This window comes from Neolamprologus brichardi, chromosome 2, assembly GCF_056152115.1.
Source record: "Neolamprologus brichardi isolate AB-2024 chromosome 2, ASM5615211v1, whole genome shotgun sequence".
NCBI classification, from domain to species: domain Eukaryota; kingdom Metazoa; phylum Chordata; class Actinopteri; order Cichliformes; family Cichlidae; genus Neolamprologus; species Neolamprologus brichardi.
Window position 1 is genome coordinate 21,211,101 of NC_142105.1, and position 144,179 is coordinate 21,355,279.

At 41.1% G+C, this 144,179-nt stretch overlaps 5 protein-coding genes and 1 long non-coding RNA gene across 14 annotated transcripts in view; 2 read left to right on the forward strand and 4 right to left on the reverse strand.

Moving 5' to 3' along the window:
* The first annotated feature begins 8,619 nt into the window (after positions 1 to 8,619).
* On the forward strand, positions 8,620 to 16,400 carry gabrp (gamma-aminobutyric acid type A receptor subunit pi). Its single transcript, XM_087848289.1, has 10 exons — positions 8,620 to 8,877; positions 9,919 to 10,005; positions 10,097 to 10,209; positions 10,353 to 10,420; positions 10,498 to 10,715; positions 11,422 to 11,504; positions 11,686 to 11,823; positions 11,969 to 12,121; positions 15,386 to 15,579; positions 15,670 to 16,400. Exons 2-10 carry the CDS (start codon positions 9,959 to 9,961, stop codon positions 16,000 to 16,002), a joined length of 1,347 nt encoding a protein of 448 aa, XP_087704415.1. The 5' UTR covers positions 8,620 to 8,877; positions 9,919 to 9,958; the 3' UTR covers positions 16,003 to 16,400.
* On the reverse strand, positions 14,963 to 43,741 carry afap1l1a (actin filament associated protein 1 like 1a). Of its 3 annotated transcripts, none has more exons than XM_006781710.3 (19): positions 43,609 to 43,741; positions 27,048 to 27,173; positions 26,834 to 26,917; positions 26,655 to 26,734; positions 26,144 to 26,270; positions 25,888 to 25,983; positions 25,568 to 25,782; positions 25,286 to 25,465; positions 25,065 to 25,148; positions 24,414 to 24,489; positions 24,072 to 24,188; positions 23,779 to 23,990; positions 22,877 to 23,022; positions 22,672 to 22,744; positions 22,075 to 22,189; positions 20,449 to 20,616; positions 19,003 to 19,178; positions 18,792 to 18,917; positions 14,963 to 17,579 (listed from the first exon to the last, which is right to left on the reverse strand). In XM_006781710.3, exons 1-19 carry the CDS (start codon positions 43,628 to 43,630, stop codon positions 17,553 to 17,555), a joined length of 2,250 nt encoding a protein of 749 aa, XP_006781773.2. In that variant the 5' UTR covers positions 43,631 to 43,741; the 3' UTR covers positions 14,963 to 17,552. The 3 variants fall into 3 exon arrangements, with proteins under 3 accessions (XP_006781773.2, XP_035768037.2, XP_035768034.2); XM_035912144.2 differs by having other exon boundaries at positions 43,603 to 43,729; XM_035912141.2 differs by lacking the exon at positions 43,609 to 43,741 and adding an exon at positions 30,689 to 30,858.
* A 2,803-nt stretch (positions 43,742 to 46,544) lies between these two features.
* ablim3 (actin binding LIM protein family, member 3) lies at positions 46,545 to 93,886 on the reverse strand. Of its 4 annotated transcripts, XM_006781707.2 has the most exons (22): positions 83,332 to 83,479; positions 69,992 to 70,175; positions 64,194 to 64,309; positions 60,951 to 61,077; positions 60,720 to 60,813; positions 58,306 to 58,393; positions 58,132 to 58,190; positions 57,902 to 57,973; positions 55,640 to 55,801; positions 54,631 to 54,660; positions 54,399 to 54,525; positions 53,735 to 53,830; positions 53,356 to 53,406; positions 50,465 to 50,581; positions 50,220 to 50,290; positions 49,802 to 49,970; positions 48,665 to 48,694; positions 48,325 to 48,380; positions 48,056 to 48,122; positions 47,938 to 47,948; positions 47,765 to 47,845; positions 46,545 to 47,670 (listed from the first exon to the last, which is right to left on the reverse strand). In XM_006781707.2, exons 1-22 carry the CDS (start codon positions 83,477 to 83,479, stop codon positions 47,557 to 47,559), a joined length of 2,070 nt encoding a protein of 689 aa, XP_006781770.2. In that variant the 3' UTR covers positions 46,545 to 47,556. The 4 variants fall into 4 exon arrangements, with proteins under 4 accessions (XP_006781770.2, XP_087704424.1, XP_087704427.1 ...); XM_087848298.1 differs by lacking the exons at positions 46,545 to 47,670; positions 47,765 to 47,845 and adding an exon at positions 93,406 to 93,886 and having other exon boundaries at positions 47,924 to 48,122; positions 83,332 to 83,466; XM_087848301.1 differs by lacking the exons at positions 46,545 to 47,670; positions 47,765 to 47,845; positions 55,640 to 55,801 and adding an exon at positions 93,406 to 93,886 and having other exon boundaries at positions 47,924 to 48,122; positions 83,332 to 83,466.
* Positions 93,887 to 99,841: 5,955 nt separating this feature from the next.
* On the forward strand, positions 99,842 to 116,039 carry sh3tc2 (SH3 domain and tetratricopeptide repeats 2). 4 transcript variants are annotated; one of them, XM_087848321.1, is made up of 23 exons: positions 99,842 to 100,113; positions 103,865 to 103,973; positions 105,080 to 105,178; positions 106,044 to 106,178; positions 106,957 to 107,084; positions 107,279 to 107,384; positions 107,535 to 107,678; positions 108,643 to 108,841; positions 108,926 to 108,999; positions 109,147 to 109,342; positions 109,590 to 109,726; positions 109,941 to 109,991; positions 110,087 to 110,391; positions 110,546 to 110,740; positions 111,091 to 111,951; positions 112,059 to 112,279; positions 112,399 to 112,565; positions 112,814 to 112,991; positions 113,089 to 113,239; positions 113,482 to 113,604; positions 113,709 to 113,859; positions 113,980 to 114,176; positions 114,732 to 116,039. In XM_087848321.1, the coding sequence occupies exons 2-23, from the start codon at positions 103,949 to 103,951 to the stop codon at positions 115,572 to 115,574; spliced, it is 4,686 nt and encodes a 1,561-aa protein (XP_087704447.1). In that variant the 5' UTR covers positions 99,842 to 100,113; positions 103,865 to 103,948; the 3' UTR covers positions 115,575 to 116,039. The 4 variants fall into 4 exon arrangements, with proteins under 4 accessions (XP_087704447.1, XP_006781769.3, XP_087704433.1 ...); XM_006781706.3 differs by lacking the exon at positions 103,865 to 103,973; XM_087848307.1 differs by lacking the exons at positions 99,842 to 100,113; positions 103,865 to 103,973 and adding an exon at positions 102,508 to 103,864.
* Positions 116,040 to 122,746: 6,707 nt separating this feature from the next.
* On the reverse strand, positions 122,747 to 125,229 carry LOC148106122 (uncharacterized). The gene is made up of 3 exons (XR_015719783.1): positions 125,194 to 125,229; positions 124,169 to 124,297; positions 122,747 to 123,709 (listed from the first exon to the last, which is right to left on the reverse strand). It is a non-coding gene; the product is annotated as an uncharacterized LOC148106122 (long non-coding RNA).
* Positions 125,230 to 139,959: 14,730 nt separating this feature from the next.
* The window catches only part of adrb2a (adrenoceptor beta 2, surface a), a 4,558-nt gene continuing 338 nt past the window's right edge, over positions 139,960 to 144,179 (reverse strand). Inside the window, exon 2 of the mRNA XM_006781705.3 lies at positions 139,960 to 144,097. Coding sequence (XP_006781768.2) covers positions 142,847 to 144,097 — 1,251 coding nt within the window. The 3' untranslated portion in view covers positions 139,960 to 142,846. The remainder of the gene's footprint in view (positions 144,098 to 144,179) is intronic.

Sequence of the window (144,179 nt, forward strand, 5' to 3'; positions counted from 1 at the left end):
GTCTGATTAACCTTATCAAATCATTAAGACTAAACTACTTTATGGCTCTTATCTAAATGCAGAAACAGTTTCATTTCTTGAATTCCAAGAAAACCGGGTACATAACATGCAGCCAATGAGACAACAAGGCTTTCCACTTTTCCAGATTCCTGGAAGTCTTATATTTCAGTTAGAGTGATGCATCACTCATATGACGTGGCAGGACCAGTGAGGAAGAATTTACTTGTTTTTTTAACCTTCACTCTTCAAAGAAAGAACGCCGTGTCAGCGTCTTTGTGTTTTTATAATGTCCATTACCAAGAAAATCTGAGAAACTCCTGCTTGCGTAATTATTCTCGCTGCAGTGAAACTTTCATGTTTGTCCAGGCAGGATGCACGGCCATAGCCTTCTGAACCTTTGTGTTCCCATTGGGCTTTTTTTTTCTGGTAAATAAGCTGGTGCATACTAATTGGTGTGCCCTTATCCCCGTGGCAAAAGGAGGAACAGTATGTGTGCGCACGTGTGTGTGTGTGCATCCATGAGTGAATATATGTGTGTGTGGGTGGATGAGTCTACCGGACCATGCAGATGAGTCTGATCCTACAGCTGCAGGATATCCTTCCTTACACATCAGTGCAGCCAGCTTTGATCTTTTTAGACACCAGCCACTCCAACAAACAAGGTGGCTACCTTAGTAATAATAAGGTGGATACCACATTCTTCAGCAGTTTACACTAAACTGATTTCCGCGAGAGCCTGCTAAACACCTAAAATGTTTAATCAAACAGTGTAAACCTCTATTTAATTTTAACAAATTGTCCAAACGTGGTATAGATGCTTTGCCCGTTTTTGTTTTTTTTTTTTGTCTGCTTAACTGTATTTTTGAAAGTTGCAGCGTGCAGAGAGATTTCTAGGCTGAATCAGAAGTCAATGGAAATTTACATTTTGGCACTACAGTATCAGTGGGAAGGGGAAAAGAGGAATAATTTTGCAGTTCGTCTTTCACCAACATTGTGAATGCTTTTGTGTTTGCCAACATTTGTCAATAAGCAATTCTGAGTTCCCTCCAACTCGCTTTCATCGCTTATATTGTGCTCGGAGCAAAAAGGACAGATGTTGTGAAAGTCATTTTCTGCTACGTTCACTGGCCGCTTTTTACAGGAGTCCAATTGTTAATAAATCTATGTTGGTGTTTGCGCTCTTGTTTTTAGTCCTTAATCAAATGCTTCTCGAGACAGGTAAAGCAGTGTTGCATGGGTCACTATGGGACCTCAAAATACGTTGTCACAGAATGAGCCTTGTTGAACCTTTTTGATGACATTAAATCTATTATTGAAAAGGAATGGGTGACTCACAGAGAAGTAGGGGGCAGTTATTTATTTAATTTAAGACACAACAACAACAATAACAATGAAATTATTTTAGATACACCACAGAACACAAGAAAAGTATTTTGACACCTTCATTCTTTCTTTTTATACCATCGCCCCATCAGCGCAGGTGAATTCCCTGTCCACCCTCATCTCCCCCCTGCAGAACCGAATGAGATGTCACCCAGGTCCAGACGATAACCACTGCTGACACCTCGACTCATCTGAATTTCAAGCAGAAAGGCAAAAGGGACAGGACATGCTCCAGGGACAAGGGGTGTTCCTGGAAGAAAACACTATCACTGTCAGTACGCTGATTTTATAAAGGTTGGTGGCGAGAGAAAAAACACATCAGAGCAGTTTAAACAGATCAATATTAAAGCCAGCAGTGAACTGGCATGCTGTGTCTAAGGTAAGAAAAACAACCACCTGCTACAATAAGCTGACATAACCGCCATCTCCAGCAGTTTGAAGTATCGAACACCTTCGGCCGGTCCTTTGACCCAGCTGAGAGATGACACGAATCAGTATTAAATCCTATAAGATCTGCCAGAATGGTTAATGGATTCACACATCACACGTGATTCACTTTTGAGCACTTTGAGCCGAATAACGGGACACAAAACATTTAACTCGATTGGCCAAATAATGCCTGATATCCAAGAGGAGGTAAAAGACACAGAGAGCGATCGAGTTAGAGAAGTGGAGATGGTTGGAGCGCACTTTACCGCCTCAACACATAATCATTACTCTACCTGGGGGGTCTCAGGAGATTTGTAAAAAAAACTGGATGTTGCAATGTTCTGTCTTAACGTAAACATGGATACGTTGCCTCTTTGGCTGACTTTTTGTTGGGGTTAATAAACACAAAAGTGAAGCTTCATGTGCCAACAGGAAGGTTAAAATGTGGTCTGGATCAAGAACAGAGCTGAAGAGCAGCTGGAATTTAGTTTGTTTGTTCAATTGCTGTTGAGCTATGAAAATTTCTGAATGGTTCATATGAAGCTACCGTTAACAGACAGTAGAGCAGGTCGATATGGGTTAACAGCAAGCCTGGCCATGTTCAGAGATTTTTTTTTTGTTTAAACAAAGCAAGCCACAGAATTTGTCATATATCATACTTTGTTTCAAAAACCAGTGTGCAGCAACAACAGATTCTTACCCAGCAAGCACAAAAGCCAAGTTCGTTTCAATTTAAAAAAAAAAAAAAAGAAAACGGAAGAAAAAAGAAAAGGTACTCCCCCAGCCCTTATAATAACATGGCTAAAACGTGTGTGCATAGTTTTGCCTGGAGCTAAATTCTCCATTTAAGAATCTCTCCTACCTTTCCACGTCCTGGAGTTCATCCTAGCAATATTTTAGTTTCTACATTTTTCCGCAATTATCCATCTGATTCCTACATATGATTGAAATTTAACATTGAGGACAGAAGGGACTAAATGACTAAGTCAGTGAAAGCTTGCAAACTCAGATTTTGAGTGTTTCACATTTCCAGACAGTTGGTTAGTGTGATGACTTAGGGAACTATTGAAGTATAAAATTGAAGTTCTGGTAGAAAGGGAACACTTTTTGGTTGTTCCCATTAATATAGAGATAATGTTTATTTTTTCTGTTTTTAAAACTTTTAAAGTTTTAATAAGAACCCAGCTCACCCATGGAGTAGAGCAGGGGTGTCGAACTCCAGGCCTCGAGGGCTGGTGTCCTGCAGGTTTTAGATCTCACCCTGGGTCAACACACCTGAATCAAATGGTTAGTTCATTAGCAGGCATCTGGAGAACTTCAAGACATGTTGAGGAGGTAATTTAGCCATTTGAATCTGCTGTGTTGGATCAAGGACACATCTAAATCCTGCAGGACACTGGCCCTCGAGGCCCGGAGTTCGACACCTGTGGAGTAGAGCAAGCTGGAGCTCTGGCACGAGAGTGTGGCTCCTGGTTACAATAAATCCATTACAGTGTAATAAACGATGATGCTGTAATATTATTATTGTATCACAGAGAATATCCATGCTAATTTGATAAGGATATGGCTGGAGGCAGATAGGTATATATATTTTTAAATCATGAGAATAAAATGATCCAAATCTTCTGTGCCCGAGTTACTATGACATAATATTTAAATATATATATATATATATATATATATATATGTATATATATATATATATATATATATTTCAGGTGGGTGTCTGATGTTATACCAAGGTGCAATTTGTCTTTTCCTAAAGCTAATTATTTCACACCATTGGCTGGAATAATGAAAAACAAAACATGATTTGGGATTGTTGTGCACAGTCCAGATGCCTTCCAATACAGATGCTTAAAAAACACCCTGCAGTCATTTCAAGTGGAAGTCAACTAAAGACAGAAAATAAGATGTTAACATCGAGGGAGTAAGCAGCTTATTTCACACTGGATTATTCTTTTTTACCCCCCCCCCCCCCCCCCCCCCCTTTCTGGGCTGAATTCCAAATCCCAAGGAAAGCAGTGACACAACTGCTCCCCTAATAGATCCACTATGTATGAAGTGCAGCTCTCATTGCAACTGTACAGTACAGACAATGTGGTTCAAGATATAAAGAGAAAAACATGCATTCACAGTAAAACCAAAAGTACTGTGTCTTTCAGAGCTAAGGTTTGACATATTAGGATGCCAGAAAAAATTATGTATTGATGATTTTTTGCAATACCTTACTTGTTTTCTTTTCCATCCATTCTGTTGTAAATTTGCTGCTGTGCTTGTTCTGTGGCATGACCCAGATTCATCCAAGATTTTGCTGTCAGACAGATGGTCTCACATTTTACTTCGGAATACTTTGGTATACAGAGGAGTGCATGGTCAACTCAATTACTGCAAGGTGCCCACATCCTGCGGCAGCAAAACAACCACATCATCACCCCTTCACTGTGCTGACAGTTGGTATGAGGTGTTTGTGCTGGTATGTTGTGTTTGGTTTTCACTAAACTTGGTGTTGTGGATTACAGTCAAACATAGCTACGTAGGTCTCATCTGCTTAAGGACATTTTCCTAGAAGTATTGTGATTTGTTCAGGTGCAATTTTGCAAATCTAAGGCATGCTGGCATGTTGGTTATCTGTTGGCTTGTTTTTGAGAGAAGAGGCTTTCTTATATTCTTTTAAAGGTGTCGTGAATATTCTTCAGGCTTTTTGATGGTGTTTTAAAACACTGCTGTACATATCACTGTATCACTGTACCACAGTCATAGCAGACAACCTACCAAAGAACAAATTTTGATTTCGTATCACTAAAAGAAAATGCCTACAAAAATGCCAGAGAGAACATAGTTTGACAGGCAAAAAATAGCACTTTTTGGCAAACTGATGATTGAAAAAAAGCAGATCTCACTGTGATGTTCAGTGTGTCCTTAAAACATTTGAGGAAACTGGACAAGAGGAGGAACAAAAGATGACGTGGCAGGGCTAAAATGGTCCCAGTGGAAGGGTGATGATCAAGCAGCCATTCTTGCAAGGCTGATGTATGCCAAATTACACAAGAACCGCACGTAAATTCAGTGGCAACAGGTGAGTGATGAACCCAAATTTGAAATTTTGGTTCCAGTGTTCCTCAGTATCTATTGAGGATGTCAGGAGAGAGGAACCGTGTAAAATACTGCCTGTGGTTTGGTGTTGGGCATCTTTTCAAAAATGATGAAATTATGAGCGCAGAAAACATGTAGGTGAATTTTCATATATTAATTTTTCATCTTTTCAATTTTGAATCTTTTTAAAGCAAAAACAAGACTTTTGTGTTCAGAACACCAAAACATAAACTATTGTGGGTCATCTGAATTTTAGATGACTCCTGGTTCGCTTGCATATTTTTCTTATCGCTGGCAAAATAACATGTATAAATAAATAAAAAATCTCAGTAGGGATTCTTATATTTAATAAATTAATCATGAAAATCTGTGTAAAGGCTTTAAAAGACCAGAAAACCACACAGCTTGTTTTAGTATGATACTGATTTAATGTTATTGTCAGTTCTTATTCAAAACTGTGAGTATAGAGTGTGGTTCTCTCGGGCTGTCTAAGCAGTGTGAGAGTTTCCCGACGAGCCATTTTTTTCCAGGATGTTTCTAATCCTCAGAGAGTCAAATTCTTAATCATTCTTTACTGATGATCAAATCCAGTCGTGGTTAGCAGTCCTTAAAGTTGCTTTGTGCTGCTTTCCCAGTCCCAAACAGAAGGGTGTGCCATGCTCTGTGAGCATTGTTTTAAGAGCATTTTAATGATACTTTTGTGAATATTCTGCTCTTCAGAGACCAGGCAGTTTACATCACAAAAGTGATAGCTTGCAAAAAAGGGATGAAAAGATTTCATCCTAACTTTAACAACAAAGACATGAAAGGCAGGAAGATGTGGGAGAACAGGGAGCAAAGATGAATAATGAATCTGAAAGTCTGTGTATACGTATATGAGTTTGACCGGAGTGAATAAAAACGAATGTTCTGACAAAGATTGGAGACAGGACTTGAGCCAGGAGAAACCTGGAGATCAACAAGTGCGATGACAGAAGGACGATGTAAAGAGAAAAAATTTAAAAATTGTCACAAAAGAATGTCAATAAACTACGCCTCAGGTGAAACCCAGGGAACAAGTCAAGCACCTTGGCAAGTAGCCCTACAAGAGCAAAAACAAAAAGTTGAATGACAATTTAATGTTCATATCTGAAGTGAGAAACAACAGAAACACTTATCCACCTCTCAAGGAGACACAACAGTCACAGGGAGACATGACAGCATGCTCAGAGCAGCGGCGTCTACGCCACATTAATTCATATGTGTTCCTCCTGGACATGGCTGCCGTCACAGTCATTTAGGAGAGATTTATCTGTGTCCCTCTCATGGGCAGTCCTGTGACATTTCCATTTGCCGCATGACAGCAAATCACTGGGCAAATGTGGGGGCAGTGACGTTTCCATTTTCTGGTGCCTCAGTGCAGATTCTGAGGAGCTGAACATTACCTGAAACATGTCGAAATGCTTATCCGTTCTGATAGGCAGTGAAAAATAGAGAGAGAGCATGAGTAAAGACAGCGAGGCAAAGAGATTTAGAAGAAAGAAAAAAAGATGGTTATGTAGGTTACGCAACTGGGGTGGGAACGAAACCAAAGCGCAGACTCGAGTGTTTTGGCTGGCTGTATGATAGGAGATGATAGGGAACAGCGTGCAGACAGATGGAAAGAAAATGAAAGAAGACGCTCAAGGTTGTCAAGGGTTAACTTAAATAAACATAAGCAGAGCAAGAAGAGACAAAAGAAGTGAGGGACACATGAGTAGCAGAAGGCTGCTGTGGCATCATAGAGCTGTCAGCTAGGTTACTGCATTTAAAATGAAAAATGAACCAAAGGGGTGGCCTAAAGGGTCACCAGTCACAGATACGTGGATTTAACGTGGAAGACTCTTGCCTTACAGAAGCACTAAATATACAGACACATAAACTGGCATGCAAGACATATGGGCATTTCAATAACTGGTCCTGGGTTGTGACAGTTATTAATAAAGCAATAGTGTTTAAAGCCCCTCCCTCATCCCCCCCAGGATTATTAGTTCCTACCTGATATTTGCAGACCAGCAGTTTATTCAATCATGCTGCACCAACTAAAGAGGAGCACACTCCTGTACTCTTCACTCTGTGGTACACTTCCAACATATTGGCATGTTTTCTTTTCCCCTTATTTGTTATGAATAAATTACTAACAGTAATATGTATTAATTTAATTTTGTGTTCATCACCCACTTCAGATGTGTAATGATTTACATATATTCGAGGTCCAGAAAGTCATTCATATGGCCTTTGGTATTCACTGGTTACCACTGGCCCTCATTAGCACTGTTAGCCACTTCTGTTACCCTGACATGAAGCCAGACATAAGTGATCAGAGGTAATCAGGTCATTAACAGGCAGGGGGAACAATGATTTTGCATGTTTATCAGTGGTAGGGGAAGTAAAAGAAGCACTCAATCACAGGTAGAAATGAACATGTACGCAGGTAGGACAAGAATGTCAGCTGGATGCTGACTAATGCAAAGCTGTCTCCCACTGTGACATCACTGGTCTGGCTATAATTATTCAATAGCCCTCTAGCACACAGATAAAACATTTACATCCTCCCCCTTCAGGTGCTTCACAAACGTCTCCATTTGTCTCTTTCACTGTCAAGGAATGTGCGCACTGCGTTTCACACAATTCTCCACGTGGAAGCAAATTCTACACGATTTTCTTATGTTCATTCCACAGCTCCCCTTCACCATCACTGTTTAATAAACAGATTGTTTATTTCAGACACGCAGCCATTGGAGCATGAAATTGAGAAAAAGGGAGCCTTACACCCACAGTGTGTTACTGATTCACTAAATAACTGAGTAAAGCAAAAAGTACTGCAGCAGCTTGTTAGTGACCATTTACAATCATTAGTCAGTGCTGGGAAACACAGACTAGCAAAATAATTGGCTGCAGTAGGTACAAGCATCTCTGAAACCTCATAAAGTGTTGTAAACAAGTATACTCCAAAGGTTCTTGCACATATGCTGGAGATCCAGCCGTGAGTTCTCAGAGGTCAGGCTATATAATTATAGTTGGGGCTCGGTTCCAGAGCCATAAAGATGAACCACATAAAGTCGGCAGCGCTGGAGATGAATGACTGACCACACAGCACACAAGCAGTATTGGTATTTGGGCTGCAGTTTACATCTCTGGATGTTGACAAATCATCACCAGGATCTGCTCCTTATAGCAGCATCAAGCAGCTTTTTCATCATCAGGACTACATGTGCACTTCCTACAACAGTGGCAAAGGGCAAGCTTTATGAACGTGAAAGTAGTCAAAATTGTTACTTTTGTCTGAGCCGCATGGGTATTTCATTGAAGTTAAGTTGCAGACAGAGCCGAGAGGAAGCTAATTCGGATGATGACACTGATGCAAAGGAACGAAGTAGTTGGAGGTGAAGATGGAGAGGGCATGAGGGGATGAGACACAGTCAAGCTGTGAAGCCCAGAAGGAGGTACAGTGTCAGTGTAAATTGAGGGGGAGGAGGTAGATAGAGAGTAAGAAGCCAAAAAGAATAGGAAGAATGAGAAAAAGGGAGTGATGTAAGGGCTCAAACTAGATGCTATTCTGTGTGTGTGAGTATGTGAAGGGGGGGGGCAGAGAAAAAAAGTGCAGCGCAAATGAGTAGTACGAAGAGAGAGGGAGGGGGGGCTGCACAGAGGCTCTGCGGGGAGATCAACACAGCTGTGCAGAGAGACAGAGGGAGTTGCACAGATAGTGGAACAACCAGCAGTAAGACACAAAGGACCAAATATTAGATGCTTTAACGGTAGCCTGAAGACACACGGGGATATATAATCAGAAGTAAACAAGAAAGTGGACCAATCTCAGCCACTGGCAACACTTGGGATACAGGAAGGCAGAAGAGCAGAGGAGGAAACAAAGGACAGAGCTGAGAGAGAGCAGAAGAGTGACCAAGTGGAAATAAAAAGGAGGACATAAGAGCACGGCTCAGGCAGGTAAGAGTTAGAAATTTGTATGTAAGCAGTGTAAAAGAAAAAAAAAGTAAACAGAAATGTTTATTTGAATGTAGATGCACATATAGGCAAGGTAGTATCTGACAATATGCTGTTGTGCAGTTCAGTACATGGGAAAAGAGGATAAACCGGAAGACAGATGTGAGGACAAAGGGAAACATGCATGATGCCATGCAAAACTAACACAGCAGGCTTCAGCCTAAGCTAAAAAATGCATCCAAACAGGAGAATGTGTTCACCTGACAACTACAACCTGATAACATTCTGTGCCATTTTGGCCCCTGGAGAAGGGGAATCAATAGTGTTCGTTCGCACAGTCATTTAGAATGGCACTTCAGTGTAAATAATGCATTGAAAATTAAATGCTGCTTTTCTAGACTGCTGGCAATATGGCGATATATTAGCTGCAGATTGCTTTGATGATAACTGAAGCACAATAACATGCAGGACAGATTTGCATGGTTTGGATGAAAGTATAAAGTGAAAGGACAGAAGTCTGTTACTGACAGTGAAATCAATCCGGGAAAGGAGGAGGAGGGGAAGGGTTTCCTGTAAGGATTTCTTCCTTGATGAGAGGGTTAGTTGAAGATTTCTGAAAAACAAAAAATGTGATCGAGGCCACATATATCAGCAGATGGATGAGTAACTGCAATATTTAAAAAATTATTAATAAATAAAATAAATGATAGACGTACATATATGCCTATCTAAACAAAATGTTGTTTGTCTATGTGTGTGTGTTTGTGTGTGTCTGCACGAGTGTGTGAAGGCATTGGAAAAGCTACTAATATATAATATTGGAGCGAGTAATAGAGGTGGGGATCAATGCAAGTTTACAAAACATTTTAAAACTATCGTGTCAGGGTGAACGCGTAGTTATCTAACAAGAAACGAGTGAGAATGACTGCTGCGTTGCAGACTTCCCCTGAGATGTGTAGTCACAATTTAGTTAGTTGCTGCCACCTTATGGTCAAACTGTGTCATCCCAATTAAATGAAAACAGCTCTTGTGTTTGTGTTTTAGTCCTTGTCACATCTCTCTGACCTCTGCCAGCTGATCCAGGATGTCTGCCAACCTGTTACTCATCATCCTCCTGACCTTTACGCAGGGGTGAGTGACTCTGAGGTCAAAAAAGCACGCGCACTTGTTTGTCTCATTGTTTGTCTCATTTCCTTTTTTCATTTTTTCCTGCTTTTATCAGGATCTGTGCATTCCATAGCAACCACTGGGGTGAATGGAACGACTCCCAGCTTCTGCCAACAATACAAAAGCTCATGAAAGGCTATAACCGCTACCTCAGACCTAATTTCAATGGTATGAAGTTGCTCGAGACATTTTTTTTTAAGCTTTTCTTTTTGTTTTTTGTTTTTTACCTTTCTAAAAGTCATCAGAGCTTCTGTGTCTTTCACTTAAGAGTGGATCAGTTGTACTGTTTCCCATGTGTGTCTCCTGAACAGAGGGCCCAGTGGAAATCGGAATGAGCCTTGATATCGCCAGCATTGATGCCATCTCTGAAATCAATATGGTACACCTTCTATTTTTGTCATCTGCGTGATCAAACGAGGGAGCAGGCGTCTTTATGTGTTTTTTGTATCTTTTCAGGACTACACAGCGACAATCTTCCTCCGTCAGCGCTGGCGTGATGCTAGGCTGATGTTCCCCGGTAATGAGAGCGTGAGCGTGGACGGTCGCCTGGTGTCACTGCTCTGGATCCCTGACACTTTCATCCCAGACTCCAAGCGCTCCTTCCTGCACGATGTCACCGTGGAAAATCGCCTCATACGCATCTTCAGCAACGGAACTGTTCTCTATGCTCTTCGGTACATTTCTTTACCGAAGCTTTGACGCTTGCTGACAGCTGACATTTCACGCTGCTGGTCACAGACAGGAAGAAAACAAATCCAGTCAACCCCACACTGCTCTCACGTTCTATATAAAAAGAAAGGGGAAAAAAATAACTAGGAGTATGACTAAAAAGCAAATGTCATCCCTCATTCATTCATCTTAGGGGTATGGCTCTGCATTCCTGTATGTTCTGCCCTTCAAACACTTAAGCCTTTGGCAGTGAAGATTTGCAGAGTCCCATATGAGTATTAAAAATCAGTCCAGGCTAATCTGTCAGCTCACATTGCCATATAACTTTATGTTGACTAGACAGTTTGACAGATGAAAGAAAGGTCAGCTGTGTACAGTATGTTCAGAATCATCTTCCTTCTTCTTGAGTACCGAAACTGATTGATAGCTGGAGCCATCATCTGATTGTGTGGAGGTGATTGAATGTTGTAGAACTCGAGCAACCTGGCCTCATTTTTGCAATCCGACAACACTGTGCACATAATTCATATGTGAGACACAATGATGATACTCCAGATATAAGTCTTTGATCTCTTGGATGTTCATCAGGGGAGAAGAGTTCTTTATGTTCACTAATAATTAACATCCCCTGTTATAAATCAGCAGAGCTGCAGTCATTTCAGTTGGGTTTTTGAAGCTTGGTAATGAATGCCTGCTTTGAATGCCCAACAGCATCACAGCTACGATCGCCTGCAACATGGATCTGACTAAGTACCCCATGGATAGACAGGTGTGCACCCTTCAGCTGGAGAGCTGTGAGTATTTAACTGTGAGCTCCATTAACCATCAGTCATGTGTGTAGCTGGACATAAATCATCATCATCATCATCACTACTACCATTTTCATCAGCCTCTGTGTAGTGAGTATGAAACTGAAAGACAGCTTTACACCGAGCACTTCACTAGCCAAAGGTTAACTAGTCTTTGTCTTTTCAGGGGGGTATAACCTACAGGATGTGGTGTTCTACTGGACCAGAGGAAATGATTCAGTGAAGGGTTTGGACACACTGCGGCTGGCACAGTATAGTGTGGAGAGCTACTACACATCAGTGTCAGAGGCTGTGTACGAAACAGGTAACATATTTGAGCTCTCTGGATTTCCTTTGCATGTTAGGATTCATCCAATGGCAGCTGCTAGTGGAGCACAAATGCACCACAGGATTGTTTAAATCTGCATTTTTTCCCTCGTTCTTTTTATGTCTCTTTGTGTCTTTTGCAGGAAATTACCCCAAGCTGGTGCTGCATTTTGCACTGCGCAGAAATGTGCTCTTCTTCATCTTGGAGACGTATGTTCCCTCCATTCTGTTGGTGGTTCTGTCCTGGGTCTCTTTCTGGATCAGCCAGTCCTCTGTGCCAGCTAGGACCTGCATTGGTCAGTAGCAGACTTCACTCTTTTAGTCCATGATTTTGGTAACTGTCCATAGAGTGACCATTTCCATATTACAGGCTGCAGGATTTCATGTATTGGTTTTTCTTTGGTCATATGAAGTAGGGATGAGTTTTAGCATCCCACCTACTTGTAGCATAATTATAATAATAATACTTATATTATTAAATAATTGTTCTCAATATAACAACTATGATGTCTAATGTCTGAGGTTTTCTGACTCTAACCTATGAATAAAAAGGATAACTTTGACCTTAGTCACTAAATAACTCACCAAATGATCAGCAGCTGAAGACATCAATTATAGTAAAAGTGTACAAATACATGAATAAATCAGATAAGGGTAGCACGGCATTTACTTTGCTTACACTAATGTTTTGTAAGAGTAGCTAATGGATGATGGGCCTTCACATGTAAATAACTGGACATGACTAACTTGAGCTTGTTATATAATAATATACTACAGTATATTTCTAACTAACTAGGCAGCTCATTCTAACTCTTGACAATACTTTAAAGATCAACTTGAAAGAAAGGCAGACATCATGCAAAGTGAGGTCAGAGGTCAAGTGCGACATGTTTAGATGAAAAATAATGTGATAATTAGAATACCCAATAAGATACCCAATTTTAAGCATCACTTTTGAAGATAAAAGGCATTTTATGAAAGCTTGACCTTGAAGTCAGAGGTCCAAAGTAAGGTCATACAGTGGCTTGCAAAAGTATTCAACGTTTCCACATTTTGTCACATTACAGCCACAAACATGAATCAATTTTATTGGAATTCCACGTGAAAGACCAATACAAAGTGGTGTACACGTGAGAAGTGGAACGAAAATCATACATGATTCCAAACATTTTTCACAAATAAATAACTGAAAAGTGGGGTGTGTGTAATTATTCAGCCCCCTGAGTCAATACTTTGCTTGGGGTGGCTGTAGCTCAGGTGGTAGAGCAGGTCATCTACTGATCGGAAGGTTGGTGGTTTGATCCCTGGCTTCCCCAGTCTGCATGCCAAATATCCTTGGGCAAGATACTAACCCCAAATTGCTCTCCGATGCATCCATCGGAGTATGAATGTGTGTGTGAATGTTACTTAGAAAGCACTTAGAAAAATGTGCTTGTGCGAATGGGTGTGAATGGGTGAATGTACAAGTTGTGTACAGCGCTTTGAGTGCTCAGAAAGAGTAGAAAAGCGCTATATAAGAACCAGTCCATTTACCATTTACTTTGTAAAATCACCGTTTGCTGCAATTACAGCTGCCAGTCTTTTAGGGTATGTCTCTACCAGCTTTGCACATCTAGAGACTGAAATCCTTGCTCATTCTTCTTTGCAAAACAGCTCCAGCTCAGTCAGATTAGATGGACAGCGTTTGTGAACAGCAGTTTTCAGATCTTGCCACAGATTCTCGATTGGATTTAGATCTGGACTTTGACTGGGCCATTCTAACACATGGATATTTTTTGTTTTAAACCATTCCATTGTTGCCCTGGCTTTATGTTTAGGGTCGTTGTCCTGCTGGAAGGTGAACCTCCGCCCCAGTCTCAAGTCTTTTGCAGACTCCAAGAGGTTTTCTTCCAAGATTGCCCTGTATTTGGCTCCATCCATCTTCCCATCAACTCTGACCAGCTTCCCTCTCCCTGCTGAAGAGAAGCACCCCCAGAGCATGATGCTGCCACCACCATATTTGACAGTGGGGATGGTGTGTTCAGAGTGATGTGAAGTGTTAGTTTTCCGCCGCACATAGCATTTTGGCCAAAAAGTTCCATTTTGGTCTCATCTGACCAGAGCAGCTTCTTCCACATGTTTGCTGTGTCCCCCACATGGCTTGTGGCAAACTGCAAACGGGACTTCTTGTGGTTTTCTGTTAACAATGGCTTTCTTCTTGCCACTCTTCCATGAAGGCCAACTTTGTGCAGTGCACGACTAATAGTTGTCCTATGGACAGATTCCCCCACCTGAGCTGTAGATCTCTGCAGCTCGTCCAGAGTCACCATGGGCCTCTTGGCTGCATTTCTGATCAGCGCTCTCCTTGTTTGGCCTGTGAGTTTAGGTGGACGGCCTTGGTAGGTTTACAGTTGTGCCACACTCCTTCCATTTCTCAATGATCGCTTGAACAGTGCTCCGTGGGATGTTCAAGGCTTGGGAAATCTTTTTGTAGCCTAAGCCTGCTTTAAATTTCTCAATAACTTTATCCCTGACCTGTCTGGTGTTTTCTTTGGACTTCATGGTGTTGTTGCTCCCAATATTCTCTTAGACAACCTCTGAGGCCGTCACAGAGCAGCTGTATTTGTACTGACATTAGATTACACACAGGTGCACTCTATTTAGTCATTAGCACTCATCAGACAATGTCTATGGGCAACTGACTGCACTCAGACCAAAGGGGGCTGAATAATTAAGCACACCCCACTTTGCAGTTATTGATTTGTGAAAAATGTTTGGAATCATGTATGATTTTCGTTCCACTTCTCACGTGTGCACCACTTTGTATTGGTCTTTCACGTGGAATTCCAATAAAATTGATTCATGTTTGTTGCTGTAATGTGACAAAATGTGGGAAAGTTCAAGGGGGCCGAATACTTTTGCAAGCCACTGTATTTGAAATCTCCATATGTGATTCACTATATGTTGTCAATACAAGAAATAAGAAAGATGGTTTTAAATAACTCTATATAGCATTACACTGATATGTTAACAATACACACCACACTTGTAAGATTCATAGTTATAGGGCTTTTTTGTCCATTTTTGACCAATAAATTATTGTGTTGACCTTGGAAACTTTAAGGCAAATATTTAATTGTTTGTTAACATGACCCCACTCAAGCAAATGTGTTTACAGACAGAAAAAAATCACACGCACACCCAAAAACATGACCTCCTTGGTGATGGTAGATACAGAAATACATCACTGATTAAGATTTCACTGAAAAAAACATCAAGTTTTCTGTTTCCACATGCTCACTAAGATTTCTATTGTTTGTTTTCAATACAAATCCCCATACACTGAGTATTTTCTAAGATCTGGATCCTTTAGTCTCACATCTACTGAAGCAGTGATGTTGTTTGCTTGAAGTTGCTTGAAGAAAATAATAAACCGAGAGAATGCATAAACAAAAAAAAGCCCCTGAAAGAAGAGCAAGAGTAGTGTGGAATGGACAAACTAAATATTTGTTTGCTTGATTTAATTGCTGGAACATGCTGGAAATAAAGAAAAAAATCCCAATCCTCTGATCTGTCTGCAGGAGTGACAACCGTGCTGACGATGACAACTCTGATGATGGGTGCCCGCACTTCCCTGCCCAATGCCAACTGTTTTATAAAGGCCATAGATGTTTATTTGGGCATCTGTTTCACCTTCATTTTTGGTGCACTGTTGGAGTATGCCTGCGCTCATTTTTACACCATGCAGCACCAGACCATTGAGGATTTATATCGGGTGAGACACATAACCATGATACAGATAAAAATGGAAAGATTTTCTGTTACTGTAAACATCAATCCATCGGTTTATCTGCCCATGTAACAGGACCTTCTGAGGGAGCTCAGCGAGTCTAATGGAAATGGCTCTATCCCCATCGTCAGCTCCAGCCAACCAAATCAGTCCGTGGAGATCGGCTCCACCGCAGAGGACTCCACGGAGCAGTCAGCGAACAGCGACACCAAGAACCATACAGGAACAAAAGAGAAGGCGCCAAATCAGGGCTGCGGCTTGTCGTCAGTGAGAGACGCATCACGTAAGGCGGCATCTGTCTTCATTGTGGAAAATCCACACAACATTGATCGCTATGCCCGCACAGTTTTCCCCACAGCATTCCTCTTTGTCAATATCCTGTACTGGCTTTATTATCTCTTTCTGTAAGTGCTCATTCCAAGCCGTGGAAAGCTTAATTTCACCAACCTGAAGCTGCTCTACCTCCTCATTTAAGATCCAACACCAGTCACCATGGTCTGAATACGAACGGACCTGACACAGCTTATTTATTGGATGGCGAAAAATCAATTGGTCCGGACTACGCTCTGCAACAAAGGCCGTTATTGATTGTGTGCAAAGAGTTGGCTCCCAGCACATCAGCATGTAAGAGTGGTAATGCAAAGCCTGTATTGTCTACTGACCAATCCATAGATCAAATGAGGAAGAGTTTAGAATGAATAGGATGCTGAACAGCACCACACAGTTGGTTGCTATGCATTGTTTGCATGAGACCATATACTGTATGATTATGTTTCGCCGTACAATGTGAAATTAAAAGACTACATCAGTGACTGGAATGTGTCGGTGCATTTATATGAGAAGGAAATTCAGTCTGTGCTTAGTAACAAGTTAATTAAACAGGAATTGTTTGGGAAAATAAGACACACATTTATTATTCCCTCTCGGGTACGAGAACAGTAAAGTGCAACAGGCGACCACAGGTTTGGTAAGGAAGGTGTTAAAATGACATTTGATGATTTCATTAAAAGGAAAAGACAGATTTCTATCACTGATAGCACCACTTTGTTAGTAACTCAATGATCTGTAATGTAAGTATTCAGCTGTATTTAAATGTGTGCCAAAGAGGTTGATCAGGACAAGCATGGATTTACTCCTCTATGGCACGTACCCGAATACTGACTTCAGGTAGAAAAATGCACAAAAAGTTTTAGGCACTTAAAAGGAGTAGCAACATTAGGGATATGAGCCACTGCGGAGTCATTAAAAAAACATCAAGAAATAGAGAGACTGCTGCAGCAGATGGCATTATCTGAAGATTAGAGAGTCACTATGGGATTACTTGATGCAACTCAGAGAGCCTGAACCCCCAGAGGAACATACATGCCAATTACCTTGGAAAAGTGTGCCTAAAGCTTTTGCACACTTATGATGAGAAATGAAACATTGTACAGTATTTTAAGTACAAACACATATAGAACAGTAGTTGGCGCTCATTATGTACAGGCAAAACAAAAAAGATTATATCACCTAAAAGGCACATCATGGCTTAAACTGTCTTTCATTCTCAAAGCTTCCAATACGTCACATTGCTTTGGTCTTCTTTTTTCCCCTCACGACACCATTTAAACATTTCTGGCTCTTTTCCACACTACATTTTATTCATTTGTAGTGCTTTCCATACTTTTATGTTGCCTTTCTCTGCTGAACTTACCCTTCTTGATTTTTTTTTTTCCTTTTCCAAAATTTTAAACTGCACCTTTCCAGAAAGTGAAAATACTTGGCTACAGACCGTAAGCAGTCATTGGAAATATTCAGTAAGCTGTACCACCACCTAGTGGCTGATTTCTTTCATTACTGTTTATGCAGTTTCTCAGCAGTCCAAAAAGGAAACAAGTCTTGACTTTCATTTATAAATGGCAAATTTTAGGCAAAGTGTCCAAAGTCTCTTCCAGATATGCATTATTTCCCTCGTCCTCCTAGGTTCCTTTCTTTGACTCCCATTCCTAGAGAAAGAAAATCAGATTATTTTTTTTAATGATGTGAAAATTTCAATTAATTTCACAGGAAACACAAAAGTGTACTTATATCATTAAATAGTTGTTCACAGTAATCTAACAGAATGAAAACCTAAGGCTTTTTGGGAAAAAAATGAAATGAAAAACAAGGTCATGGTGCACTAAATTGTATTCACTCGTCTGCCTTCACACACATATGAACTTGAGTGACTTCTCATTCTGAAGCCATTAATATGACATTGGCCCACCCACTGATGCTATAACAGCTTCAATGTTTCTAGGAAGACTTTCCAAAAGGTTTAGAAATGTGTTTATGGGAATTTTTGCCCATTCTTTCAGAGGCAGACACTGATGTTGGACGAGAAGTCCTCTGAGTCTCCGCCGAATTTATCCCAAAGGTGTTGTGTTGGGTTGAGGTCAGGACTCTGTCTTTATGGTCCTTACTTTGTGCACTGGTGCACAGTTATGTTGTAACAGGAAGCAGTCTACAGTCCAGTGGCAAAATGCTTCACACCACTGCGTCTGACACTTTGCATCGAGCTTGGTGATGTAAGGCTTGGATGGAGCCGTTTCCATGACACTCTCCACACTATTCTTGAGCTAATCTGAAGGCCACATCACATTTGGAGGTCTGTAGCAGGAAGCTGACAAGCTCTGTGCACTACGTGATCTTACGTGGCCTACCACTTCATGGCTGAGTTGCTGTTGTTTCTAATCACTTCCACTTTGTTATAAAACCACTAACAGCGGACTGTGGAATATTTAGTAGTGAGGAAATTTCACGACTGGGCTTTTTTCATAGGTCCTGAGCTCCTGAGAGCGACCCATTCTTTCACAAATGTTTTTAGAAGCATAAATAGGTGCTTGATTTAATACACCTGTGGCCATGAAAGTCAATGGAACAATATGGTGTATTTGTAATGCTTAAATTTTGCAATACACATTTTTTTTTATTGCTGCTACCTCGTAGACTGCCTCACATTTCATTAACACACAGAGCCACTAATATCTACATTGAGTGCACTATCATATGATGACTATCTATTTATGTGCAAACTGTGAAAAACCCATTAGATGATGGTACATGCCGCGGTGACTCTATTAACTCCCTGAGGAGACTGAAAAGAAAACATGACAATACACGACAAGCTGAGCAACTGAACTGCGTGCAGCAGAACGGATGAATTTCATCACTATTACCTTTGCTTTCTGCATGACAGTTCCAGTACAAGAAGCGTAAACAGACGGTGGCCTCCTACGCAGCTCTGCGGCACAATTTACTGGTAAAGAATCACTGTAGATATTCTGGATCTTCTTGCTAGAAGCCTGGACAATATAGAAAAAGTATAGAAGTATATAAAAATCTTTGTATGCAGAGGGCCTATCTTTCTACATTAAGCATAAGCGGTACCTGAACAGGAGGTTTAGCCTCTGCTGATGCCCCCAGGGTTCCTCCTGCCAGGCTCTTATTGAGGTTTTCTTTGACCTGAGTCAGTCGAAGTTCCAGGTCCACCCTCTCTGCCTCTTTAGCTCGACAGGCCTCCTCCAACTGAGCCACACGCTTGTTCAGGAAGGACTTCCTCTTATCTGCCACACAGATTCACAGAAATAGATCAAAACAATAAGATACGCATTTGTACGTTCATATCCTCCTTTGCATTATATTTAAGTCTTAAAATTCCGTTTTTCAAAATAAAGCACTTACTCAAGTTCTAAATTTATTGATTTTACAATAAATCAATCTCAAGAGAAAAAAAAATTGTTTATTTTGTTTTTTGTTTTTTTTTATTTAGCGATGATATTTATTAGACCACCTGTTAAAAAAAAGCAAGAAAACAAAAATATTTGAGAAATTTGCCCAAAACTTGTTTAAGACTAAAAAAAGGAGAAAAAGTTGTATCATTATTTAAGACGCAAATAGCAAACTGAATTCACATTTTTAAAGCCACCGGACTTCTGTATTTGGAAATTAACCAAGTATAACATTCAACCACTAAAACACATTTTTAGTATAAACTTATTTTTAATAATAATGTGCTATCACTTTTTGTTTTTACTTTATTTTGTAAAACAGTATAGTCGAATATTACTGGATAACAACAATAATTATATTTTTGCATTAAAAGTACAATTTCAAGTAAAAGACTTACACATACTGCTCAACTAGCCTGAAACAAGTTATTAACATTAAAAAAATATTTCAACAACTGCAGCATAAACCTCACAATGCAGGATGCTATTATAATTTTTTTAAGCACTGTATAAAAAAATAGAATCTAATTATGAATACTACTTAGATGTTTTTAAAGAAAACATTTTGCTTCATTAAAATGTGTTGATGACTTTTTTAAGGCACTTTTTAATCTAAAATGTAATAGGCTTCATACAGTTGTGACTGTGGCACAGTTATGATTGTTTCCTCTGCTTCTGCTGGAAGCACGCCATACAGTACTAGAGGAAATTAGGTAATTAGACATAGCAGACATTTTTTTCATAAGCATGTTGTTTCATGTAATAATTTTAATACCAATGCTGTATGGGAAACTTCTGCTCTTTCATGGCCTTATAATAAAGGAGGTCACAATGCAGGGTCATATAAAGAGCCGTGATGCATTATGATGTAAAGAACGTCTGGCAAATTTGCACAAACACACCAATGAATCCTGCAAAAATAAGACTAAAATCCTCCCGTGTTTTTTTTTTTTTTGTGCCTTGTAACTATGTCTTCATACATTAGTTAATCATCGAGAGGGTACATGCATGTTTTAGTTGTGTTTTTCATTTTGGGACTGCTTCAACAATAAAGAGCAACCATTCATGCGGGATCTGCTCCCTGTCTGACTTTATATCTTCTTACCTGCAGCTGTCTTCAGCTCTTCTTTCAGCTCTCTCTTCTGCTGTCGGAGGGTTACTAGTGCATTACGTATGCCATCTCGCTCTTTCTCCAGCTCCTCTTTTTCTCGGAGGTAGCGTTTGGCATCTTCTTCTGCTCGCGTTTTCCCATACCTTCCGTACTGGCTGGTATCTGGATGAGAGCAAAGGTTAAAGGTCAGATGTACAGGGGTTATGGGAATAAGACAAAACCCTCTCACGGCAGCCTGTCTGCATAATTAATGCTATGCTCTCCGTGGGAGCTGCCTGTAAGTGTCACATGGATGTAGAGCGTGGTCGTTTTTTACAACAGGCCAGAGAGAGACAGTGTTCATTTTTCTAGAAATTGTGTGGCTTCAATATTAGAGAACATTAAGTTTTACTGTCTCATAATATTTTTGTGTTCATGTCCCATTTATGTTTCAGAGGATGTTTGATTTTTTTTTCTTTCTTTAAGCATCAGACATTAAACTTACTATCTTACCATGCTCCACTCACCCCAAAGCAAACCCTAACCTATAATGGCCATAATACAGCGTTGTAAATTCAAGGAAACCCGGTGATATGGTTGCAGGAATTAGAGATAAACACACACACTCCTGCGGGGTAAGAGGTCAGAGGGTGAGGCAGCAGATCTAATGCGAGTGTCCAATAAATCTCAGGTTACATCCTGCAGCTCTCAGCCCTTGGAAAGCGCGGCTTCTTTGATGTGCCAGAAGGTGACAGCGAAGACCACAGCGGAGACGCGGCAAGAAGAGGAACCCTCGCTGATATCACTTTTCTGTAACTCAGACGCTCATCTCCTTCACTTGTGCAGCAGAGAGCAAATGACAAAAGGGAGCAAATGGGAGAGGCCAGAGCAGAGGGAATGGAATACGGGCGGAAAGTGAGAAGATGATTGAGTAAAGAGAAGAAAAGAAGAAATACTGAGCCAGATGACTGCTCAAATTTTATGACTGCCAGTGCTCAAGCCCACAACTCGAAGGAGTGTAAGCTATATGAGCTCAAGAGCACTGGAATCTATGACTTAGTGAAATATTGATGTATTAAGAAGAATTATTTCTCCCCCCCCACCACAGTATTTTGAGCTGTTTTTATGGGTTTTTTTAATCACACAGATGTAAATCAAGGATCAGTATAAAATAGAAAAAATACTTAATATAACAACAAAGTATATTAATAAACTCAGCCTGTAAGTTAATAAATGTGGAGTCAGCTCCTTTCAAAGTAGTTGGAAAAAGACACCAGCACTGCTCATAAGGCTGCACACTGAACAATAAATGGCAATGTTTCAAAGTTGTAAAGCAATATTTTAAGTTTCATACTGACAGAACAATAAAAAAAAAGAGAATTGCCTTAAAAATGGTTTAAAACAAGTGGTTTACCACAAATGTAACAAGTCAGGAGACAATTTAGTCACACTCCGAAGAGGGGCGTTTAAAGATGTCTTCCTTTTTATTTAGGAAGCATTGAATTAAAAGCTAAGTATGTATATAAAATAGAGGATTTTTTGCTGCTTTTTGGAAAATCCTAGAATTGATTTCACAAGGTTAGACTCAGCACCACTTGATGAACTGCAAGTCACACTGGAAAACAAACTGAGCACACTTACGTGAGCCTATTCGCTTCAGGGAGACTAATGGCTTGGTTCTGTCAGAGTCGCTGCTTGAGAAACTTGAGCGCCGTTTCCCTGTATTCCCAGACTGCTGCCTGCGGTTCTCTCCTGACTGGGTGGAGCAGAGAGAGGGCGGGGGGAGTGACAGATGTGGGAAGAGTGAGGGCAGATCAAGAAAAGTGAAATTTGTTTATCAGGCTATGCAGTGAACGTGTCTCGGGATTTACTGATTTCAGACTGCTGTGGTGTGCATTTGTGGGTTTTTGGTTGTAGGTGGTGAGAGGCATGTGTTTAAAGTGCATGTTAATGGGGTTAAGAAAGGAGTTTACAGGCTGTGAAACTGCTATGACCTCTTGCCTTCCTGTCACCAGTCAGAGCACTTTATCTTTTTTTTCCCTAATGCGGACACCCTGATCTTTCTCTGGTAAGAAAAATGGCATCATTGATAGGCGTGCAGGAGAGCACTGTCTATTTATTTGGGTGACTGATGGGATGTCAGACAGCGAAAACCCAAACAGCTGCATGCCCATACATCTTCTGATCTGGTCACATCAAAGTTAACGCGTGATTTCTGAGCGTGAGTGTCCTGCTTACCTGCAGATCCTCGTTAGGTACCTCGTCGTATGTTCTAGAATCTGTGGAGGTGCTGCTGGAGGAGGTAGCCCACCTAGTTTGAGAGAAAACAGACAAAGTAAACGTACATAAAAATGATGTAAGCAAAAACATCGCTGCTTTGGTTGATGGCCTAGCTTTGAACTTGTCCATGGAGCCTGACCCCCTTCCGCTTCATCTCACTCACAGGAAGGAATGCCGCGCAGCATCACGGATGTTAGCAATGGTTTCCACATCTACATAGTCGTAATGCAGTGATTCTGGGTCTGTCGCAGAGCCCATTTCTGCCAGGAGGAGACCGAGCCACCGTCCAAGCTCCTCTGAGCTGCTTGCCTGACAATTTAAAAGAAAGGCATTGGATAAATAAATAAATAATCAAGTTTAATATTCAATCTACTTAAAGACTGTGGTGATGTACACTGACTCTTGATGAGACCATAATATGCGTAATATATTTTTAATAGAAAAGTTGCTGTGTTTACTGTTAACTTTTAAGTTCCCCGAAAATTGAAAGTTAAAAAAAAAACAACTCTGAGAATTTTGGAAATGACGACGCAGACACCAGCTTTCCAGACTGGCTCTTATCTGTTACTACATGTCTGCCAGATTCGTTATGCCCCTGTTACCTGACCTTAAAGGAAGAAAATAGACATCAGTCTTGTTAGACAGTCTGCTGCCTTCATGAGCAGGCATGCCAGGCGTACGTGAATGGTCGTGTGATATGCACGTTAGTATGGATTCAGATTATTTCTGAAGCGTTTGTACAGATCGTGATTGTTTTTGCTTTGCAGGTATTAGAGTGGATGTGAGAAACATCTGGCTCATTAGCTGATAATTGCTTCACAGTCTGTTTATCTGAGCTCTTTTTTACTAAAACAGCTGCCCAGTGATGAACGAGTCGAGCTGACGAGAGTGATGAGATTGAATCAAAACATTAACTCGACAATAAGCCTACCACCTCTGTTGGGCAGATGGAGACTGTTGAGCTGGTTAAAAATATCTCCCTGCTTATGTTCTTATGAAAGATGACTCTTTTCAATTCTCACAGATATATCGTGCAGCTTTGAAATAATCAAACAAGAAGCACACCTCCAGGGCAGCCACTTCTGTGCTGTCCCGTAAGACACGGAAGGCAAAGGGGTGCTTGGGTCCGAGTCCCGGAACCACCTCGCAGCCGTGGAGAGGAAGCGAAGGGAGAGACATCCGAGGATCTCCTTTGTCGTGGTAGAAGTGCAGGGCACCTCTGCACACGCAGCACCACTGCTCCCGCCACACCTGATTCACCAGCACTGACAAATGGCCTGCATCGTGAGGAGAAAAGGAAGAGTTACGCATTCCGCAAACTTGGACTCCTGAAGCACGACATTGAAGCGGGCTCTGACCTTGCCGAGGATCGCTGTATGTCCGTGGGTCACTTGTCCGAGTGGACTTCTTCTTTGAGAAGCTGATGATGCGTGTAATCTTACGCCCCGCAGCAAAAGGACCCCGTTTCACCTTACCTTAAATAAAAAAATTAAAAAGAGTTCAAAATCAGATGGATTTATCTGTGTCGTTTGGGAACTGTATTCCCAATCTGTTTTATTTTATCAACATGTTTCAACAGAATCCTTCCAATCTCATATGGCATAAATGCAGCAATATGGAAGAGTCACACAAATTACATCCAAGCAACCTCTAATTGGAACAGCTGCAATGCTTTAAGACTGCGTGCATCTCTGCCTTACCATTCTCTCTGCAGTTCTCTCCAGCTGACACGCCCACACTGTCTGAATCCGATGTGTTCCTCTCCGCAGACAACCTCTGCAGAAGCAAACACGCCAACACAAGGTTAGATTTTATCACAGCCTAAGGTTTCATTCTAAGCTAAGCTGGTCTACACTTGCCTTTGACTAATAAAGAGCTAAATAACTATACTTTAAAGGCATTTCTTCTCATACATATCATCCTTCTTAGACGTCTTGCTGTTTCCTAAATACAAACACATGGCATAATTAAACAAATAGTCTCCTTCCAGCTCTATATGGGCTCCCCTTGTTTTAGTATTTGTTTTTGTATGAGAGCCTGTTGCAGATTGTGATCTAATAAACTCCTAAAGAGGATGTGCCTCTTCCGACACTGGCTCACCACCACCTCCGTCAACGAAGTCTTAACTCCTAATTACCCTGCTTATCTCCTCTTTGTTCTGCGAGCCAAACACAGGTATCTGTGTCGAGCCAAACAATTGTTTAGGAAAATTGATGCTGACAGCACAATTGCTGCTTGCTGCTGAGCATTCCTCGCCTCAGCTGTAAGGAAGAATTACGGACTTCGGGGATATAACAGAAAAAACCCCCACAAGGATACACTCACATAAACATCCTCTCTCTCACGCTTACCTTATCAAGTTCACATTTTCTGAGAATGACAGGAGATGCCGATTCCTCGGGCGCTGCGCTCTGACTGCTCACCTCTCTGACAACCTGCGGGAAAGTTTGCACTTATCACTCTGGACTGGATGCTAAACCCCCCACTCCTGCTGACGAACCAGTGATGATTGGCAGCTATACCAGAGGAAAACGCATGACTCCTGCATAAAATTGCAGCATGCTAAAATTACCGTAAGCCACGTGTGGGCCTGCTCTTTGCTCTGTACCGCAAGCACCAGCGCGTCTCCATTGGGTAAGGTAAAGCGAAGCTCGTGATGCTTTCTCTTGGTGTCTTTGGGGACGTAGACTACAGTGCATTGGGGCAGCAGCAGGTCCACGTAGGGGGACATGTCTTTGGAACTCTTATAACACTGCACAAAGAACAACATGTGGTACACGTGAGGAAAAAAAAAAGGAAAGATACACAAGTAAAGAACATCCTTTAAGGAAGATGAGAAAGTGCAGCATCTCACTTGTAGCCTGTTGTCCCGTATGACAGTGAGCTGCTTGGCCCACTGCCCAAAGCGTTTTTTACGCAGCAGGAAGGCACAAATGCGACAGTCCCTGGCAGGAGGCATGGAGCTCTCATCGGAGGGCCACTGATGAGTAAGCCGGACGCTCGGGCTCCTCTCTTCCTCGTCTTCCTCGTAGGACTCGTAAGAACTGCTCAAAGCATCAGAATCATTGTCTGTTGAAGCAATGAGAAAGACAGAGAGAGGGAAAATGTAAGCTTTATTTGTTGGAAAAACGCGGTATTTATCCGGCGATCCTGGAAACGCGTGGGTGTTCTCACAGGAGTTTTTGCGACGTAAGTTTGAGCAGGTAGTGGGGTATTGGTTTTCTGTATCTTCATAGCCATCTTCTATAGAGTTAGGAGGGCTGGACCTTACTGGAAAGGGAAGGAAAAAATGCATTTTACCTTTTGTTGCGCTAATTATCTGTGGTACATCCTGCTATATGATTGTGTTCATATCAATTATATCCTGTGCATGGAAAGAACACTAGAACACTAAAGTCACTGAGTTCAACTGAGGTGGGAACATGCTGACCTCTTGTTATTATATACTCAGGCATCTTGCCAGGGCTCAGGGGCACTGCCTCTTCGTAGTACTCCTCCGGAGGTGGGGTTGTGGGCAGCGGGGGTGGCGAGTCAGCTGAGTGTGGGGCGGCACAGCTCTGCTAAGGCAGACACATAAATATAAACAAAGCTCTCAAAGTTCCTCCCCCAAAAAAGCCAAAAGAGCTACATAATCAAAGAGACACACAGAATAACACTGTAAAAAAATTCCATAAATTAGACGCATGGGCTCTGGGCGGATCCCCAAGTCTTCACTCGTCCAGCAGTTTACAGAGCAATGAGCATGTCGAGCAAAGGGAAAACCCCACAATACGGAACACAGTCTCTGGTTTTCATCGCCTCTTTTGGATTTGCAATTTGCAAAGTGCAACTGGGGCAGCGAGTGCTGAAAAGACTGATATTAAACAGCTTACAGCCCACACACGGAATCCTTTCACCTTCAGGACTTTAAGTTCTCATATTTTCTCATGTTTTTCACTTGCCTTTTTCAAAGTTTCAGTTTGTGCATTCTTGTTTTCTTTCACATCATCAGAAACATCCTTTAGGTCTCCAAGCTCACAATCTTAAAAAAAAGAAAGAGACATTCATTTATTCTCATTATGTTAAGGGCAGGGAATTTGCATACGTGGCTTTCATTTGATCTCACTATGGTGGAGCTCACCAAATGTCTCAAAGAGAGACTCTACAAAGCTCGTGCCATTTCTGTACACTGATGAGTTCATGTAGATGTAGTCTGTTCCTGACACTAGAGGGGAGGAAGAAGAAAACACAGGCAGCAGTAAGTTAAAAAAAAAAAAACAGCATTAAAAAAAAAACCTTATATGTGCAATCATTCAGAACTTAGTGTAAAAATGAATTTCCTTCCTCTCTGTTACCTGATGGCTCTATCTGCTGCAGGAGGTTCCGCACTGAGGTCTTCTTCTCCTGGGTAGTGGAGCTGAGGTTCTCCTGGTCCAGCATCTTCAGCAGCACGCCCAGCTCACTCACCAACACCTCCATTGCTGCACAGAGAGGAGGGCAAATGGTCAAAGGGGTGTGTGAGTGTGTGTGCGAGCGTTTGTGTATAATTAGAGAGGGCAAAGGTCAGACTAGCAAGTCTAAACAAATCCCTGGTGTATGTCCAACAGGCTCTTTCTGCTTTGCTTTCCCCTCGTCCTTCTTTCAATTTGTGTCACTCTGCTTCACAGTTTGTCAGTATCCATCAGCCATCTCATCACTGAGTCTCCTTTCTATCTCCCTCTGTCTATCCAGACTAAACAATGCCAAGAGGCTTCAGTCACAGGAAACACGTCTGCTAATTGCTCATTAACCCTGTAAATATGTGAATTTGGAACGACGACCAAAGATAACAGCAAATGAACTTCCTGAAAAAAGCTCTAAAATTCTGCGGATTCACAAACTCAAATTTGAATCAAGATTTAAGTGACAGAAAAACTAGATTTTGGTCCCCCTGGCCCTCTAAAAGGACAAACAGATACAGGCATTGGTTCAATATGGAGCATCGGACTCTAACAGGAATAACTTAAGGAGCACTTTAGAGAGCTTAGAAATGAGAAAGCTAGAACTTCATTCACAAGGACCCGATCTTTATCCTGCAGTTGCGAAACTGAAATGCCGAACTTAGAAAAACACAAGCTGCCTTAAACAGGCTTTCACAGGGCTCTCTGGGTCCTCTGGACCCAAGATTGTAGGAACAGATATATCGCATACATCATATGTTGATCTGAGAGGTAGGACAGGTCCACTCCCTGTTTCTCAGAGCAAAACCCAAATAAACTAGCTCACTCCCCCCAGCTGCTGCAAGCCCGAGAAAAGATTTGCAACCTGCTGCAAGCCAGTGCCACCAAGTAACGCTTTTTGTTTCTTCCAGCTTCCCGAGGTGTTTCCATTAGCTCGTTTGTAACCACTGTCTGTATTCTAGCACCCAGTTTATTACCTCTGTAATCCTAAAATCCACAGTAAAAAACAAAACAAAACCTAACAAATGGCTGAGTCACTGCTGGCATTCTTGTCTGCCTCCCCCTACTTCCCATTCTCCTCCATCTCTTATTCTCTCCCCTCCCTCCTACCCAATTTTCACAGTCCAGGCCCCTTGGACCTAGTGAACCGTGCGTCTTACTCGGGTCAGCCGCGGGACAGCCGCTGAGCCAGAAAACTCTTTGTACAGAGTGCGCTCATATGGCAGCAAGACCTGTTGCGCTAAGCACACACACAAACACAGGCAGAAACAGACACATACACTCATGCACACAAGCCCAAAACGCACAGGTAGGCTCATGTGTTGTGCATTTAGCGAGGTGTGTCAAATCTTAACTTTTGTCTGCTTATCTAGAAAATGCACTCGAACCACCATCGTGTGCAGGATTTTGTACACAGGCCTAAAAAGCACATTAATAAGTTGAGGCAGAATGTTGGCTGTCTCAACGTATGACCCCAACACAGTGAACTTGCATGTAATCACCTCTGACAAGCAGAAAATAAATAAGCTGGAGAAAATATCTATTGTTTGTCAGTGATGTATGTCCTACATTTCAGGGTGCTCCCACTCCTTAAAGACAGACATACTTTTCTTAGGTGGGTCTTCCTATGGGTTTTAACAATGCCCAGCCAAGGCTACAGTCAAAAGCAACAACAGCTACAGTAGGTGTATGTTTGCCTGTGCCTGTTTAACCACTTTGACTCCTGTACCAGCCTGGTTTCCTTCCATTGTAATAATAGCCCGCTCCCACTCTGAGGAACGGGCATGAGGATTTAATCCATGCTGTGAGCTGGAATGTGTCCTCATTAACATCTGATTCATGCAGGGAAATGAGGAAGTGGAAGGACAGGAAACTCATGAGAGTGGGATGTGTGGGCCTGGTGAACGCTGTCACTCTGCCAGAGGTTCCAGCTGTTTAGATTCTGGCTCTAGCGTAGCACTGGGCTTCCCCTAACCTAAGTGTAAGACAAAACCGTATCCACAGCATGACTCATTCTCTGCAGAGAGAAGTTGAAATTTACACCAGTCAGCACTAAATCAAGTATATTACATATAATATAACAGAGAAATTGAGGCGATGCTTTCAAAGGATTTGGCGTGAAGTAGGTCGCCTCACTCCTTAAAAACAGTTTCACAATTTTACTCCTTAAAAATCAGATTACCCAATTTCACGTTTACAGCGCAAGGGCGAGCGAGAAGGAATTACTTCCTCATTTTTGCCACTTGCGGCACGTGAGACCACCCTCAAGTCGTCCATCGTTCCTTTATAATTAACAACACACCATGCACGAGTGTCGTCACACGTCTAAAGCGGCGAGTCATCTTTTGCATTTATGCTGCAACTGCTCGTGCGTGCGTTTGAGTGCGATACGTAACCGATGTCTTCTAACTAATTAGGCAAAAGCTCCCGTAATGTTACAGTGATAGATGAAAATGTGGTTCAGTATAGTGAAAGCAATGTATGTGTCTCCATAGAAGGTCAAAGGATAACTTTATTCTAAGCTTTGTCTACTTTCAGCTTTAAAAAAAAAAGACATCATAAAGTAGAAGACTTAAGACACCAGAGAAAAAAGATTGTGCAGGTCTGCAAAGTCAGTGAAAGCTTAGAACGCACTTGGTTTCCTCACACTTGCTTAACAATTGCTGTTAAACACCAGACACATTCCTCGCCTTGTTCATAGTGCAAGACTCTGCATTGTGTGTGTGTGTGTGTGTGTGTGTGCAAACCTTTGTTAAGTGGAGAGGGTAGTTTGTTTAACACTGCAGACTCAGGCCTTTAAAAGGAGCTTACATTTGTAGACTTTCTGTGCCAACTCTGTACGGTTGAATGATGGGTGAATAATTTCAGTGAGTCTAGCACCTGTGCTAACATGCCCAACAACGTCTAAATTAAAGAATAATCTGACCTCATACGATTGCACCATTTCTCTCAACCCCCGCTCCCTCCAAGTCCCATAGACTTCCCTCATGCTGAGCTGACTTCTTTTCTTGCCATGCAACCAACCCACCCGCCCACCCACACACACACACACACACACACACACACACACACACACACACACACACACACACACACACACACACACACACACACACACACACACACAAACTTAATATAACAGTATGTCGAAAGTGACAGGATTCAGTCAGCAGCAGCTTTGTTTCACAACATCACTGTAAGCAGACATTCCAACTTATCCAACAAGAATTTGCAGCCCACAAAGAGTCTTCAGAGGCTTCAGAAATTACAATGTTTCACTAACAACTCTGGCAAACACAGCTTTCTCAACAATTCAACATTTCTGCCTTTCTCTGTGTTTCAGTGAGCTGGCATGGCCCTCAAGGCATGAAGTAAACATCACCTGATTCCTACTGTGTTCGGATTGAAGACACGACACCTTTAGCGTCTTTACATCCCCGCAGCTAACACACCCCTCTTTCCCTCGGCATGCCCAAATCCTGTAGCATCAGATGCTTTAATATACCAACATTTATAAAATATCTGTTTTTTTGTTGTTTTCTTTTCAAAACACCTACCTTCACGGGCAGTGGATGACAGTCCCACCATTCTCTAATTGGCTCATTCATACACAAAAGAGAGACTCCAGACTCAAAGACACCCTTTGTGCTCTGTCCTGTGAAGTCTGTAGCGGAGGTGAGCTACCATCTGCTGAATTCACACTCCCTTTACCTCTCCCTTCCTCCATCTGATCTGTTATCTCTCTGCACCTCCCTCTCCGTCTACCCTCCTCTCGTTCCTTTTTTTTTTGAGTGGGGGGGGGGGGGGGGGGGGGGGGGGGGCAGGGTATAGGGTGGTGCTCTGCGTGTGTGCGCATGTGTTTGATCCCCCTTCTTCCACTGTAATCCTAGGGATCGTATAGCACCTGGGAAAGGCTTGCTGTGTAAACACACACACTAATAGCTAACTCACATTCTTTATTCTTTTGCATTCTTTCCCTCTCTCTTTACATTATTAACTTTTAACTAGTGGCTACAAACTAAACAGGTTCCAGTTTAGCTGCCTGTGGAAATCCCCAGTTTATAGGGGTATTTTAACATGTCAAGTAAGAGTTGCAGGATTTAGGAAATTCTGTGGAGTAGTCATTAGGGCAAGTTGAGACCTTTTCAGTGTCACACGTGGAGGATTTGCTGCCTTGAGGCAGAATCAGGCAGCCAAACACGATGCAACATGCTGCCTTCAATCACACTGGCAGTAACGTGGCACAAACAGCCCTGAAGCATACACAGTTCAATACACAACCACAACCACAATATGACACACTAGCTTCTTCTAAGTGTAGGCTTTTACTATAAGAAGCCTCTTGCACAAGACTGGACAAGTATCATTATGATGTCACAAGACTGGAGTTACAGCATAAGCGTGCAAGTAATAAGATCACCTGTTGTTTGGAATCCAAGTGTGACCCCTCATCACCCCTTTGTGATTCTATTTGGGGAGCTCATTCACTTTTTTGTTCAGAATTAGACGAGAATGGTTTTAAGATTCATCTGTGCTAATCGAGACTAGTTAACAGGTTGTAAATTTTTATTTAACTCATACAAAGATTTGTGTGGGTTTTTTTGTCTTTTGGTAGCTGATAAAAAGCACAACTTCATAATAAAAATATAGAGCACTGTGCAAAACTGTTGAGATAACCCTCATTTGTTTATATTTGCTAGGATAATTTGATATAGGTGCTGCCATTTCTCAAAAACACAGGTACCACAGGCCATAGTGTGAATGTGAGTGTGAAAGTTTGTCTGTCTCTCTGTGTTAGCCCTGTGATAAACTGGTGATCTGTCCCGGGTGTAGCCTGCCTCTCGCCCTAGCACAGCTGGGATAGGCTCAGCTGCAACAGGATAAGCTGAATTGGATAAGCAGATAGAAAATGGAAGAATGGTCTCCATTAGACCTGCTGCCTCTGATTTTCAGTGCAGTTCTTGTATACACAGTTGTTTCCATGTCTCGCTTTTTTTTCTTCCTTCCCTCTCTTTGAAAGAGTAACATAGCATTGGTTCCACAGCAAAAGGTGTTCAAATTCAAGCGGATGAATTTTTTGCTCAGGCTTTTCTCCAAGTTGTCCTTCCTTAAGAATGATTTTATGACAGCCACCTTTCAGAGGCCTTTCTGCTGATGCGTAAGCAAACAGTAGATGGATCAACTGAAGGGCCAGATGCATGTCTCAAAAATGCTAATCAGATACTGTTAATCTGTTGCAGATAGTTTTGAGGCTTGTCATTTATTTTTTGTCCTACACCTGTGTAGTTTCCTCAGATTTTTTTAAGGACACACTGCACACCATGCTGACATACAACAGGTTTTCAGCTAAACCAAAGGAATGGGAACAAATTACATCTGTTTGTAATTAGCTGCTAGTAACAAATTGCTAATTTGCTTGTTGTAAGTAAACACAACCCTGGTTCATCATTTGAATTAGGTGTCTTTTTATGCTTAAATGAGTCATAGGTCAGTGTTAAGTGGCGTTACAAACAAAAACTACTCCTCTAAAAATGGTCCGGTAAAAGGACTGGACTGGACTTCTTGGAAGTTAAATATAAAGAAATGAGTAGTGGCTCGAGGCGTTTTTCACAGAATTGTATTTGTGAAGAAAAGCGCCGCAGTAATAAGCTCCTTCTAAAATCTATTGATAAAAAAGCCAGACCCTTCCTCACTCGTAAATGGTGCTTCCCAGCTTTTCCCAAAATAGTCTCACATACTCATCCTCTTAAGCCTGATATGGCCTAAAAAAAAAAACGAGTTCTGATAGTGACTAAATCTGAACTTTGACCTCAATAGTAAATATCTGACCCCATACAGAACTGTGGATGTTAGAGGAGGGATGTGAAAGCACACCAAGTTGTAAAATTCACACCACCTTGAACCATATTACAGCTGGGTGCGATGGATCTCAGGTTTTTGAAAAGCTAAAGCCTTCGGGGCAGAAATAGTCACAGTAATTGATAAAACAAAACCTAGTGTTTATTACAATGAAAACTACTGGTCAAGTCCACAGTGCAAAACAAAGGAGAACCATAAAGATGTAAGTCATGCCAGATAAAGCAGTTCGAGAAAAAAAAAAGACGGTACCATCTGTGACTCCACAAAAGATCCGTATCTACTGAAAACTGATGGATTATTCTTGGAAGAGCCCCTTTCCTTATTGTCTTTGGAGATGCTGGATACACAACCATTTCTCAACCCGATCTGACATGAAAGCACACTGCACTGTGTAGGTGTCTTTCTTCCTCGGCCGAACAATACGACCCAGCAAGTTTTTGAAGGAGACGAAAAGCACATTTTTTTGTGTGCAAAAGCATAATCTTATCTCATGTTAAGTGAGTCAAAGGATAGGGTTTTCAGTACAGAGACAGTGGTGTTTGAGTGTTATCATCATGCCGTGTGAGTGTTACCTAAATACCTCCATCCAACTCAGTCATCAAAGCTGAGTAAGGCATGTTTGAAAAAAAAAAGAGCTGATTCATAATGTTAAGAAGCACAGATGAGAAAGGAGATATTTTTATATCACCGTTCACCACAGGATTTATCACACCACTCCGTGTAACAAAGAATGAGGTAAACCAGACAGCCAGATGTTCGCCCAGTTTTTAATTGAATTAGGAGGTGTGCCAACAATGCCTTCTCTCACCAGGCTGTGCCCTATAATGATGAAATTCCCTCCCACCCTACCCTTCGAATTCCTGGCATTTCCCAAGAGTGACAGCTCTTCTCTCCTCTCGCCAGTAGAAACGTGTCTGGGCATTCGCAAAGTGATATCTCTGGAGAACACCACAGGTATACAGGGACAGATCCGGTTCATAGCGCAAATCATCTTGATGGCTGCTGCCAGTCTTTCTGCTACTTTTTACTGCGTCATTTGGGATGGAGGAAGAGATATTCAAAAAAACGCTGTTTTATTTAATGTTCATTTTACTTTCACGGTACATAAAGTTGCTATATTTGACATCTCACAGAAAGACTGTGTATGAAATGGCTTGCTTGCAGTCACAAATAGACTGGGAAATAAAGCTGCAGGCAGCGAAGAGGGGACCAAGTTGGCTCAGTCACCATGGCAACTTGAGCTGACCATGTTAAAAGCACTGGCAGGAAAAATCAGTTGTTGCTTAATGCCCTGAGTGGGGACATTATCGAACTTGAGAACCTCAAGAAGTACAAAGTTCATACACCAAGGCTTTATTCAGATATGGAAATGTATTTATTCATTTATGTTTGATTGGAAAAGCTGGTGCATTTCCAGGTGTTCAACCTACGGTACAGTTTTAATACAATAGGATTCATGTCCGTATCACTGCTGATTGTGAAACAGATATATCCATCAAACAAGAGAGAGCATAGCTTTAGGCCTGTTGAGCATTGTTGCGTACAATCTGCTAAACATGCCATAATGTTGTATGCTATCTCCAGACTGAACGTGACCCATATCTGATGTCATGAGCTTTGAAGTTAACTTGCTACAAGGAATATAACAGTACCTCATTAGGTGGTGTTATAAATGTTACTCTAGCGTCAACTAAGTAATGGTGCTATAGTGCACGAGATGGAGACATGAAACTCGGTGAAACGACTGTCCTCAATGAGGGTGTCCCATTCATGCTCTTTAGCAGTAGCTGCTAGGAGCTACCACAGTGTTACTTTTATTTTCTCGCTCTGGTTGGCTAAGTTTAGACAACAAAATGATTTAGTGTGGTTTACCACACAGGCACACCTGTGCACAGTTTACAAGCACTTTTTCACACATCTTCTTGGGGCCTCTTGCACAAACAACATTCAATGTTATATTATGGGAGAACATAGTAATCATCCAACTGTGCAGTGTCCTTAAGTTTTGTGGAGCATTTTAGCATGATTTAGTCTGTTGTGTTGGTTTTGAATGAGCAAACAGCATATCATTGGGGGAGCTTTGGTTCTTCTTTTGGCTTCTTCCTTTAAGGGCTGCTACAGCAGATCATCGGTTTCCACCTAACCCTGTCCTTGGCATCCACTTTTCTCACACCAAGCCTCTGAATGTCCCCTTTGATTACCTTCATGGGTTTTTTTCTCTTGTCTTCCACTTTTCATCTTGCCTGGGCAGCTCCTTCTTCAGCATCCTCTGTCCAATATATCCACTATCCCTCTTCTGCACATGCTCAAACCTTCTCAGCCTTGCTGCTCTAACTTTGTCTCCAAACTGCTTAACCTGAGCTGTTCCACTTGTGTATTAACTTCGAATCTTGTCAAATCCTGGTGTCTCCCAATGAAAATCAATTCTTCCTTCTCCAGCTCCACCTACTGTCATTTTGTCAGTGCAATCCTGGTGACCCTGTCCATTTCACTCTTGCTGTTATCCTTCACATCACTCCTGACACTTATCTCCACTCTTCTTCACCTCGGTTGTGCACTGTCCATTTGTTTGGATGGTTGATCCCTGATATTTAAACTCCTCCACCTTCACTAACTCTGCTCCGTTGCTCCTTCACAGCTACACCTGTTTTGCTCTCATTGACAAACATGTATTCTGTCTTGCTTCTGCTGACTTTTATTCCTCTTCTCTTCAAAGCATGCTTCCACCTCTCCAGGCTATCTTCTACACAGTCACAGTGTCGTGTGCAGACTCCTGTCTAACCTCATCTCTCAATCTGTCCATCACCTCTACAAACAAGAAGGAACTCATAGCTGACTCTTGAGGCAATCCCACCTCCTCCTTGAACACATCTGTCACTCCGACTGCACACCTCACCACTATCTCGCTGTCCTCATTCATGTCCTACACCAGCCTCACATACGTCTCTGCCCCACCTGATTTTCATCAGCTCCTCTCTTGGCACATTATCTTATGCTTTCCCTAGGTGTCCTGGTTATTTTTTGGTTAGCATTTAAACTTTAAGGCTGGAGGAGTTGATGGATGGCAAAAAGCCACAGGGAAAATAAATACTGGACTTTCAGACACTTCATCAACTGAATACTAATGATTTGCTGGATATATTTACTTAACATTTAAACACAAAAAATGACAATATTTTATATTGCTGTGCTTATAGTTTTTATCAACATACACTCCAAAGAAATATATTAGTTTAAAATTAATGAATGTTTAAGTAAATCTTATTATTGGTTAATATTGCCGGGCCTGAAAACAGAGATGTCATTACGATAGAGGACTGTGTTTTTGAGGGCTAAGGAAATAAGAGTCCATTCATTGGAAGCATGTCTGGCATATAGAGTAGAAAGTGTGGGTATTTAAAGGTTATGCCAGCACTTCTAAACTACCTACTGAAGACCCTGAAAGGCAGATTTAAAAAAGTAGCAAAACAAAGCATTTTTCCTCGCCATCATTAGTATAATGGGCTGAGCATCTCTATGGGGTTCTCTCATATGGCCCCCAATAGAGATGGACTTCCTCTTTCTGCCGATGACATCACCTATCACCTCCAGCCTTCTGTTTCCTCTTCCTGTCAGCTGACCCATTCCCACTTTGACTGCAGCGTCTCTGGTGACCCCATTCTCATTTTACTATCTAGATCATTTGCCAGTTAGAATAGAGAATGCATCTGCAGCTGCATTTCAAAGAAACAATAAAACAGAGCCTTGAATACACGATCACTGCAAAAACCCTGAGAGTGATAATTATGTTCTCATGGCCTTTTTGTTAAGGCATTCATTGTGTAGGTAGTAATGTCAGACAGAGCAGTGATAATGAACATATATACTAAATGTAGACTACAAAACTAGAGCTGAGCAGCAGGTGAGAAGAACATGTGGAAAAGCTTATTTGTTTTGGAGGAACTGCAAACGTATATGGCTAAGGAGAGAGAAAAAAACATGCTCCACCCCCACTGTTTTTACTGGACTCGGGAAGCTGCTTCAGGTTATTATAAAATACAACAACGATCCCACACTCCATGATGCAAGTGTATGAGCAAAGACAATAAATATAACAGTGATGGGGACTCTCTAAGGACATAGATATGCTGAGTTTCTACGCGAGTAGAGTATTATTCTGTCTGAGATGTTTACTTTTACTTGCAATAACTGGCCGGCACACTGACCTGAAACTGACAGAGCGATAAACAGCGTTGCATTCAGCAGAGCATGCGTTTCACGGCACAATTACTTTCCAATCTAACATCTTTGTTTAAATCTCCCTGAGCCTCTCCCCAAATCAAAGCAAATATTTCTACACATCACTTAAATTTGGTTTGTTTGCGTCGTGCAGTCTGTCTCTAACAGATTTCTGGCTCCATCCTGCATCCTTGCTCCTACTAATTACACCATTCTAACGAGCTCACCCCAGACAGAGAAAATACTCAAACTCATTAGGTATCTATGGTGGCCGGGGCACTTCTGGTCAGAGTGTGGGAGAAGTATGGGCTTGTGCACTCCCGCTCACCTGCTTAAGCATTAACTGGCTCTTTGAAGGTCAGCCATTAAGCACAGAAGCTTTTGATGTTTAGACGGTGATAGCTAGAGCTGCTATCTCAAAGAGACAGTCAAGGTCCTAAGTTAGAGGTCAGGTTAGTAAAGCAACTCTGCTCTTTCTTCCCGCCTGACATTGGTGATGTTTGTTCAGCAGCTTCTGCATCTCTTTAGCAAGAATCCCATGCTATCAGGCCCTAAGAATAACTGTATCTGACAGGTATGGGAGAAAGGTTTATGTTACTGAAATAATTTTAGTGAAATAATTACACTGTTGAAAGAGGCAACACTGAAGTTGTACTACTGACGCCTACTACTGAAATAAGATTTCTTCTGGTGTAGCAGAGTTCCACTTTTGACTCCCACAATCCTTTACCCCCCAGTCTACTGTGGCAAATCTCTTGTGTGTGATGAAGAAGCATCTCAACAGCTGATGATGCCTGTTCATGCATTACCACAGTAACAGAATGGCAAAGTGCCCAGGGGATTTCCCTGTATTTTATCAGTGCATTGTGAGGCAGGGCCGATCTTCCCAGTGACCCTGAAAAATAAAATGCAATAAAAAAAGGGAGGAGACAAAAATGAACAGATGGGTAGAAAGAGTCTGATCAACAGTAATACTCACCAGGTGTAAACATATGCATCTGGGCATTTCTCAATATGGACTAAGGTCAAAGGTCAAAGGGATGTCTGCCTGCTAGACCTTCATCCCCTTGCTCTCATTTTTCATTTTTTGCTCTGATTTATTCAGGTCCAGGATGGCACAGAGGGCTTGACTCAGCCTGCTGCTAGACAAAGCCCCTACAGTGCAGTCAGTATTATTCAGATCCCGTATCTGCCCTCAGTCCTATGAGATCACCACAATGCTATGTCTCCCTCACAGAAAAGTATTCACACACTGAGAAAGATGCTATTTTGCAAGTGGAAGCACTGATGTTGCACAGACAAGGGTAATATAGACAGAACAGACGCCGGCAGACACTCACACACACCATTTACGTGCGCGTGCATGCACGCACACGCTCAGAATCCCAGTCACACATGCACAGAAGGAGGAGAGAGGTTGCTTTGTCTCCACTTGGGATTTTCTGTGTTAATAAGATCTGAACTAAAACGCTGTATTCAGTTTTTACCAGAAAGCTGAGATTTCTGTTGTCTGAATCTGTCATGTTAGCCATAAGAAGGCCTTGATAACTGCCTTTGTATTGTATAGTTTAAGAGCATTTAAATGCATAATGAAGATGACTTTGGGCATGGATTTTGCAGTGTAAACAATAAAATGAGTCTTGATTATAAACAACAGTTATGTCTAAAAAGTTAAAATAACATTTACTAAATCATTACTAAGTTACCTTTCAACACACTTCCATGCAGTGTTTTAGGTAATGGGTTAGCATGTCGTGCCTCATGTAGTTTCACTTCTTTTTTGTTCTTTTTTCACTAAGTGCAATATGTGTTCAGTCTTCAAAGAAGCATGAAACCACAGAGGCAGAAAACAAAGGAGGTGGAAAGTCTGCAAAGTATTAAATATCATTACAATATAATAAGCTATTGACAGGCTGGAGTCTTTTTTCATAGTCTATCTGCTTGGGTTTTGTTTTCAGGTTCTTCCCACATTCCAAAGACGCTCATAGTTAAATGGCTGTTCTATACTGACCATAGGTGGGAGGGTAGCTTGTGACTCACCTAGTGTAACCTGGGATCGGCTCCAGCCACTAAGACGTTCTTATATGAAATACCAGAATTTGTCCTGCTTTTTTCATGGTCCAATGAAAAGAATGCCAAAGCACAGCAACAGGGAAAAACCTACAGGTGAGAAGCTGTTTTGCAGTATTTCAATATTTTACTTTTACAGTCATTTTTGCATTTATACACAATAACAATAATTCCTTCACTGACAGTGATTGGAGCAAAGAACCACAATAAACTGACACAAAGACTTTAAAAATATCATTTTACAGACCGCACTTCTTCAAAAGAGCCAAGCATGTAATCTACTTTTTTTTAATGTAGATAATATCAAACATTATGCTACAATGTTTTGTGGTATACATCATCACACATCATACACCGAAACTCTTGTGAATTCCACACCACGTGTTGTCGGTAACATGTCTCTTTACCCCCTAAAGCAAAATGAAAAAAAAAAACAAAAAACATTTCTGTACCTGTTTCATAAATCACCCTAATTCACATCTGTTCGAAAGTCACATATAGACGTCCTAACTGATAACAGGTTAGACAAGTCCTATTATGCCAAGTTTTGCCAATAAATCTTAATCTTTTGTAAGTACTGCTTGTATCTGTGTGCCAGCACACCTCAGGCAGAGTCCCTTTTCACTGTCAGCAGCATAAGAAAACACCTTTTTTTCCTCAGTGTCACGTACACTCTATAGTCCCCTGCTACAGTGGTGTGATGCAGGTCTCCATGGAAACCCTATATAAACAGCTGTGTGGAGAATGACCACTGGCTACATGTGCACGCCCACATATGCGCATACACTCACATAACCCGCACACATATACAGCCATATGAATCATAGTGATCTCCTGTTCTCATAGGGTTAAAGAGGGGGAATTCCACTTCTTATAGTGCTGGTCTACAATCATCCATAATTTAGAGCTCATGAATGATGAAACACATATATCATACATACACGTATATCATACTAAATGCCTTAATGTATGCTACATGTGTGATCGACCCATGTCTGCAAAGCTTCTTCATAATTAAATACTCCTACTAAAGTCTCAAAAGGGAAACAAAACAAAGAATCTTTTGAACAAAGGTTATATGGAAGGGAGATTCCCTTTTCTATATGTTCTGGGTCTCATTGACGTTCATGTGGTTCAGGTTAGTTACAATAACACTATACTGTATACATCACATCATAGAAAAGATCTAGAGTTCTACTGGAAACAGCTTTGCACCAGAGAACAGGCAGCTTTCTTTGAGTTTTAAAAGTGAGTTTTTTTGAACTGTAAATGAAGGTGAATGCTATTTTATGGCCTGTAGAATTCATTAAAACTGTCCTTTGTTACGTCTGGCTATTTCATTTACAACAGGATGCGAAACAGACTAAACGAACAACATTTAAACTGAACCACAGGATGGTTTTATTGTTGTTAATCCTCCTTGACCTCATCGAACTCAACTGGAAAGTTGAGCAAGGAGGACAACATCATAGGAAGCTAAGATTTTGCTCATTTTGGCTGCTAAAACTAATGGTAAAAAGCCAAGCTGTAAAATACTGGAGAAAAGCCAAATGTATAAGGACTCTTTGTTTGTTACATAAAAATGCAGATCACCCAGCAGATAATCAGGAAGTGTTGCACAAATGTGCACACAGTGAAGTCCCCTGACCACTGCATAGATGATGAAAGTGGGCAGCATTTTAATTGCTCTCTTTTGCACTGCTAACCTGAAACCACTGAAATTGTGATTTAATACAACCGCTACCAATTAAAACATCTGTTGTCTCCTAACAGTGCTCAGAACTCAGAACTCAGTCTTCTTCATGAAAAGAAGAACATTTTCTTACTCTGAGCCGTTTCCTATGTGAATAATATATTAAGAGGATGGTGGGGGTTGGAATGACATTCCAACAGGCACACAAGCACGGGCGCATGGATGCCCTGCAACACATTGGCTGTCTTTTTCATATAGTACTCAGTGGAATGTGGAGCACGCTGTCACATTAGCAGAAATGAATATACGGAGTAGGGATTTGCATGTGGTGAACTTGTGCATTTCTCTCTGCATCATTTTCTACTCCATAGTCTATTGTTTTTCTCTACAAGTTCTTCCACATGCTCTGACAATAGCTTCAATTCATCATATCTGATGGGCTTAATCACAGGCAAACCCCATTGCTGCGATGCATCTCTGCAGGGACGACCTCACCCTTCTCACACCCACCTGAATGCTCTGCTTCTCACACTGTTCACTGAGGTCGACTGTGGAAACAAAACCTTTGTTACACTGCTGCTGCTGCAGCTGGCTCAGACAGTCGCTGGCTCACACCATTCAAGTTCCTACCTGCCACTTGTCAACTTTTAGGTTTGATATCTGAACATATGAATTCTAACTGCAAAAGCAGTTCCGCACATTTTCGCTGCCTTGGGTTTTTCTTTTTTAGCTTTTAGTGCAACTTGATCAGTTAAAGATGTGGTGATTGACTCCTGCGTGACACAAAAACCCCTGTTTTGCCTTTTGCAGTATGTTTTCTTCCTCATTCCCCGTGTGTCCCATGAAGCTCTTTCGCATCAACTCTGTAGCATTTGTCTGAATCTAAGCAGAAGATGTGTATAAATCTTTATAAGCATTAGAATTTATCTGGCTGCTTCTATCTCCTATCACGTCATCTGTAAACATTAGTGATCCAATGCCACTGGAAGACACACACCCATGCATCACTGCATTTACTGGGCTTTGAAAGATATACTTCAGGTCCTGAACCTTTCTCTATAATTTTGATCTTAGTGTCGTCTGTCCAAAGATTGCAGTCCCAGAGCTAGTTTGACCTTTCTGTTCTTGAAGCTGACTTCTAGTTTGCTCCTCACAAATACAAAAGATTTAGCTCTCGTGAACTCTTCTATATTATCAATGTCAGCCTCCTGGAGAGTGTTAGTCACTTTGCAGGATGTCTTGAAGTGGAGCTTCTTTACTAATATCTTTATCTTTTCTGACATGCTACAAACTTTACGAATGCTCATTAGCCCATTATAACATATCTGACAGATCAAATAAGCAGGCAAGCGGGGGACAGGGGAGTGTTTATTCTCGTGGTGTTTACACAAACAAAAAGCCCAGTCTGTCAAGATGCATTCTTGTGTGTTTGTACGAGTTTCTCTGTTGAGAAAGATAGGAATGACAGATGAGATTTTCTGCTCGTCTGCAAATCTGGACAAGACCTAAAAACTTCCTTCCTAAGATGCTTTGCCTCCACACCAAAAACACTGCTAACATCAACATAATCCTCATATGCTGACAGAGTCACAAAGAATGGAAAAGGAGGTAAACTGAGGACGGGAGGGCAGGAGTGACCAAAAGAATTGTTGTTTTTCTTGTAGGCATGCAAGTTTGCCCCCTTTTCTTTCATTTACAGTCAGCTGAGTAAAAACGTCCATTAAGCTGAACGTTATAATCACTATCACATGTTTACCTGCCTGGCTGCGGGCAACAAGTCGATGAAAACCATTTGAGAGTTCACAGCTCTAAAAGCAAACAGCAACACCAGCTTAAATCACTCCAGGTTTGACCATATGTTCTGAGTTGAAATGCTACACTGGGTCAAACCTTTCCTGATTAATGCCATCACTTCTGATGTTTAGCTAAAGCCCAGACGGAGGCAAGTGTATATGCTTTTTGCTACAGTGGGAAAACATGTTGCTGTGCAGGGGGTGCGAGTGCACCCCGCCCAGAGAAAACACATGGCATGGAAACACATTTTGTATTTCTGGCTATTCAACACACACACAAAAACACTGCATATCCCTGGAGATCTGTGCAAAAGAATTCTGTGCCGTTGGCGTCCAATACCCGACAATTACTAGCAGGATCACCCAATCTGTAAAGATCTCATCTCCACATCCAGATATTTGACTTGACTCAGGATGAGTGAGATTCACTTTCTAGAACAACAATCAAACTGTGGGTCTTGGGTCTGCACTTGGTTTCCTGGTTGTCCAAGCAGCTGGGGGGAGACCAAAGCAGCTTTATTTCTTTTCTTTTCCTTTTAAGTGGACTACAATTGTATCTTTGTAGATGCCCCACATGAGTTCACATTTACTCAATTTGCTTCATTTACATTTACTTTGTCTAAAATGACATGTTTGTGGAGTGTTTGTTGAAGGTAAATGAGGCAGTAAACATTTGGGTTCAGTGAAGTAGAAAACCCAACAAGAATTTCCGCAGATAAAAGTGTGAGAGGAAGGGTGTGTGTGTGTGTCACTCTTTGACAGTCTCCCAGAAATGATTAGTTCCCATAAACAAACACATGCTTGTCTTAATTAGCTGAAGAATTAGAAAGCAGCTTACACTTACACTTGGGGCCGCTTGTGTCCATTGCGCTGTGATGCTGTCCCTGTGAGAGTTGCTTAAGTCTACTGCAGGTCCATGAGTGAGTGAGCGAGCATGTGAAGACGTGTGGAGAGCTGCTTGCTGCCGCCGCTGATAGATCCACAGTGGATACAACACAGAGTAGCAGCAGGCACCCGCTGATCTGCTGGGTCCTAAAGCCAGCAAGTTCCCGTCGCAGCAGCACAGTTCGGAGCCACAAATGACTCGTGTTTGACAAGGTTACAAGTGTGCTTGAAGGGTAAAGTTAGCACTTCTTCGTCTGCAGTCCGCTAAACAAAAGAGAAGGAACTCGCCTGGCCCTGTCCAAAGCCAAGCCCACCTAGCTGCTCCCTTAAAGCGCCTATTATGTCTTATTTGCTTATCTTAGACAAGAACCTGTTGCAGAGATGATGATTTGATCCCTGTCTGTACTTGCCTAGGAGCAGAGTTTCAGCTGGCAATTCTACTTGCGCAAGTTGAGGTTTTACTGTCAAAAGCAGTAGATTTTTTTTTTTTTTAAAGAAAGGACAGCCAGATAGGTAAAAGGATTTCCGTGCGACTTCCAGGCAGCTATATAATGGGAATAAACCCCTTTTAAATAGGAGAGAAGTCTAACTCTAAGTTTCTTGTTTCATAGAGGGGACTTGCCTGATAGTTAGCAAATAAAAATAGCAGTAAAGTAAAGGTAGAGTTTTTCATAAAGGGTTTTGACAAAACAGACAACTGCTAGTGCAAGGCACAATCACACAGGTAGGCATACCATGAGTCACTCTTTGACGTTGCCATGATTTCACAATTCAGATAAGCAAAGAGCAGACAATTTCTAACACAGGCCTCCAGATAGCAGTCTCACAGGACCACTGATGTTAACCTCTAGAAAACTGTTTTATTTTTCATTTTATTTTTTTCTGAACACACTATGACAGTGATATCTGTTGTATTGATCTTTTTGGAAAAAATGTGCCATTAAGGAAAACATTTAATCTCCTAAATCCATAGCTGACCAATCAGCATGCATTAGCAGAAAGCTAGGATTTGCTATGAGAAAAAAGGAATCAAGCATGTGTAGAACTACAATATATAAGGCAAGAGCAGAGTTTGTGTAATTCCAACAAGCTTGAAAGTCAATATTTGGTATGACCTCCTTGATTCTTCAACACAGCCATAGCCAAGCTTTCTTGTGATTTCTTTGGGTGGTCTTCAGGAACTGTTCTCCAGGCTTGTTGAAGGACTTTCGAAGCTCTTCTTTGGATGTTGGTTGCTTTTGTTTTGTTCTCTGTCAAGATGATCCCACACTGCTTCAATAATGTTGAGGTCTGGGCTCTGGGTAGGCCAAACCATGACTCATAGTGTTCCATTGTGTGTTTTTCTTTAAAGATGTGCTTTTACTGCTTTGGCAGTGTTTCGGATCTTCATGCTGAAGAATGCAAATCTGACAGTACTTTTTTTTCTTTCATGATTCAATCAGTTTTAACAAAATCCCCCAACACCACTGGCTGAAAGGGAGCCCGAAACCATGACAGAGCCTCTACCGTATTATATAGACAGCTGTAGAGGCTGTATTATTCTGGTGTCTTTACCTTACAATGTAAAGCATCTTGAAGTGACGGCTGTTGTGACATGACTGAAAATGAGTGAAAAAAAGGAAATAAAAAACAAACAGTTAAAACACCCTTCAAAAGGCTGGATAACTATTGCTCAAGACCAAATTACCAGAGAGTCTGAGTCTTTTGAAATAAAACATGAAGAAATGAGGGATGGCTCGACACTGTTGGTACTCTATGCAGTGAGTACTGCTGAGCACCCCAGCTGGCATTAACAGGAAGTGAACAGGCTCTGGTGGTATCAGTCTTCATTAGGGATGGGTACCGGTATCCGGTGCCATGATGGCACCGGTTCTGACATAAACGGCAGTAACCAGACGGAAAAGCAGCGCACATTTCGGTGCTTTTTTTCCCTGAGATGTCATACACTTTGAATTCTAGCCAATCATTTTACGTTTCCGAGGATAGTAGGCGGGCCCAGGTACGTACGTACTTTTAGAGCAGAGCTACAGAGTAAAAATGCCCAAGACGAAGCGGTCAAAAGTCTGGCTGTACTTCACAGCAAAATATGCAAACTCAGCAGCCTGCAACAAGTGCTTTAAGCTGATACTGTGATACTGTCAAAGGAGGTAACACCTCAAATCCGATGAAACACCTGGCAACGCATAGCGTTTTTTTTTAAAGCAGAAAAATGCGCCGTATTTGATAGCTTGCTGCGAGACCTCACACCGAGCGCATCTACTGCGGGTGTGGTGGTGACAGATGATGATGGCAGCAGCAGCCGTTCTTCTCTGCGTGAGTAGCTTCATGTTGTTCGTGTATAATTTACGTTGAGTAGGCTAACCACGTTATTACATTAATGCATGTAAGGTGAACTAGCAAACACTGTCGTAGTTACATGCAGCTGTCTTCTTGTTTGATGGCAGATACTCCCTTCACCCTGGCCAAAAAGGCTAAAATGACCAAAGAAAAAGTGGAAAACAGTTAAACATGAGAGGTTTTTGGAAAAAAGTTTGTGTTTTTTCCATTGTTTAAGTACTGCTTCCAGCCAAGAGTAATACCATATATGCCCTATAGCTGCAGAAAAGGCTAACATTGTTATCTTTTTACAAAAAAAACAGCTGAACATGAGAGGTTTTGGACCAATTTTGTGTTCTCCATTCTTTAAGCACCGGTTTGAGCACCGTTTAAGCACCGGCACCGTTTCAAAAGTACCGGTTTGGCACCGGTATCGGATAAAACCTAAACGATACCCATCCCTAGTCTTCATACTTACACAAGCACCTGGAAAGCAAATAAGGGCAGTTGCCTAAAACAAATATTCCACAGTCTATTAGTGTAGCTAGTAAAGGAAAAAAAAAGAGGAGGCTGGTTTTGATTTGAAGTTTAATTTTAGTGACAAAAATCAAAAATAACAGTATTCAAAGTCTTCAACAACCCTGGATCTTTGTCGGCACGTTAAATCCTTTGCAGAGTGTTTTATCTGTGAGTGATATAATCTCTGGAGCTACAAAATTATTAGATTACCATTCTAAAAGTATATAAATAAAAAGCAAATGCAAATGGATGACTACAACTCTCATCCTAAAACATTTAGTCATCGTTCTATTGCAACGGGTAGAAAAGCAGAAGGACAGAACCGCCGTGATTGCACATTCTTTTAGGTTATCGCACAGCTGCACAGTGAGATGAATCTATTGGTGATCTTTGACAAGTTTAACCAGAGTGATCTGATAAATTGGACATTTGCGTTCTCAGTTTGGTTTTCATATCTAAATCAATTGTTGTAAACTACAGGTCTCTTAGTTTCTGTGAGAGAGCAAGAAAACGGGGTCACAGGTAAACAAAATGCATCCCTAAGCAAAAACAAAAAAGAGAGAAAAAAAAGCAAAGCGATGCTCGCAGGCTCACACTCTTTTTCATCTAGTCATTCTCACTGATAAAGTGTCATAAATGATATGCTATACCTACATTCTACTCATTCAGATTGCTGGTGCTGCACAGTCATACCTAAGAGAGCGTAACAAATAAGGCAAAGCCAAAATTCTCCTCATTATGTTTTACTACTGCAGCTCTGGTCACTAACGGTCACGCCATCCTTCATCCTTTAGGCTTAACAAAAGCAAAACACTACTGTATGACAGTCTCTATTGCTTGCACCCCACACAAGTTGCACACAAGTTTATCAGTCCAGCGTGCATAATGTCTCTCGGTATCCCAGGAGTCCATCTGGTGGGACCAGAATTTGGTTTATCACATGAGGGGATGTAGAACAGGTTTCTCGGGCATGGCAGTGTAACTGTGTAGGAGTCTTCATTTCTATCCGTCCCCTCCTACAGTTAGTCCGTCTCCGGCTCTATGGCAGTATTCAACACACGTCTGTATGTTATTAAAACAGTCGCGCCTGTTTTTTCAGTTCATTTCTCTTCCACAGAGCCAGCCGGTCAAACTCTTCCACGGTCATACCGAACACTTGGACAAACTCCTCTGGGGACAGGTGGCGCTGGAAAAACACATCATAGCAGAAATTAAGTCTCAAATTCTAGTCATGGTTTTGGGATTTCTTTGGCCGTTAATGTCTCATTTCATTAACTTACTTCCAGTCTGGCTCTGTCTACATCTTTGGGCAGCCTGTTGCGCCCTCTGGTGGTGACGATGAGCGACTCATAGGGGTAAATCTGCAGGATAAAGGAAAGGACACACACACACATTTCAGATACCCAGGTACAAAAGGAGTGGAATTTTATTATTTAAAAAAAAAAAGCCTTACTTTGTGTTCTGCTGGGAGAAAAGAGAGAGAGAGAATGAAATCAGTGCAATTGGAAAAAAAAGCATGTTAGATTAATTGCTTGGCTCTAATAAGGTGTTTTTAATTCATATTAAATTACCTCTGCTTCCCCAGTTGACCTCGCTGCCACTGTCATATTGGTACTGGTAGCAATCTGCACTCTGAGGCTGCAGGAACAGAGTAGGACAGTGAGATTAACAAGAGCAGCAAGCTTTGGGGAATTAACTAATAAAACAGCTTGAAAGCTGGGCCGAAGGTAATAATGAAAAGTGAAAGGGGCCAAAAGAGTTATTTGAATTAAGCTAAATAATATGTATGATAGAATATGTCACAGCTATTCATGCTTTGGCAGGTTCAGTGTGATCTCACCCGCTGGATGCCGTTGCGGCCATATCCCGGTAGTGAAGCTGACTTACAAACAAAATCTGAAGCAGAAAAAAGAAAACACATCAGCATGATATCTGTCTAGACATGAGCTGCTTAAATGTTCAGTTGTTTTCATGCATTCTGGCACCATAAGATGGCGCTCATGCCTAACCTAAAACAAAAAATATCCCTAGAGCTCCAGATGTGTGCAAATGATGCTGGTCGAAGAATCCGGGAGTATTAAAACTAGCAGGAAAAGATCAATAATAAACTGATGCCTTAAAAAACCAGCTATTTAAATAAACCAGAGCCACATATTGAAACGCTCTGCAGATGAACTTACCGCTATCGGTGCTGTACTGTGACCGAGGAGCTGTAAAATAAACAGATGATACGATTACCTGTCACAAAAACAACAATAATAAAACAATAAATGCTGCAGCACATGAGCCTAATCTAAATTCATGAAAAACCTCATCAGGGAAAATAAGTGTAGAGTTTTGACATCAATCTGTCTTTTAAAGGCTTGACAAAAAGAGGAATTAAAGAAAAAAGGGGGGCAAGTTCCACATTCATCAAGCCCTGCGAGGAACACAAAACATCAAAGGGGCAATAAGGCCAGGGAACATGCAAGCATCTTTTAAAAAAAAAACGAGAAAAATAAGATGCACAAGTGTGCAAAAAACACACTACATGCTTCAACATCTAACTGCAACACCCAAGCTTGCACAGTTACAAGCCTTTGTTGCCTTTCAAACACCACCAGCAAGCCGAGTCCCATTCAGCCCCGCTCACTCCCATTTGAGAAGCGGCTTTAATGAGAGATCTTACCGCTCATAAATAAAACAGGATATGGGACACCAGCTGTGAGAGTGAGAGAATCACATAGATGCAGGGGTAGATGGAAGGGTAGATCCACCCATATGGAACAATTTTGGAGAGAGAAAGCAAAGGGAGCAGGAAAAAACCTGTCTGATAGAGATGAGGTGAGGCTGAATGTCAGAGGATAAAATAACCAGTAGCTTATACACTGTATGAGCAGCGAAGTGTGACTATTACAAAGAGAAACAAGTCGGCATGTGACTTTGTGACATCTGGAATTTCAGCACACCTGGTTGAGCACTCTGTTTAAGTTAGCTTGAAATTTTCTAAATCAGATATCCCTCCAACACTGACAGGCCACATCTGCCCCTGTCGCTGGCCTACCACAGCTGTTAAGCACACTCGTCATCATTCCATCTCAATACACCACCCAGCCTCCAGCAGCGGCCATGACCCTCTGTGACCTGCATCCGCAAACCTCAACGCCCTCGCCCTCACAACGCCGGCGACATACTGAGGCTCATAAAAAAACCCTTGTGGCAACATATAGGGCTGTACAGAAAGACAGTCATAAACCTGCTGAAACAGAAGAAACAGCAGACAAAAGAGGTGGATGTACTGGGGGGTGTGGGGGTGGGTGGGATAGGTGGATCCTTACAGCCATTGATGGTGTTGTTGTACGCCGTGGTGCCATAGCTTGTTGTGTTCAGTGTTTCCTTGCTCCCGCTACGAGAATTCCTCGCGCTGCCCCAGGGGTCGTTGTCATAGGAACCAGATCTGGCTTTCATCTCCTCCTTTAGAATCATCCTCCCGATGCCACTCCCAATCTGCGAGGAAAGAGGGCGAGGAGAGAAGCAGAAGGTGGAGAGGAAACAATGAAGGACGCGTTGTTGAATTAAACGAAAGAGAGAGAAAGAGCAAGAGAAGCAAATAAAGAGGACGGCACAGGCGCCGTGCGATTAAAAAAAAGTGCATTTATTTATTTATGGGTGATTTTCTTTCTTTTCTTTTTTTTGAGGTGGGGACTTACTTCAGTGTGACGTTGAAGAAAAGAGAGAAAATGATGAAGCTCTTACTCTTTGAAGACCGTGGCTCCAAGTCTCTTCATCTCCTCCCGTGGAGAAGCGTCTTCTCGGCGCCCGATAGGCTGGGAGAGGAAAAGAGATGAAAGAGATTCCCTTTATGAATTTTGCACTTTCGCGGGGAGCACAGCAACAGCGCGAGTAAATGGATAAACATGACAATATGGCTACAAAACGAACCGCTCTCCCATGTGTGCCATCGGTACACTCTGAATAAGTGAAACAGCAGTGTTTCGTACCCCTGGGGGAGCTGCTGTAGGGGTAGTAGTCAGACTCTGACTGGCTGTATGGCTCTGGAGAGTAGGTAGACAGTCTGGAGGATCTGAGGATGTCCTCACTGGTCCTGCTTTTGGTGGCTGCATCCACGTGATTGTCTGTTTGAATTAAGAGAGAAAGAGGCAGAACCAAAAGATCTGGCCTGTTAGAGGAATAGTTTGCTCAGTTTATGGTCGGGAGCTAGATGGGAAATTATAAACCATTCTTATATCTGTTAGTTCAATATGATTCTGGAGTCACTAGAGCAGGGGTGGGAAATTAAATTTCCTAAAGGGCCACATGAGAAGTTGGGACTGCTGTGAAGAAATACATCAAAATGCTTATAAAGAGAAAATTAATAATGAGGAGAACTGTGTTCAGCTTATTGGTGCGGCCCTCCAAAAACAGTCCCGGTTTCTCATGTGGCCCCTTGGGAAAATTAATTGCCCACCCATGTTATTAGAGGGTCATCGCAGCTTAGCACAAAGGCTGGAAACTTCACTATGATGACAATCCTCTGGTTCTAGTAGAAACCAGATATAAACAGGATCTTGCAACACCAGAGTGGAGAAATTAAAATAAATGTGGATTATTTCTTGGCTTGCAGCAGCGTACTCTGGTGTCTATAAACTACAGGAAAGATATGGTGCTTGGTTTCTGAATGAATTACCCAAACTCGATTGTTAATGAGCTTTAGGGCCTTGCGTTTTACAGACCCAGGCTAGCTGCTTAACACTGCGTCTACTCTTTCTGTCAAGCTAAGCGAAGATGTTTCCTGGCTTCATATTGAACAGACAGATACTTAACAAGATTGGTATTGATCTTCTCATCTTGCTCTCAGTGTGAAAGGAAATTTCCCAACATGTCAAACTATTGCTTTAAGACGGCACGCACCAGCAGCGCACTAACAAAAACATCTTAATGAGCGTCACAAAGACGTACAGCGATGAAGCACATTCACTCCACAGCTGCACACGTATGATATCCAACGCTCTTGTCAGAGAAGATCAATATTCCGGCCAACGGCGGGAAAATAGCCGGCATTAAAAAGGGAGTTCTGGTACGGCTCAGCCTGAGGCTCACATTCATTTCATGAATGGCGCGAGGCGGCGATATTGATGCCACTCTGCACTAAAGCACAGTCAACGGAAGTCAATGGGAGTGACATGCAGGGTAATGTCGCATAGATCGCTCTTCACTCTGTTAGCCATTAGCCATGCCAGATCCAATCCATGGCCCATTGAATTCCCATGTACACGATGCACGACACCAACACATATTCAGAGCAATATTGAACGCTCTTGATACTACTGTCAGAGGAAGTATGGCTGCACAACACTGAATGCGAAATACAGTGACAAACACGCATGAAGACAAATGAAATTCTGTATCTATTCACTGACGGTAACTGAAACAGTGAAAGGAGGGAGATACTTACAGAGGCAAGGTCACCGGGTAAAGTGGAGCAGAAGGTGGAGGGAAGTGAGTAAAAGTGATTGGATGCAATAAAAGAAAAAAAAGAGGTGCAAAGATAAAGGGCAACATTATTGGAGCATCCAATGTGAGTGCTTTGCTACCCACACGGAAGGCATACATGTATATGACTGGGTGCTAACTGATTAGTACATAACTGGCATTTGGCGAACAAAGCAAATGGAAAGCACGTGTATCTGCTGTGGCCTTGGGTTTACATGGGGTGTGTTTGGCGCTGACACAAGAGAACATGTTAATCAATGGCTATTCAGGAAGACATGAAGTACAGGGATCAATATCACTGATGTATGAGTTAAATGTCATTATTCAAACAAGGCAAGCTAACAAAGGCTGCCAATTACAGTGCATGCTACTTTCTTAATCGTGTGTAAAGGACTGCGCGAGGCAGCGTCGTGACCAGTGATGTACTAATTTTTAGAACAGAGACACTGACGGGTGACGGGAGTCGACACGCTGCTCACTAACTAACCCCCACACACACATACACGCACAGCACGGAAAAGCATGCAGGACAACAACAGAGATAAGACTGTCCTCAATCAAGAGGTCTTATGACTCTCAGCTGAAAAGGCCTTTAAAATGCAGTTTAATGAAAGAGACTCCGTTACTGATGCACACTACCCAGAAAGTTCAAGCGCATTTAATTGCTGGGCCTTGTGGAAAAAAAAGTCCCCCAAAAAACAGCATCTCGTGTTAACCACACCACCATGCTATCCGAACGTAATGAAGACTTTAAACAACAAGTCTATTTGTTTTCCAGAGCTGGAACACTTGTAACAAATGGTTTAAGCCCACATTAAAAAGAAAAAAAAGAAAAGGCAAGGCCGACAAATAAAAGAAGACTCCACAGCAAATCGAAAATTCTGTTACAAAACAGTTTTTCCAGTGCGCTTTGTTCCATTGTTCTGTTCTATTCTGGTGAACTGTGTTGTCCTCAGAGCCCTCTGTACTCAACGCTTCTCACGCCTGAGCAACCTTCACTTCATTCATGGCCTGTTCCAGCACTATTTGCCAACAAGAACCTGTCGGGAGCTGCGCGCGCTAGCAGGCATATTCATATGCTTGTGGCATGCACACTAAAACATCGCTCTTTTATATTCACTCAGTGCCGCTAATGCGAGACGTCTGACTGATCCCCTTCCTCAACTTTGGAACGAGCCGCGCAAGTCAAAACTCTATTCCCTTTGTGCTTTTTCTAGCACTTCTAATCGTTGCTGTTTTTGTTTGTGCAGGCTTCGGTTTCACTGAACAGCTGGAACATCGACACTACTCGAAGCTGAATGGCGAGAGGCCGGTAAACACATCTACATCGGGTTAAACAAAGCATGACTAAAACTGACAGAAGGACAGGCAGGCTAAGGCAGGACTAACTGCACTGTACCCGTTCTCTTATAGATGGGAGGCTTCCTGTAGATGTTGGGATCCCCTGTGGCTGAGGAGAGAAAGAGGAGATGAAGACGTGAAACATGGAGGAGTAAAGGAGGAGAGGATGTGAACTACTGCCAGGCGAGGTAGGAGGGATGATTGTAAAGAAAAGTAAATATGCAGTATGAGGGGAAGAATATGCCAGATTGATTATGTGTTGTATAAATATACAACTTTCACATTTTCACACACGCTCACTCCTGAGCAACTTAATATGACCTTTTTTAAAGGACTTCCTTCAGTGAATAATGGCTGATGAAATCTTCTCTGTGAAGTGAAAAAAGAAATAAATAAATCTGAGAGTAGTGTGACTGTGAGGAGATGAGGAGTCCTACCTGGTACATGAAAATGTTTAGGGGGCTGGTTTGTGGTGGGTGTGCTTGGTCGCCCGTCTTGGCTATAATAAGGTGAACTCCTGCCACTCTCAGAGCCTGCAGCCAGCCATGGCCCAATCACAGCGAAGGAAACACGAGCATGAAGGAAGGCATCAGCACATGCAGATGAAAGCCAAACAGCTCAAAAGAGTGTTTAAAATTACAAGGTGACACTCAGTAACCTTTCTACTTGTGTAACAACAAAGGTTATTGACTTATCAGCAGCATAGAGGGCTGTTTAGAACTGTAATTAGTAATTACAGCCTCAACGCACATGTGTAAGAGTTAAATGAAATGATAGCCAAGGAGCAACTGCAGCAAAGGTGACAGTCAAGCAGCTACTGTGGCAGATATTTGTCACCAGTACAAATATATTAGGGGCTATTTGTCTTAACTGGTAATGACAGATGGAAATGACAAACACTTTGATCTCTAGTAAAAGGAATAGTTTGACATTTTGCTTTTGTGCAACTAGTTGGACGACACAGTTGAGTTTATTCATTGTCTTTATGTGGCTACAACTTCTACAGGAGATTCTAATTAAAAGATTATTACTTAGTTGTTATGTGACTTAATGAAGTTTCCAGCAGCTGGTTTCCTAAACTTTCTAAAACAGACATCTTACCAGGGTAGCCATAGTGCTGTGGAGAGCGAGGCATGATGGGTGACATGCCTTGGCGACTATAAGTTGGTGAGTCGATGTAGCCGGGACTGGAGCACCGCCTTTGCTTTATATCTAGGCTGTCATAGTCCTAAAAGGGACAAACAAAGCAAGTCAGGTGAAAGACGAGCAAACAGACACACAGCTCACTTGGGTGAACTTGTACTACATTCACTGCTACGTTCAGAGTGCTTACCTGAGAATAGGGAGAGAGAGTCCCAAGTGACTGCAGGGGAGACAGGAGAAGACAATTAAAGTTTAAAATTTTAATGAAATCAACTCATTCAGTTTCTTAGATAACCACTCTATAGAAGAGGGGCTAAAGAAAAGAAAGTAAGAAAAAAGAAAATAGGGCTTCATGACTTTGTTTTCAGAATACAAATGTAGGAAAAAAAATTGAGATTGTAGGACTAAAGTAATGATTCTGAGAAAAATGTCAGGATGGAAAAAAAAGTGTAAATTGTGATTTTTTTTCTCAAGATGCTGAACTGAATCTGCAGCTGTAATCCTCTTCCATACCTCTTTCACAGATTTCAAAAGCTGACTGATTAAAACTTTATTGCTGAGTTCCCCAGACACGGAGTCTAGTCTACTTTCAGTTTAATTTTTCTTTTCTGCTTTTTCAAAGACCAGGTTTAATCCATTGTCTGGAAAAGTGGCTATTTATCTTCTTTTTAGACTGCAAAATCCAAATGAGTGTTAGCATGCATTATTTCTTGGTTGAAGCTTGCAAGGTTCGTTGTTTAAAACCCAAACCGATCACCTGCAAGCTCTTTCTTCTTGAGAAGACAGATGTGAGAGTGGCATGAAATATAATCAAAATTTTAATCATGAAAACATAATTTCCTGTAAGTATGTTTACATTTAATTGCACATTTGCACTACAAATAACTGACTGCTATGTAAAAAATGAGTTTGGTCAAATGTTTTAAACGGTTCACTCATCCACAAAAGACAGTTTGATCGTTTTTCACCTTTAAAAGTACTTCTGTAAACATCACATCAATCAATCATCAATCAATACCTAACCTAAATCATCCAAACAAATATCAATCATTTCTGGGATTATTTTTCAAAAACAGAAAAAAAAAATCGAAAACTAACAAAATATGCCCAATCAAACTGCATGACACCCATTTTTGATCTTGCTGAAAAGAATGACGAGAGCAACGCTGTGTTTGACCTGGAGTGTGTGGCTGCAGTACCTCCCCATAGCTGTAAGTGTCTAGTCTGTCATCAGAGATGTATCTGTGGTACGGCTGGTATGAGGAAGATATGAGGTCTGGCTGTTGGACCTCATATATGGCTTTGACCTTTGGCAGGGCAGCTAGGTCCTTATAATCTAGGATCTCATTCTCCACTCTGGCCTGGAGAGAGGACACACATACACCCACCAAAAGACAGCGCTACAGCAACAAGACCCAACATCAACCACATGGACAATGAATGAGAACTTCACCAGTGATAGCAAGCAGATCGTGAAACAGTGAGAGCCGTAGACGGGGGGCAGAGAAAACTTGATGAGGAACACACAGGTACAAACGAACACGCTGCAGGAGCTGACAGCACTGTAAGCTGTTGACCTTCAGGATATCAGCATATGTCAGAGAGAAAGCAGAGGAAGCACAGACAGCAGGAGAGCGAAAGAGAGGGAGGAAGCGTGGAGACAGTATGGATGACAAGCGTGCTTACACTGCATTTCTCCCTCATCCATCACCTTAAACAGAAAGGTCATTGATTATGAGAAGAGAGCAGTGCAGGGCTGAGCAAGGAGCAGTGACTCCTGCTTGCATGCAGATAACCCCTGACATGCTAATACTGCAGTGATACACAGCAACAATTCAGACAGCCAAAAAGGCAGGACTTACAAGTGCAACTGCTAAGCACTAAACAAAAAATAAGGCCTGGCTGACACTCTGATGTGGTTTTCAGCATAAACACTGCTCAAAAAACTTAAAGGAACACTTCGACAACACATTAGATTGGAGGGGGAGATCATGCTGGATATCTAAACCAACATGGACTCTGTAATGTGTTAGAAACTAAAGGATGCCACATCGTTTGATGGAAATGACAATTATCAATCTACAGAGGGCCGAATTCAAAGACGCCCTGAGAATCAAAGTTAAAAAATGATGCAACAGGCTAGTCCATTTGGATTAAATTATATTCCAGTGAGTCAAAAGGGCACTTAGTAGTTTGTATGGTTTGTATGTTGGGGCATGCTGCTAATAACATGACAGATGGTGCTTGGAGGATCTCCTTGCAGATCTGGAAGGCACCATCAGGGCATCACTGAGCTCCTGGACAGTCTTTAGATCAGACATTCACGCCAGTGCCATGCTGCAGGTCATTTTGCAGCTTTGAAAGTGCTCATCCTGTTCCTCCTTGCACAAACCAGCAGATATCAGCCCTCCTGATGGGTTAAGGACCTTCTGTGGCCCTGTCCAGCTTTCCTACAGTAACTGTGTCCTGGAACTCGTCCATGCTCTTGAGACTGTGCTGGGAGACACAGCAAACTTTCTGGTACATATTGAGATGGAACCACTGTAGGGTCCAGGAATTGCCTCATGCTACCACTAGTGGCACTGACCATAACCAAATGCAAAACAGTGAGAAAGCAGATGACAGAAAAAAATATCTTTGTCCTCCAGCTGTAAAACCATTCCTGTTTTGAGGGTTGCCACTCTAGTTGTTAATTTCATTAACACTAAAGCAGCTAAAACTGATTACCAACCCCCTCTGATATTTAACTGAGCAGATCAATATCACAGAGGTTTAACTGACTTGATGCTATACTCCGATTAACAAGTGTTCCTTTAATTTTTTTTACTTAGTGTATAATGAGTAGAGTGCTTTTTGGTCATTGAATATTGAAAATGAGCATGAGATATCCAGTCAGGTTGAAGACAGTGACACATTGTATCCACAATTTTGCCATTTGATTTGAAATAAAACTGAAGAGAGAGATTCAGTAAAGGACTGACAAAGCTTTGCAAAAGGAGCAAACCCATTGTTTTGGCAGTTCTTAAGTTCCAGACTTCAGGCGGTCCTTGCAGCCAAAACAGTTTTCGTCATTAAAGCATTAAAATAATCAGTTTATAAAATGCTTATATGAATTTGAACTTTTGAACCGCCCCCTGAAAACATGGGAATGTGTATAACAATAAATGAAGCAATGCAGTTCAACCCCTTGAGACTAAACGACAGGAGTTCAGTCGCACCATAGTTGTTTTATTTCAAATCTAATGGGATGTCTGGCACATCAGCAGTGACAACAGAGGTTAAGGACACAGACAAAGTGAACAGGCCAAGGGAGCGAGCAGCCTCTCTTATTTTGTGCTTGACTGTTCAAGCCTAAGCATAGTGCTCGTGATTCTAGTGTAGCAAAGGTGCTTCAAGGGTAGGCTCGGTGGCAGTGTGGCAGCCAAAAGTGACTAAAACCTGCAGAGTCACAAGTTACTTACACATATAACTCTACTGGGAGAGCCTATTGAGGAGCCCGGGGGAGAGATGGAGGCCTCGGACAGGCGTCTGTGCTGTGGGTTAGAATCAGACAAAGAGGGAGTTAATTCACATAGTGAGGAAGTTTCACTCTATATCTGTGGGCTTCTCTCTGTACCACTGTCAAATGCTCTTAGGACTGTTAAAACTAGTCCTCCGTAAACACAAAGACTGAATTGAAAGTCCAGCTCACCCTGAGTCTCCTCTCTGCTCTCGCCGCTTGCTTGCATAACGGGTGCCACACCTCGCATCCTGAGGAGCAAGAGAAAGAGGGCAGTCACACAGTTGCTGGGTGTTCCCCGCATGCCGTGCATTTTCTAAAATTGGTGAGCACAATCTAAAACATGCATATGTGTTGATACTCGACCTGTCAGGTACATTTCCTCGCCCTCTTTGAACATCATGTTGCAGCGGGCGCACCGAGCGCAGGTTGGATGGTAGTGTTTCCCTCCTGCCTGTGTGATGAGGAGAGGACGTGGCTGAACATAAATCATCGCCACAAGGATTTTCACAGATTGAGGGCTTATCTAAAAATCGCACCCCGCCTAGCAGAGCAGGTCACTGTTTCCATATGTTTTTTATGCGCTTTATTTGGCCACCAGTAGCCTCAGAAAGTATTAGGAGACCAGTGGATTGCCTGAAGCTGTTTCATCAGCATGCTAGAAACCACCCATTCTCTCCCTATGACATAATTAGAGCAAAGATCCCCGTAGGTCAGTCACATGAGGAAGCATGTGTATGCATGTGTGTGTACAATACAGATTCATGTAAGTGAAGGACATGTGAGTGTGAAACATGCCCTTGAACATGCAAGGTGCCTCGAGGGGATAAATCCAAGCACACGGTGCAGCTGAAATGGACACAGAAAAGTGATCACATTCCTGATGTTTCTCACATGCAACCCTGCGGGGCTGATGGCCGAGGCGTGGCCCCATCCCATCACCTCTGCCTTCCCTAAACGCACCATTCGAGAATTTCTATTTATAGAGGCACTGCAGACGAGGAGACCTGAACTGTGTCAGCTGAACTCCCACGGCATGCAAGTTTAAGTGGGTGTGTTTGTGTGCACAGTGAGGTACTTTATATCATTTCAAGCTGCACTGAATCTTCCTGGTGTTCATAAATCGCACGTTTTTACTGGATTTCCAAGAAATCGGTTGCACCTGATGAGCGAGCTCCCTCCAAGAGCTGCCACTGTGCAGCAAGACGCTCAGCTGTTTCCGAGACACATCTTAACCGCACTCCCTATCTGCTCAGGTTACTACAAAAGGGGGAGGATGCAGCACTTCTGTCTGTTTTCCAAGCAGTGGAGCGTTTACTATCGGTGGCCAAACGGTATCAGTTAAACAAGTGCTGCTACCATCTCAAATGAGGAACCTCTGTGGTGGCACTAACAGGCTGCTAAATTTATTGCCAAACTGAGACATTAAGTGAAACACAAGAAAGACGGTTTTATGATCCTCAACCCTCCACTTTCCCCCTTTATGTCTCCCCTCCTCCATCTTCTATATAACTACTCATTAAACTAACAACCTTTGGCTGTGTTAAGTTAAACGGAAGCGCTGCGCCGTGGGGGAAAAAAAAGTCTAATTATCGACACAGACGACACAGAGAGATTAATCCGAGTGTTTGACGTCGGACAGCATAAATGAAAGAAACACTTTTAAACAGACGTCTGTGCGACTTATTGGTATCTGTCAATGTGCCAATAATCAGCTCCTAAGTTTTTCTTATCCTTAATGAACTGCATTTTGCATGTGTAGGGCTACAAACCTCTGCATGAGACTTCCCCTGAGTCCGTCTAGATGCACGCTGCATCCTAAAGAAGTGCATCATTATGTGATCAGATACTGACAGAAGACTGAATGCAAGCGCGCGCAGATACACATGTTCAGAGAACAAACGACACAGATGCAGTGGGAAAAGAAAGTGAGCGAGAGACTTGCAGCATGAAGGCTGACATGTCCCCATGTCTATAAATAGCCTAGAGAGGCTGACAGTCAGGAACAAAGCACTTTACACCAGCTATTCTGACAGGCGAAGGAGCAAAGGGACAACAAGACCCTGTATGTGCATGTGTGTGTTTGTGTGTGACAAAGTTTTACCCTTTCCTCAAGTCCCCTCAGACACAAGACGCCCACCAGAGACTCTTCCAAAACATTTAATTAGCATCTGCACTTTATCACTTTCATTATTTCCAGCCCTGCTCTCCTCATTACTCTCCCTTCACTTCTTTCTTAAGCCCAACTCCTAACTCTTTGCTATAGATCCTTTGCTGCTGACTCCTTCTGCAATCTCTTAAAAAACTGCTTCACTCTGTGCATTTTTAATCCCGCTTTCTGTGTCTCCCTCTGACATCACCCTTCACTTTTTAGCCTCTGATCTTTTTTTTTAAACTCCCTTTTTGTCTCCGTTCCTTTCCCAAAGTTGTGCCTCAGTCTAGTTTTTTTTTTAACCTCCTCAGAGTGAAGGGTGGTTTGTGTTCTCTTTGACCTCAAGTAGAAACAGTCAATCTGCTCGGATGCTCTGTCGGGCGCGCTCAACGTGGTGCAGCTCAATTGGTTTCGGTTTAGTAAAGCTTCACAAAATGTTTTATCACCCCCTCAATCTTAAGTCGGTCACTCCCTGAAGCGCAGCGGGGCTTAAACTCCGCAGAGGACGTGCGACGCGGCCGTTCAATTACGATAACGCTGATTACGCTCCGCGGTTCACTCCAATTTGGATTTCTGTGCTGCTGCTGCGGTGGGATCATCTAATGTTGACATCTGGTTCCGTTCTCACCTCCAAAACCCTTCCACTGATGTATCTGCTGCAGGTCTCACATTTCACCCCATACTGGGCGTGGTAATCTGCCTCACAGTATGGCACTCCATCCCTGCAACATAGAACATGCTGCTAGTAGAGTATCAACGACACAATTTGCCTTGTCTTGGGGAAACCGCAGATAAAGAAGGACAGAGCAGTTGTTGGGCATTTTGTTTCTCTCTGTTTTCCTTCCCTTTACACACTCACTTGCTGATGTACTCTCCAGTGAGGACCATATTGCACGTCCGACATCTGAAGCAGCTGACGTGCCACTGTTTGTCAAGTGCCAGGAGAGACTGACCCTGCTTGATCTCGGCTCCACATCCAGCGCAGTCTGGAGAAAAAAAAGAAAAGGGAAAGGGAGGGAAAGAAAGAGGGACGCAGAGAGATAAGATGTTAAAATGTTGTGGAGCGGTAGAAATTGTAAGAGACAGAGAAAGGCATAATGAGCCCAAGGACTAAGTGTACATCTTTAAGCACTTTCTGAGCTACTAAGTGCAGTTTTCATCACTGCCACCACCTTAAATAAAACCTACTGTGCTTTTTACACTCCCCTAAGAGGTCCAGGGGATGTGGGAAAGTAACAAAAAGTGTCTGGGTTAAAAAAAAGGAGACAGGGAGGCAAAATTGTTAAATTAAAAGTTTTTATTAAAATTTCTATCTAAGAGATCTAACTAAGAGATACGGGCAAGCCGATAAGTAAGGAATGCAACAAAAAGCAGGAGTTCATCACTAAACTGAAAAGTTCATGTAAATCAAAAAAGGGTAAATCAGCAAAGCACACACTCGTCTCCACAGACCACCACACACAGCTGCACAACCAGCAAGGTCTCTGACACCAAAGTTCACCTTTCTCTGGCCTGAAGTACATTAGCTTAATTGCTGATTATACAAGCATAGAGCACATACATTGTTTTTGCCCTCAGAAAGATGCTTCAGCAGGTGTTACTGACCAACAGGAGCGTCGGGAGGCTTAAAAAAGGGTCAGCCCTCTGTTTGTTTGTACTAGATGGACGCTTGGCTTTAGCTTAACCTTTTTGACCCGGTCTGTTACACAAGAGAGTAAGTCACTCTAGGGACCACTCCAGTCTGCTTCGTCAGCCAAGACAAACTATGTTTTGTACTGAAAAACTGCAGTGTACAGTGCAGGCTGGGTTTCTGGCGTCCAAATCAATCTTAAAAAGTGATTTAGTGGTGATTGTGCTGAGTGTAAGGGGGCTGGGATTTTAGTCCCAGACCGTTCTTCTACTGAGTCATTATACACTTCTGATTTTAGCCACTGGATGAAACAGGTATTAGATCATCTAAAATTACGTAACAATGTTTGTGATAAAGAGCAGCCGGCTATGGACGCATAAAAATGTACAATAAATAATGCAGGAATGTTGCTGCTCACCACGCCTTTATCTGTGATGTCAAAGCAGTTTTTTAAACTAATCGTAAATGGTATGGCTCTTCTTCACACAACTTGCCTTATTTAGCCATGCTCACCTGGCTCAGACCTTAAAATACAATCAGTTTTAATTTCATTTTTTATATATATAATTTGTTTTTTGGTGAACGTGTGTGAACACACACTTCTCAAAGTGCAGAAATTGCCACAAAAAAAACTTTTAAAAAAGTAACTGCTTATGACCCAAAACATATAGCCTCATCAATCATGTAAGGTGGTGTGTCTGTTATTGTGTGGGTAGCGTGAAGAGAAAATGAAAGGAGTAGGCGAGGGGGCTGATACGCAACGAAGGTGCCCAAAAAAACTGGGGAAGTTGGATTTATGTCATACACACTAAGCTCTTACCCCACTGTAATATATCACGTTAAAATCTTGAATGAAATGAATTCGAATCCTTAAGAAGGCTCAGCAAATGAAATTACAGCACTGTGTAAAAAAATCTTATGTCGCCCCTCATTTCTTTATATTTTGCTTCCACTGGTGTATGCATGAGAAAACTTTAATAATTACTTAGCTCTGTTTTTTTTTTCTTTTTTTTCCCTCTAAGAATTCTGCACACTAAGCGTTTATTTACCTTCTTAAATATCCCGATCGTTATGCAAAATGAGGCAGTGCATTAGTGTGTGTGCCCTGTTCCGTCCACACACACTGCATCCTCATAAGACAGAGTGATGAACATGTACCTGGGGAGCTGTTCGAATTTTATTCTGCTGAATGGAGCAATTTGGGGAGGACTGTTGTTCACTGCCTATACGCCATCTGTTGTTACTGCACAGCCACTGAGCAGCAGACTGCTGTCTGTATGCTATGCTTAACAAATGATTCACTATCAGTCACTATCCTGCTGCTGTATCATAGTAATTTGTCATTTTAAATAACGAGAAGGAGAAAAATAACTTTACTAATAATCCCTCTGGGAAATTCCTGCATAACAGTTGTGGAGGATTTGCAGAAGGAGGAATTACGCATATCTGAATAAACTGAGGAAGGAGGAGCTCTCTGTGACCTTCGCTGAAGTATTCTGTCATTATTAGGACTTTTTTCTGAGTGGGCTACTCTTGCCAGCAGGGTGACTGTGCAGACTGTGGGAGACTTCCAAGACAGAGCTTAAACACCACCTCCTCTCTGCTACTGCGTGTAGATCATCCGGCTCTGGTACCAGGAATAAACCAACCATCTTAAAAAATTTTTTAGTCTCTACTTCCTGTCATTCATCCTCAGGTTTTATCATAGACTGTAAAATAAGATGGACGCAGGTGACATCACCTGTTGGTTTCGAAAGTTCTGTTATGAAGCATCTAGATGAGCGTTAACACCATTGCCATCTTGGTCTAACTGCTTGCTCAGCGACCAATGATTTATGATGAACAAACCATTAGCCATTAGTAGTTTCCTACCACAGATAATCCTAAATTTTAAAACACAGTATGACTGAGATTAAAAAACAGACCACATTTTTTATTCAATCTGACTCGAAATGAGTGACTGACTCAGCAAGAGCTTGTTCACAAAGGTAAGACACAGTTCAATAGGACTGTAAGTAGTAGTTATAGCTATCGCCATCTGGTGCCCTTCAGATAGAATGTGAGATTAAAGCACTTTGACATTAACTTAATGAGTCTTTAAAACAGTCACAAACCCAACATCACTAAGGCTAGATTCATTTTTTATATGCAGTCAAAGATCTAGTAACACACATGGTAGCAGGCTCATGATTTCTGTTAATAAACAACTATATGATATAAATGTGAGCATGCAGTGAACAAAACCACTAAACCCTGTATGTCTGAAATTGGCAGGTGGAGTATGTGTCTGTTTGTGTTGCATAATTCTCAGCTGGCAGATCAACACGGCAGGTCACTCCGCTGATTTGACAGACACACGATTAGCTAAATGAGCAAAGTAGGCTTCGTGGACATGTCGCATTAGCTTTAGCGCACCGTAGCGCCTGGTGGCCCTGAACAGAACGGACAGAGCGAGGTGGGCGCTGGACTTACGGCTGGGCCCGTGGATTTTGATCGGTTCATTTGACTTGACAAGTGTGTGGGAGCACTGCTGGCACACGCAGTCCTTTCCACTGAACGTCACCCTGTCTCCGATTGGAAAGGGTTTACTGAGGAGGCAAAAAAAAAGACAGACAAGAGAATTAGAAAGCGGAGCACAATGGGCGTTAAAACGCCTGCAGTAATTCTGTGTTTACATCCAAGTCTACTGTATTTGTTGAAATAACAAATGGGTGCTGGCAGAGACATGATTCGGTGACAGACAGGCCATAATCCTGCTGACACAAGCTGAATGCGGTCCGACATCCTCTATGAAACTGAAAATACATTTGCAAACTGTTGTGATGATGAGTTAATAGGATGCTGATTGTTACAGGAGCACCTGGCTGCTCTGTGATTAAAGAGATGATAATGCGACAGGCTTCTGAAAGGAAAACTGGCTCTCTCAGTGAGAATAAAAACTTATTAGGGAGACTTTGTGGAGCGCATACTAATTTTAATTGCCTATTGCTCTCTCAGTCTAGCCATCCAGCTTGCCCTCCCTACACAGCTGACGCCACCAGGTCACTGTTTTCAAGGCTTCAAAGAAAGAAGGAAGGAATAAAGAAGAGCAAAAACATGCGCCTGCTGACAGGCGGAGAATATGACAACCAGGCAACACCAATGAAATCAAATTTGCCACATCACGATGCACTGTTTTGACTCGCTTTCCTCTCCTTTCCAAGGAGACAGATTGATTTCCTTATGACCAGGGACGATACGAGAATGAATGGGGAGCTAAAAGGCTTAGAGAAGGCTGTGTAAAAAACATAGATGGCAGTAATCCTTTTACTCCCCCACCGAGCCCTGGAGCCGGAGCCAAGACCCAGAGGGAGGCTTGAGTCTCCAGTAGAGCCCCCAGTCAGCACACATGAGTGCAGCACATCCATGTAGTTACTTAAGGGTGCTCAGAGAATGTATAAAGTCTCTCTCTGTGTGTCTTTGCTAACAACATATTCGAGACTTGCTCCTCTGTGCATTTATTTTATTCACAAAAGGGCACCATCCAAACATGAGAGCTGAGCTGCAGATACACAAATTATGCAACAAAAGCTATGGTAAACACAAGCTGCTGGAAAGTGATTTCACTAAGGCTTTATTTTGAATGTCACTCTTTGGCTGGTCCAGAGGTTAACTGCACATTTTAAAATTCAGACATGTGTCCATGCGAATATTTGTGTCCAGCTCCAAGCACGACAGACTAAATCTCTTCTACATGTCTGAACATAGCATTCACATTGTATAGTTCAGCAGAACGAAGCACCAGAAATGCTGTGATGGTGCAGAAAAGCATCTCCGTGCATTTCTGACCTTGTCTTTACCTGTGTGTTGCTCTCACTCCCTCAAGACACTCTTGCCTTGTCAGCCCTTTGCAGCGCTTTAAAAATTTACTCTGTTTACATATTTAATGCTTTCTTTTTCTTAACTGACCAAAAAAGTAAAGCTATTTCTGGCTTTAGGGGTATGTCCTCTTGCTTTGATCACCACTGCGTTAAAAATACCTTCACGTGTAAAAGTGAAACTTGCAGTCGGACTCCATTAAAGCTGAAGCAGTGATGACAAAGAAGTCAAAGTGGAATAATGATGAGGACACAGAGGAAGAGAGGGCGATGTGGCTGATGATTAAAGAGCGCAAAGATTATTATTTGTGAATAATGCGAATGACGAAGAAGAAGCAAGAGCAAAGGAGGTGCGTCCAGAAGGAAGACAGGAGTGAAAGATGAGGGGAAGAAAGGACGTACAAGATGGAACAGTCAGCAATGTGACAGGGGGCAGACGGAGCACGAAAAAAGAGATTCACCCTTTGGCTTCTTGCTGTCTCTTCTAGTTTACTCCACATACACTGACAACACATACACACACATCACTGTCACTGCCAGCGCTGCTCCACTGCCTGTCTCTGTCCTGCTGGTATCATTTCAGTTTTTTTGGAGGGGGGGGAGTTGCTTTTTGTCTTTTGCCCACAGCTGCTGGGTCAGAATGTGTGTTTATCAGGCAATGTCAAGCAGATACCCGAAAACAATCTCTACTCTACTGGAAGACGATACTATAAGTAAGCGAAAAGGCTGCTCGCTTATTCACAAGGAGGCGCCACAGCAGGTAACTCTGCACGTTTGATTTGTCAGATTTTTTACGCCCTGATGCCCTTCCGAACGCAACCCCGCAAGGGATTTGTTTCTTCTCCCAGGATCAAAGCAGGGATCTTTCGCTTGTTAGGGGAATGTGTAAACCACTACAATATGATTTACTCTGGATACTGTTAGTAAAGATCCTTATAATGTAAACAACACATTAAAAACCAGTCAGCAAGTGAGAGGGTGCAAATGAGAGACAGGTTATCCCATATATGCAGCATGCTCTGAAGCGAAAGCGAGGGACACGGTTAAATAAAATAGAGAAAGGAGCCAACATTGATGCTGAGATTTCATTCTGAAGGAGCTTAACATGAACACTGATGGAGTTCATAGGAGAGATGACCTACTTTTACTAAACCTAAAAGTACGATACACCAGGTCAGCTTTCTATCTTTCCTACACTTGAGCTTTCCAATCACACATTTGCTGACATTCAGAAGATGAATCATAAGTTAATTATTAAATCCTCCATGAAAAAAGTCAGTCAATTAGCCAATTCTTGTTTTTAAAGATGCAACTTTTGCTGCGTCACTTCAGGTCTTGAGGCTGAAAATAGTGACTCATAGCCGAAAAGTAAAAAACAGTCATGCGTTTCTTATTCAGTGCCTCCACAATCTGTTTGCTATTTCCCATCGCCTCTATCATGCTGTTCTCTAACAAATTACTAATGAAGTCTCACAGAATAGACTGAGAAAAGCACAGATACTCTAAAGAAGTCAACCGGCAGGTCTCACATATCTTTTGTGCAATACATAAAGCAGCATGCTGACTGCATGCTGCAAATAGTAGCTACCAATAACAATATTATACTGTTTATTTGTTATAATCATACATATCCAATTCCAAATAATTAAGGTAACTGTTGCATAGGCAACTTTTATTCACATGAAGTTTGTTTATTTATAAGGAACCCCATTAGCTTCCACAACAGTGGTTGGTAGTCTTCCTGGGGCCCAAGCCATCAAATACAATCAAATAAAATGTTACACAATAAAGTCGATGGAAAATATCCACATAAGTGATAATACATTTTCTGCTTTGCAATAACTGGTTAACATTGGCTAGCAGATGAGCATAGCATTTTGCCGGTAATGAGCAGACATTGTTATGTCATTTTGAATCGGTGGAAACCAAAGCAGAGCAAAAAGAGACTCTGTATCATCTTTACATCTTCCAAAGTGGCCAAATATAATATAATATAATATAATATAATATAATATAATATAATATACATTTCTCAAGATAACTACAGCGCAACCTAGAGCACAATTTGGGTGAAGGGCCATTAGGTGATCACTGTGTGCATGTTTTGCCAAAAATACACTAATACTCTAGGAGGAGTGACAAATTGTGTGCAAATGATGAAAGTGACCTTGACCTTGGGCAAACTGTGGGTGAAGGCCCCTTAAATGGTAAATGGCCTGTATTTGTATTGCGCTTTACTTAGTCCCTAAGGACCCCAAAGCGCTTTACACTACATTCAGTCATTCACACACACATTCACACACTGGTGATGGCAAGCTACATTGTAGCCACAGCTGCCCTGGGGCGCACTGACAGAGGCGAGGCTGCCGGGCCCTCCGACCACCACCAGTAGGCAACGGGTGAAGTGTCTTCCCCAAGGACACAACGACCGAGACAGGGCTCGCAAAATTTCAAATTCCCTGGTAGCCCTTCGGGCAGGGACTCTTCAGTTTTTGGTAGCCCAAAATAAATTTAAGTAGCCCGAATAAAAAAGAGAGCAATTTTTTTGATTGATGTTTTGTTTCCTGTTTTGTTTCCGTTACAATATTATACATTAAAGTATAATATTGTAACGGAAAAAACATTAATCAAAAAATTGTTGAAACACAAATTACAACATTGTATAAAAATTACAATCATCAACTCAAATACTTGGTTCTAATTGAACAGAAATTTCTATGAACTTGTAAGAACTGTGTAGGACATGAATCAGTCTGTGTCAGATCCTGAATTTGAAATTTCCACTGAAGTTACGGGTAAGAGGTTAGTTCACTCTTTGCAACATAGTACATTGTTCTAAACAGATTTTTCCGGTTTATTTTTAGTATGTTATTTGCAATTGGTGTTTTCTGGGAAAGATATTGCAGACTGAGCAATAATGCATTTCTTGCATTTCTCATGGGTTCTAATGGGGGCCTTTCTAAAAATGACTGGTCCCAGTAACAAAGGTGCTTGTCGACTTAGAAATCGAGGGAAAACCAACAAAACACCCGGCAGAACATTATGTTACTTACACGGGTGCACATAAGTGGTCCGCATGTGCGCATTCGCTGTCAAAATAAAAGACGCGCACCAGATAAGAAGTTGCAACGCGCGTTTGCGTCCATATAAAAGGCACTGTTTTTGTCCGCTCGAGTGGGATTTTTACGGCACATTCTGCACCACATCTCTGTGCGTTCATCATTTGTTTGAAGCCAGCTCACCTCCTGCAACCACTTTTCCGAGAATACGCGCTTCTTTTGTGGTTCGGACTCCTTCTGACATTTCTTTGGAGGTGGAGGAACACCAAAGTAATTGCTTAAAGGAGCTTCTTCGACATCTTTAAGAGTTCTAAACAAATGTCTGTCCCCCTCCTGAAAATCTTATGTACGCAAACACGCGTTGCAACTTCTTATCTTGTGCGCGTTTTTTATTTTGACAGCGAATGCTCACCTGCAGACCACTTATGTGCAGTCCTGGTTATTTAGCTCGTCATATTGCAGCCACAGAAATTCTTTTGTCCATGAAACCATAAAGCTGCACTTTCTTTTTGCCTTATAGTCTGATTTGTCATAACTTTTCCGTTTTGTGGTCACTTCTTCACCCTGACCTGTCTTATTTGGCTCAGCAGAACTAAAATATATATCCTGCTGCTTTTACACACGCACTCACATAACGCTCAGCGATTCTCTGCGCGATCAACCTCTCACATGTTTAAGCTTGCTGCGGGAGATTTCACTTGTCATGTTTGCATAGTAAGCTAACGATTGATAAGACGATGTCAGAGGAATTGGTGCGCAAATTATCGTCACTCACCAATCAGTGCTGTCGCTCTCTATGCACAGTTTGCGTGATTGCAAAGTGAAAGCAAAAAACAAGCGCAAATTCAAACGCGATTTCAATATGTCACATATTGACAGTGGCTCACCGATGCCAATGACATAATTACCCAGCTACATTTCCGAAAGAATGCAAAAGCATTGACATATATTTTTCCTTCCTACGATAGCCCGACGGGCAGGGCAGAGATAGATTTTGGTAGCCCGACTGGAAAAATCACTAGCCCCGGGACATCGGGCTAGCAATTTTGCGAGCCCTGCGAGACTGTCGGAGCCGGGGCTTGAACCAGCAACCTTCCGATTACAAGAAGAATTGCCAACTCTTGAGCCACGATCGGTCAGATAAAATTCTGACCACTACTGTAGGATGACGAGCAATTGTTATGACTTTTTGTGAACTGTGGACAGATGGACGGAAGTCATCAGTCACTTGGCCTAAAATTCATATTTCAGAATAAAGTTCTTGCGCTCTTCTTTAGTCTTTGCACATAAACATCATCAGAATAGATACTTATATATAGTATTGTGTGTGTGTTTTGAGAAGGAATATACATACCTGCAAACACTGCAGACAAAGCACTTGGGGTGGTACGTGCGTCCCAGAGCAGAGACCACTTCTCCCGTGATGAAGGTGTCACAGCGGTCACAGCGTGTACCATACAAACGCTGATAGTCTGCCGTACAGATGTATTCGCCCTTCTTCTGGAAGAAGCCAGATTGTGCTAAATCACAGTTACACACTGTGGACAGAATGGTGAGAGACAGGAAAAGTGGGCCATTGGAAACAGTAAGGCATACAAAACAAAATTCTATATGTCTGTTTTTATTTCTATTTTTGGTTTTCCGCTTTAAGAGAACACATTTTTCTTTATCTGTCATCTGCTCTTTTTCTCTGTTTTGTTCCTCTACCAAAACATGTTTTTTTCAGTCAGTACTTTTTTCATTCGGTCTGAGCGCCCTCCTTTTTTACCTGTTTGTGTGTGTATACGTGTGCTTGGTTGTGCTGTGTGTGTCTGTTTGTCTTCACACACGGCTGCTAGGGAAGTTATTCAGTTCCAGACAGCGGTGAGCCAATTTGCAGTGATGGGAATATAATTATATAATCAGTGGAAAAGTCATTTTGTGCTAAACAATGTGAAGAAGGAGACAAAACAACAAACCACAAGCTCCCAACATCATCAGGACATCCACTACGGTCTCATTACATTTCACTGGAGAAGACATCAACATTTCTTGCTGTGTATGCACAAGGTAAGTGTTCAGTTTGTGTATGTGTTTCTATATATTGTGGATCCTAAGCAGACAGTACATGCTACAGCCCTTTGCTGTGTAACTGAGAGAGAATTCCAGTGGGTGTAACAAAATAGCCAAGAGGCATTTTCACAGATCAGCGGCCGGCGTGGTCTCTAGTTTCTTCCTATGCAGTTAACCAACAGGAAAGGCTGACAATTACTGGAACCTCTGACTGAAAAAACTATTATTACCTGATACATATTGCACTAATAAAGGTCATTAGAGAGGTACTTGTATAAACATTTTTTTTTTATTGTTTTAGCCAAATGAGAAATTCTTGAAACCAACATAAAGAGTATTTAAACCTTTGCCAATGCTGAACTTCACCCTCTCTTTCGGCATTATAGCTTTGACCCAGTAATTACTCATTTGCTGACACGGGCACTGTAATTAGACTTCTGTATAGTATACAATTATCATGTAACATAGCAGCAACCACTGTAACAGTTCAGATGGCAAAGCTTCAGATGGAGCCAGCCATCATTCTTATCTAAACACTTCTCACTAAACATTGGTCTAATATCAAATAGGGGTCTTTTTTCTACATTCATAACAAAATCTGAATCGAAACCTGATGTTTTTTTCCCACATTTCAGTGTGTCATATGTCCATACATGTCCATACACATCAGACTGAACTCAAAATGTCAGTTTGCGTGTTTAAGGTTGGCAATGTCACAAACCATAATTTAATTCTAGCTGCATTTCATGCTTCAGGCTGTTTGTAGAAGTCTTTCCTTGCTGCTTTATAGGCTCCCTTGCATAATCCATATGTGTATCCCCAAAGGAGGTGAGTTGTGTGCTTATATGCACATGGCAAAGGAGTGGTAACTTAATTCATTATTCATAACAATAGATTATTTCTGACTCAGAGACACAGCATACAATCTGTGTTTTTCTATATCTCAGACCTTTACAGTCATGTGCAAAAGAAAGTGGAAGAGGACTTTATGCAGTTCTGTGCATAAAGGAAAAACTAAGTACACCATTACTGCTTCTACAGTACAAGATGTTAAGTATCACAAGATGCTCCTATATGCACTTGAATAGGTGATCATCATCAAGTGTGACCTCCTCTATGAAACCAGAAGTTGTGACAGTTTGCTGTTTAGGAGCATTCAGATGTGTCTTAACACAATCCCTAAATCTTCCCAGGAAGATTATTAAAAACAAACATCCCTAGAAAATTCATCGAGAGGTCAGACTTTGCAATTCTCAGTAGAACTGGAAAAAACAAAAGCGCTACATCTCAGACTTTACAGACCTCAGTTAGCATTTTAGATCTTAAGTTTCATGACAGTACAATTAGGACCTGGGCACACAGCAGTTACTGAGCTAATCATGAACTCCTCTTTATACCAAAGTATTCTAGACTCAAATGTGAGGCCATCTGTCCTATAGCTGAAGCTTTACTGAAACTGGATCATGCAACAGGACAGTGATTCCCAAGCACAGCAGAAAATCTACAACAGACCACCTGAAAATGAAAGAAACAAGGTGCTGCAGTGGCACAGTCAAAGTCTAGACCTCAATGCTGTGGTGGGACTTTAAAAGTGCATAAACAAACAACTGCATTGTTGTGAAGAAGAGGGGGCCAAAATTCATCCAAAACAACAATTATTCCAAGTGCTAAAGGTGGTTCTACAAGATACTAAATCGCGACCTGTAGTTAATTTTCACAGGAGTGCATAGAGTCCTGTGAAAGTAGCTAATAACATGTAGCAGCAGTTAGAAAATAAACAAAACCCATCCTCCAGGACGATAAGTGACTGTTAAATTATCACTACACCTAGACAGAATATTCAGTGTTTATGACGTCAGGAAATTATGTATTAAAAACTATATCAATAAGCAGTAGGTCTGAGCTGGTAAGTATTAATAAACTCTTTTTGACATGATAGTGTTATGGTGCTTGTTCCATGTGGAAACATCACCTGCTGAACACAGAGACTCTTGCATAAATGACCTCAAAAAGACAGGTGAACTTGTGTTGTTGTTGGACCAGAGCAGATTCTGTGCAGAAATACATCACATGTCCCTGGTGAAGCAGGAGGTCTTGCAAGCAATGGTCAGTGAGTTAGAAACACATCCAGCATTTGCCTCCCATGTTTCTAAATTTGAACTCCAGTGTGTGTTTCATTTTCACTCAGATGTTTTAATCAGCCGATGATGGAGCGGTGGCCTACCCAAGATGTACCCTTTGTCCTATGACAGCTGGAATAAGCTACAGCCTCCCACCACGACCCTGACCTCAATAACATAACTAAAAAAAATGCATTGAAATATGAATGTCATGATGTTATTTTGTGAAACTCTGGATGCATGAGAAACTCTCCTGTGTTTCTACACTGAAGCCAAACCACTGACTATCATCATCATATGTAAAGGAAATATAAGCTTTAGGGAAAATCAGTAGGTTAACAGTATCAGGTTAACTGCTACTAAATGACTGCCACAGTAAATAAATATCTTCATTTACCAAGGCATCACTCTTCTTACGATGGAATGAATCACCTTCAATACCAATAACTTACTGATAATAAATGGATTTATACTGGCCACATACTACAGAGACTGAGCTGCTGCTCTAGGCAGTACTTGGCTCCCTACAGCCGCCCAGTTTTCAATTTTTGTTGGCAGGCTGAGAGTTCACAGACATGCAGACATACACATAAACCCTTCAAAGGGGCTCATTTAATCTCAAGCTGTTTATGAGTGGAGCACATTGACTTAATGGTGTAATAAAAGATCAATGGGCCCTCACTTAAAAACAAAACAATCTCCCTCAGGAGGATGGAGACACATAAATCCATCCCCGATGAGGTGGCACACTGCGTATGCAGAGATAGCATGGCAGAACTGGACAGCGTGCACACTGAGATGCGATCACAGCAGATCTTTATCATTTTGACAGGTCATTGGCATTGAGGCAAAGTGAGTGCAGATTTGCAGTAGAGGAGCATAAGAAGATCCATAAGGAGATCCACAGCTCTCAGATATAAAATAGCTTGTTTATATAAATGTGTGTGTGTGTGTGTGCCTGCGCCAACCACATTTCCAGAACCACTGAACAATGGCACATAGCTTCAAAAAGTGCCTCGACTGCATTTTGAGCCAGACTTACTAAGGCTCTTACCAGAAGCCCAAATCACAGGCTATCCAGTTCCTTTACGGAAAAAAGGGAATGAGAGGGTAAATATTTCCACATCTATTAATGTTTTCACCATGGAAAAAAAAATAAAAATCATTGTGTCTTGAAATGCCATTCACTTAATAAAAACAATGTTTTCATCTTTTCAAACTAAATTGAAGTCAATGACTGGTTTCATTTCGTCTAGTTCTCGCTTGCCTCTCTCTTTTCCTTTTCCTCAGTCTCTCCACCCTTGTTCTCAAAATGATTTGCTTTTCAGTCTTGCCCCAGATTGATTTCTAAATAAGTGAAATCTGCTCAATTAGCCTAATGCACTGTATACATAAGCATATGGATGCTGGATTGAATCACAGCCAGCTGAATTGATCAGCTCAGCCTGGATTGGACGGGAGAGATGTGTGGTTCACCTGTTGGCTTATCGCGCTGTTTTCTTCAGGCGATAAGCCGGTTGCATTGCAAAGGACGTCCCCCCCTTACCCAGTTGCCAGGAGGATATAAACCTTCCATGGTTGCCCTAGAGACAGCTAGGTCCCAGCTTGAGTGATGAGGTGGTGGTGGTACTGGTGGTAACTCATTCGGAGAAGCTTTAGTTGAACGGGAAGCTGTAAATACCAAACCTCGTCTTTCATAATCTGATGATCTGTAGCCAGGTTCTCAGTTACTGTAATTGTGACATAAAGGATTATACCATGTTCTGATTTATATACTTCTAACCTAAACAAACTACTTTTAGCAGACATTAATGATGAAATGAGAGTTTTTGTAGCTTATTAACCTGTAGCTACTCTTTTTATTGGATTTAAAGACTTTCCACGATATTTCTGTAACTTAACTACAAACATGCCTATTACTACGAATCAATCATTACATCAGATCAAACTACAAGTATTGCTTGTTTGCTTTAACAGGGTAATCACTTTGTAATGTGCACCTGAGTGAGTAACCAAAAGAAAATTACACTTTTTAGATATTTGAAAAAAAGTGCCATTCATAACACTTTCCTAAAAAGCTTTTCACTTTTACAAGCCTACTCAGAAGGAGTCCTTCTACTCTCCAAGTGCTCCCAATTCAACTGTGACCATCAAGCATATTTTCTAAGCTCATCCCTCAGAATTTTAGGTGCCAGCACAGTGGGTGGAGTTGGGACTGAATACGGTGTCTCTGCTGCTGCTGCACAGTTGTGGCCCAGCTTGGCTCTAAGAAGAAAGATTTTGGTTAGAGCCACACAACCAGCACCACATGGGTGCGGGCACACACCCATAAAAACAAGAGCCCAGCACAACTGAAAACTTTAATATCTGCTTTAATATCCTCTGAATAGACCGTGAGGATTTTTACTGTGCACATCCCACATCGATGTGCAAAAGTCAATAAAAAGACTGTTTTGCTTGTTTGTGTAAGAGATGTGTATTATTCCGTGGAGACGTGGAGATTTATTGTCATTTAAATGCCTAAATAAAGACGAGCTTTGCAGAACCAAATTAGATCAAACACTTAATTTCATTTATTTGCTTGTTTTATGCTCTCTCCCTGAATGACATGCTAATGAGGGAAACCAAAAGATGACGCTCGTCTTCTTGATGTATTTCATTCTGGGGCTGTGCAGGAAGCATCTAGAGATTATAAGTCTCCTTATTAGAGGTTAACATGTAGGCTGGTGTCTTCAGCTGTGGTCATTATAACAGCACTGATTAGGCATCCACGGGGGGTCTGCCTGATTGGGTATTTATCTCCAGCCAACAGACGCAATTAAAATTCCCTTCTGAAAGTCAGCCCAAAACGGAACTCCAAAATAGTCCGTCAACCCCCCACCCCCCACCCCCCCTTCTCTGTCTGTGACTTTCCGTTTCAAGACTGCTTCCAATTTTTTGTGGCTCTGAGCACAAGGTCTCCGCTTTATCTCAATTTGCACCCTCTCTTCTCACCACTACAGAGCTCTACCTCAACACAACCTCGCCTTTTTTTTACAGTGTTCCTTCCCTTGCTCCGTCTGTCACTGTAACTTTTCCCCACTGCTTATTACGCCACACTTAGGTTTTCATAATGTGCTATTAAGTGAATCGATATGCTTTTGCAGTACCGTCAAGTAGCCTCGCGGCACATTTTAATTGCTGTCAGCATTGTGCTAATTTCCCAGCCTTTTGCAGTAAAATACAGGCAGTCACAGATAGTTTAGCAAAGGGACATTTAGTAGTGGGGCAGTGACAAGTTTCATTAGAGAAAGAACTTCAGACGCACATCTGTGGTACCAACATGGGGCCCTCGCTGCCCTCTCTCTGTCCCCCCGGATCTGAGGCTCTCTGACAGGAGGGAACACTTCAAGAGTAAATAATGCGTTTTCTCAAGTTGTGCCAAATCGTGGGGCGGTGGAAGAAGGGGTCAGACAAACAGGAAGAGGAGACAGACAAAAGGCACACTAGCAGCTCTGTGAGGCACTGCGCTTCAATCTCAATACTCTTAAGATGCGTACAGTTGATATGCAGGTAATGCAGGTTGAGCTTTTGCACATATTTTACAATGCATGCAGTTTAGTTTAATGTATTAGCATGCTAAAGCTCACTACTTAGCAATGTGCATACAAGTGAACTGATGACAGCATTAATTAATTGTCTATGAAGAATTTGTAGATCCATACCAAATTTGTGACAATTAATCAGGTGAATTCAGTAAATAACTAAACTTCTGATCCATATCAAGAGATGTAGTAAGGTTCAACCATCCAGTAGTTTTTGGGATATTTTTGTCTGGACCAACTGGACAGTGCTGCCACCCCTTGAGCTCTGCTTCAAGCACGTCTAAAGGAAAACGGCAATAGAAGACAGACGGAGATGTTTTTATAGGAAAGGGCAAGAGAAGGAGGAGGCGGGTGGACAGCTAAAGGCTAAAGCAGAGAGAAAGCATGCATGAGTGGCAGGGCTTCCCTCATATTTGGCTGCTGTAGTTGATGGAGACAGATGGTTGCCCAGTGGAGTCTCTTCATACCAGCAGACCAGCCCTGCTGCTGAGGCCTTCAGCTTTTAACCCTAAGAGAGCTGATGAGAGATTCTGAGGGGAAGGGAAAACAAGACATGAACGAGATCACAGACACACAGAGACAGCCAGACGGCTACAGATGACGCTTTGAAATAAGCCCTAAACATGCTCCAGTCGGTATGTCCGAATGCGCTTGTCTAACACGGCTTCTTCTTTACAATCAAGAAAAGACTCCTTCTCTGAAGAAGACACTTGCACACCTAGGAAGCTGCACCTCACTGTTCCAAGCAAGCACACACAGACACACCTAGAGGAAACAAAATGATTCTCAGTATGTGAAAGCCCTCAGGACCAATACACTTTGGGAGAAACGAACAGAGGTATAATCCCTGCCATCTAAACCGAATCCAGAGTCGTAAGGGAAAAGCGCCACTTCCTGCCACACTCCCTTCTCCCTCCGCCAGAATCTCTCCCTAGCAACCATGCATTGGCGTGGTGATTGGACCGGCGTACCAGCGGTTGCTATAGCTACAGGAAGCTCCCCTTTCCTGTAACCCCCTCGTTTTTTTGTGTGGTTTTTTTTGTGCTTTTTCTGTGTCTGTCTCTCTGTTTCTCCTCATAACCTTGCTGTCTTTGTTTTTCTCTTTATTTCTCTCTTTCTTCTTTTTTATATTCTACTCCCCACTGTACTTCTCTCCATTACAGTCTCTCCCCTTGCCTTCAGAGAGCAGTGGCAGTACAGTACAGTAGGCTGATGTTAATATGATGGGGGCTGATGGCATCCAAAGGGAGGCTGGATTGACTGAGACAGATCTGCAGAGAAAGAGCCAAAGATGCTGCTGCTTTATAAAAGCCCCGGTGAGAATATCAGCCAGAAAGGGTGCATTAGCAGAGCAGTCAAGTATTTATCTGACCTGTCTGAATAAATCTTCTATTCCCCTCAGCGCTGTTTTATGAGAAAAATCTGCTTTGTCTCAGAAAATAAATAACTACCAGGAGCAGGTTTGCAGTTTATGTGCAAACGTGTCTGTGTTTGCATCGGTCTCCTGCTCTGTTTGGATATTTGCTTCTCTGTGTCTGTGTTCTTTGTTAGTCTGTGAGCTGGCTGCATAGGAAGCAAGCACCTTGATTTATGTTTGAGTTAGCCTTATGCTTGTGACACTGACAGGCTCCCTCTGTTTTTGTAGGAATCTAAGAGTGCCAATTATGCTTTGGGTAAATGTGGTCACTATGTCACTGAACCAGTATGCACTAGTCAGCCCATATAGCAGTAATAGAACACTCCATCGTCACACACTATAGCCAGCTGCTGACAAGCTTTACAGGATGCATGTATTCAGGAGCTGTTTAATCATTCTGTGAGCTGGCTTCTGTCTTCAGCGTTTTCCATACTTCTTCTTCTTTTTTTGTCTTGATATTTTCCAGCTGATTGCGTGGCTGCTTTTTCATGCCATAATCAGCTGCGGTATAATGGGTTCAAATGAGATGATTAGTGATCTGTTCCTCCTCTAACTAATGCATGAGAGATGAATTATGGTAATGTAGCATGCAGAAGGTTCATAAGTGTGGGCAAAGATAGAGGGAGAATGAAATGATAAATGATGTGGTTGTATGTCTATATGTGTTTTTACATGCTAAGAGAATGTGGGAGACAGTAACTGAGAGTGTCAGACTTTTTAAGACTGAATGATCAGGAGCTATTCAGTGGGGCATAGTCAGCCCTTTTGAGGAGAAAAGGAGGCTGGATGGAATACAGACAGAAAAGGAGAAGTAGGAAAAACAGGAGGGAGATTTTATGTCATAGTTTCACAGTGGAGATGAAGGAAATGGTCGAGGTCAATAACCTGCGCACTCATTCTGATTTTTAAAAAGAGAAAAAAAAGGCCAGGAAATCGCAAAATCAAATTATGAAACACACCCCGGTCTCAAAGTTCATAACCAGGAGGGCTAGATAAAGATATTGGCTGCCGGGCAGTGAATTTTCACTACGGTGTGTTGGCATAATACAGTTTAGCCATTAGCCTCCAAATTGCACACACCGCTTGCCAATGTCATCCTGCCCCGAGATGAGAAATTGATTTCATGCTTGAGTGACTGTCATGAGGAAAAAGAAGAAGACGGAGAAAGCAAAAGAGAGAGAGAGAAGAAGAATCAGAAAAAAACATGACAGAGATGGACAGACACGGGAAAAATCCTACCAATGCATTCGGGACATTTTTACACTCTCGAAAAATATACAGAGAACAAACTAAAAGCCAAAGTCAATGCAGACAAAAGGGGAAAGATGGAGTTTGCGAAGTTCAACGGAACATGGAACATGTTTGTGTGTGAGGGGGATTTACACACTGAACAATAAAAGCTTTAGAAAACTGCTGGGTGTGCAGAAGTCCATACGGGAGAGCATATTATGGGCAGGTTTGTGTCAGAGCCTGGCCATACAATAGTCCCCCATTGCCTCATGGGAGCAGGAGAACTGTCTGGAACACGAGGGGAGAGATTTGTCAGATAGGTGTAGGCTAAGATGATGCGATCAGTGACAGCTTTCCATTAGCATCGCGCTGCTACGAGTGCGAGGAAGAGGAAGAAAAGAAAGTGAGAATCAGACTGGCATTATACTCAAGTGATGATGTAATGTTTAGGCGACACAAACGACCCCCCATCCCCCCTCTTTTTCTCTTTTCTGCTCGGTTTCGGTGCTCTGCCCCCCTTTTTTCTCTGGGGCACAGAACAGAGCTTTTCGATTGGTTAATAGGACCATAGAGATGCTGAGAATATCCACCAACCAGGGCCCGGGTGCCCCTTCACATCGTTACCACAGCAACCCCACACAACCACAGTGAGCGTGCACACATGTATACAGTAGACGTGCGTGCTTATAAACACGACTGCATGTGTGCACAATAAGCTTTTTTTGTTTTTGTTTTTTACATGTGTGACAGCTAGATGTAACAACAATCCTCAGAAGAATAGCCTTCTGTGAGTTTATCAACTGTAGAACGTCTGGGAGCTGCACAGCACTGTAGTGCAGAGACATATCCTCAGCATAACCGTGTGTAATATCCACAAAACTTAAAAAGAGGTTATACACACACAATACGGTAATATTATGTTGAAGCACAGTACGTATCACTCCGCGAAGCTCCTGCCTACGATAGCCGTAATGCTCCGACAATCCATCAAGCGGTGCGGGTTTGTAGCTTAGCAAAGTCGTTCTAAAACATTTGACAGATTTTCGAGCGCCGTGTACCAGATAAAATCGTTTGGAGCTCAGTAAACACAACCAGAATGCATACATAAGGCCCACTGGATTATAAGATTTTCAGAAAAATCAAAGGATTAATTTTAAGTGTGCCGTATTTTCCAAAAAACACGGTAATAACGACGGCCCGCTAGCATGCTTTACCAAAAATAGTGCTTTGTTGTGTTCTGATGGACGAAAGCTAAACCAGTTCCACACCACTGAAGTTGCAGCATTTTTACAAAGCAATTCCGGTTCATTTGCTTCATTCAACGATCTGATTTCGCCTTTCACATTCTCCGTCGCCGCCATGCTTTTTCCGCCATGTGCGTATGAAAACAAAGGCACTGCGCATGTGCGTTTTACCCATATTCTATCGTGATATTTCATTTTCTTATCATTGCCCAACATTATACCGGTATTACCATGAACGGTATGATATGGCCCAGCCCTACTACTCAGGACGTTTCCTTATGTAAAAAAAGAAAAAGACAGTTGTCCTGTCTCACAAAAAAAACAGGAAATGAAAAAAAAAAGAAATAATATTTTTTCAGTTTTTTTGTTTTTTTCATTTTTTAAAATTTTGCACTGAATAATGTTTACAGTGGAAGAGTTTGCACAATTCTAATGAGCTTGAAACTCAATTTTTGGTACGACAGCATTTATTCTTTGGCACAGCCTGAACTCTCTGAGCAAAGCTTTCTTGTCATTTGCTTAAGTAGTCTACAGGAATAGTTCTCCAGGCTTCTTGAAGGACATTCCAAAGCTCTTTTTTGGATGTCGGCTGCCTTTAGTTCCATTCTCTGTCAAAATTATCCCACACTGCTTCAAAAATGTTGGGGTCTGAGCTCTGGGGCGGCCAATCACTGACTCACAGTACTCCATTGTGTGGTTTTTCTATCCAGGTATGCTTTTACTGCATTGGCAGTGAGTTTGGGATCATTGTCATGCTGAAAATGAAGGCATGAAGGCAAATTTATGGTTCAGCAGGGGTAGTGTATTCATAGTCCGCTGGTAGTCCCGGGGAAAACCCGTGCACCTGCAGAGAGCTCTGTTATCAGATGTAAGCAGTGTACAAAGTATGTGGTACAACCAGTCTGTGGACCACTCTTACTTGTGCTATTGTTGGTGCGTCAGCCAGCCGTGGAGAAGTGCGAAGCTATAACATTCAAAGAGCTGATGGGAAACCAGTGTTAAAAACAATAAAAGGTGTCCACTACTGTCTGTGCTTTTTTGTGTGTATTTTTCCATTCCTGGTGAGCTCCTCCACCATACCTGTCAACCAATCAGCATTTGGCTAACTCCATGTCACTGGATGCAGTGACTGGATGCAGTTAGGATTTTGGAGGACTACAAAGGAGCAAGGGTGCGATGGGTAAAAACCCCCCTCGACAGACAAATTTGCAGGATCCTAAATCACGCTTTAACAGTCGTACACTTTCACGATGTTATTGCGTGGTGGATGAAAATCTGACCAGATGCATCTATTAGCTCATTTGTTTGCTATTTCTTAGGGACATGACTTTCAGAAACAGTTAATTAGATTTTTTTTAAGCTCCGTCACTTCTGTTTTTTTGTCCTTCAATTGTGCAGTTTCTTCCTTTTTTTCCCTCTTTTAAGGACATGCTGCACAGGATGCTGAGATTTGCCAAGCTTTCAGCTAATAGCTCTTTTTGTTCTCGTTTTGTTGGTGCAAACATAAAGTTTTGTGCTTGTCAAACTGCTTTATTTTTGGCACTTTTCAAATATTCATATAAAGAAATGGGAAAAATTATGTGTTTTTGCAACAGACTGATGTGCCTAAAGATACAAAAAAATGCTTCTTTGTTAAGCTGTTATGTGTAACGCAACACTGGTTCATCCCTCGCCATTTTTGCACTTGAATAATTTGTACTTCATAATTAAAGGGCTTTATAAAAAAAATATTCCTTTTAAAATGGTCAGGTATAATAACTGAACAGAGAATGATTGAAAAAGTAGCCAATGTCCACAGAATTTTTTTTAAAGACCTTTACAAATCCTTTAAAAATTTACAAGAAAGCTTGGCTGCTTGGAAGGAAAATATAAAGAAATGAGGCGTGGTTCAAGACTCTTTTAGCACACTGTCGATTGATTTGGGTGTATATAATATAATATAATATAATATAATATAATACATAAACCATTCCTCTACGCAACTTGTGCTACCAATGCAAACATATTACAGAAAATATGTGGCAAGGCGATTCCTTTTTCATTTGTCCTGTAGCAGTTTTGGTCTCAAATGTTACAAAGAACTGATAAGTAACCCACAACTTACTGACTGTCTTTGTTTTAGTGTGGAACTATTAACATAATTCTGAGAACGCTTGCTCAAGGCTGTACAGCAGTGTGACAAACAGCATTCCTCGTTTCTTTCATTTCCAGTTTTCATTTTACACATGCACAGACACGTGCTTGTCACGAGCCCCTTTCAGACTTGCCCTTCACTCTGCAAATTTTGCCAATTGTACATGTCAGTTTTGCATTTGAAATGAACTATGAGTCAGTCTGATTTTTGCTGAGCCACATAAAAATACAAATCCCATTCATCAGACTGTCAACCTCCTAAATTTCCCTCAACTTGAATGTCAGTTGGTCACAGTATGAATACATTTTGCCTCCAAAGTCTACAGCATAACCAGTGTACATTTTACCTGGGTGTGTAGCTCTCAAAATGTCAATTAACCCTGCAGTAAAACATGTCCTAGAGCACGCTGCCATGTAAATGTGCTTTACACAACAGACAAACACAAATTACAAAAGTGAAAGGCATTCCACACAACTCCTACACTAAGAGGGTGTGTGACTATGTCACCATTGTTTCTATTGGAGGTCACCGGTGCTCTTCCACTGCAAAGCTAAATCAGTCTCATTAATCCACAGCATACAATCTCTTTTAAGTTGCCAGCAAATTAACAGGCTACCTTAGCAGGAGCCTGAGTCGCCTGCAAGGCACCTCTGATCCATTCCAATTCCCACCGTTTACTAATAGTAGCACTCAGCATGTACGCTAGAAGACGGATGAAAAAATGCATAGGCAGTATCTGCAAGCGTGCATGTGGGTGTGTGCTCAGCAGACGAAGGCGTGACCAAGATAGATGTCGTGTTTCTGGCCTACCACTGGAATTCCCAGTTCTTTCTAACCATGGCCACCCAGGCTCAGGAACTGTGCAAGGCAGCTCCAGTTTGTGTGATTTTTATATAACTGATTAATTTCTTACCGGTGCAGGTGAAACACTTGACATGAAAGTGGGTCTCTTGTACTCGTACCACTTCGCCTTTGCAAACTTCCCGACATCGCTGGCACCGGATTGGCCCAGAGCTCCGCTGACCGCCTGTTGAGTCTTGGCGATAAGCTGATGAAGGCATAAAAAGAACATTTACTGAACTCAGCTATGGTCCGCTAAAAAACACATTAAAACACAATTTTGAAAGTTGTGTTGACTGTTCCCATTCCCAGTTTCCTTAAGGTTTAGTTTTCCTCTCTCTCAAAGCACATTTGCAGTTCTGAACCTCTGACAAAGTCCTAAGCTTCTCAGGCCTTTTATATGTAACTGATGCCAGCTTTTAAAGACACTTTAAGTTATAGTTACTTGTATATATATATATATATATATATATATATATATATATATATATATAAGGGGTGCAACAATACTCGTATCGATATTGAACCGTTCGATACAGTGCTTTCGGTTGGGTACGCACGTGTATCGAACAATACAAAATTTTTAATTTATTTTATCAACTTTCCTTCTGACGATGCTGTCTGTGTTGAGAGCTCAGTGGATCTGCGCTCGACAGTGCAGCCTAGGCGGAGTAGTGGAACGCAGATTCACTGAGCGCAGGGCAAGCTAGCAAGACAGAAGTTAAGCTCTCATTGCAACATGGCAAATTGAACCTCCCCCACCCTCATTCAGATGTGGCGTTTGGAACTATTTTGGTCTTCATGTGAAGTATGACCCTGAAGGTAAGCGCGTCATGGACAAAAGTAAAACAGTATGTCGGATGTGCCACACAATGCTCAATTACATTGGTGGGAACTAGTGCGTTAGCGCAGTTAGCTCGTTAACGTGTTGGCCGTCCAGCCCCACGCACGGGGCGATCCGTGGTAGCTCGTTAACAGAGATTTGCCGTGTTGTGGCATTAACGTCATTTCAACAAGATTAACGCTGACAGCACTAGTGGGAACACAACAAATATGACTGCACATTTACTCCGACATCATCCTTGTGCAAAGACAAGTGGAAGCAGACAAAAACAACAAGCACGCATGCTACAAACTTTACCCGAGTCATTTAGACAGCCGTTAGCACATGATTCTCCGTATGGGGAGATGATATGTTTAATATGCTGCTGAGAATATAGCCCAGAAGAAGCGTATAGTATAGCTTTTATTTTGGAAAGAGCCATTTCTCTGTAATAAACTCTCTTTTCCAAAGATGAGTGATTCCTCAATCAGATATATGCTGTTGTTTCAGCAATATTAAATTTAAAAACTGTACTTTTGAGTTAAAACACATATTTATAATTTTAGTAAATGACAAATTGAAAAGGCATGAACATTTTTTTTGTATCAAAAAAATATCAAACTGTGACACCAAAGTATCGAACCGAACCGAACCGTGAATCGTATCGTACCGTATCGTATCGTTGCACTCCTAATATATATATATATATGTGTGTGTGTGTGTGTGTGTGTGCATTAACCTGCATGGACATGTTGCCGTCATTCCTGCCATTTTGTAATACTATTTCTTGATTTTATAAATTCTTGCCCTCTTAAACTAAATTTAATCAACTTCCCCCTGGGATTAATAAAGTATTCTGATTCTAATATGCAGTATAAACGGAGCCTGGTATGAGTTCAAGCAGGCCAGGGAATCAAGCTCAGCTGCAATCGCAGCAGATGATCTTTTCTCAAAATTACATAGTAATGCAGTTTGATATTGCCATTGTCAGTCACACAAATGTGATTCAGAGAAACTATACAGTATCCACAATATCTTCTTTAATCAGCATAATAATACTTCTGTTAATGGGTGAAAGATATAACGCGGCTTTTCATTTTCAAATGTTATCTGAGGAGAGAGTACATTACAGACTCCACTGTGTGCAGTACAAACAATAAGATCAGTGTGTAGCTCTGTCAACACTTGCTCTGAAGCTGTGAGGTCTGACACCTATGTAAGCTTGGTAAGCTCCAGGCTTTCTCTCTCACTGTCTCTATTTTTCACACAGTTATACGGGATGACACACACAAACATATACACACACACATATAGACACGCACACACACACACATACACTGCTGTGTCAGTAGAGAAAGCGAGATGGATCCCCTTACCTCATTATACCTTACATGTCAGACTCCTGCAAGCCCAATAGCTATTTCACACAGTCAGGAAAGCACGTTCACACAGAAAGCCTTAAGAGTATTGGAATAAATGCGAACACAAGGAAAAAAGGTTGAAATATTATATTAACTGAATCTTGGGCTATTAAGGGCTCTTTAAAGGTCCATCTTCTCCTCTGGGTTGTAAACACACTTGAATCCACAGCCAAAGAAATGGATAATGGACAACCAGTCACTTATTTATCTCTATCTTTCAAAGGAGTATGAGAGGTCATACTCTCTGTGGAAGGGGTATAATGGCTGGGTAACCAGCTGGCCTTGACTACCTGAATAGCTAAGTGAAGGATTGCGCTGCTAAAGTCAAAGCAGCAGCAGCATATGGGCTGCCGTGACAGTGCTACCGATTCCATTTCACCGAGTGAATCCCAAAGGGCTGGCATCACTTAAACAGTCTAAGGGCCTTGCACATCTCAAAGTCTGAGCTCTCCTTGCGTGCCTCGAAGTTGACAACAGGATATTCACTGTGCATGTGAACACGAGGACGTGCATGTATGCATAACTGTAGCTGTGTATTTTCTCACTCTGGACAGGGTTGTGGGCACTGGAAATATGCAAGCATATTTTTCCCACTCCCCACCTCCCACACTGGAGCCTCTGTAAATCCATAACTTTCCTCACAATGTTGGCAGCACTAACCTGACTGATAAGTGCAAAGGCGATGGTTCAAACAATAGCACTTCCGTAAAACTATCTCTTTTTTGTCTTTTTAGGTTTTTTTTATTAATGTAAAAAACGACTATTCATTAACACTGTTCCCAGCAGGAGGACATGAGAGATGATGGGAACCAACGGCAGAACATGTAAGCCCGTGCCAACACCTGTAAAAGACAGAGTATTTACTTACAGGTCTGACCTTCTTAATCTGGGCCAGAACAAACCTCTGGCACACAACACAGGTAGGTAACATTGTACAAAAATTAACAATGTAGCTCAAATCTGACTGTGGTAAGGAATGGCAGTTATCAACAGGTACTTAAATTATAGGCAGGGGTGAGGTAAATGACAAGAATTTTTTTCAAACGCTCAACAAGTCTGTTTTAATGATCCAGGTGCTTGTTTAACCTCTTGAATGTCTGTGACAGAAAGAGAAAGACAGCCGAGGATCCAGGTCCAAAAGAAGCTCAGGAGCCGAAGTATTATGTAACTCTATCTAATTGTGTCAACACGCTCACTCTCATTAACTGCAGCAAAGCTCTCCTCCAAACCCCTTATAGGCACCTCTCTAACAATCCTCCTTCCTCTCCCCTAGTGAGGTGTTGAGTCGTTCTTCGAAATTATGGCCACCAGACTACCAGTTTAATCCACTGACTCCAAATCATTTGAGAGTAGCCTGGAAGAATACAGCCTTTGGTAACAGGTGATAACAACAGGGCTTTGGTCAGAGAGGCAGACAACATCCCCAGGGACTGAGAGGTTGCTGCTATTTCTACCCCTGACCTGACAGCCCCAGGGAAAGACATGCTGTGGGTTCAGTCATGAGGGATGTTGGGTAGCAATGAGAAAAAGAATAGGACATTCTAAGCGAGCCAATACAAAGACCTTTAGGAATTAAGATGAATTATTAAAAGGAAAAGAACTGCTTTGCAATCTGTGATTACTTTCCAAAGCTTTTTCTTTGGTTTTCAAAAACTTAAATTTCATTTTTGAATTCTAACAAATTTAAATTGATCTCTACTAAACAAAGACCACAAGCACAAGACTTAAATCAAGGTGAATTCATTACAGAGAGAAACTTATTTGGTAGTCATCTTAAAATTTTTATTTTTATTGTTTAAAATCCATAGCATAGTAACTGCAGTTTGAGAAGTTTGCAAAAAGACTTGACTGACAGTCATTTTGATGCAAAACCATCAACTTGTAGTTTAGCAACACAGCTGTGGTGTCTGGTAAGGTAGCAGATAATCTATCAGAAGCTGTGAGAATCTCATCCATAATTTTTCAGCAGGCATCTTCCTGGACAATTTGACAGCTGGTAGCAAAACATCAATGCCTAATGTCGCACATGTATCTGGGTGACAACTCAAACCCTTTAGAGAAAACTGCTGATGAATTTTTCAAATTCTGTTTTTTGTCGTTTTCTGATCCAGACACTAAATCCTCTTATAAAACTCTAAAGTGCCATGAAATCCAAGCGGCAACCAGCAATGCCAAAAGTTGAAGCCACTTGAGAAGTACGGCAGCTAGATGCTGGCTCTAAAAGACTCGCTTTGTTGAAATGACTGGGAAAAACCCCAACTTCTCTATGAATTATATTAGCTTTTGTTTTCTACAAGCCTGAAGTCACATGTGTGTCTTGGTGACAAATTTTAAAAAGCATTATTTGATCAAGAACAAAATACTCAGCCTAGGTCCAGCTATTGTTACTGTCTATACAGGCTGAAGAATAAAACCACAAGCATAGATATTGAAAAAATGTTATTGATACCAGTGTTATTATCAGTTCTGCTCATGGGTTCTGCTCATTCTTTATCGATTGCCTTAACGATACAACCAGGAAAAGAGTAGGCCTACAGAGGTTTTCATTGTCCAAGTATGAAAACAGTGTAAAAACAGAGTACAAATAAGGACTTCAGATGACTCAAGTGTACAAACATTTGACTGCCATGAGCTCCATGTTATTCCTTTGCAATGTGAAACAATCGGAAAAAAAGATCCCAGAACTGATGTAGTTAGGATACTGACGTACTGAAAGGTTGTTTTTTTTAAACTGTTTACTGAAACCTTTTCCAGTTATAGTTATATAATGGACATGGACATAATGTCTAGACTCTTAGCTTTCATTTTAGTGTATCCACATTTAAATTGGATGAAGAGTTTACAAGTTTCAGGTCTTTAACATGTGCCGTTTATTTAAAGGGACCAAAGATGACTGGACAAAAAGACTCAAAGGCTATTTCATGACCAGATTTGGGTAATTCCTTCATTATGTCATTATCAATTAGGCAAATAAAAGGTCTGGAGTTGACTTAAGGTGCAGTGCTTGCATTTGGAAGATTTTGCTGTAAACCGACAACATGCGGTCATGCAAGTGAAACAAGCCGTCCTAAAGCTGCGAAAACAGAAAAAACCCATATGAGAAATTGCTGCAATATTAGGAGTTGTGAAATCTAAAGTTTGGTACATCCTGAGAAAGAAAGACAGCACTGCTGAACTCAGCAATGCAAAAAGACCTGGACGTCCACAAAAGACAACAGTGGTGGATGATCGCAGAATCATTTCCATGGTGATGAGAAACCCCTTCATAACAGCCAACCAAGTGACCAACAACACTCTCCAGGAGGAGAGGTGTATCGATATCCATGTCCGCCATAAATTCAAGACTGCATGAAAGTAAATACAGAGGGTTCACTGCAAGATGCAAGCCACTCATAAGCCTCAAGAATAGAAAAGCTAGATGGACGTTGCTAAAAAAGCATATAAAAAAGCCAGCACAATTCTAGAAAAACATTCCTTGGACAAGACCAAGACCAACCTCTACCAGAATGATGGCAAGAAATAAGTATGGAGAAAGCGTGGAACAGCTCCTGATCCAAAGCATATCATATTATCTCTAAAACATGGTGACGGCAGTGCCATGGCTTGGGTGTACATGGCTGCCAATGGCACTGGGACACTAGTGTTTATTGATGATGTGACACAGGACAGAAGCAGTCGAATGAATTCTGAGGTATTCAGAGACATAGCGTCTTCTTAAATCCAGCTAAATGCAGTCAAATTGATTGGGCGACGTCTCATAATACAGATGGACAATGATCCAAAACATAGAGCAAAAGCTGTTTATTAAAGCAAAGAAGTGGAATATTCTTGAATTGCCAAGTCAGCCATGCATTTCACTTGTTGAAGACCAAACTTTGTACAAAAAGGCCCATAAACAAAGACTTGAAGAAAGTCTTGGTTTCTCTAATGTTCAAAGATTACACAGTAATGTATAGCAAGGAAACATGTGTCAGATGATCAAAAAAGTTTGTTATCTGATAATAATCTTAACAGTTAATCAACTTGTGAGTGCAACACCACATAAATATAAGCAATGGTTTTGTAATTCTGATATATAATTTCACAACAAAGCAACATCATATCTTCCGTGTCTGTGATCTAAACAGGCCAGTGGTCAGGTTTTTCCATGCCTTCCCCCATCCCCTGTCTTTATATCCCCTTTGGGTAGGAGCATTTATCAGAGCAATGGTAGTGTCCAATTGTATCACAAACATCCTGCTGCTCCACAGAGTGAGAAGGGTCAGGTCGCTACTGACAGTCTGAATAATCACTCAGTCCTACCAGAAGCCAAGGTCGTGGAGACGGCATCCTTGAGGACAGAACAGCAGTCTGGCTCGAGAGAGTCTACTGATTAAACTGTGCAATGAAATGAACTGAGCACTTACAGTTTAAGATAAAACAAATGCTAAATGTTATTATTATGATTTGAAAGTGGCTTTTACTACTGTAAAAAAAGAAAAAAAAAGAAAAAAAAAACCCTCACCTATAAGCAGCAACAATGGCCTCCGCTGCAAATTAACAACAAAAAACATGTGCTCGATTTTAATGTCGGCCTGTAAGAAAAACACACCAGTTGTATGTGATTACTGCATATGAATATTCATCAGTCTATACCAGCATCTGTGTTTGCATCTGTGCGTCTTTGTTCTCTGTGTTATTATAATAAGGCATTTTGTATCGAGAGGGAAAATAGCGTTTGGACTGTTCACCACATGACACGGCTCTTCTCCTCCTTCACTAGCCCTGCTCCAGTAGATGCTACACATAAAACCAGGAAAACAATGAACAGTAAATAAAACAGCAAAATAAACAATTAATGTAGTAATAAATCAATTAATTATCCTAATTAACATAATTATTAATTAGCTTAATGTTCCTGGGCCCAATAAGGATAGCATCTGGCAGCAGGTCATTTATGGATGACCCTCAAGTGTCAAATGAGCTGCTCATCTGTAAAGTCATCTTTCACTGATTGCCTGTTTCGTATTCTATTTTATTTCATATTGAAACTATAAATAAGCAACTTCTTATATAACTAAACGTAAAATTTGGCTAAAGCTAACGCAAATCAAATTGTGTTTAAAGAAGAGCGATTTTTCCTCAGATTTTCTTGATCTAATCAGATCTGCTTGCTTGATTCTGCACTTTAGGATGCACATCTCAAGCAAATCCCTGCAGACAACATCTATATCACTCTCCTCTTAATTTATTATGCTAGCATTTTCCAATAAGCATTCGTTAGACAGTACAGCTGATGCTCATTAGGCAGGTATTTGGTGTTTTAGCACTACTGGTCCACCTTTGACCTCATGGTGGCACAAGCTAGTCATTAGAATATAATGTATGGGAACATGAATATTTGCATCAAATTTCATTTCCATGTGACTAGAAGAGCAGCAACATCATTATCAGATATTGGCCTGACACTAGCTCAAATAGCTGGAAGGAGCATCTGTAAGTACGGGCTGGCTTCTGCAGTCATTTCCATTCTTTGTTATTCTGAGTTACCTAAATCATGTGGCAGCACTGCACTGGCAAACCAGTACATGATGATAGGAGGAAAGCCAGCAGAGCGGGTAGGAGCTAGCAATAATGTTTCAGCAGTTTAGAGAGGTTCAGGTTTCATTCCAACAAGTCTCTTTGGTTGTTATTTGTGACTTTGCTGTATTTTTAAAGCATTTGCACAAGACTAAATAATAAATCCAAATGGTCAACATATTGGAAACTGCTGCTATAACATTTAAACCATATGTGTTATTTTTCATGAGACACAATACAACTTTTTTTTAAGTTAAGACGGCCAAAGAGGAAACATTTTTACCGTCCCCATATGCTGCACTATGCAGCTACGGTCTTCTGAATGCACTTTGTTAAATAGCCTTAGAATTTTTCTCTACATAAAGACAGAGAGCAAGGAGGAGACATGTCAGAGCTGCCTGTGATGTATGGCTCTGCAGATCCCCTCAGGTCCTTGAGCTCCATGATCAGTATATTGATCAACATGTGTTTTATCAGTCCCCTAAAACACACTAACTGTCTGGAGCCAATTCTGCAAAAACAACTCAGAATCTGTCATCATAGCTACCCACATACTTTCTTTATATCTAATTATTGAAAAACAAGGCTCCTTCTGCAAGAAATGTACCTCCCGTGCCCAGGGTACTGCACCGTCTGTCAGCCACATGGAAAATAAGACCAGACCAGACGAGACACACTCACGCACGTACAAAAAACTGGTGACCATGACAGACAGAAGGACCAGAAGATGAAGACAGACTATCAGAGCTGTGTGTAATTACTCTATGTGCGTCGATAGCTCCTGGGCAATAGCACCCAGTGCAGCGGAACAACTGCACACAGCACAGCCTAACAGGCCCGTTCATGTCTAAACCTTAAAAGTGTTGAAAGCAGAAGGAAACACATGTTTGACTGACTGAAGGAGAGGAGAGAAGAGGACATGTTCATGTTTGCTTTGTTTCGACGCCTAAAGCCAGAGCAGAGACACATGTCACACCACCATCTGCCTGCTGTGTCATCGCTAGCACACACAAACACACACACAAACAAACACTTTTAAATTCTGACACATCAAACACCACATGTTGGCATGTTGTTCCTGCGCGTGTTTGTGTGTAAACCTGTAGGAGCTCACGCTATTAACTCACAGGAGCTTTTGGACAGCTCTTCACATGTTGGCCGCGTGTGCTCCTCCCCCTCCCCCTGTGTCAGCTGAGAAAAGCATTCTGAAGCTTAACAAAGGAATTATAGTCATTTACTCAGACCACAAGAAGCTGCCACATCACTCCTGGCACGGACGGCAAAGGCACCGGGCTGTCAGGCAAGACTCTGTGCCACAGAGTTAAGAGCACTGGATGAATAATGTAGTGCCACACAATGACAGGCTCGATTATGAATGATGCAGTAATACCACAGGGTGGACAGGAAGCGCCTGACACCATCAGTTCACGGAGCACCTGGTGCACATCAACTTCAAGAGGCCTTACTGACAGCTAAGGGGCGGGGGTGGAGTGGGGTGGGGTGGTGGTGGAATTTTCTTTTAAAGTTAACCTTGAGATCCACACGCGGTCTGACTTGTAAACAAAACAAATACACATTACCCTACAAGCCCTACGGGGAAAGCCCTGATTCAGCTGACAGAGGATCAGGGTCAGAGTCAGGTGATACAAGGTCAGCTTAGCATCATGGCTGTCCCAGAGCCATTCTGAGGTAAGTATGACAGGAGCCCCCGAGGCTGACAGATACACAACTAAAGTCCCAAACGCTCAGCTTAGGAACTTTCAACCAAAGGCCTTACTGATCCTGTGAGGAATGTGTCAGTAAGGAGCAGGTGGATTTTTAAAAAGAAGAAGAAGCAACAGCTGGAGGCTTGGGTGTTCCCTCAAGAGTGATGGGAAGGAGGATGAGGAGGGGGAGAAGAAGATGAAAGAGAGGAAGTGAAAGAAGTGAGTGAAGGCCCCAGAAAACAACTGTTATGTGGATGAAGAATTTCAAAAATGCTCCTCATTGGATGAACTCAGGGCAAATGCCACTCTGACCTCCAGATATACTTAGCTCTAATCTCTAAACCTGCTCCAAGTCTATTATAAGGACTTGGCACCCACAGTCACACTGGTGTGTGTGTGTGTTTGTATGTTTTTGTGTTTTGTTTTGTTTTTCCTTAATGCAAAAATGCTAATTTCCTATTTTTATTACATTAAATTGCAAGTCATCCTTATTTTAAAATGTTTATTATTTATAATAAATAATTGAGCAAACGTGACATAGTCTAGACTACTATTGTTCTATGGCACTTCTCTCGGCTCTCACCTACATAAATCGTCCCTGCGCTTCAAGTGGAGAGGTGGAGCGCACATTCACTTACCACTGGAACTCATGATGCCCAATCGGTTGTTATCCAAAACAAAGCGGCTTCGTCAGAAAATAATCCCATAAAGCACGAGGAATTCCTCAGTTTCGGCAGTTTTACTCCTTCGCAATTTTGAAATAATATTATTGATAATAATAAAATTAATAATAATAATAATAATCCACTAAACGCAAATGATGCTTCTCACTCCCAGCAGCACTGCTTCCAGTCAATTTCTCAGAAGAAGAAGGTGGGCATAGAGGGGTACAAAAATATAAGAAAAAAGAAACAGAAGGTAGGATAATACCCGTACTCAGCTACAACATCCAAATAAAACTCCCGCTCTTGCTGTGTGAACGTCGGCTGTCTTTATTATTATTATTTTCTTTCTTCTTCTTCTTTTTTCTTTTTTCCCCAAAGACGCCAGTGACAACACACAATGCTGCTCACACGGATTCCACCTTCACATTTTCGCTCCCGGTTGATCCCAGCTCCGCCGCGCTCCCCTGGCGTGTCATCGTGCGCCTTTCACGCGCTGTAAACACAGCCTCCCTATATATTTTTCCGTTTGCGGTTTTCAAAATAAAGCAAACACGTTTGCGTGTTAGCATGTGAACGTTGCGTGAAAAGCAAGGAAAAACAACGATTTTGGTATATCTGAAATTAAAATATTAGCCCACAAAAGACATGCATGCAACTCGAATATCATTGATAAACGCTGACAACTTAGACCTAAATCGAGGTTTCAGCGATAATAGTCTTTGATCATATATATTTTTATAATAAGCTAACACTAAGTTAGTATTTAATTTAGATTTTGATTTGAAATATCTATTTAAGTGGTAGCTAATTCAATGCACCATTAAAGCAAAACCTGCATTAAACCAGAACCTGGCTACAAAACATTCCCATTCCCAACTGTACGTTATTACTGTGTTTTCAAGGTATTAAGTACGTGACTTGAACTAAAATGTTAAGCCCCACATAAAAAAGAAGTAATACTTTTGTAATTCTAATGTAACTTTTTCCCACAAGCTCAGTCCTTTCTCGAATAATATTAGGCTTTAGGCTGAATATCATAACAGTCTATATATATATATATATATATATATATATATATATATATATATATAACATTTACATATATATATATATATATATATATATATGAAAGTGTCACTGACGATTTCTGAAAGCTCAGGCTTTATGGTTATCAAAACTGATTTTTTATGAAAGTAGAGTAAAGTCATTTCCGGTACTGCTCCGGGTTTCTGAGCCCAACTTGACAGCGCTCTTTTTTCTATCCTAGGTTAACGACGTCACTCTGGGCTGCTGTGAGCGCTTTGGGGATACTATACCCTACATCACTCTGCAATAAGTGATACGTGTTCACAAGTCCTTCCGTTTAAGTCGATTTCCAAAGCAAAGGAAGACTGACTGAAAGATGAGAATTTTAGATTCATTTGCAAAGCCACCTTGAATTGAAACTGGGCCGGAACACATTTGTCACTTTTCAAGAGATGCATGTAATATTTAAAACAAAATTATTTAGAGAAGGTCGAGAGCGTTCATAAAACCACTTTGTTGTTTTTGCAGTGCTGGGCTGGGCTTGTTGCTAAAACTGATATGACACCGCCCTCTTCTGGAAAATCGACGTAAGCAAATAAATTAATTGGATTATTTATGGTGAACCCGCTGCTGAGGCCATGTTAATTTAGAAACTGTGGACGGATTTGTTTCCACGGTTTTACCTGCGGAATCACAGCAATTGCCTTAAAAGGCATGAGCTAGTTCTCCCACGAGATTAAAAGCTGCGCTGCCTTTATGGCTCAGTGATATTTCTTCACCAGGTCCACTGGCATCAACGTGGAAAGATTTCAATCTTAGAGCTCGCGTGAAACACCCATCCGCTGTTTCCCATGGTATGAGCCAGTAGCCATAAGGAAACAATTGAAGTTCGCTAAAAGGTAACGCCTGGCCAATTTAAGGGATTAACAATTACATAAATAACAAGTGGTTTATTAAACTTGAAGATAAAAAAGAAGGTAACGCTGTGATAAAGAAAATTCTATATTTATTTCGGTTAGGGAGACAGAAGATAAAATTTCTGCTGTCAGATTTTTAAATGTGTTCCTTTAGAATGGGATGTTAAATACAAGGCCTGGGAGCAAGAATCGGCCTTGCACAGAGTCAATCCTGCCCAATGGATATCTTCGAAAACAGGGAAGGAGAGCATAAATGTTTTGCTTTTAAATGTATAAGTTTTACAGCTTTTCCTGCAGATAAAGAAATCCCCATAGTCATTCATACTACACCAGACAGATAAACAATGAAATAATTAAAAAACAATTCCTGTTTTTTCACTGTGAGTTATAAAAATGTCTTTTGTGTGTGTGTGTTCATTTTGTTTTTACAGTTTTCTATTTAGCAATTAATTTTAACAAAAACTAAACATTAATGATATATACTTTGTGACAACCATCCCGATAGTGGGATAATTTCTCGCATGGTGTAGGGTTGTTTGTCCCTATAGTTATCACTATAACTCGGAAAAAAATAAAAGTTGATATTTTTTTGGGATCTTCATTTTGCTAGGATTCATCTAGCACCCCTGTGCCTCAGAGTCATGATACAAAGAGTCATACTTCCAGCAGTACAATCTTTGCAAGACCAGTTGTGGAAGACAATACACTGAAGCCATATTCCGTGGGCTGGTTATTGAAGTATGGCTCAACAAAAGCCATTGTACCAACACGGAAACAAATAACAAAACAAAACAAAAACCTTTACATGCTTAGCTGCAAAAACATTTCTCATCAGAGACTTGGTTGTCACATGTGTGAAAACCAAGCCCAGGACAAGTGAGACAATCTCCAGCTGACCTCTTGCTACTGGAAAACTGATTCAAATCAAAGATATTCCCTTCAGCTTTTTAATAAGTGTCTGTTTATGTGAGCTTTTAAAAACAACAGGAAAAATTACTCTAACTTCCTCCTTAATAAAGTTTTGTGAGTTTTCCACAAACTGAACACTGCATATTGGACATAAGGTCAGGTCACATGTGTCACATCCACAGAATTCCATAGTGCCCTCTAATGTGGCAGTAACAACCAACGTGACAACCAATTCCAAGTCTACCCTACAGTACAGTCTGGGCAATGGAGCTACCAGAACTTTTTCTGTTATTGCTTACAGCCCACAGAGTCATGCGGATACATTTCTTTCATTTACTACAACAGCTGGACTTTTGTCAAAGCGAGAAAGGCACCTAAAGAAAGCTCCAGCCGATCCAGGAGAGAAGGACAACCGCTGCCTAAGCGAAAACCTGTAGTGATCCCGTATGTGTCAGGAGTATCGGAGCAGTTGAGACGCATTTTTTCTAAACATCGGGTCTCTGTGGCTTTTAAACCCCAAAACACGCTGCGCCAAAAATTGGTCCACCCCAAGGATCGGGTCCCCCGACACAAACAGGGTAACACAGTGTACGCTGTTAAGTGCCAGGAGGATTGCCAGGATTTATACATCGGGGAAACTAAACAACCTCTGGCGAAGCGGATGGCACAACACAGAAAAGCTTCCTCGTCAGGCCAGGACTCTGCAGTCTATTTACACCTACAGGCCAGTGGACACTCTTTCAATGATGAGAATGTACACATCCTGGACAGGGAGGAACGCTGGTTTGAGCGAAGAGTCAAGGAGGCCATTTACGTGAAAAGGGAAAGACCATCTCTGAATCAAGGAGGGGGCCTAAGGGTACATCTTTCGCCATCTTACAATGCTGTGATTGCAGCCATTCCCCAACTCTCTGTGAATGGTACTCATGGCCATTGATCAGTGGTCTTTGATCAGTTGGTTTTATTCAGTGGTTGTTGATCAATGTGCATGAGAATTTGCATAATTATGATTAAAGAACTGACCTCCCAGCCCATTGTTCCTTCACTGGGCTGGTTTCAGTCATTATGCAAATGTACTGTTTATAAGATTTGGGGAAACCTGCAGTCAGCTGAGACTGAAGAAGTCACTTGGATGAGTGACGAAACGTTTCTCCCACAAAACGCTACGTCCAGATGAACAGAATCAACTTTTGGAGATTTACTTTCCTGGATGATTGAGAATGCATCAAGACGTTACTACAACAGCGTTTCCTTATCATGTAGAAAAAGTGGAGAAATACTGTTAAAAGTCTTTTTTCTTATATTGAAACATCTCATGGATTCAATAATTTTTTTTTTTCAATGACATAAAGGGCACTTTCACTGTACACGCGGGTGGCCCAGGATGTAAAATGAGTTCTACATCCCTCATTTAAAACACTTGCAAAGTTAAGTTGCAACTGATTAATCACAGTGCATTTAATCTTGATGAACTCCTAATACTTTTAGTATTTGGTACAGATTGTAAGGTGGTGAACTCATTGCTCTGTCAGCTTATGTGCTGCAAAATGTGTGTGTGTGTGTGTGTGTGTGTGCTGTTTTTATTAACCTTGTCCTTGTGTCCTGAGGAAGCCCTGGTTCTGGAGCCCTTAGGAAGCTGGACAATGGCGGGATGTAAAAGGCGCCTGGCTTTCTTGCTCTCTCTGTGCTGCACAGTCTCACCTCTTCTGGTTCTGGAGCTCACCGATTTTACAAGATGTTCTTTCTTTGCACTTTTAATCTTATTTTCGCCTCACAGTTTCATCGTTGCCTCTTAGTTTCATCTGGGAACTTTGTAAAAACGAAGCATGAATCTCACTGACATATTTATTTGGAAACCATTTCACTGTCCATTCAGTTCAAACCATTACCTTATTCTGCATGTCTTAGTTTATTAACAGTATCACACAGTATGTTTACAGCTATCTGTGCTGGACTAACATGGGTTAGTACTGACTGTGACGTCTGTTAATAGGATGTACTGATGTGAAGCATGTGTAGGACGGACTTGTGCTGGCTGCTGATCATGCTCCTGTGTCAATCCAGTATTGTACTTTTGTTCTCCAAACTGATGGGGCAGAAAAACAGGAAACTGACTTTCCTGTGCACTGAAGGCAGCGGGGCAGGAGGCCACTGGGTCAACACAGTGCGGTCGGTATATGTAAAAGCGCCAGTGCCCTCCATAACTGACAGTAAAGCCAAACATCCACTGCTGACATCACTCTGTTCTTTCGAATGGAAACTGTTTCTTTAAGTATGCCAAGCAGTGGAAAACAACCACAGTCAGCACAAATAACACATGACAGACACATCATTTAGTTGCACTACTAATGTGTTGCAAAACTGTTTGTGTGTGTGTGTGCGTGGTTGTGTTGTTTTTGGCCTTATCATTCATTTGTTTATCAGTTGGATGTAATGTGTCTTTTGTTTGTCATTCGCACCATGGCCATGTGTCCACTATCAGTAGCATTGATCAGCAGTGTGCTGCATTCTTCACTAAATCACACAATCCTTGCCCTTTGTCCACTCACATGGCAAGGGGAAAGTGCACATACCCACTCCGTGTTTTTACTATTCATCCTGCAACGCTGTGCTTGCTTGTTTCTACTTATTCCTGGCTATTTGTAATTTGCTGATATTTAATGCTTTCACCCCCCTCCCCTCCAACACTCTCAGACTATTGGAAGCAGAGCAAAATAAATGGTCTGTGTCCTCCAGCCTTGCATAGCCAGTTGCACGATCACATGAGCACCACAGGGACGATGTTGTGTGTTCAGGGTGACTTAGTGGTGGTGTACTTGGGGCTACACAATCAGTTCCAGAGTTTATATTTAACTAAGCACGCAAAAGAAACAGAAAAAAAAATGACAGACCAAAGCACTGCCGGCTTGGGGTTTATTATCACTGCACACACAGATATGCATAACAGAGATACATAGCCCAGAAAGTGAATGACAAGAGGTCACTGCTGTGCCGTTTTGTTTTGTTTTTGTAGTGTCCAGCAGCATTCCAGGATAAATATTTCACACTTCCAGGCATCACTCTGGACATTTCGCACATTCAGTGGACTTGTTGAGCAGGCCTGTGAAAAAACCAGGAGCTTTGGAATGAAGATGAGAGATTTGTCAGGTATGTGCTGAACAATGCAAAGAGAGAAAAAACAACAAACCCAAAACAAAGCAGGTGATTACTTAGTCATCTAAACGTCATCATTAGTGGTGCATCAAGACAAGCTGGTGAGACTGGTGTTGTAGAATGGGAAGAGAGAAAGGATTTATTATTGTGCATCTGGTACTCTAACTACGAAGAATGTTGTAATCGTGCAACAGGTTTGAATAGTTTTGAGAAGATAGATTGAGGATATATTTATAACCTGACCTCTTTTCGGTTTAGTCCTCTGTGGGATCCTGTTTCCAGATTCTGACAGAAAGAGGAAGTTTTTTATGCATGAGGGTGAGTGAGGGGAAGAAACAGGGGGAGAGAGAGAGAGAAAAGGAGGCCCTATGACTGCCCCAAAGTAAATGTAGGAGGAGTTACAGGGGAAAAAAACTTCCTCGGTCAGTGGCACGCTGTTTCGGATCGCCTTTGAAGCGACAGGCACGCACACAAACCCACGCATACACCCACATTCTCACTCACTTCCACACTTTTTCGTTGTTTCCTTTGCTCTCACCCGCGGAGATTGACAGCACACTGAGCCGCTGTCATGACGCGCAGCTCCCCGGTTACCGCTCACGGTACATTCATTAGATACGTTCTGCCACGCACACCAGGAATGAACTGAAAAGACAGAGCTGGCACCAACAGAGAGGTAAGAATGTGCTTTTAGCTGATCTTTAAGTTTCGTGGTGTCATAAACTTTATTCCGTTGGGCAGTCGCTGCTGTACTTTGTACCATGAGGCTGTTGTCAGTCTCTAGTGAAAACGGTAAACAGTTTTCTGAACGTTTGAATGAGCAGTGGCTGCCAAGTAGTGATTTCAGTTCCTCGGTTTCACTAATCGTTTGACAGTAAATAGTTACAGATTCTTCCAAAAGGTCAGAAAACTCAAGTAAGCGGCAATCCAAAGGCTTCTTAGAATCAGACTGTAATGAACTGTGGAAATTATCCACCACATTTTGCAGTGATCCACCACAGTGTGTGTTTAAGGGATCCAAATGTCTCTGTGTAACTGTGGGAATCTCCCTGCAGGGAGCTCTCTCCGTCCCAGACACACAGGCATGTGAGTGAGTTAACAGGGGGTTATAGTCTAAACTTAGAGCTCATAACCCCTGTCTCACATTTCTCTCTGCTAACTCTTCTCCCACATGTTTGCCGTCTACCAGCCTACATTGTACACCCAGAGACACCTCACCTCAAACATCTCCTGCATAGTCATGCAGTTGGACACAGCCACACACACAGCTGATCACACCATATGTCTCTCATTATGCTAGATGTTATTGTCATGGCCCACAGAGTGTCACAATAGTGTACCAGGCTGTGGCTGTGGCTTCAGACTGTGTGGAGACTGGGAGGTTGTTTAAGGTATGTGGTCATTAGTTACAACAGCCCCTGTTATTACAAGCAATGCATGATGTGTCTGAGGCTTAACGAGTCAGCAGTCGTGCATTGTTTATAAGAGACTTTAGTGAAGTGGTGTGACAGCCTCACTCAGAAGAAGAAGGGTTTTGAACACTGCCGCTTAGAGGAAACAATAGTTTTATCTAAAGGTGTTCGGTAAAGAGGATATATGTGACTTGTATAATCAAATTACCTTTTTTTATTGATAGTATCTATGGGTGTTATGGAGACAGCTGCTGTTAGCTTTTGGTGCTAACAAAGGCCTGTGCATGTGACTGCACATATGAGCTTGGAGAGCAGTCTGCGTTTATTAGATTGGATATTTGTTGAACAATGGCAAACAAGCAGGGCTGTACAGAGAGCGTCAGGATATTCCCTGCCATGGCTCCTGCTTGTTTACAGCTTTCTGCCTCACCAGGCACACATGCGAAGATTCAGTCACGAAGAAGAGGAGACCAGTTACAGACAAGAACATCAGGCCTCTGCATCGCCTAATTTTGCGGAAGCAATTGTTTTCCAACATCAGTGATTGCAGCTGATGGCAGCTGACACGAGGCGTGTAAGGGATCAGCTGTTTCTATCACCTCATTACATCAATTGGCTCCTCCATCTCGATTAACAGCGTAATCTGCAATTTACTGTGTCTGCACACCAGCCGGCAGTCATCAGATACGTTTTCAAAGTTTAACTTGGATACTGTTCGGGTACAAAAACAAAATGCATAATTCACTTAAATATGGTGGTGTTAGACAGTATTGACAAAGTGATGGAAAGCTGGCATTTGACATTTGAAAGGTAGAAAATTCTGAAATATGCTTTATATTTTGTCAGCGGTAAATCAAACTTGTCTCATACCAGGAACCATAAATCTGACTATCAAAGCCAAGGATTGTTATAGTTTTAGAACTTTTATTAATTGATGTACACTTCCAATCTTCTCAGGTTTACTCTCTATATAAACTTATTTTTACGGCATATGATGTTTATGTCATCAATTCAACACTTTTTGGTAGTTTTATTCACTTTCCATTTAAAGTATTGGAATAGATAAGTAGAGATATGTGCACATTGATTTTGCTGTAAAACCTACTGTAGTATTTCAGTTTCAGTAATTTTTTAAATTGATGTAAAGTCCCTGTAAAGACTTCTCTACCTCCTATCTGATAACACACAGTGATCAACCACAGATCAACCACAGCTGACCAGATCGACTGGTCAGCTGTGGTTGATCTGTGTGGAATCTGCATCTTCTCCATGTCCCTGTGTGATTTGTTCTGGTAGAGTCTGACCGATTTATTGACGGGCAAATATTATCAGCTGGTATTGGCTATCTAACAATACCGGCATTTATAACAGCTTATAAATAATATTTTATAATAATCAACAATTTTAAGAACGTTCACATTGCATAGTTTTTCCACCAGAAGGCACTCTGCAAGTTTCGTTTTAGGGACACACATTTGGAACGCCACAAAAAACCAATAACAGCTGATCTGGGTAGAGTCGTGCAGAACGTAAGTGGGTAACTACAGGTAACAAATGTTAGGGAAATGTATGCTTCAGTTGTCTGAAAGAGCAAAAAAACAACCCAAAAAACCCCTGATATATATATATATATATATATATATATATATACACGTGCATATTTAGGTGAACTGGTGATTCTAAATTGGTTGTGAATGGGACTGTCAATAGTTGTCTGTTTCTTTGTATTAGCCCTGTGATGGAGTGCCAACATAGGCCCCAGCCGTGTCTGCCCCTGAATTGGATAAGTGGTTAAGAAAATGGATGAGAGAGAGAGAGATTAAATATAGGAAAGTGATTAGTTACCATTTAGCTTTTATGCTTAGCAGTTATAATTGACACAAACACTGTCAATTATAACTACTTCTGTCTATACTCTGCATGTTGAAGAGAAAATCACAATATGGGTAACTGTTTTTTTATATATGTTTTAAGAATGGAGAGAATTTCACATTCTCAATGGAGCCATTGTTGTATTATTTACCGTGTCCCTCTCTGATGCTAAAGGGTCGCCTAAGGTCAATTATTCTAATTTTCCCCTCCCTTTGATGCGCTCAATTAACAGGAGTGTCTCATAAGTGAGAACAATGGCATCTATCACAATCTTCTCACCACGCCATCTCTATTTTCAGCATTCAGCCTTTTTTTTTCTCAGTGACCTCACACTGTAGAAAGAGGCTTTTCTGCGGTGCTCTTGTCATGTCACTTTGCCATCTGATGGTAGAAAGCTGAGTTGGGTTAAACTCTGTGTTGGAGATGAACTGATCCTCAACCTGTGTCACCGGGAAACTCTTACCCCCACTTAGCACTGACCTTGCAGCCTGTCCCTCTATGGAATCACCTTACTGTGTATCAGCAATACGTTATCCCAGCAACAAACGCACACACACACACACACACACACACACACACACACACACACACACACACACACACATTGTCTATGTGACACATATTCTGTGCATATTTTCACTGACACACACAACACATAAGAACGCTATCACTGAGGCCTGCCCCCCCCCCCACCCCCTACACACTCATACCAATCGCAGAGAGTGCTTTGTGCATTCACTGACTGGCTGGGCAGTTACTGAAGAGAGAGAGAGAGCAAGACTGGTGGGAGGGGGAAGATGGAGACAGCAAGACACAGAAATATTGGAAAGAGAAGCAGACAGATAGAGAAGAAGAAGAAATTAATACTGGGGGGGACATTAGAGACAGATCCTAACTGGTGGGAAGACAGACTGAACAGGGCAGGAAGGAGAGTACAGAAATAGGAAGGGAGCCGGGAATTGTCCAGTAGAGAGGAAGAGAGGGAGTTGTTGTTGTTAAAGAGACTGAGAGGAACTGATGGGATGGCATTGATCTCTGGGAGCTGCCGACTCCTGGGCCAGATGGCGTCTTGTTGCTGCAGACCTCTCCTCAGCTCCTCCTGTTGCAGACCGCTCATCAAACTGTGCCTCTCCTCATTCACAGGTCGGTCCCACTCCGTTCTCTGTGCTCTGCTGCCATGAGCAACTGCTACAGTCATATAGGCAGGAGCAGTAATCAGTATACAACATGGGTAATACACTTAGCCAAGAAGGTAAAAAAAAAAAAAACAAATAAAAAGGGGGGAGGCATGGTGTGTTTTTGCACTGTGACTGCATGACTTTGCTTGTGTTGACTCAAGCGGTCCCAGTGGTGCTAACTGTCCTCCGTGTTGTAGAATGGAAAGAATAGGCTTTTGTCCTCTTAGGCATAATGTCATGTTGCATACTGTGTTACTAAATTGTGTGCTCCCATTGTTTTGTGAATGCTTTGCATCAAGATAATGATGTTCTGTTGTGGTTCCGCACTGACAACACATGTAAAAAGTGGAATTCTAATCCGAATTATTACAGTTTTTTTTTTTCCTTTTTAAAATTTTAATTACGTCTGATGTTGTGACCACGGTGACATAAATGTGTGCTCTTAGGAGTCAGGGGCAGAGCAGCTGAGTGTGTGTATGAGTAAGCCTGGAGGTCTTAATGATGTCAGTGCAGTTGTGTGTCCGTGCTCGGCCTGTGTGTGTTTAACGTCCGTGTATACCCTTAACAACTCCTCAAACTAACGAAAAAGCTCAAGTATGTCTCCCTAAGTGATGTCAGCACTCTCCCCACCTAGAAACATATTTGTTTAAAGAACCAGAAGATCCTTCTCTCCCATCTGTAAGGTAAAGCTACACCCAGGAGGATCTTGACTTAAAGACTAAAAATATATTAAAGGACTAAAAGCAAATATTAAACTCAACTCATATCATTTTGTTTTGTTGAGTTTGCAAACCCTCCTTAATGAACCTTGATATGAATGAAATAACTTCCTGGATTCTTTGCTGGTTACTTTTTAACACTTCCTGCCAGGAAATGGTCTACCTTATAAGTATTCAAAAAGGTGATTAATGAGGACAGTAATGAGATTTGGGGTACTGATAAGCAACATTTGTTTGATTGATTTATTTATTTTAAAGATAGGTTAGCTAATTGCTAAGTGACTGCTGGCTGTAGCTTTGTATTAACCAGTAGATGCAGGAGTGCTGGATCAAAGAAAGTACATTACACATGTATCCCCAAATTTTTAGACTATTACTGGTGTGATATTTAACACTCTATTGCTTAGGATCATAGACACAATTCAATTTTTTCAGTATTGTCATTGCTTTTCTTTTTCCAGACATCTCTCCTGCCGAACTGGATGCTCTGTGGAGGGAACCGCCATATACTCTCGGTGGAGCTAATGAACACTTCCCAGGAAATGACATCATGACTCAAGGTGTGTTAGCTTTGTTGCACCAAACAGCCGGATGTTTGGGATCAGTTTGAAATCCTAATATTATTAAGTGCCCGATTAGTTTAGAGTACAAATAAGTCATCAGCATTCATGTGAGAAGGAGCGGTGCTGCTTGCGCCATGTTCAAGCAGAGGAAGTGTTTGGGATATCCTCCCTGCACAATGGAACAAACCAGGGACAGCCCGTATCAACTTTCCAGACAAAAAAAAGCGTGTGCATTCAGCTTGCTGCAGGTTTAGAAATGATTAAGATCCTGTTTACTTAAATGGCTGGCACAGAAAAAGTGCTAGAGTAATTGGTGATATGTCTAAAGCTGTAATCTACTAAAGTATGTAGCAAATGAGTTTAAACTGAGCATAAAATGAAAAACTTGACAAACAAACACTTCTTACAACATCCGGCTCTGGAAGATAGGATGGGTGGTGTCAGTTGACAGACTACTGTGGATTTTTGTGGATATATCAGGAAGAAAGTCTAGAAACTACTTTTAAATTCACGAGTTCATCCTGTTCAAATACAGACTGCAGCGTGTTGTTTTTGTAAATAGCAAAGAGCGATTGCTGTCTTGTGTCATCTGGTAACATTCCCAGTTTAATCTCCATGCCAGTCTGGAACATGCATTGCAGTAGCAATCTACTCTTAAAGCCCTTGTGTTGTCTGTTTTGATAAAACAGTTTCCACATACAACATCCACGTCTCGATTACACCTCAAATGTGAAATGCTGTTTAGGAAACACTGCCTTAACCAAAAGTACGCTGAGTTTCCTCTCCTCATTTTCTTCTTGTTTAAAATTTAAGATCTAAACTAGATTCAGGAAGTGTTTCATGACTTTGTTTCCTCTTTCAGGTGCGGGTGAAGAGGAGGATGTTGCAATAGTAATATCAGGTGAAGGTACGGTGGAGCCTGACAGTTACTGGAAGAAGAGGAAGGAGGCCTTCCTTAGAGGAAGTACCGTGTCACTGGGAGACAAATTCTCTTCAGGTACACTTTGTGGCGCTTTTACTGGAATTATTTGCCTGGATTGTGTTGCCTTATTACTGGAAAACCTGCTTTCGTATAAGCTTTGCTAAACTAATTTCATACACAGGAGCGTTTCCCATGCATATTATATTTATGCATACTGATGAACAACATTCCCCGTCTGCTAATGTTTTACTCACTCAGCATTTTACCTACATCCATCATTTGCCCTCAGGTTCTTCCTCTCAAATGGATTTAAATGGCCACACTGAGTGTCCAGTAAAAGGCCTAATAGCTTTGTTATTCCTCTGAGGAATCACATTGTGCTCACAAAGCATCTTCCTGAAATATAAGCTCTCAGAGAAAATATTTTACAAAATCTTGCTTTTTTTTTTTTTTTGATGAAAATGATGTGTTTTTATTCCGGTTTCGGTTTTATGTTTTACTTTTTTGGAGATACTCTGAATAGTGGAACAAAAGGATTTAAAATGCCCTCCATATTTATTCCTGGTTAGCTGTAGCTCAGGTAGAGTGGGTGATGTACTAACTAGTAGGTTGGTGGTTTGATTCCTGGCTGCTCCAATCTGTGCTATAAAGTATTTTGGGGCAAGATACTGAACCTTAAGTGTTCCAGTGCATTCATCAGAATGCGAATGTGTGTGAATGGGTGAAGGAAACATGTTATATAAAGCGCTTTGAGTACAATATAAGTGAAGTAGAAAAGGCTAATTCTTTATATACCTCATATTTCACTGCAATAACCAATTTAAACTCAGAGCGCATTTTGTCCTCTTGCTAGAAATCGTGCTGCTGTTCACCGGACGACGGCGTTCCAGTGCAGATTCTGACCGGACCCTCCAGGAGGCGCTACGCACACGACTCCGAGTGGTGGAGAGCAACAGCCAGGACGTCATACAGCTCTTCAAAGTGAGTCCCTATGATGAAGACAACACATAAGCTTTCCTACACTTCTAAACTGTCTGATATAATAATGAAAAGTAGTATGTTTTTACCATATAATGAGTTCATATTACGCAGTATTATATACTGTACATGTAATGTGCACTTTATAGAGATGGCTTAATGATTTTTTACTGTAACGTGAGACTTTGTTTCTGCAGGACTTGTCTGCACGTCTGGTCTCTGTCCACGCTGAGAAGGATAGCTTTGTACTCACATTCAAAACTGTAGAGGAAATCTGGAAGTTTTCAACATACCTTGCACTAGGTAGGACTAATAAGCATCCTTCTGGATGACATTTCAATGTCTATATTCTCTCTTTTTCGTCTTTGTTGTGCCATCATCACAGTAATACTTCTGGTTGGCATGAGTATAAGCAGTAGTATTTCATCTGGTGCTGCATGTGCTCTTGCCCAGGCTATGTGGCTCGTTGCTTGGAAAACTTCCTCTGCGATCCGTCATTCTGGCTGGACCCAGAGCTGCTCAGTGACTTGCAGATCAGTGTGACGGTGGATGAGGAACATCTGGCCACACTGTACCTTGGACTTTTACTCCAGGAAGGTCAGTAGTGTTGTAAGCGCAGTGATTCATGTCACTGAAATGTAAGGGTTTGTTTTATCAGGCCTGACATTGCACAGGGATAACAGGTGGAGGGAAAAGGTTAAGCATTTGTAAATAGAAATGAGATCCTGTCAGTAAATCAGTGATCCAAAGTCTATACTTTAGACTCTAAAGCTTCTGCCTGTATTTCAAAATGTTAATCTATTGATTCATAATGAGATTTAAAAAAGAAAGATAAAGTCAAATGAGTTATTGTCAGAGTAATCTTGAACTTAAGTAGTTAATTATAGGATGTTAACTGAGTTCACTGTGATTTGATCCCATTATTTTTTATCCATTTCTTTGTGACCCCAATTAAGACTTAATGAACAGATTGCCTCACATAGCTTAAGTAAAATTGTAGAACAGACCCACCTCATATGTAGTGGAAGCACTTTTGTGCTGCGCGGAAGCTAATTTAGAAACTACGATACACTTTTAATCAAGTCAACATTATAATCACACTTTTATTCATATCAGGTTTATAGAGTTACTGTTAAACCAAAATCCCAAATTTGATCTGCTGTTTGAATGCATTAGACCTGAAGTACAACTTACTGCGCTGTTCTCCTCCATGAATGTGTATCGATTCCCTCCTGCCGGGGCAGCACAGACATCCCTTCTTTCTCTTGAACATATCCTTCAGGCAAAATGCATCATGGGAATATATAATAGGACTGCAGTGCTGGCAAATAGTGGTGAAAATTACATTAACTTAATGGGCCAGGTTATAAAACATCCATCTTTTCCCAGTGACTGAATGAGGGCGCGGCAACTCTGGCAATTTTGCTGATTTTGAACTTAAGTGCAGTAACTTTTACCAGCATCATAAGCAATGACTAAAGACGGGTTTTGTGTTTCTTTGTTTTTCGGGCGGAGGGATAGCGAAGCTGATTCTCTCTACTAAAAATCAGTCTCCTTCCAGGATCCTGCTTTGCTAAGGCGCTGTTCACCAGAGCCGACAATGACGAGGATGAGGAGCAGCTGTCGTTCCAAAAGAATGACCTCTTGGTGGTGAGGGACACGGGGCAGGACGACATGTGGGAGGGCACCTTGCTCACCACAGGAAACCACGGCATGGTGCCAGTCACCGCCATGCAGCCCCTGCCCTACCCGTTCTATCAGTAAGTTGCTATCTGTTCCTCAAATTGACCGCTTCACCTATGTGGAGTACAGTATTTGTTAAATTATACTTCCTGTTTGGTCAGGTGGTTCCTGAAGAAGTACCCAGTCTATGCTGGATGCTCACAAACAGAAAGGGAACCATTTGAGCATCCTATCGGTAAAGCTTTGCTATCACATACAGCATACTGTAACCACAGTGCCTGTTGAAATGTAACTGCGTAACTAACTGATATACCCTCAAATTCCTAATCAGTGTGCTTAAACCTGTTGTTTTTTTTGCCCTTCACCTCATTAAATGCCTCAGTGACTGGCTCCTGTGTGGCAGTAGCTGACTACAGCCCAGTGGGACCAGATGAGCTCCCGCTCAGCCAAGATGACGTTGTGGAGATCCAGGGTCTGCTGCTCCGAAGCCTGGGTGTTTTCATAGGACGACACACTTCAACTGGATGCTGCGGCTTTGTTCAAATAGCTCACGTCAAGCCTCTCAATACTGCACCCTTGTAAGAAAGTCTTTTTATTTTTTTTGTAAATCCAGGCAGTGGCTTAAACTAGCTGGTCTCATTGTAACATGTGACGCTTCACCTTAAAATGACTTTATCGCGATACCATCTACATTCCTTATGTCTTGTTTACAGTCTTCTGCTAATCTTTTATGAAATCCTATTTCGAGGATCCGCAGTCTGGACGGGGCGGATCAGGTGATGAGGCCTGGATAATCATAATGCTGCCTTTGTTTCCGTTACACAGAGATGGACAATTGGTCTTTCTAACCGAGGAGGAGAAAGCCAGCCTGGCTCAGGTTAACCCTTGCAGTTCTGAGCTGAGCGACAGCGGCCTGCTGGAAAGGCTTTTCTCGACTGACATCAGCTCAGTTTACAGGCTAGGTAAAGGAACGACTGGGCTCGCTGAGAAATGTTGCACTTTTAATTAGCTAGGGGAAAGGGGAGGGATCGTGTCATCGAGGCATAACTGAAATACAAGTCATGTTTGTTTCCTAAATAGCGGCGGTATTTGTAATTTATTCTGGGAAAGATAGTTTCCATCTGTGCTTCCAGCTGGAAAATCAATGCTGAATTGATTTACCTTGTGTGTTTCCAGATAGGCTGGATGAAACCGACTTCATGTACATTAGGAGTCGGCCAAAACATGGTAATGACTTTTTAAGAAGAAACCTGACGTTTACGATGCTGATGCCTTTGAGCAGCTTGAGAAAGGATTTATGATTATACCTGTCATCTTTACAGATCTTAAAGGCCTTACGAGCGCTCGTCAAAGCGTCATGTCAGAGAGAAGTGGAGTCACACCCACCCACCAGTCGTCCCCTCGCCAATCGCTCTCTCGCTCCTCTCCTCATCTGTCCCTCTGTCACTCTCTCAACCCTCTGCCACAAGAGGGAGAGCGCCTATCCTTCACCCTGGATGACACATTCAGAGAACTGGACGAGTTCCAGGAAGATCCTCCTCTCTTCTTGGAAGAGAACAGCTGGGATGGGGAGGAGTCAGAGAGCAGTGACCCTACACTGACTCTACTCAACCAGGAACACTTCCAGGTCTGCCTCATTTATTACATTACTCAAGTCTTTCTTTCTTATCCATGTTGAGCTTCCTGTGTCTGACTTTCATTAGGACATTTGCCCTCCTGTTAACTCGGTTAATGCCTAAAATAACTTTAAAATCCTTTGTTTGTTGTTTTTTTACCCCCAGGATGCTTTCTTGCCCCTGTATGACCTGCAGTACTCCTTCCTGTGGGTGACCTTCAGCGGCAAGACTGAGGACGAGCTGTCAGGTCACCTTGAGAGTGTCAGAGAGTGTGCCAAGAGAATGGGAATGCACTGGGCGCATCGGCGAGCATGCTTTCTCCTGGGGAGACTATGTGCCAGGAAGCTAAAGTTCTCACAGGCATGTTTTTTTTTTCATTTGTATTTACCATAAGTGTGCTTTGTAGGCTGTATGATTACATACTTTAGTGTTTTCTAAACAGAGATTTCAAGGCAAGTTAGCCTGTAACAAGACACCACACTATAGAGCACATTACCATTTACATAATATTGTAATAATAATAATAATGATGATGATAATAATAATAATGATGCTTTTTGCAGTGTGGAGAGAGATAAAATGAAGTGCATAAATTATTTGTCGCACCTTTTAAATGAAAATAGGTTTGAAACACCGAATTTTGCTGCAGTTTTACTTGGTGGAACATATTTGTTTTCGATCTACACCAGTCTACAATCTTTTCTCCCCAGGCACGTGTATACTACGAGGAAGCTCTGAGCGTCAGTGTCGACAGCTTCTCTGATGTTCAGCTCCTCGTTGCCCTCTTCACAAACCTCACTGCTATTTACCTGAAGCAACGCATGACTGACAAGCTGCCCCAGACTCTGGAGAAGGCCAGCGCCCTGCTCCTATGCCTCCCCTGTCGTTCCTTCACATCGACCGATGAAGTCGAACTGCTCAAGGTGCTCCTGAGGAGATCGGTGGTGATGGTGGACAAGCACCTGGAGGCTCGTATCTGCTACCTCATGTCCACCCTCTTCCTGCTACTCAAGAAGAGCGATGACGCTCTTCCTTTTGTCGAGCGGCTCCAGTTTCTTTCGCTGACTCTGTCTGCCGCCGACGGGCAACCGATAGCTCCTTTGGATCTCAACTGGCTCCTCAGCTGGCTCTATCACTGCAAATACATGCCTTACTTAGCGCTTGCCTCGCTGAGCCTGGATTCAAGACAGGACCACTCTCTTCACAATGTCTTTCAGAGGATTGAGTTATTTATCAGGAACTCTGTTCGTTTGAACCCCTGCTGGAAGGAAGGAACCTCACTGCTCCCTGCTCAGATCGTAGTTTACCTGCAGCAGACTTTGGCAATAGCCGAGCGCGGGGATGACATGAAGATCCAAAGGGACCTGTGTTTGGGCTTGGCCTCAGTTTACCAGCAGTACGGCGCTCTTGATAAAGCGCTGCACTGTGCTCAACGAGCCGTGGAGAAAGGAGGCCACATCAATGAGGAGGAGGGATTTGAAGCATCTGTGTTGCTTGGGTGGTTGCTGGTGTTGACAGGCCAGGCTGAGAAGGCCCAGAGTGTTCTACAACCACTGCTCACATCACTACAGGTACAGCGACCAGTGATGAACTGGTGAAGAATGACGCACTCGCAGTGAATAATGTCCAAACAAACATGAATGTCATGGGTAATACGTGCCTTCGCATCTTTCTGCAGGGAACAGACAGTCCCACTCAGCGAGGTGTGATCCATAACCTGCTGGCTTTGTGTCTGAGGCGTCAGGGTCGCATCCCAGAGGCAGGATGGCACCTCCACTCAGCCTTGGTAATCTCCAGAGAAAATGGAAACCAAAGGAATCAGGCCCTGGCACTGGCCAACCTGGGGTGTCTGGCGCTGGACGCGGGGGCGTCTTTGATTGCAGAACGCTTCCTGGTCAGGTCAGATCTTTGACATTTTTTGAAAAAATCTGCCACACTTAAGTTCTGACAGATCAAACAAATCTAGCATCTATAGGATTATTTAGTTTTGATATAATCTTATTTTCTCTTTATTTTAGATCCCTGTGCCTTTTTTGGGATCTCTGGGAAAGCCCGACAGATGAGGAGCACGTTCAAACCTACCTGTGGCTGGGGCGTAGCTACAAAGACAGGGGGCAGAGTCAGGACATCAGGGCATGCTATGAAATTGGGTTACTAATTGCAATACATGCCAAAAACTTGCACAGTAAGTACAAGTTCATCCATGAAACTTGCTGTAATGTACCTCCACTGAAAATGGCATGCATTTAGGTTCATGTATTCGTGCGCACTAACTACTAACTGCATGTAAATAGAGGACTTTGTATTAAAATTCAAGCAGGTAGTCTGTCCATTAAGCCCACATGTATTACGTAACTATAAATAGAATATAAAAAAGGAATCAAAATATGATCAGTATGATCAGCTGATTATGTTGATCTGAATTTTTCATAGGTCAGATGGTGGTGGCCAAGGTGCTGAGCCGACTGTATGCTGACATGCTGCTTTATGGTCAGAGCATTGTCTACTATGAGCACTGTGTGTCAGTGTCCAGAGAACTGAAGGATAAGAGACTGGAGGGGGAGTATCTGGAAAAGCTCAGTAGCCTCTACCTCACACTCAACGATGAGAGGTGAAGATTTGCGTCTCATTCTTATGATTCTGTCTCTCTGTAACCTACATTTGTGTCTTAGATTTTATGGGGTTTTTTAATCGTGCACTCTGTGCAGGTCATCTCGTAAATCTCTCGACTACACCAAGCAAAGCTTGAGAATTTCTATCGATCTGGGAAAGAAAGAGGAGGAGTCTGAGACCTGGCTACAGGTCGGACGCATTTATTATCTCGTTTATGAGGATGAGTTGGCTGACATGTATTTACAGGTGAGGAGTGTTGGTGTGTGTACAGTAGTGGGTAGAGTGAACTTTTTTCTTTTCAGTGCCTTTTGTTGTTTCATAAATCTGGTATTCCTGGAATGGCAATATTCCACATTCCTGAGCAGCAAACAGTTCCCTTACTAAACAGTTAATGTTTTTACTTATGAAGTATAAAATAAGATCACATGATAAAATTTGATTACTTGTGTCTTTTCGTATTTTTTTTTGTTTGCTTGTTTGTTTTTCAGGCAGCAGTAAAGACAGCCTTAAGGATGAATGACCCTCACTTTGCCATGAGCATCTATGAGGAGGCAGGAGATGTTTACTTTAAAGGTCACAGGAACCGGATGGCTTCACTGCCATTCTACAGGGTAAAAGGATACTTCAAGCGTACTGTTTTTTTGGGGGTTTTTTTTTCAATAACAAACTGTAGAAAGTTTGGATTCTCAGTAAAATTACTTATATTTGCTTTCAGGATGGGAGTCTGCCGTTTGCGAGGAGCATCGATGACATCCACTCAGAGTTTCGATTGTTAAGTAAACTCACAGACCTGCTGATGAATGAAAAGGAGCACGAGGAGGCTCTGCAGTACGCAACACTGGCTGTCCAGGTCGCCAGCAAAACAGGTACAAAGTTGAGCCGTGCCGGAGCCTCATGTCTGTAATAATCCTCTCAATCCAGGTACAGTGTGGTATTTGTACTTGGCAAGATACTTTATAAAAAACATTGACTTGTTTTTGCTTTAGGAGTGAGTGTGAATGAGAGGAGTGCTTACCATCGATTAGCTACAATTTACTACAGTCTGGAGCAGTATGAGATGGCAGAAAACTACTACCTGAAGTCGCTGTCACTGAGTCCGCCTGTCCTACAGCACCCCATGGAGGCTCGCTACTACACCAAGGTCTACTGCAGGCTGGGAAACTTCACTCTACACAAACTCAAGGTACAAGGGACACAGTTACAGTGTTGCACTGGGAAAGATAGAGAGAGCACATTCCTAAAATGATCCTGTGTGGGGAAGCGACCGCACCGCCCCTTATTTTCTCTCTCATCTCGCTGAAGTCAGCGTTCTCAGAAAGAAATGGAAAAAATCATCCCAGAAAGAAAAAAGTAATAAGAGTGCGTTCTGACTCAGGCATATTTAATATTACTCTGTTAAGAGAAACACACATGCTCACACTGTAATTTGTTTTACACTTTAACCAATGATTTAGTGGCAGTATTAAAAATCTTCTTGTTTTTCTGTATTAAAAATAACTTTCGAGAAATTACTTCTTCTGTTGGCGATGATCGATTTCACTGTCAAAAGCTGATGGCAAATGTAAGCTTTATCTTTCTATGTGTCAAAATGACCTGCTCATGTTTTAATTATTGGCTGAGAAACAGTTACATCGCTTTCAGGTTCATCTCGTGGCGATGTAACCTTCAAATGTGGAAATTATGTGTTTGATTTTGACGAGACCAGTTCTGACCTCTGTTCTGCGTGCTCGCTCTACAGGATGCTTTTGATGCAGTGGGCTACTTCCAGCTGGCTCTGGCAGCAGCACTTGAGGACCAAGCTAACCCTGAGGCTCTGTATGTGGTGTACATGAAGCTGGCCGAGATCCATGGCAACCACATGCCCGATGCTCAGCTGTGCCAAGTTTACAGAGACAGAGCGCAGAGTCTGAAGAGAGTTTTGGCTGGATTGGAAGGCGCTGCTGTTGGACAGGAAAACAAAGACGATGCAGATAGAGAGGCTGTCCAAAATATGGAAAGGAACTTGGATGCTGACGTGGGATATACAGAAAATTTGGTTAAGTCGAGCTCCTCTTTTTATTCTATACCTGAAAGTGTGACGAATGAAGATGACTTGGCTCCAAGAACTCGTAGGATGCACGTGAAATCAGACAACAGATGCACAGACGCTAATCTTAGTTTAGGTGCTAATGGGAAAACCCACCATAACTATCTTCCTGACTCAGTGGATGTGTCTGGCTCTGAGACAGATACCATCGCCAGTCAGTCGTACAGTGAGAGCATTTTCACGGAGTCCTTCGATACAGCCAAGGAGGACATATCAGACTGCAGCAGCTCTACTGACACTCTACAAACTCAACTGAAGCCACCTGAACATAACATTCCCACTCAAATACCTGTTAATCGCACAAGTGATGTCACAGGAGACGCACAGACCAAAGACGCTGATTCTGATACTCAGGATGAGGAAAACACCCTCACTAATGAGACTCCAGCTCAAACAGAGCCTGGTACTGACCAGCGTGTTGTTATAAACAATGATGAAGCTCTAAGAGAGGACAAAGAGAGAAATGGTTGTGAGACTGGTGGTGTTCACAGTTAACACGCTAACGGAGGCACATAGTCTTTCTCCCTTTACGGATCTTGCCGGCTTTTGCTTCATCAGGTCACATGTGTCTTGCCAGGGAAAAAGCCCCAGGGCACAAACCCAATACTGTAAATCTATGAGACAATTCGCTGATTTAGAGCATGTGCATTCTGTCTTATGCAATCACAGGGCACTGTGCTTGCAATATATGTTTTGTACGTTTTTGTATCTCTGGAAGATATGACACAAACATAAAAAAAAAGTGTTATTTTCTTTGCTGAGTGTTGATTTTTATGTGGTTGCCCAATCAAATAAGAGAGGAATATGCAGAGTATGTGCACGTTTCCATAAGGAAGAACAGATATAAAACACGAATAATAATTACTGCTCATTTATACTACCAGCCGTTACTGCTATAATGGTTGGTAGTATTAATGATTCTTTGTGGTAGCATTTCATGGGCAGTGCCACCCATTCCAGTATATGCATATATATATATATATTTATATATATATATATTTATATTTATTTAGGTTTCCTAGAAGCCATTTCAAAACAAAGATAAGTGTGATATGCTGTAAATGTAGAGGAAGTTTTAAACATAAGCAGAAGTATGTCTGAGTTATTTAAATACAAGGTTAGATAAATTCATTTGCATACAGGTGACACGTGCATTATTCAGCAGCTTACTTTCCTTAATGGAAGGTACAAAACCAACCTGATGTCAGAAAGAAATCACAATGTTCCAGGTGAGATTTCATGCCTGAAACCAGGCAAAAAGAGGACAGAAGAGTAAATGGTGTGAGAAAGTGATCCCGAATGCTCTGCAGCTTCCCTGCAGTGTATTCCAGTATGTTTTGTCCCTGTGGCTTTGTTTCTTATTTGTGTTTTGGTTGATAGAAAGACCACCATAAACTGGTGCAGATTAGGCACAATTTGGTGCACAAAAATATGAAGGAAATTGTGAAAATATGAAGGTTCTGATGCTCCCTGTGTTGAAATTGACCTTATTCCTGTTGTGTTTATTGTTATAATGAAAATGCAAAAGAAGGAATGAAAGAGAAAATGGTGCATTTGTTTACCATAATGTTGTCTTCATTGGGTTTATGTCACAGTGCTCAAGTAAGTTTCCGTTTTTGACAACCATGAAGTGCTCTTAGATGGCAAAGAGCATGTTCACAGCAGCTCACTTGATCAGTTAAAAGTCTCGAGCAGGCCAGTTTGATTGAGATTTAGCAATCATGGCAGGAGGAATGGATCCACGTGACCTCAGCGTTTCAGGAGGGATCTTGGCCACAAATGCTTTTCGACAGAGTAGTGTGTCTTTGAAAACTGTGATCTTAAAAAATGTTTTAATTTAAACCTGTGGGACTAGTGGATGGTTAAAGAATTGGTTCTAATATAGCAGTTTTCTGCTGGAGCACTCAAAGCACTTTATGCAACATGTCTATCTAACAATAACATTCCTATGAACGCATCTAGAGCAACTTGAGGTTCAGTATCTTTCCCAATGATACTTTGGCATGTAGACTGGAGCAGCCAGGGATCGAACCACCAACCTTCCAATTAGCGGATGAGCTGCTCTGCCTCCTGAGCCAGAGGTATATCGCATTAATGCGACATAAAAGGAACAGAGAATATCTTCCTCGGGTGACTAAGAAGGTGAAGAACGGAATCAGACTGTAAGCAAGAACATCCATAAGCAGAAGAAGCAGATGGATAATGTCATCTGGTTGGGCTGCATAAAGCCATCACAACAAAGATGAATGCACATTTGAGAGTTCAGCTGTGCAAAAGCCATTGATACTCGTCAACAGTGCCTTGTCACCTCACAAGAAAGCTCCTATTTTGCCTTTCTGCGTGGAGTTTGTATGTTCTCCCTGTGCCTGTGTGTCTTTCTGGATGGATAAAAGGAATGGATGCATAAAACCCATCCGTATTTCATTGACATTCTTAGTCCAGAGACATGGATGTTAGGCTAACCAGTGATTATCATTCTGAATTAGAATGAATTTTGTGTGAATGAAGGCTGTGTACAGTATAATTTCCCTTAAATGTGATTTGTAATCAAAGTGCTCTGAATGGTCAGTAAGACCAGAAAACAGAGTGCATTAAATTGCAAAGATCCATATATTTGTTGTAATATAAATGATATAAGAATAGGTTTTGTATTAATCAGCTGAAACTTTAGTCAGCAAATTAAAAAATAAAGCACCTGATCATAATCAAGTATTTATTTATATAATGCTTAAGTTTCCATTTGGTGAAGTACAAATAAAAACAAAATAATTCAAAGTAAATATTAAAAGTCACTAATAAAGTTGTCTTTACATCAATCCTATGAGCTATCCGACTTACAGTGAAAGCCTTCCTGATACTGATATTTTTTATTATTGCTTATTTTTGCCAATGCTGGGAAGTGACCTGTTCTGTATCAGCTGAATTACAAATACAGGGAAGGCAGAAAAGAGAGCACGGTAGAAATAAACTTTCCACCAAATGCCTGGAAACCACAAATCCAGCGTGAGCATAATGAAAAGTGTCTTTTCAGTCCTTTTACAAGCTTATTGGAATCCACTGATTGGGAAATACTATATTTACTAATTACATCAAGCCTAGTCAAATAAATGTTGTTTCACAAGGGACATCACAGATAACAGAAGTCTAAAATACACCCACAAAAGAGACTTCATTTCAAGTAGTTTGGTACTTCCCAGAGTGTGTTAATATAAACGGTGATGAAGATCTAAGTGAACAATGTTGGTGCCACACAGAGTGAACATGCACACTACACACAGTCTCTTAGTGGCACTTATATTTCTTTCATTTCCCCAAGTGTGTCTTTGCAAGCAAATTGACTGTAATGTTAGGAGCACATGGTGCTTATTGTGCAACTGTGTGTCATTACCGTAAATCTGTTATATTAAGTCAATTCAAACCATGTGCATTTCTAAATACTGCATTTATCACCAAATGTCAAAACAGAGAACATTTTATTTTATTTCATTTGATTATTTTTAATATGCTTATTCTTAATTTGATGGCAGCAAGAAAGAGGCAGAGGCATGTTTCCCACTTGCATCACCACTTGTTCAGTTTTGAAAGCCAAGTGTTTTCCATTTTGTCTTTTTAGTGGATGACAGGCCACTTTAGTACATCAACTGTTTTTGTGGTTTGGCATTGACTTTCTGATATAAGGAAAGCGTGCTCTTAAAAAGAGGCCGTCAATGGCAGCATGCTATGTTGTTCAGAAACCTGAATATGTCCTTCAGCAATATAAAGACTTTGAGAGATGTGCAAGTTACCCATGCTATGTGCATGAACACACTTTCACTCATAAAACTCATGCCTAAGATCAATAAGGATGAGTTGTGTTCATTGATCTGCCATCTGTGTTTGAGCTACTACTGCACAACTCAGTTCTGTTGTTATCATATTCATTTTCTTGCCCACCTCTGTTGCACATCCTTTAAATCTCACTGCTTTTCTGTCATTCTGCCTGTTACACTCTCATTTGTCCAATCCATCTCTTCCTGACCACCACCAGCATCTATAGATGCTGGTGGTGGTTAGGAAGGTGGTGGTTAGGAAGTAGGAAGGTTCTCCTTGAGTCTATAGACTCAAGGAGAACCTTCCTACTTCCTAACATTGTTTCACTCCAGTCTGATATGGAGCTTCACTGGAGTCTACTTACCAGATCTGTATCTGTATTTCAGTAAATCTTCCTTCAAATGAGCTGATGACCGGCTGGATGGTGCTGGTCCACAGTGTGATCCAATAATAAGATCACAAGAGTTTTCCTCCTCTAAGCTCTAGAGTTCTAAGACACTATTTCAGCCATTCACAATTGGTTAGCCGTGATTACTGGTAGTATACAAATATTTTTTGATATTCTCTGAATCCTTTAATCACGTTGTGCTCCTGAAATGATGAAATACAGAAATCTGTAGCAGTTTTGAACAATATTCTTCATTTGTTAAATGTTTCACTGCCGGTCTTTCACACAAGCCTGAACCGTTAGCCGACTTGAGACTGCTAAGACTTTACTAAGTTATCACATTAGCCATGAGATGTGAGAAGAAGTTTTTCCACTATTTATTTATTTATTTTTAATATTAGACAACTTTTCATTCCAAATGTGAAAAAAAAAAATGAAAAGAAAGTGTGGTCGTATTTTCAAAGACAAATCAGATTGATCATTTTCAGATTTTGGTGTCATTTTTTCCTCTCTCTAAATATTTATCATATGACAATGAGTACTGAGCAAAAACTAAGCACTAATATTTTATGTAACAGAGTTCTGTTGTACCTTAAGCTCATTTAGAGGGAAGCAAAAAATCATGCTGTAATTATACAGTATTATTAGGGGACCAGGTAGACTTCAGTTTGCAGTGTGACTATGGTTGACCTCCTCTCCACTGACCACAGTGCTCTCTGGGCTAAAATGCATTACTTGGAGAACTTTTTTTTTTTTTCCCAATAATGAATTCTTCTTTACATATAGTACATTTCATTAAACTTCCTGTAAGGCGGGAGTCTAAGCAAGCAGATATCTCTGTTTTTCTATTTCTGCTTTTAAAAGTTCTTTTTTAAATATACATCATAACTTATAAAAGCTTTTTTCCCCTTTTTTTAAGGATGGAGGGTTTTTGTAAATTTGGCACTTCTTAAACAGCTCCACAAGAGGGCACTCTCTTACTGATTTACTATTTGGCTGTACAGTAAAAACCATCAGCATGGTGTTCCCGTCTTCAGCCAGAGGTGGGCAGTGAAAGACAAAGCTTAGCTTCATGATAGTTTTTTTTTTTTCCATCAGCAGCCTTTACAACAGGTAGAATAGGAGAGAAGAGGAGAAAGAATATCTCCATCAATCTGCTTGCTAATGAAAGCAAACCAGGGGGAGCATAATGTAAAGTGTCCTCTATGTCACATTTATGGCTTCAGTTCACATACAGTGAATGTCCTGTAATGACCTTTATGTCCCAGAGCCCTGAAATGAACTGTGAGAAGGAAGATTTGAACTAACACAGACAATAATAATGGGTGTTTTTTTATATGTACATATAGTGCTGCTTGACTGCAGCCATACTTTAGTGGAGACTGTTGTGCTCCACTGGATTTCTCTGATTAGATCACTAACATATTAACTACCCTGCATTTCACTGGCAAATAGGAAGATATCAGAGAGTTCAAACAAGGGCAAACAAAGAAACGGCTAACGACTTGATTGTTGCAGGACAACGAGGAAAAGGAAGAAATGTTTGCATACATGATCTGCATGGTAAATAATATTGCAAGGCTTCCTTCCCCCCACAAGCATGAGTTTAGCACAAGTTTAAAACAAGAACAGCTGTGCCAAAACAAGCACTGAATTGTTCTTCCTTTTTAAGTATTCCCAGGGTTACATTCAAGCAATCTTTTGGGACTTATAATTAACAAGTTTACACTCTACGCTCCACCTAATACTCATGTGAAATTATAAGAGCTCATTAGGATCAAAAAAAAGAAAACCACAAGAGGCTTTATCTAAGAACTTTTCCCTCTAAACTTAACCGAGTAGTTTTTATAATAAAGAAGTAAAACCCTGTTCCCAAAAATGCAGAGATGCTTTGTAAATAAAAGCAGTATACAAAAATATATCTCTCTATATATAACAATATATGTAAGGCTTATAAGCATTTTCTTTTAGCAACAGATAATTAATGTTAACCAGCTTATAATGACAAGTGATTTCATGAATAGCCTCTTTCATAAATCAGATTTAATGAATTACTTACAGCTTCCTGCTTAAAGTGATTCCCACTAGCCTTCTGACCCTAGATAACATTCCCAGATTGAGAAATAACAGTTAAAATAAAAACGTTGAAATCCATGTTGCTGTCCGCTGTCAGTGTCCTGTAACCGCTCACAATTGCATAAACAAGAAAATCAACAGTTATTTCAGCCACGCAGCATGTTTATGTTGCTCACCTGTGACACAAAACTCTCTACCACACACACACACACACACACAAATGACTCCTTGTCAACTGTAGAAAATCAACCAGCTGACTAATAGCTAGTTTGTGAGGTAAATATTGTTCATGCGAGCATATCGTTTTAGTTATTTATTTAACCAGAGAATAGTTTTATCTTTTTTGTTTTACTGTTATTATCTCCATTATTATTATTATTAGAGAGAAAGGAACCAAACAAGCTTTCAAGATGACCAAAAACACAGAGGGACCTTTGCCTCTGTCTGTCATGGACACCACCACCACACAGACAGCTTCATATACTGTATGCTGAGAATGGGCATTAATGGCCTTTTCAACCTACCTGTAGTTGTGACGGTCTGAGGATTTTGTATTGTTTTGTGTTTTGAATACTTGTCGAATTTCATTAGGTTCTGGATCCTGTTTTGACTTCATGGTTATTCCAGTTATTAGTTCGACTTTTTGTAATATTATTGAGTTTTGCTTTCAGTATTCATTTTATTAATATTCTTCTAACCCCGAGTTTTAGTTTTATTTATAGTATAGTTTTCTGATTCTTGTATTGACTTAATTGGTATTCTAATCTTCCCGTCAGACTCCCATCATCTCACTCTTTTGCTTCCTCCTGTCTTTGTCATCATGTTAGTTTTAGTGGTCATGAAACTGGAGTTAATATGTGTCTTTTGGTTGTTCCCCTTTCTCACGCCTTGTTTCAGTTTAATGTAGTTTAGTGTCTAGAAGTCCTGTGTACAAAACAAACTATAATAAATACAAATTTAACGAACATGGCTAGGTGCCGTGATTCTTGTTCAATAAACTACTAAGAAAACAAACAAAAGCTAGCCAGCATCATTCACTTTGTAAGTCTAGCAAAGCACAAATGAGGTGTGATCAAAACAATTGGAGAACAGGTCTATAAAAATCAGAAACCCTATGTTTTGAATTTATCCAGCTCATGTTTTGGTATTTTTCACAGTATTCAGACAGGTTCCAGCACAGCTGCTTCCCCCCCCCCCCCCCCTTTTTTTTTTTTTTCTTTTCAGCTGCTTTCTGAAAGCCCCAGTTTTCAACACATTCCAAGCCCTGAGGCAGCGCTAAAGGTGAGGAGCAACAGCAAAGAGAATGCTCGTCAATTTTCTCAACCTCAACAGCGCGCTGCAGAAATGAAGCGTTTTACTGTAAAGCCCTGAGGTTTCTCAGGAAGAACACACACACACACACACACACACACACACACACACACATACGTGTTTTCGTGATATATCAGCACGTATGACAAAAATGTGACAAATGGGAACGTGCCTTTCCGAAGGTCCTAGAGGCATGGGAATCACAAAAGGTTTGACCCATGCTTCCAGGAACACGCCCATCTGTTGAGATTTTGGCTAGGGCTAAATTTTGGTCAAACCTGAATTTACTGCTACTTGTGAGGACACTGTCAGGTTTATGTGACTTATGAGTACCATAAGGTCACACACTGATATTTCATGTTTAGGTGAATTGTGAAGCCCATGGAAACACATAATTTTCAAGTATACATGACTTATAAGGACCAGGTAAGGGTAGGTTCTGTATTTTTAGCTTGGCTCCTTTTGAGATTACAATATAATAGGCATGGATGCACAATAGTAATGCTCACCAGTCGGGTAACTTCTGACAGAAATATCAGACATTTATGTGTTAATAAAACAGTAAATCTGAGCTGTGTAGAGACTTAAAAAAAGACATAGGTCAAATGTGGTCAGTCTACTTTTTAAGTCTTAATATTGTAATGCATTAATTCATTTTGTAGTGAATGTTCATGTGAATAAAAACGTGGAACATTATCTGCCTTTCTTATCATTTAATTGCAAAAAGCACCCAGCATAAAACACAGATTTATGAGTAAGAACAATGCAATACAGAAAACTGCAATACTGACATAACTGTGGAAGTAACAAAGTATCTCTCTTGCTTGTTTCTTTTTTTCTTGCATCTTTCTTTTAATGCTATGATCCTGTTGTGGATGTAGTACCTTATGAGAACCCAGTCTCTGCCTTTCAGAGCTGCCGGCTCTGCTTGGAGGCAGCAGTCACATTCCTTTTTACCTGGTACTTTGCAGCTTGTTATGAAGTGAAACGTGCCGCTCAGCAACCTTCACTTCATCATTTGTCCACTTGATTCTCACCTTCCCAGCTGTCATAAATGGAAACAAAAGAAAATATCTTAATGTGAATGCAAAATGTTCTTAAACCTTACTTTCTACTGGAGCACTTTAAAGGAGCAATAAGCACAATTCATCATACTTAGGTTGAAGGAATTAAAAATGGCTATGTGAAGAACTAGAGGAGTAATTACATCTGGAGTACAGCATGAAGTCATAATCCCTCTCTCTGTGTTGATCTCCAGCCATAGACTTTGGTTTGGTTTACAGGCAGTGTACAACAGCACACCTAGCAGTGAAAAGATATTGCTTATTGCTCCTTTAAGGATGCTTGGAATGAACCATTTGAAGTGCTGTGTTCTGCTGGGAATCAAATGAGATGAAAGGATTTATGATAAAAGCTCTCAATAGTGTCATGTCTGAAAACAATAAACTTGTCCTTTGATCACAAGTATATTCAGCTAAAACATTTTGTATTTGGGTGCGTTTACCCCTTCTTGGTGAAGTGTTGCTAATGTTTTTGTTGTCCAGGGTGATTGAGGCAGAGGTGCCCTTCATGTTGTCCAGGGCAGCTGAGTAAAGCGTGTGGCTTGGAACCCCAGAATACTTGGTCCTTGAGCCTTTGAAAAGTAACAGTGAAATATGAGAATCAATGCATGCAATAGGTCTGTTTGCTTTTTTCTCTGCATTGTAGGAAAAGTCAGCGTTGGGCAGTGTGTAATTCTAAAATTAAGGGGCTAAGGGGCTCAAGAGTTGTAATCGGAAGATTGCCGGTTCGAGCCCCGGCTCCGACAGTCTTGGTCATTGTGTCCTTGGGCAAGACACTTCACCCGTTGCCTACTGGTGGTGGTCAGAGGGCCCATGTCCTCATGTCCTTCACAGCTTAAAACAATATGAGGACAATGTAAAACACACACTACAATCACTGGTCCTACCATATGAGGACTTCTACTTAAACACACTCATGTCCTTCACAGCTTAAAACAATATGAGGACAATGTAACACACATTACAATCACTGGTCCCACCACATGAGGAAGGCAACTGAAACACACTCGTGTCCTTCACAGCTTAAAACAATATGAGGACATGACGACTGAACACATGTAGAGTTCATGTTCCTGACTTCTTACTTCTCCTGCTGTTGTCAATAAAAGCTCTAAACCCAACACTGATGTAAAGCCATCTATTTCCCCAGAAATTAAATCATGTAAACTGATCAGTGGGAGGTTAAATGGAAAAAAACATGTGTAAAAGGACAAAAATATCAAATGTAGTCAGAATAAAGATCAAGCTGATGCTTTAAGGGAAAGTTTGGACTAACATATGGTATAGACAATTACTTTCTCCTAATGCTAATGTTGATTTTGGTTAACTTTGACTCAAACTGATTGTTTTAATACAATCAAAGTGCATTTCATTTATGCACTAGGCCCAACTGACACATATACTTGATACCAAATACAAAAATATAATGTGTAACCTGTTGGAAGAATGAAGTGGGTATGTCACTCACCAATTGGTCTGTACAAAGTTGAGACAGGACCTCAGCACTTGGTGTCTGCAACAAAAGACAACAATATAATGTCAGAAACATTCAGTTCTGCTACCCGACTAGATAATTAACTACAGATCATATTTGTATGAGTGAACATTATTACAGAAGGATCTGACTTCCTTATACCAGATTCTATAGAAACTTAACACTGTACAGTTCTGCTACCCAACAATATGAGGACAGTGTAACACACACACTACAATCACTGGTCCTACCATATGAGGACTTCTACTTAAACACACTCATGTCCTTCACAGCTTAAAACAATATGAGGACAATGTAACACACATTACAATCACTGGTCCCACCACATGAGGAAGGCAACTGAAACACACTCATGTCCTTCACAGCTTAAAACAATATGAGGACATGACGACTGAACACATGTAGAGTTCATGTTCCTGACTTCTTACTTCTCCTGCTGTTGTCAATAAAAGCTCTAAACCCAACACTGATGTAAAGCCATCTATTTCCCCAGAAATTAAATCATGTAAACTGATCAGCGGGAGGTTAAATGGACAAAAACATGTGTAAAAGGACAAAAATATCAAATGTAGTCAGAATAAAGATCAAGCTGATGCTTTAAGGGAAAGTTTGGACTAACAAATGGTATAGACAATTACTTTCTCCTAATACTAATGTTGATTTTGGTTAACTTTGACTCAAACTGATTGTTTTAATACAATCAAAGTGCATTTCATTTATGCACTAGGCCCAACTGACACATATACTTGATACCAAATACAAAAAAATAATGTGTAACCTGTTGGAAGAATGAAGTGGGTATGTCACTCACCAATTGGTCTGTACAAAGTTGAGACAGGACCTCAGCACTTGGTGTCTGCAACAAAAGACAACAATATAATGTCAGAAACATTCAGTTCTGCTACCCGACTAGATAATTAACTACAGATCATATTTGTATGAGTGAACATTATTACAGAAGGATCTGACTTCCTTATACCAGATTCTATAGAAACTTAACACTGTACAGTTCTGCTACCCAACAATATGAGGACAGTGTAACACACACACTACAATCACTGGTCCTACCATATGAGGACTTCTACTTAAACACACTCATGTCCTTCACAGCTTAAAACAATATGAGGACAATGTAACACACATTACAGTCACTGGTCCCACCACATGAGGAAGGCAACTGAAACACACTCATGTCCTTCACAGCTTAAAACAATATGAGGACATGACGACTGAACACATGTAGAGTTCATGTTCCTGACTTCTTACTTCTTCTGCTGTTGTCAATAAAAGCTCTAAACCCAACACTGATGTAAAGCCATCTATTCCCCAGAAATTAAATCATGTAAACTGATCAGCGGGAGGTTAAATGGACAAAAACATGTGTAAAAGGACAAAAATATCAAATGTAGTCAGAATAAAGATCAAGCTGATGCTTTAAGGGAAAGTTTGGACTAACAAATGGTATAGACAATTACTTTCTCCTAATGCTAATGTTGATTTTGGTTAACTTTGACTCAAACTGATTGTTTTAATACAATCAAAGTGCATTTCATTTATGCACTAGGCCCAACTGACACATATACTTGATACCAAATACAAAAAAATAATGTGTAACCTGTTGGAAGAATGAAGTGGGTATGTCACTCACCAATTGGTCTGTACAAAGTTGAGACAGGACCTCAGCACTTGGTGTCTGCAACAAAAGACAACAATATAATGTCAGAAACATTCAGTTCTGCTACCCGACTAGATAATTAACTACAGATCATATTTGTATGAGTGAACATTATTACAGAAGGATCTGACTTCCTTATACCAGATTCTATAGAAACTTAACACTGTACAGTTCTGCTACCCAACAATATGAGGACAGTGTAACACACACACTACAATCACTGGTCCTACCATATGAGGACTTCTACTTAAACACACTCATGTCCTTCACAGCTTAAAACAATATGAGGACAATGTAACACACATTACAATCACTGGTCCCACCACATGAGGAAGGCAACTGAAACACACTCATGTCCTTCACAGCTTAAAACAATATGAGGACATGACGACTGAACACATGTAGAGTTCATGTTCCTGACTTCTTACTTCTCCTGCTGTTGTCAATAAAAGCTCTAAACCCAACACTGATGTAAAGCCATCTATTTCCCCAGAAATTAAATCATGTAAACTGATCAGTGGGAGGTTAAATGGACAAAAACATGTGTAAAAGGACAAAAATATCAAATGTAGTCAGAATAAAGATCAAGCTGATGCTTTAAGGGAAAGTTTGGACTAACAAATGGTATAGACAATTACTTTCTCCTAATGCTAATGTTGATTTTGGTTAACTTTGACTCAAACTGATTGTTTTAATACAATCAAAGTGCATTTCATTTATGCACTAGGCCCAACTGACACATATACTTGATACCAAATACAAAAAAATAATGTGTAACCTGTTGGAAGAATGAAGTGGGTATGTCACTCACCAATTGGTCTGTACAAGGTTGAGACAGGACCTCAGCACTTGGTGTCTACAACAAAAGACAACAATATAATGTCAGAAACATTCTGTACTGTAAATCCCGACTAGATAATTAACTACAGATCATATTTGTATGAGTGAACATTATTACAGAAGGATCTGACTTCCTTATACCAGATTCTATAGAAACTTAACACTGTACAGTTCTGCTACCCAACAATATGAGGACAGTGTAACACACACACTACAATCACTGGTCCTACCATATGAGGACTTCTACTTAAACACACTCATGTCCTTCACAGCTTAAAACAATATGAGGACAATGTAACACACACTACAATCACTGGTCCTACCATATGAGGACTTCTATTTTCCTGTTGGAGGTTGAGACAGGATGGAGGGACAGCAGGGTAGTAGCTCGCACAAATGATTCTATTGACACAACAGGGAAGTGAGATTAATGAACTGAACACAACAGACTCTTTCAAAATAAAACAGGAAACATGGCATGAAAATACAAACGTGGTAATATACAGCCCTAACATAAATTCCTTAAAACGATGTTAATAACGTTATGCCAAAGTCAGCTAACCCACCACCAAACATAAGAAACTCAAAAACTTTAGAATAAAGTCAGAAACGCTGGGCCAGAAACCCAGACCGTGAGCGAATAACTGTAATACTATTGATTTGTGCTAAATACGAAAACATTAATATTATCATTTAAATCCCCCCAAACATATCTTGTGTTGAAAAAAATGTGTGTTGCAGTTAGCTACACTTAAAAAGAGCTTAGGCTGACTGTTTCTGCAGTTGAAGATGCAGAGCACATGCTAGGCCGCAGGTCCCTTTAACTCCAGTGGGAATTTAAGAACAGTTAAATTTAACTTCTAATATCTATTGTTGAAGATAAATCTTAAGTAATTTTTTAACATTTATCATCATTCACCACTTTCAGTTTGTTCAAATCGATTGTGCATTGTTTTAATTCCGTTTAACTAACGTTAATTAGCTTGTTAAACATACAACTTTACCTTGCGAAGTGTGCGTCGAATCATGGATATCAAAGGTAAATACATACGTCAAGATAAATCTCTCCTGAGTGCTGAAGGTCCCGGATGTGCCGTTCACACAGAGCTCAAGCGAGTTGGTATCTTGCCGTGACCAGCAGCTCTTTGGTTGAGGCTTTCGAACAATCAGATGCAGCTTTACTCACTTGTTGACCAATCACAGACGTCGTTCTATGCTCCACTGACAAAATGCTGCATCCTCTCACCAGCCACGGACTCTCCTCGTCCATTTAACAACAAAAACACAGCAACACGTGCTGTATTTGAGGTAGGAACACTTGAGAACTGTCACAATGTTTTGCAAACTGCTGTTACAGTTAATTTCGTTCCGTTAATTTGTTTGGTACCTATTGTTAAGTAACACTTGGTACACATGTGGTTAGCTTGCTGGTCTAGTTTAAGTTAGCATGGGCATGCTGTTCACTGATGGAGTAAGGCCAAATTTGTCTTGATATTGTCAGTGTGTTATCATAAACATGTCCTAATTTGTTATGAAAAGAAGAGCAGCACCCCTAGACCCCCAGGTGAAAATACAGATAATAGATAAGCAATTTAAGAAAATAAGTATAATGTGTATAATAAATGATTTTACTGTCACTTTCCTGGGTCTGTTGACCCAGCGTTTTAAGTTTTAGTTTGTTTGGATGTCGATGTTTATTTATAAGTTCTTTAGGTTAGCTAAGTTCATTTGTTTATTAGATTACCCTTGTTATGTCTGTTTTATTGTGAAAGTCCTTTTCCTATATCCAGTGTGTCTAGTTTTGTTTCCCCTTGTCTTGTTAGGTCTGATTTGTCCCAGCTGTTCCTCATTCCCTCATTATCTCTCTGTGTACTTACAGTGGCTTGCAAATGTATTCGTCCCCCTTTTCCACATTTTGTCACATTACTGCCACAAACATGAATCAATTTTAATGGAATCCAATTGCAGCAAAAGGTGGTTCTACAAAGTATTGACTCGGGGGGCTGAATAATTACGCACACCCCAGTTTTCAGTTATTTATTTGTAAAAAATGTTTGGAATCATGTATGATTTTCGTTCCACTTCTCACGTGTACACCACTTTGTATTGGTCTTTCACGTGGAATTCCAATAAAATTGATTCATGTTTGTGGCTGTAATGTGACAAAATGTGGGAAAGTTCAAGGGGGCCGAATACTTTTGTAAGCCATGCTGTGGATTAATAAGACATGCTGTGGATTAATAACTAATAAGTATGATTCAGTGCAGAGAGGTCTATTAACACATAGTGAGTGAGAAAGGTGACTGGAAAGGAAAAAACTCAGTGCATCATGGGAATCCCCCGGCAGCCTGGATTCAGGAGACAGACACTATCTCTACTTTCAAGATTAGGCTTAAAACTTTCCTTTTTGCTAAAGCATATAGTTAGGGCTGGACCAGGTGACCCTGAATCCTCCCTTAGTTATGCTGCAATAGACGTAGGCTGCTGGGAATTCCCATGATGCATTGAGTTTTTCCTTTCCAGTCACCTTTATAACTCAGTATGTGTTAATAGACCTCTCTGCATTGAATCATATCTGTTATTAACCTCTGTCTCTCTTCCACAGCATGTCTTTCATCCTGTTTTCCTTCTCTCACCCCAACTGGTTGCAACAGATGGCCGCCCCTCCCTGAGCCTGGTTCTGCCAGAGGTTTCTTCCTGTTAAAAGGGAGTTTTTCCTTCCCACTGTTGCCAAAGTGCTTGCTCATAGGTGGTCATATGATTGTTGGGTTTTTCTCTGTACCTATGAAGGGCCTTGAGGCGACTTTTTTTTTGTGATTTGGCGCTATATAAATAAAATTGAATTGAAATTGAATTGTACTGCTGCATACTGTGACATTTACAGTTGCTTAGTTAATTAAGTGACTTAATTACTCACTTTTATTTACTAATTTAATTACTAAATGAAGCTGGAATTGTGCATTCTGCAGTTTTTAATAGTGTGTTATTAGTTTTTAAAGAAGCAATATGCATTTTATACTATATTGTAAAAAGTATAAGGTAAGTTGAATTTAAAATATAATGAAGTGTTGACTTTTTTCATCAATTCTTGTAGATACACAGAGTCGAGACTGAGCCTGATGATCATACTGAATCAGATGACAGCGGCAGGAATCTCCAAGTTCAACTGCAGATTGCAGATGCAATTATATTAATGCAGATTAATATAAACTCTTCAAGGGTCAAAATCTGCACACACATCATTCTGCATAGTGAAGGTCAGAAAATTTGTGCATTGATCTTGAGAAGTAAGACTCATTAATTAATAGTAATATAATTAGACAAATGTTGAAACTTTATATTTCGAGACATTTTGTCAACAACAAAAAAAACCAAGATGTGCAGGCACTGATAACTGAATCTAAAAACCTTCATTTTTGTCAAGATTTGCCTGATTTAACTGTTGTTACCCTTGCTTATAGCTCACCCTAAAATGTATAAAAATGGGAAAAGTTTTTGATATGTGTTAGAATGATTGTTTAATTGGCAAGGTTTGAACGAACAATTTTTAGAAGCCTCAAATCTTATCTGTTATTATTCCACGAATGATTCAAATAAAGTTCACCTCCATTTCAACATTGAATACGACTGTGGACATAAGAGCTAAAAGGTGCTGTCCACGCATGTGTCCGCTAAGCCCCAGAAGGGTATAACCTGGGTCAAATGTGTTATTGTGTCTGACACACCTACAATATGAGGACTCGCAGAGTGACGTCACTGAAAGTGTGTTTAAAGTGTGTTAAGTTCCAAAACTGGCCAGTAGGTGCGAAAACTGAAAATGAGGAAAAACGCTAAACACACTTAAACACACTTTTTCATAAAATTGTGATGTTTCAGGACTTTCGAGATTTTTGGTTTGGGAGCATGTTGGGAGCCTCTAGAACACTTTAGAAGGCTCAGAAAAATGAGGACCTCAAAAATGTCCTCATTTTTCTGAGCGTCCTCATTTTGTGACTGTGTTATCATAAAATTGTCCTAAGATGTCATGAAAACAAGTACACACACACACACACACACACACACACACACACACACACCTAACCATCCTAGACCACTGACCAATCTTGGCTCCCAACAACTCCTTTTCCTGAAAATGAAAATGACCTTCAAAGCATATTCAAATAAGCTACCATTTGATTTTACAGACCTGTTGTTGTAGCCTTGTAATATAGTTACTGCCCCACTCATTGTCCTGTTCAGGTCCTGTAAGAACTTTGATGCAGCACATTATCTCCCTCTAAACATATCCGAGTAGTTTTTATAATAAAGAAGTACAACCTGTTTCCAAAAACACTGAGATGCTTTGTAAATAAATACAGCATGCAAAAAATTTGCAAATATTTTAAACGCTATATTAAATATGCAACACACATAACTGATAAGACAACGTGTCAAATAAAGAAAATATTTCTCCCATGTAGTGCTTTACATATATTTGTTGCATTTTGAATAATGCAAAAATATTTTACTTGAATGACAGATGGGGACTGAAAGTAGGCCAGTTTAGGACCCAGACTCTTTGACTACATAGACATGCTGTTGGAACATGTACAGAATGTGGTTTGTTGTTGTCCTGCTGAAAAGAAGGGAGGGTCTGCCTGAAAAATAAGCTGTCAAGTTTTCTCCAAAGGCAGCATATATATTTTTTTTAATCATTGATTGTAGGTTGACAGATGTCTGTTTACCCAAGCCATGTGAACCCAGCGCACCCTCATATTAACGAAGATGCTAGGTTCTGAAAAAGCATTGATAATAAGTCAGATGCATTGCATGATTAACTTTTGAGCAATCGAAGGATGACACGTACATGTGCATGCAACTGCTTCCAAAGACCTCCTTGCTGGAGGAAAATGTTGATTTTAAGCCTTCCATACAGGTATGTTTCCTGATTCTTTGAACCCTTTAATGTGTACACTAGATGATACAGTATCTTAATTCTTTATCATTTTACTTTGAGAAACATTATTCTTAAACTATTAAAGGTCTTGCCCATGCAGTCATTTGCAGAATTCTAGCCATTTCCATGTCTTTAATTCACTTTGTTCTTGTTATATATCATGTGATAAAGAATTCACGTATCATTAAATCAGGTGATAATTGCCTGCTGAACCTACTAGTAATCTCATTTAGATTTTAAATAGCACCAATTCACAATAGCTGCCTGAAAGGACTTTACATTACAGCCTGACCAGTATGGAAAATTATCATTTTCTTTCAAATACTATCAGATAATATTATCCAATAATGTTTGACATTTTAAGGTAAAAATCCTGCAGTATTAGTGGGATGGGACTGGTATAGGTAATCACTTGGTAATAGTGAGGAGGAAAACTCCCCTTTAACAGGAAAAGACCACATATCCAGGCTCAGCGATTGTCACCGCCCAACTGCAGCAGCTGGGTGGTGACGGGAAAGAGAAGTAAGAAAAATGATTACAGTTGGTAACATCTGAAGCAGGTGACTTTGCTGTACAGTTTAGGACATCCACACGCTCTTGCAAACTTTTCTACCACGCCATGTCATTCTCCGGACCACCTCTCACCTCTGCTTTAGGATGATAACTCTTGTTGTCTGGCTACCTTCTCCTTTGCTGTTGTAACAGATGAGTGAGTTTGTTTCACCCACCTCTAACGTCATGCGCACACACACACACACACACACGCACACGCACACACAAGGCTATCATTTTTCAGTTTGGCCATTATATACAGCGTGTGCTCTCTATAATATTAAGCAAAGTTACTGTCTAAGGTTGACTGCTCATCCTTAGACGAGTCTGGAGCAGGATGAATTTCCCCTGCTATCAGTGCCCTCAATAAGGTCGAGGTGAATAACTATAGAGGCTTGTGATGAAAGTTTGGCTGGCAGGATTTACTCTGGTTTCACTGTCTGCCCCTACAGATTTTTATTAGGAGAGGTTCATGTTGACAGGAACTGTCTCTCCTTATTGGACGTGATCCAGATATGAAGTGGAAAATGCCTGGGTAAGCAGGTTTTTCAAGATCATTGCATTTGAACTGGTGGGAAGATTATTTTCTTCTGACATCAAGTGTTATAACGTACATATATAATGAAGTTCTTCCACCCATTTTTAGTCCACTTTCTCTAATACATTAATAGGGTAATTATTGTATTTTACATTTTATCTACATTCAATACATTCAAAGGGGTGGCTGTAGCTCAGGTGGTAGAGCAGGTCATCTACTGATCGGAAGGTTGGTGGTTCGATCCCTGGCTTCCCCAGTCTGCATGCCAAATATCCTTGGGCAAGATACTAACCCCAAATTGCTCTCCGATGCATCCATCGGAGTATGAATGTGTGTGTGAATGTTACCTTAGAAAGCACTTAGAAAAATGTGCTTGTGCGAATGGGTGTGAATGGGTGAATGTAAAAGTTGTGTACAGCGCTTTGAGTGCTCAGAAAGAGTAGAAAAGCGCTATATAAGAACCAGTCCATTTACCATTTACCAATCTTAATTTGTGTTTGCTTTGATTAAACAAACACTGGAAAAAAAAGGGCTTTTTAACATTCTTAGAATATTTCTTGAATGATATATCATTACACTGTGACGAACTTCAGGGAAATGTACGCAGCACAGAACGTGGTGTGTGTCCATTTACTTGATAAAGTAACAGCTGCTGACAAGCGACTGACGGAATGTACTGCCTATGTCGCACTATTTACTACTGACCCAAGAAGTGTTTTAAATACAATTCATAGCTTCCATTTCACATCCTGTGCTCCCTCAGTTATGGCGTACTACTGTATACTTCTTCACCACTGGACACTAACCATGAGCCCATAGGGCCAAACATGTAAACACACAGACATTAGAAACATTTGTTAGCCAGAGCTGCTCACCAGCATCACACCATATCCATGGCTGCAGCACCATATTAGGGTTCAAACTGACAAGCATCTTTGTTTCATGAGTTGGGGAATGCTTATGGGAATACTGTTGTGTCAGAGGGATAATCACACAGACTATTCGTGACGAGGCCTGGCAAGACTGACTGTGACTTTACACTTTAGAACACTACGTAGTACGGCATTTGCTTTCCTGTCTTTGTTTTCGTTTCTTTTGTACCGTTTAAAAGCTGTGAATTCTCCAGACATGTACTTTCAAACATGTTGTTCAGCCTGCCAGTCATACAGCAGAGTCATAAAGGTAAATGCATGGTAAATGTAAGCCTTTACATTGCCGACGACTGTCAGTTCAGCGTACACTACAACCACTCTGCCACTTACCTTAAGAACTGCAGCATAGCCAGTAAAAGAGACACTTTAAAGTTAGAAACAAAGAGGCAGTTGCTTACAGAATACAGCACAGTCAAATTGATTGCTTGGAAACAAGTAACAGATAATTGAGCCATTAGGGAAGCAAGAAAGAAACAGAGAAAGAAAAAGACAGGAAGTCAGGCACATGTTAAAAGGTAATCTTTTACCGCATCCCTTTGGGCCTGTGTTAATGTGCCAGCTACTATCAGCAACAGGAAAAACATTAATCAACCTTGAAACAAGAGCCTGACACTTGAAATTAAGTAGTACAACACTCCCTGCTTACTTTAAGCAGTTAACATATTTTATATGTGGCCACCCATTCCCTCAGTTAAAAAAACAATCCTGACCCTCTGTAAACCATAGACAGAATGTATTTTTCATCAAAGAAAACCACAAGCAGATGTATGCAGTTTGTAGCCAAGTCTGTTCAAAAGAGCTGCTCATGTATATTATTCACGAGTGCAGTGTTGATTTAGTCCTCTGTTGGACTCTAAGACACATGAAATCGGGAGCTGACTTATTGTCATTTGCAGTTTACATGAAATAAAAGTAAATAAGAAAACAGAAATAAAGCAGTCAGCACAAAAAAGTGGTTGCTTATTGATTGAACGCAGTCAAAGACAAATCTTAAATGATCATTTAAGGTACGTGAAGTAGGAAAGAAAAGATGGGGAGTGGAGCAGAAGGAGGGATTGCTTAATATCTACTCACAGAAGAGCACCAAGCTCTCTGAAAACTTATAGCATGTGCTGAGGGAGTGTATTAGCACATATTAATTTGCATTGTTTATCCCAACCTACGGGTTGTACTTCTATGGTTTATGTGTTTCTGAGTGCTCATAAACCATAAATGTTATCAGACTAAACTTTGCATCAATAATATCAGCGCAGTCCTAATAATATCTTAAAAATTACTCACAGTAAAATTTGTATGAATGAAACTTAAAGTCACGTCAGCACTATGATATTCTAAATAATTCATTACCCATGTATTAGCTTAAATTTAGCTTTCTATGTTGCTTAAAACATCATTTCATTAGCTTAATTATTAATTTCTGAACACTGAAACTTATTTTTGTATGTAACTAAATAAACACAAATACAAGGTATTCCAAATATTGTGTATACTTAATATGGAAAGCTTCCATTTGTATAAATAATTTCTGGCATTTTATTTTAATTAAGAATTGTATGCCAATAAAGATAGATGAATTTAAATACCATCGATGATGGATCTCACGATAGGTGGAAAACTAGAAGCAGAATACTGGATGTATGCTGACGATGCCGTTTCCTCTCCTTATACTTGCAGCAGCTGCTTAGGGTTTGCTCAAACTATGCAAACATGCAATCGACAGGAATGATCTCTGAAATGATGTTAGTGATGTGCAGTAAAGTAAATATGCTAGATTGGAAATTCTGTTTGCATGCAGATTATATTGAAATAGCCATTTGTAGAGCCTATGGTACTCCACTACAAATTTGCTTACAGTAAAACAAACATGAAAATGCTTCAGGCAGCCTGTAATGATACATTCGGGATCTTGCTTCCAAGATGGACAAATACAAGCCAAAACTCTGTAACCAATAAGGTTCCTGGCTTCCACGCTGACCTGAAGAATTTTATGTATAAATGTATGTATCAATTAATTGATTCTGTGGCCATAGTGGCCTTAACTGTATCAACTTTAAGTACCAAACAAATCCTCCTGCTTCTCAAAAATTTGAATCAATCGCACGTTGGTGTTCTATTCAATGATTACTGCATTTGAGTGTTCTCATGTGGGTTTTTTTTTTTTTTTTAAATTGTATTTCTTTTTAAAATATTGAGCTGGACTATAAGGTCTAAAATAAACACAGTTACACACTTAATGCAATAAACTTAACAAGACACCACATTTCACTTTATTCAAAGCACAAGAATTACCATGTTGGACTTCTAACAACTATGTGATATTAATAGTTACAAATAATAAGTAGTAATAAGTGAATAATTGGTCATGTCACTGCTGCTGTGCTGCCTGCTTAAATGTGTGAAACTATATTTCACACAGTTTGATCTCCTGTTTACATTTTGTCAAACTAGGGTTAGGTTATATACACTTGTGAGTCTAACTAATAACCTCTTACAGACAGATTTGTGTCCATCTGGCAAAACAGTCCATAAGCTGTATTTTTTACATTCTCCACTGGTTATGACAAAGTGTTGGTGCTGAAAGAGGTAAAAGGCCCGATGTTAAAAAAAGAAAGAAAAGAAAGAAAACAAAACAGATTTTGATATTTTTTTCTGCTTGTGATCCTTCTCTCCATTTGTTGTGAGATTTCTCTGGACATAGTGAGAACGTGAGAATAAAGGTTAATGTGCATGTCACACACCAGAAGGTCGACGGTTAGCAACTCAGCTGATAAAAATCCACAGGGATAACATTTCACTGAGCTCTCATGGACTGCCAACTTTTTCTTGGACCGGCCTTGTTCTCCTTTCTTTCTTTAAATTGTCACACCTAAAGCATGCAATCAGCTGTGACCTTATTGTCCAGTAGTTTGGTCCAGTGATTAGTCTGAACTCACGAGCGCAGCCACAAGCTGTAAAAATGCAATGCCCATTGCTGGTGCTATGTTAATTTCACAAGAACTGAGGTATTTATATCTTGTAATGTAGAGATGTAAATCCTTTTTAGAGAAGAGAAATGATACACTGATCATTTTGTTGCTCACTGGAGATAAAAAATAAATAAATAAATAATTTGACACAGTTATGACTAAAACATTTATGGGATAAACATAGATCATTTTTGGTTATGACAGAATTACCAAACAGAAAATATTTTTGAAAAGATGTGTTTTATTATATTTACTTTGGCCTTTAAACAGAGTGAAACACATCTTTCAAGGTCACGTTTGCTTTTTTAACCTTAGGTCAGGTGGATCTAGTTTTTCAGAGGGGGGCAAACTTTAATTTGAGATGTGCCTATGAGTCCACAAACATCCACACGTTCTCAAATACACACAGATGAACACACTCACACATACACACATGCTAGCAGGTCTCTTGGGAGAAAGGGAACTGCAGACATAGCGGTGCCTCGGTCACTGTAGTCACCAGGGTGCCAGGGGACATATCGATCTATCAAAGACAATGTTTTCACATAGTCACACCCTGTATGCAGTATATCCCTGACACGATTAACATATCTGAGAAAATATTCTTCCTGTCCCAAAACAGACTCTTTCTTTCCAGAGTTTTCCCTCCATGCTACTTTCTTTTCCCTCTGACTCAACATGGTGGGTCTCTATGGGAAAATGGCGTTCTTATCTAGCTCTTAAGGATCAAAGTCTGTAAAGCTTGATTGTGGATATTACCATGGAAGGACTTATTTGAGTGGCTTGGCACATAAGTTGGCACAATATTAATCTTGCAGACTCATGTATGCGTGCATCCCAGTGATGCCTAAAACCCTGAAATAAGGAGCATCTGCCGGGTTAGCCCGGATTCTGATATGGCATTCGTCCAGGACCCTCCACAGAGCAGAAAAGGCCACAGTGTAGATGTTCTGTCTGCGTGGGGAGTTTAACCTTTAACCCTGAAAATTAATATTCCTTAGAGTGTGCAGAAATTTTATCAAGCTTCAAAGCTAGTCACCATTTTTTCATCGTTCTTAGTATACCTATAGAAACTGTAGTATGTGATATTACTGAAAGTGGCTCATTTTACTGTTTTGCATGATGTAAGAAACTGTTCATATCTTACTTAAAATAGTAAATCAGTGCCCAGTGTTCTCTACACAGCATGAAAGGTGTAATCACATCTCCAGAGCAAAATCCTTTTCTATGAAACTGCATTCCTAACTATGATGACTACTCTTAAGGTTTTTAATCTTCATTCTGCAAATGAACATATTTTATTCTTGAAAGAAACATGAAAAACGCTCTCCACTCCAGCTTAGTGCCAAATATCGAGACGTTTTTATGGCTCTATATATTTCTTCTATCCTCCTCCCTTGGATTTCTGGAATAGAATTAGGTGGTCTGTATAATGTACGATTACTTGGAGCACTAGGCAGGCACGCTGTTTAAAAAGGAAAGTGGAAAGATTTTAATTGTATCCCGATGTCCTTCCTGTCCATCATTCCAGATCACGTTTTGATAGTTTTCCCATACTAAAATAGACTTAACTGCAGTTAAGCCTTCAAGTCTGATGTATCCTTTACGTGTGCCTTTTAATGTGTATAAAGGAAATGCACATGAGGACATTACGTGCAACATGTAAATCATTTATTTCCATACAAATGTTACATCACATATATACATTTTTTTGTAATAAATATCACAAGACACCACATATTGTAACAGCCTCCGATACCTTAACAAACAGTGACAAGAACTTGTGCGAAGTTAGCTTGCAAACATTTAGTAAACATTTAGTTAGCTGAGTGACAGCTTATTCACCCCGGCCACGAGAGGAAAAAAAAAGAAAAAAAGTATTTCACCTACTTTTTATATGACGGCTTAAGCAATATTTAACATTTGTAAAAATTCACATTTACACATGTCAGTTTCTCTGAATGCTTCACACTGAACAGCATCTGTGCTGAGATGCTACAGTCTTTATTTTGAGCTGCAAACAGGAAGAAGAACTTCCATGAAAATATTATGGTACAATTGAATAGGCATAACTGTTTAAAGTTCATGAACTCCAATGTCTATTTGGTTATTCGAAATCTCTAAAAAATACTTCCTGAAAGTAAATGAAAGTCCTATACAGTGCTGCTTTCAGGATGGTGAATAGTTCAATTAAAATCATGACTAGTCAAGTTGTTCTCATGAGCAAAACTGACTTTTATTCAATCTGAACAACTGTGGTTCTGTTAGAAAAGCACTGGTTTTACCCCCACCAAGTATCATATTTAACTCCAAGATATTGATTGCCGTACAAAAAAATATATGTGTGAAATGTGCATGTCACTTTGTAACATAACCTCTAAGACTTCTCTGTAACCCTGAATCTGTTTTGAAAATATATTTCTTTCTGTGTGTACCCACACTAAATTCGCTTATCTGCTGCAAGACACTAGTGGGAGAACTAAATGTGGACTGCAAGCATCCGTAGGCAAGGTATGTGGTTAGAAACCATCAGCTGTGCTTTGCTTGGAATGTTATACTGTCAGCTATTCATTCAGGACTCATTGCACATAACAGTGTGGTGTCCTCCAGCAACAACGGGAGGTGAAGCCATGCATCCCTTATTATACAGCCTTATTGATGAAACAGTAACCATGAGTAACTCTGAGACAGCTGAGGTGCAAGGAGAGGCCACTGCCAGGAGAGAGCAGTGTGGATATATAGTTCACAATCTACAGCACTTGGGCTCAAACTGATCACTTTTAAAAGAAATGGCACAGAAGTCCACAAACACCTCACTACAAATGTGAAGCTGGCATGCAAGAGATCATTTGTGCATTACTCCTAAAATGACACTTATTTAAGCTGCAGACCTTTTAAACTCAGCTATTTGCATCTTAATAAAAGCAACACAGAAAATGGTCTAGAGTCTTTGACCGTTTTGTGCTTTGCGTAGACTGTACAGTGAAAATGTTGGGAAAATGCAGACCAACATGTCTTATGACACCCAACCCCTGCATTTACTTTGCTGTAAATCTGTTAAAAAGAAAAACAGATAATGAGCTTGACATCCTGGAAAGCTTGTTTTTTCACATGGCAAACAGTGACGTATGAGGATACCATGTTTACGTCTATTCCTAAGGTCTGCAGCAGCAGCGCTGATCGGACATAGCAATACAGTACATGGAGATTCCTCTGAGAGAACAAAGTTCACAGTTTTTACGGCATCAGCAGACCTGCACCGGCAATGCTACATGCACTTTAACACAGGTCACTAACACCGATTTAGACTTGCAGAGAATCCCTGGTCCCCCTTCTGCCACATTTAGCATGCTGATCAAGCCATACTAGAGACTGCCAAACTGACTGGGGAAAGGGGTTCTGTCTGTAGGTGCACCTTCATTACTTCTCTTAAGACTAATGATCTTGCACACCGTTTACTGTAAGTCACAAAAAAAAAAATTGTTCCCATGACTATCTGATCTCATTTTAAATTGCCCCTTCGGATTTTATTCTAACCTGCATTGTTTATTAGAGAATTAATGTCGGAAACTGGAACAGCTAAGGCACTGTTCTATGGACTCCTGAGTGTTTCTCCAAAGGTTTTCTGATTTTCAACTGATTTTACAACGGCGGAGGCACCTGTGAGAGAGCCGTGACAACAGTGCACTACTAAGGGCTGTTTTCTTTTTCTTCCTCTCATCTATCTTTATTAGCCTGAATATTCACCACCGCCACATCTTGGGTGTGGAACTTTGTTATCGCTTGGCTATTTTGACTGTTTATTATTACGTGTGGTTTGTACCCTTGTGCCATGACTAAGGAAATGGCTTCTCTGGTTTCGGTAAACAGTGTACATGCTGAAACAGAGCAACCACAGATTTTAATAAATAAATAGGGCTTGTGCAACAAAGGGGGCTACTGTAACTGTTCCATAGAAGGAAAAGGAAAGATGAATAGTTTTTCTTACACTTACATAATGGCCATAATGTACCGAGTGACCAGTCGGCCACTTAACAGAATGCAAGAAGTGATGGGTTCTGACTGTGCAATAGCAAACTTTAAAACGTGCACTTTTGAATTTATGTTAATAACAGCTGCAAGCTTCAAAGGTCAACACTCAGGATTAACCGCATTATCTGTAATGGCATCCACTTTGCACTGAATGATTACGCACATATATCTTCGACCTGACAGCGGAATCTGGCTTAGACAACATATACAGGCATGCAAGTTTTGCAAAAGCCTCACTTTGACCTAGGTTTCATCAGTAACTCGTAGATTACTGTAGATTAACCCTCATATCTCTAGTGCTATCTGCCTGCAACGGAAAGTCAAATGCAAGAGACTGTAAAACACTATAGGAGGGAACAGGGCCTCATAACATTGCTGAGGAGTGAGACAGAATGACTGAGACAGGTTTCGCCACACCTGCTTTTGATCATTTTTCAGATTTGGACAATCGTTAAAGAAAAAAAGAGCAAAGTAAAGGATGCCAGATTATAATCTCGGTCAATTTGGAATGTGTTTCTTGAAGCAAAGCATCGAAGAGGTATTACGTTCAACCCTTCACCCTCAATTGTTCTCTGATTACTTTGCTCTTTGTGCCAAATTGGCACGTTCGGATGAAATTTACAGCCTCCGATTGCTTCTCCTTTGAAATTCGGAAACATTTTATGCTAATAAAAACTGTGGGATCTCTCTCCAGATCAAAGATAAACAACATGGCTACAAATTCAGTTGAAGCCAGACAATTAGCAGTCATACAATCCACAGGCCATTTAGTAGAGTAAATAAACTGCTGAGATGCTGCCCTACTTTAACTCCTGCGGACAGTGACTTAATGTGACAGATGGTCAGCTAAGATGCAAATATTGAAAAGGTATGATGAGGTAGATGTGAAAATTCAAAAAAAAAAAAAAAAAAGCAACGAACGCACACAAAAGGGAAATGTGAGAGACCTACAGTTTTGTGTCACTGTGTTTGAAGAGGAAAAGTGACACTTTACTCAGCTGAACAGCTGAGTTATTGTTTCTTTAAAGTCTCCAGAGACTCTGTCAGTCATTTTTGACTGGCCTTACCTTCATCAGTCATTTGAAAAAACTGTTTACAATAGCAGTGTAAACATATCTGGATTTCCTTGTTGACAGAAGTCTCAGTGCTTCAAGTTTATAGGACAGTCGTTATACTCGTTACAGTCATTATGTCTTTGCTGCAATTCCCGTTGGGGTCCACTGCTCTGTCCACAACACTGCAGACCCCTGCTCCTTTCCCCAGAAACCCTTCAGTGGGGTCACTCTCTTCTGAGTTACCTTTACTCCTCCCCTGCTGCTCACTCTGCCAGCTGTGCCTGCTATAGATGTATCCATTCACAGGTCCAGGGTTGGTGAGGCGGTTCCTATTCATACACAGGATTTCCTTGAATGCATACCAGAATTCAGGGCTCCGACAGTAAATAAGTGGGTTGAAGGCAGAGTTTGCGTAACCTATCCAGTTAAGTACCATAAAGGTGATCGGGCTGTTCACAGCCCATATGGCCTCCACCACATTTAGCACAAAAAAGGGCAGCCAGCACAGAGTAAATGTCCCCATGATGATGCCCAGAGTCTTCAGAGCTTTGTGTTCCCGAAGGCAAAACTTTGCCTTCTTAAGGCCACGCCCATTATTGGCCTCCAGAGAATTACTGTTGCTGATGTCGCTATTATGAAAACGTCCAACGCTTTTGTCTATCTTTTTCAGTTGGCGCCTTGCCTCCTGGAAAACTCGACTGTAGACAAAAATCATGATGACCAAAGGGATGTAGAAGGAGATGATAGAGGAAGTGATGGCATAAGCCTGGTTGGTGTGGAATTCGCAGCAGTTGGTTTGGTTCGTACAGTTTTTAGCTTCAAAAGTATCAGCGGTCCACCACTTCATGTGGATGGGCAGGTAAGATATCAGACCAGCAATCACCCAGACCAGCACCACCACAATGCGAGCTTTGCATTTGGTCAACATCGACTGGTAGTGGAAGGGAGAAGTAATGGCCAAATAACGATCTATGGCGATGACACACAGGGTCTCAATGCTTGCAGTCACGCAGAGCACATCAGTGGCAGTCCAGAAGTCACACCAGAAATTACCAAAGTACCACGTACTAGAGATAATTTTACAGGCACCGAAAGGAATCACAATCAGACCCATGACCAGGTCGGCACAGGCAAGCGATGTGATAAAACAGTTGGTGACATTCTGGAGACGCTGAAAGCGGGCAATTGCCGTTATGACCAGGATGTTGCCAAAGACAATAATCAAAACTAATAAGGACATGACCATGCCCAGCAGGATCATTACAGGGGCACTGAAACCTTCATCAGTCCCAGTTGAATTTGATGACGAGTTCATCGCATTGGTGTACTCTGAGGTGGTTGTATTTCCCATCTGAAGAGAACACACATGAATAAAACACACACACACACACACAAACAAAAGGAGTGAATTTTACAAATTACGTTTTTTTTAA

Coding starts and splice junctions, on each gene's coding strand:
- gabrp (XM_087848289.1), top strand. CDS start 9,959: ATGTCTGCCAACCTGTTACTCATCATCCTCCTGACCTTTACGCAGGG. Junction 10,006..10,096: donor CTCCTGACCTTTACGCAGGG/GTGAGTGACTCT, acceptor TGCTTTTATCAG/GATCTGTGCATTCCATAGCA. Junction 10,421..10,497: donor CCATCTCTGAAATCAATATG/GTACACCTTCTA, acceptor GTATCTTTTCAG/GACTACACAGCGACAATCTT.
- afap1l1a (XM_035912141.2), bottom strand. CDS start 30,719: ATGGTGGGACTGTCATCCACTGCCCGTGAAG. Junction 25,783..25,887: donor CTTACGTCGCAAAAACTCCT/GTGAGAACACCC, acceptor TTGCTTCAACAG/ACAATGATTCTGATGCTTTG. Junction 23,023..23,778: donor CAGAAGTGGCTGCCCTGGAG/GTGTGCTTCTTG, acceptor TTAAATTGTCAG/GCAAGCAGCTCAGAGGAGCT.
- ablim3 (XM_006781707.2), bottom strand. CDS start 83,479: ATGCCTTCATCAGCTTATCGCCAAGACTCAACAGGCGGTCAGCGGAGC. Junction 60,814..60,950: donor ACTGGAGAGTACATCAGCAA/GTGAGTGTGTAA, acceptor TCTATGTTGCAG/GGATGGAGTGCCATACTGTG. Junction 58,191..58,305: donor CGAGGAAATGTACCTGACAG/GTCGAGTATCAA, acceptor CTTGCTCCTCAG/GATGCGAGGTGTGGCACCCG.
- sh3tc2 (XM_087848307.1), top strand. CDS start 103,744: ATGGCATTGATCTCTGGGAGCTGCCGACTCCTGGGCCAGATGGCGTCT. Junction 109,000..109,146: donor ACCATTTGAGCATCCTATCG/GTAAAGCTTTGC, acceptor TAAATGCCTCAG/TGACTGGCTCCTGTGTGGCA. Junction 112,566..112,813: donor ACATGCCAAAAACTTGCACA/GTAAGTACAAGT, acceptor AATTTTTCATAG/GTCAGATGGTGGTGGCCAAG.